At 43.9% G+C, this 144,179-nt stretch overlaps 1 non-coding gene and 1 pseudogene across 1 annotated transcript; one reads left to right on the top strand and one right to left on the bottom strand.

Moving 5' to 3' along the window:
• Window positions 1–29,696: 29,696 nt before the first annotated feature.
• Window positions 29,697–58,090, top strand: LOC143410556 (uncharacterized; annotated as a pseudogene).
• Window positions 58,091–78,688: 20,598 nt separating this feature from the next.
• On the bottom strand, window positions 78,689–78,795 carry LOC143411154 (U6 spliceosomal RNA). The gene has a single exon (XR_013092846.1). It is a non-coding gene; the product is annotated as a U6 spliceosomal RNA (small nuclear RNA).
• Between the last annotated feature and the right edge of the window lie 65,384 nt (window positions 78,796–144,179).

Below are 144,179 nucleotides of genomic sequence, written 5' to 3'. Positions count from 1 at the left end.
CCCCCCAGGAGCCCTAAGGACCAGTGAGCTCTGGGGCCCGCGGGTGAGCGCCCCTCGCCCGCAGGTCCCCAGGGTCCCCCGCGTCCTGAGGCTGAGCGCCCCCCGCTCAGTCCCCTCTGGGCCCTGTGGGTGAGCGCCCCTCGCCCAGCAGTGCTCAGGGGGTCTCCCTCCGGGGCCTGCGGGGGGTGGTGCCCCTCCCTCTCCAGTGCTCAGTCTGCCCTGGGCCTGGCGGTTGAGCGACCCTCGCCCGCCAGGGCCCAGTCCCCTCTGAACCCCAATGCCCCCTAGTGCCGCGGGGAGCGAACTGTGTGGGTGGTGGGGGCTCTCCCTCCCAGGCTGGGACACCCTCTTGGGCCTGAGGGGTGAAGCGTCCCTGTCAAGGCCACCTGGGAAGCTTGGAGAGCACCCTGGATACCTGCTCTGGGCCCACACTCTGCTCGGCCTTTGCTGTGGCCCTTCAGGCAGGCTTGTCCAGAGAACCTGCGAGCCCAAGACCACTCAACTCACTGTTTGGGCATCTCAACTCCAAGGGCACGCAGCCCCAAGGACCGGGATCCATCCCGCAGGACACACCATTTTCTGGCCTTTCTGCCCCTGGGGCTGTGCTCCTGTGCTCCCCTGGCCTGCGCCCGGGATTGCGGAGGTCCCTGGGACCAGTGGATGCAGGGCCAGTTTCCCAGGGTGTGAGCATCTCCACCGGGACCCGGGACAGCAGGCACGCGCCACCAGGCGCTCTCTTGGCCCCAGGGAAGAACCCTGTGGGACCTCTGGATCAGGAGCAAGGCCCTCCTCCTCTGCAGGATGGTGGGACATTTGGCAAAGGACTTCTCCACCTCCACCTTGGAGGAACTGCGGAGACCAGTGAAAGGGCACCACTGTCCCACCCTGGCCCAGGTAACGGGGGACAGGACAGGACACGGGGCCGAGGGATCCTCTGCCAAAGGTGCCCGGACTCTGAGCCCTGTGGGCGAGCGCCCCTCTCCCACCTGAGCTCATTCTCCAGGGTTCCTGCGGGGGAGCACCCTCAGCCCCCCAGCGCTCAGGCTGCTCTGGGTCCTGTGGGTGAGCGCCCCTCACCCGGAAGTGCTCAGGCAGCCCTGAGTGGGTGGCGGGGAGCAGCCCTGGCCCGCGGGGGCTCAGGCTTCCCTAGTTGCTGGGGGTGAGCGCCCCTCCCTGAGGCAGTGCTGGGCCTGGCCTGGTGGCTGTGGGGGAGCGCCCCCAGGCGGCCTCAGGTCCCCAGTGTGCTCTGGGCCCTGCTGGTGAGCGCCCCTCGCCCTGCAGTGCTCAGTGTGCTCTTGGGGGTGCTGCGGGTGCGAGGTCCCCACCCCCGGTCCCAGCCCTGTTCCCTCTCCCCAAGATCCTGCTTGGGGAGGGCTCCTGGGACACTAGCATTGCTGCGGCACTGCGGCCTTTGGGTGAGCGCCCCTCGCCCATCAGCGCCCAGTGTCCTCAGGGTCCTGCGGGCAGGCAAGCGCCTGTGTTGCGGGGGTGGGGGTGGGGGTGGGGGCCCCGGAGGCTTCCCTGTGGTCCTCCGGGGCCTGCGGGTGAGCGCCCCTCGCCCGCGGGTCCTCGGTGCGCCAGGGCCTCCCGGGTGAGCCCCCCAGGAGCCCTAAGGACCAGTGAGCTCTGGGGCCCGCGGGTGAGCGCCCCTCGCCCGCAGTTCCCCAGGGTCCCCCGCGTCCTGAGGCTGAGCGCCCCCCGGCTCAGTCCCCTCTGGGCCCTGTGGGTGAGCGCCCCTCGCCCAGCAGTGCTCAGGGGGTCTCCCCCGGGGCCTGCGGGGGGTGGTGCCCCTCCCTCTCCAGTGCTCAGTCTGCCCTGGGCCTGGCGGTTGAGCGCCCCTCGCCCGCCAGGGCCCAGTCCCCTCTGAACCCCAATGCCCCCTGGTGCCCGGGGAGCGAACTGTGTGGGTGGTGGGGGCTCTCCCTCCCAGGCTGGGACACCCTCTTGGGCCTGAGGGGTGAAGCGTCCCTGTCAAGGCCACCTGGGAAGCTTGGAGAGCACCCTGGATACTTGCTCTGGGCCCACACTCTGCTCGGCCTTTGCTGTGGCCCTTCAGGCAGGCTTGTCCAGAGAACCTGCGAGCCCAAGACCACTCAACTCACTGTTTGGGCATCTCAACTCCAAGGGCACGCAGCCCCAAGGACCGGGATCCATCCCGCAGGACACACCATTTTCTGGCCTTTCTGCCCCTGGGGCTGTGCTCCTGTGCTCCCCTGGCCTGCGCCCGGGATTGCGGAGGTCCCTGGGACCAGTGGATGCAGGGCCAGTTTCCCAGGGTGTGAGCATCTCCACCGGGACCTGGGACAGCAGGCACGCGCCACCAGGGGCTCTCTTGGCCCCAGGGAAGAACCCTGTGGGACCTCTGGATCAGGAGCAAGGCCCTCCTCCTCTGCAGGATGGTGGGACATTTGGCAAAGGACTTCTCCACCTCCACCTTGGAGGAACTGCGGAGACCAGTGAAAGGGCACCACTGTCCCACCCTGGCCCAGGTAACGGGGGACAGGACAGGACACGGGGCCGAGGGATCCTCTGCCAAAGGTGCCCGGACTCTGAGCCCTGTGGGCGAGCGCCCCTCTCCCACCTGAGCTCATTCTCCAGGGTTCCTGCGGGGGAGCACCCTCAGCCCCCCAGCGCTCAGGCTGCTCTGGGTCCTGTGGGTGAGCGCCCCTCACCCGGCAGTGCTCAGGCAGCCCTGAGTGGGTGGCGGGGAGCAGCCCTGGCCCGCGGGGGCTCAGGCTTCCCTAGTTGCTGGGGGTGAGCGCCCCTCCCTGAGGCAGTGCTGGGCCTGGCCTGGTGGTTGTGGGGGAGCGCCCCCAGGCGGCCTCAGGTCCCCAGTGTGCTCTGGGCCCTGCTGGTGAGCGCCCCTCGCCCTGCAGTGCTCAGTGTGCTCTTGGGGGTGCTGCGGGTGCGAGGTCCCCACCCCCGGTCCCAGCCCTGTTCCCTCTCCCCAAGATCCTGCTTGGGGAGGGCTCCTGGGACACTAGCATTGCTGCGGCACTGCGGCCTTTGGGTGAGCGCCCCTCGCCCATCAGCGCCCAGTGTCCTCAGGGTCCTGCGGGCAGGCAAGCGCCTGTGTTGCGGGGGTGGGGGTGGGGGTGGGGGCCCCGGAGGCTTCCCTGTGGTCCTCCGGGGCCTGCGGGTGAGCGCCCCTCGCCCGCGGGTCCTCGGTGCGCCAGGGCCTCCCGGGTGAGCCCCCCAGGAGCCCTAAGGACCAGTGAGCTCTGGGGCCCGCGGGTGAGCGCCCCTCGCCCGCAGGTCCCCAGGGTCCCCCGCGTCCTGAGGCTGAGCGCCCCCCGGCTCAGTCCCCTCTGGGCCCTGTGGGTGAGCGCCCCTCGCCCAGCAGTGCTCAGGGGGTCTCCTCCGGGGCCTGCGGGGGGTGGTGCCCCTCCCTCTCCAGTGCTCAGTCTGCCCTGGGCCTGGCGGTTGAGCGACCCTCGCCCGCCAGGGCCCAGTCCCCTCTGAACCCCAATGCCCCCTAGTGCCCGGGGAGCGAACTGTGTGGGTGGTGGGGGCTCTCCCTCCCAGGCTGGGACACCCTCTTGGGCCTGAGGGGTGAAGCGTCCCTGTCAAGGCCACCTGGGAAGCTTGGAGAGCACCCTGGATACCTGCTCTGGGCCCACACTCTGCTCGGCCTTTGCTGTGGCCCTTCAGGCAGGCTTGTCCAGAGAACCTGCGAGCCCAAGACCACTCAACTCACTGTTTGGGCATCTCAACTCCAAGGGCACGCAGCCCCAAGGACCGGGATCCATCCCGCAGGACACACCATTTTCTGGCCTTTCTGCCCCTGGGGCTGTGCTCCTGTGCTCCCCTGGCCTGCGCCCGGGATTGCGGAGGTCCCTGGGACCAGTGGATGCAGGGCCAGTTTCCCAGGGTGTGAGCATCTCCACCGGGACCCGGGACAGCAGGCACGCGCCACCAGGCGCTCTCTTGGCCCCAGGGAAGAACCCTGTGGGACCTCTGGATCAGGAGCAAGGCCCTCCTCCTCTGCAGGATGGTGGGACATTTGGCAAAGGACTTCTCCACCTCCACCTTGGAGGAACTGCGGAGACCAGTGAAAGGGCACCACTGTCCCACCCTGGCCCAGGTAACGGGGGACAGGACAGGACACGGGGCCGAGGGATCCTCTGCCAAAGGTGCCCGGACTCTGAGCCCTGTGGGCGAGCGCCCCTCTCCCACCTGAGCTCATTCTCCAGGGTTCCTGCGGGGGAGCACCCTCAGCCCCCCAGCGCTCAGGCTGCTCTGGGTCCTGTGGGTGAGCGCCCCTCACCCGGCAGTGCTCAGGCAGCCCTGAGTGGGTGGCGGGGAGCAGCCCTGGCCCGCGGGGGCTCAGGCTTCCCTAGTTGCTGGGGGTGAGCGCCCCTCCCTGAGGCAGTGCTGGGCCTGGCCTGGTGGCTGTGGGGGAGCGCCCCCAGGCGGCCTCAGGTCCCCAGTGTGCTCTGGGCCCTGCTGGTGAGCGCCCCTCGCCCTGCAGTGCTCAGTGTGCTCTTGGGGGTGCTGCGGGTGCGAGGTCCCCACCCCCGGTCCCAGCCCTGTTCCCTCTCCCCAAGATCCTGCTTGGGGAGGGCTCCTGGGACACTAGCATTGCTGCGGCACTGCGGCCTTTGGGTGAGCACCCCTCGCCCATCAGCGCCCAGTGTCCTCAGGGTCCTACGGGCAGGCAAGCGCCTGTGTTGCGGGGGTGGGGGTGGGGGTGGGGGCCCCGGAGGCTTCCCTGTGGTCCTCCGGGGCCTGCGGGTGAGCGCCCCTCGCCCGCGGGTCCTCGGTGCGCCAGGGCCTCCCGGGTGAGCCCCCCAGGAGCCCTAAGGACCAGTGAGCTCTGGGGCCCGCGGGTGAGCGCCCCTCGCCCGCAGGTCCCCAGGGTCCCCCGCGTCCTGAGGCTGAGCGCCCCCCGGCTCAGTCCCCTCTGGGCCCTGTGGGTGAGCGCCCCTCGCCCAGCAGTGCTCAGGGGGTCTCCTCCGGGGCCTGCGGGGGGTGGTGCCCCTCCCTCTCCAGTGCTCAGTCTGCCCTGGGCCTGGCGGTTGAGCGACCCTCGCCCGCCAGGGCCCAGTCCCCTCTGAACCCCAATGCCCCCTGGTGCCCGGGGAGCGAACTGTGTGGGTGGTGGGGGCTCTCCCTCCCAGGCTGGGACACCCTCTTGGGCCTGAGGGGTGAAGCGTCCCTGTCAAGGCCACCTGGGAAGCTTGGAGAGCACCCTGGATACCTGCTCTGGGCCCACACTCTGCTCGGCCTTTGCTGTGGCCCTTCAGGCAGGCTTGTCCAGAGAACCTGCGAGCCCAAGACCACTCAACTCACTGTTTGGGCATCTCAACTCCAAGGGCACGCAGCCCCAAGGACCGGGATCCATCCCGCAGGACACACCATTTTCTGGCCTTTCTGCCCCTGGGGCTGTGCTCCTGTGCTCCCCTGGCCTGCGCCCGGGATTGCGGAGGTCCCTGGGACCAGTGGATGCAGGGCCAGTTTCCCAGGGTGTGAGCATCTCCACCGGGACCCGGGACAGCAGGCACGCGCCACCAGGCGCTCTCTTGGCCCCAGGGAAGAACCCTGTGGGACCTCTGGATCAGGAGCAAGGCCCTCCTCCTCTGCAGGATGGTGGGACATTTGGCAAAGGACTTCTCCACCTCCACCTTGGAGGAACTGCGGAGACCAGTGAAAGGGCACCACTGTCCCACCCTGGCCCAGGTAACGGGGGACAGGACAGGACACGGGGCCGAGGGATCCTCTGCCAAAGGTGCCCGGACTCTGAGCCCTGTGGGCGAGCGCCCCTCTCCCACCTGAGCTCATTCTCCAGGGTTCCTGCGGGGGAGCACCCTCAGCCCCCCAGCGCTCAGGCTGCTCTGGGTCCTGTGGGTGAGCGCCCCTCACCCGGCAGTGCTCAGGCAGCCCTGAGTGGGTGGCGGGGAGCAGCCCTGGCCCGCGGGGGCTCAGGCTTCCCTAGTTGCTGGGGGTGAGCGCCCCTCCCTGAGGCAGTGCTGGGCCTGGCCTGGTGGCTGTGGGGGAGCGCCCCCAGGCGGCCTCAGGTCCCCAGTGTGCTCTGGGCCCTGCTGGTGAGCGCCCCTCGCCCTGCAGTGCTCAGTGTGCTCTTGGGGGTGCTGCGGGTGCGAGGTCCCCACCCCCGGTCCGGTCCCAGCCCTGTTCCCTCTCCCCAAGATCCTGCTTGGGGAGGGCTCCTGGGACACTAGCATTGCTGCGGCACTGCGGCCTTTGGGTGAGCACCCCTCGCCCATCAGCGCCCAGTGTCCTCAGGGTCCTGCGGGCAGGCAAGCGCCTGTGTTGCGGGGGTGGGGGTGGGGGTGGGGGCCCCGGAGGCTTCCCTGTGGTCCTCCGGGGCCTGCGGGTGAGCGCCCCTCGCCCGCGGGTCCTCGGTGCGCCAGGGCCTCCCGGGTGAGCCCCCCAGGAGCCCTAAGGACCAGTGAGCTCTGGGGCCCGCGGGTGAGCGCCCCTCGCCCGCAGGTCCCCAGGGTCCCCCGCGTCCTGAGGCTGAGCGCCCCCCGGCTCAGTCCCCTCTGGGCCCTGTGGGTGAGCGCCCCTCGCCCAGCAGTGCTCAGGGGGTCTCCTCCGGGGCCTGCGGGGGGTGGTGCCCCTCCCTCTCCAGTGCTCAGTCTGCCCTGGGCCTGTCGGGTGAGCGCCCCTCGCCCGCCAGGGCCCAGTCCCCTCTGAACCCCAATGCCCCCTGGTGCCCGGGGAGCGAACTGTGTGGGTGGTGGGGGCTCTCCCTCCCAGGCTGGGACACCCTCTTGGGCCTGAGGGGTGAAGCGTCCCTGTCAAGGCCACCTGGGAAGCTTGGAGAGCACCCTGGATACTTGCTCTGGGCCCACACTCTGCTCGGCCTTTGCTGTGGCCCTTCAGGCAGGCTTGTCCAGAGAACCTGCGAGCCCAAGACCACTCAACTCACTGTTTGGGCATCTCAACTCCAAGGGCACGCAGCCCCAAGGACCGGGATCCATCCCGCAGGACACACCATTTTCTGGCCTTTCTGCCCCTGGGGCTGTGCTCCTGTGCTCCCCTGGCCTGCGCCCGGGATTGCGGAGGTCCCTGGGACCAGTGGATGCAGGGCCAGTTTCCCAGGGTGTGAGCATCTCCACCGGGACCTGGGACAGCAGGCACGCGCCACCAGGCGCTCTCTTGGCCCCAGGGAAGAACCCTGTGGGACCTCTGGATCAGGAGCAAGGCCCTCCTCCTCTGCAGGATGGTGGGACATTTGGCAAAGGACTTCTCCACCTCCACCTTGGAGGAACTGCGGAGACCAGTGAAAGGGCACCACTGTCCCACCCTGGCCCAGGTAACGGGGGACAGGACAGGACACGGGGCCGAGGGATCCTCTGCCAAAGGTGCCCGGACTCTGAGCCCTGTGGGCGAGCGCCCCTCTCCCACCTGAGCTCATTCTCCAGGGTTCCTGCGGGGGAGCACCCTCAGCCCCCCAGCGCTCAGGCTGCTCTGGGTCCTGTGGGTGAGCGCCCCTCACCCGGCAGTGCTCAGGCAGCCCTGAGTGGGTGGCGGGGAGCAGCCCTGGCCCGCGGGGGCTCAGGCTTCCCTAGTTGCTGGGGGTGAGCGCCCCTCCCTGAGGCAGTGCTGGGCCTGGCGTGGTGGTTGTGGGGGAGCGCCCCCAGGCGGCCTCAGGTCCCCAGTGTGCTCTGGGCCCTGCTGGTGAGCGCCCCTCGCCCTGCAGTGCTCAGTGTGCTCTTGGGGGTGCTGCGGGTGCGAGGTCCCCACCCCCGGTCCCAGCCCTGTTCCCTCTCCCCAAGATCCTGCTTGGGGAGGGCTCCTGGGACACTAGCATTGCTGCGGCACTGCGGCCTTTGGGTGAGCGCCCCTCGCCCATCAGCGCCCAGTGTCCTCAGGGTCCTGCGGGCAGGCAAGCGCCTGTGTTGCGGGGGTGGGGGTGGGGGTGGGGGCCCCGGAGGCTTCCCTGTGGTCCTCCGGGGCCTGCGGGTGAGCGCCCCTCGCCCGCGGGTCCTCGGTGCGCCAGGGCCTCCCAGGTGAGCCCCCCAGGCGCCCTAAGGACCAGTGAGCTCTGGGGCCCGCGGGTGAGCGCCCCTCGCCCGCAGGTCCCCAGGGTCCCCCGCGTCCTGAGGCTGAGCGCCCCCCGGCTCAGTCCCCTCTGGGCCCTGTGGGTGAGCGCCCCTCGCCCAGCAGTGCTCAGGGTGTCTCCTCCGGGGCCTGCGGGGGGTGGTGCCCCTCCCTCCCCAGTGCTCAGTCTGCCCTGGGCCCAGCGGGTGTGCGCCCCTCGCCCGCCAGGGCCCAGTCCCCTCTGAACCCCAATGCCCCCTGGTGCCCGGGGAGCGAACTGTGTGGGTGGTGGGGGCTCTCCCTCCCAGGCTGGGACACCCTCTTGGGCCTGAGGGGTGAAGCGTCCCTGTCAAGGCCACCTGGGAAGCTTGGAGAGCACCCTGGATACCTGCTCTGGGCCCACACTCTGCTCGGCCTTTGCTGTGGCCCTTCAGGCAGGCTTGTCCAGAGAACCTGCGAGCCCAAGACCACTCAACTCACTGTTTGGGCATCTCAACTCCAAGGGCACGCAGCCCCAAGGACCGGGATCCATCCCGCCGGACACACCATTTTCTGGCCTTTCTGCCCCTGGGGCTGTGCTCCTGTGCTCGCCTGGCCTGCGCCCGGGATTGCGGAGGTCCCTGGGACCAGTGGATGCAGGGCCAGTTTCCCAGGGTGTGAGCATCTCCACCAGGACCCGGGACAGCAGGCACGCGCCACCAGGCGCTCTCTTGGCCCCAGGGAAGAACCCTGTGGGACCTCTGGATCAGGAGCAAGGCCCTCCTCCTCTGCAGGATGGTGGGACATTTGGCAAAGGACTTCTCCACCTCCACCTTGGAGGAACTGCGGAGACCAGTGAAAGGGCACCACTGTCCCACCCTGGCCCAGGTAACGGGGGACAGGACAGGACACGGGGCCGAGGGATCCTCTGCCAAAGGTGCCCGGACTCTGAGCCCTGTGGGCGAGCGCCCCTCTCCCACCTGAGCTCATTCTCCAGGGTTCCTGCGGGGGAGCACCCTCAGCCCCCCAGCGCTCAGGCTGCTCTGGGTCCTGTGGGTGAGCGCCCCTCACCCGGCAGTGCTCAGGCAGCCCTGAGTGGGTGGCGGGGAGCAGCCCTGGCCCGCGGGGGCTCAGGCTTCCCTAGTTGCTGGGGGTGAGCGCCCCTCCCTGAGGCAGTGCTGGGCCTGGCCTGGTGGCTGTGGGGGAGCGCCCCCAGGCGGCCTCAGGTCCCCAGTGTGCTCTGGGCCCTGCTGGTGAGCGCCCCTCGCCCTGCAGTGCTCAGTGTGCTCTTGGGGGTGCTGGGGGTGCGAGGTCCCCACCCCCGGTCCCAGCCCTGTTCCCTCTCCCCAAGATCCTGCTTGGGGAGGGCTCCTGGGACACTAGCATTGCTGCGGCACTGCGGCCTTTGGGTGAGCGCCCCTCGCCCATCAGCGCCCAGTGTCCTCAGGGTCCTGCGGGCAGGCAAGCGCCTGTGTTGCAGGGGTGGGGGTGGGGGTGGGGGCCCCGGAGGCTTCCCTGTGGTCCTCCGGGGCCTGCGGGTGAGCGCCCCTCGCCCGCGGGTCCTCGGTGCGCCAGGGCCTCCCGGGTGAGCCCCCCAGGAGCCCTAAGGACCAGTGAGCTCTGGGGCCCGCGGGTGAGCGCCCCTCGCCCGCAGGTCCCCAGGGTCCCCCGCGTCCTGAGGCTGAGCGCCCCCCGGCTCAGTCCCCTCTGGGCCCTGTGGGTGAGCGCCCCTCGCCCAGCAGTGCTCAGGGTGTCTCCTCCGGGGCCTGCGGGGGGTGGTGCCCCTCCCTCCCCAGTGCTCCCTCTGCCCTGGGCCCGGCGGGTGAGCGCCCCTCGCCCGCCAGGGCCCAGTCCCCTCTGAACCCCAATGCCCCCTGGTGCCCGGGGAGCGAACTGTGTGGGTGGTGGGGGCTCTCCCTCCCAGGCTGGGACACCCTCTTGGGCCTGAGGGGTGAAGCGTCCCTGTCAAGGCCACCTGGGAAGCTTGGAGAGCACCCTGGATACCTGCTCTGGGCCCACACTCTGCTCGGCCTTTGCTGTGGCCCTTCAGGCAGGCTTGTCCAGAGAACCTGCGAGCCCAAGACCACTCAACTCACTGTTTGGGCATCTCAACTCCAAGGGCACGCAGCCCCAAGGACCGGGATCCATCCCGCAGGACACACCATTTTCTGGCCTTTCTGCCCCTGGGGCTGTGCTCCTGTGCTCCCCTGGCCTGCGCCCGGGATTGCGGAGGTCCCTGGGACCAGTGGATGCAGGGCCAGTTTCCCAGGGTGTGAGCATCTCCACCGGGACCCAGGACAGCAGGCACGCGCCACCAGGCGCTCTCTTGGCCCCAGGGAAGAACCCTGTGGGACCTCTGGATCAGGAGCAAGGCCCTCCTCCTCTGCAGGATGGTGGGACATTTGGCAAAGGACTTCTCCACCTCCACCTTGGAGGAACTGCGGAGACCAGTGAAAGGGCACCACTGTCCCACCCTGGCCCAGGTAACGGGGGACAGGACAGGACACGGGGCCGAGGGATCCTCTGCCAAAGGTGCCCGGACTCTGAGCCCTGTGGGCGAGCGCCCCTCTCCCACCTGAGCTCATTCTCCAGGGTTCCTGCGGGGGAGCACCCTCAGCCCCCCAGCGCTCAGGCTGCTCTGGGTCCTGTGGGTGAGCGCCCCTCACCCGGCAGTGCTCAGGCAGCCCTGAGTGGGTGGCGGGGAGCAGCCCTGGCCCGCGGGGGCTCAGGCTTCCCTAGTTGCTGGGGGTGAGCGCCCCTCCCTGAGGCAGTGCTGGGCCTGGCCTGGTGGCTGTGGGGGAGCGCCCCCAGGCGGCCTCAGGTCCCCAGTGTGCTCTGGGCCCTGCTGGTGAGCGCCCCTCGCCCTGCAGTGCTCAGTGTGCTCTTGGGGGTGCTGCGGGTGCGAGGTCCCCACCCCCGGTCCCAGCCCTGTTCCCTCTCCCCAAGATCCTGCTTGGGGAGGGCTCCTGGGACACTAGCATTGCTGCGGCACTGCGGCCTTTGGGTGAGCGCCCCTCGCCCATCAGCGCCCAGTGTCCTCAGGGTCCTGCGGGCAGGCAAGTGCCTGTGTTGCGGGGGTGGGGGTGGGGGTGGGGGCCCCGGAGGCTTCCCTGTGGTCCTCCGGGGCCTGCAGGTGAGCGCCCCTCGCCCGCGGGTCCTCGGTGCGCCAGGGCCTCCCGGGTGAGCCCCCCAGGAGCCCTAAGGACCAGTGAGCTCTGGGGCCCGCGGGTGAGCGCCCCTCGCCCGCAGGTCCCCAGGGTCCCCCGCGTCCTGAGGCTGAGCGCCCCCCGGCTCAGTCCCCTCTGGGCCCTGTGGGTGAGCGCCCCTCGCCCAGCAGTGCTCAGGGGGTCTCCTCCGGGGCCTGCGGGGGGTGGTGCCCCTCCCCCCCCAGTGCTCAGTCTGCCCTGGGCCCGGCGGGTGAGCGCCCCTCGCCCGCCAGGGCCCAGTCCCCTCTGAACCCCAATGCCCCCTGGTGCCCGGGGAGCGAACTGTGTGGGTGGTGGGGGCTCTCCCTCCCAGGCTGGGACACCCTCTTGGGCCTGAGGGGTGAAGCGTCCCTGTCAAGGCCACCTGGGGAGCTTGGAGAGCACCATGGATACTTGCTCTGGGCCCACACTCTGCTCGGCCTTTGCTGTGGCCCTTCAGGCAGGCTTGTCCAGAGAACCTGCAAGCCCAAGACCACTCAACTCACTGTTTGGGCATCTCCACTCCAAGGGCATGCAGCCCCAAGGACCGGGATCCATCCCGCAGGACACACCATTTTCTGGCCTTTCTGCCCCTGGGGCTGTGCTCCTGTGCTCGCCTGGCCTGCGCCTGGGATTGCGGAGGTCCCTGGGACCAGTGGATGCAGGGCCAGTTTCCCAGGGTGTGAGCATCTCCACCGGGACCCGGGACAGCAGGCACGCGCCACCAGGCGCTCTCTTGGCCCCAGGGAAGAACCCTGTGGGACCTCTGGATCAGGAGCAAGGCCCTCCTCCTCTGCAGGATGGTGGGACATTTGGCAAAGGACTTCTCCACCTCCACCTTGGAGGAACTGCGGAGACCAGTGAAAGGGCACCACTGTCCCACCCTGGCCCAGGTAACGGGGGACAGGAGAGGACATGGGGCCGAGGGATCCTCTGCCAAAGGTGCCCGGACTCTGAGCCCTGTGGGCGAGCGCCCCTCTCCCACCTGAGCTCATTCTCCAGGGTTCCTGCGGGGGAGCACCCTCAGCCCCCCAGCGCTCAGGCTGCTCTGGGTCCTGTGGGTGAGCGCCCCTCACCCGGCAGTGCTCAGGCAGCCCTGAGTGGGTGGCGGGGAGCAGCCCTGGCCCGCGGGGGCTCAGGCTTCCCTAGTTGCTGGGGGTGAGCGCCCCTCCCTGAGGCAGTGCTGGGCCTGGCCTGGTGGCTGTGGGGGAGCGCCCCCAGGCGGCCTCAGGTCCCCAGTGTGCTCTGGGCCCTGCTGGTGAGCGCCCCTCGCCCTGCAGTGCTCAGTGTGCTCTTGGGCGTGCTGCGGGTGCGAGGTCCCCACCCCCGGTCCCAGCCCTGTTCCCTCTCCCCAAGATCCTGCTTGGGGAGGGCTCTTGGGTCACTAGCATTGCTGCAGCACTGCGGCCTTTGGGTGAGCGCCCCTCGCCCATCAGTGCCCAGTGTCCTCAGGGTCCTGCGGGCAGGCAGGCGCCTGTGTTGCGGGGGTGGGGGTGGGGGTGGGGGCCCCGGAGGCTTCCCTGTGGTCCTCTGGGGCCTGCGGGTGAGCGCCCCTCGCCCGCGGGTCCTCGGTGCGCCAGGGCCTCCCGGGTGAGCCCCCAGGAGCCCTAAGGACCAGTGAGCTCTGGGGCCCGCAGGTGAGCGCCCCTCGCCCGCAGGTCCCCAGGGTCCCCCGCGTCCTGAGACTGAGCGCCCCCCGGCTCAGTCCCCTCTGGGCCCTGTGGGTGAGCGCCCCTCGCCCAGCAGTGCTCAGGGGGTCTCCTCCGGGGCCTGCTGGGGGTGGTGCCCCTCCCTCCCCAGTGCTCAGTCTGCCCTGGGCCAGGCGGGTGAGCGCCCCTCGCCCGCCAGGGACCAGTCCCCTCTGAACCCCAATGCCCCCTGGTGCCTGGGGAGCGAACTGTGTGGGTGGTGGGGTCTCTCCCTCCCAGGCTGGGACACCCTCTTGGGCCTGAGGGGTGAAGCGTCCCTGTCAAGGCCACCTGGGAAGCTTGGAGAGCACCATGGATACTTGCTCTGGGCCCACACTCTGCTCCGCCTTTGCTGTGGCCCTTCAGGCAGGCTTGTCCACAAAACCTGGGAGCCCAAGACCACTCACCTCACTGTTTGGGCATCTCAACTCCAAGGGCGCGCAGCCCCAAGGACCGGGATCCATTCCGCCTGACACACCATTTTCTGGCCTTTCTGCCCCTGGGGCTGTGCTCCTGTGCTGGCCTGGCATGCGCCAGGGATTGCGGAGGTCCCTGGGACCAGTGGATGCAGGGCCAGTTTCCCAGGGTGTGAGCACCTCCACGGGGACCCAGGACAGCAGGCACGCGCCACCAGTGGCTCTCTTGGCCCCAGGGAAGAACCCTGTTGGACCTCTGGATCAGGAGCAAGGCCCTCCTCCTCTGCAGAATGGTGGGACTTTTGGCAAAGGACTTCTCCCCTCCACCTTGGAGGAACTGGGGAGACTTGTCAAGTGTTTTTTTCTGTATAGAAGTAATTGTATGTTTTCCCCCTTTATTAATTCTAGTTGTGTGTGTGTGTGTGTGTGTGTGTGTGTGTATGTGTGTGTGTGTTTGCTGGGAATCCCTTTATTTTATTAATGTTATGTATTACATTTATTTTTCTCAATTGAACCATCCTTGCATTACTGGGTAAATCAGATTTGTATAATTTTTTTAAAATTTTTTATTAGTTATTGATGGACCTTTATTTATTTGTTTATATGTGGTGCTGAGAATCCAACCCAGTGCCTCACACATGCAAGTGCTCCACCACTGAGCCATGACCCCAGCCCCAGACTTGTGTAATTTTATTAATCACATTTGTTATTCTTTGACATAACATCACTTTTGTGACTTTTTATTTAAATTTTGGTTTATATTGTACTTAGCTATTTTGTTTTAGGAACTATTTGTTTTACATGGATTATTTCTCTCTTCAGTTACTTTACCAAATAACTGCCTTTTACTATACTTAAAAGATAGCAGTTTATAGATCTCAGTAGCTTTTTTTCTGGTAGGAATTGAGGACTTTCCTATGCTTCAACTATCCGTTTAGACCTTTATAGAGAAAAAATGGCTCAAGAATTTTGGAAAGAGAAAAATCTACAATATCTGTTTATTTAATTTCGTGTCACATACCCCCCCCAAAATTAAAATGCCAATTCAGATGATCATATAATTTCTTCTTTTCCCCCTATTTTAAATTAATTAATTAATTAATTAAGTTCAGAGATGGGATCTTGCTTTTATCCCAGGTTGGTCTCAAACTCCTCGGCTCAAACAAGTAACTGTCTTGCCTCATCCTCCTGGGTAACTGGGACCACAATGTGTGCTTATCTAAGACTTTCTTCTTGCTTGCTTTCTTTTGCAGCCTTATGTATACCATACTTAGAAAATTGCCTTGGCTCAGTCATCTCAGGTTGTTTTCTTAAGCTGATTTATTTCTACCATTTAACCAACTACTGAGTTTCTCCTTTAGGCCATAATGACTTCTTCCTCCTAGATTTCTTATTCTTTCTCATTATAACTATTCTTTCTTTATCTTCATGATTTCCTGTCTTTGGAAGAGACAATAGGCTTGATTGTTTTGATTAGAGTCCTTTTATTTGTTTTACTGAATGGTTTCCTATCTTCTCTAGGGTGGGTTTTTGCTATTTGATGATGTTTGATGAGAAAAGAAAATAAATGAGAATTGCAGAAAAAATAAAGAAGTGTCTAAGTGAAAATATGTTTTGCTGCCTTCCTCCCTGAGAGCACAGGATGAGTTAGGCTTTCCTGTAGATGCACTGATCCATGTGCTCATGACATATGCACCTGTGTATCCTTATGTGAATCAATTTTTGTTCATTTGCAGTTTCTCATATGGTACGCATCACACATTGTGCTAGGTATTAGTTCTATTGATATTAAGTTGACACACATTTATGAATATACCACAATGTATTTCAATTTTATATTTAATTATAATAATCCCAAGGTCGCTTAACCCCCAAGTCACATCACCAACCTGTTTTTCTGTGTTTTAATTTGAGGCAGGTTGTCACAGCATTGCTGAGGTTAACTTTGAACTTTCGATCCTCCTTCCTCAGCCTCCTGAGCTGCTGGTAATACAGACGTGCACCACCATGCCTGGCCTCTTTCTCCTTTTTCGTGTCACTTCCTGGGGCCTCCATTTTCTCTGACCTACTCTCTGATCTCCATGTGTATGCATCTCTGTGTTTGTACCTATAGGGAGGCTGAAAAAAAATACTGTCACATGGCAAAGGCAGGCAGGTGTCCCCAGGATCATAGAAGTTCTTTATCCAAAGGAAACTCTATGGGAGATGACTGTGTCCTGAGCTACAGAGTGAGGACTCTGCCTTTTCCAATGGAGTCTGTCCTTGTCCTATTCTCTGGGCCAGTCCCTGTGTGACACTGAGTCTCAGTTTCCCACATGTCCAGTGAAGGATTAGAGAGGAAGTGACACATAAGCCTTCTGCTGCATAGTTTCCCAGGATGGGCAGGGTTGGGCAGGGTGGAGCTGCAGAGTCCCAGGTTACTGTCTTCCCAGGGTAGGTGCAAGTGTGTCCTGCTTGGTGCAGCCTTGCCCGTATTCCCAGCATGTATGTGCTTCCATGGCACAGGCATGGAAAATAATAACACCCCAGACCCAGAGAGCTGGAAAGGAAGACACACAAGCAACATGAAAGGACAAGGGAAGAAAGTACTGCAAACAAATCAAGGCAACACATCATTAGAATCATTGGCAAGAACAGCAGAAAAAAAGAGAAAGATTTCAGGATATACATGGTTAAAATGTTGTGTGAACTCAAGGAAGATATAAGAGCAAATACAAGCAGTGAAAGATCACTTTGACAAGTTGGTTCTTTGAAAAAATAAAGAAAATTGGCAGACCATTAGTTACACTAACAAAGAGAAGGAGAAAGAAAACTCAAATTACCAGCAGACATGATGAAAAGGGCAATATCACAACAGACACTACAGAAATACAGAAAATAATTAGAAATTATTTTGAAAACTTTTTTTCTTATAGCTTTTTATTTTTTTTTTATTTTTATGTGGTGCTGAGGATCGAACCCAGGGCCTCGAACATGCTAGATGAGTTCTCTACCGCTGAGCCACAGCTCCAGCCCTATTGAAAACTTATACTCCAATAAAATAGAAGACATTGAAGGCATAGACAAATTTCTTAAGTCATACAATTTGCCCAGATTGAATCAGGAAGATATACACAATTTAAACAGATCAATTTCAAGAGATGAAATAGAAGACACCATCAGAAGCTTACCAACTAAGAAAAGCCCATGACCAGATAGATACACAGCTGAGTTCTACAAGACCTTTAAAGAAGAACTAATACCAATACTCTTCAATTTATTTCAAGAAATAGAAAAAAGGCAGTAATTCCAAATCTTACACAGGGATAGAAGATTTCAATAGTCTTATGTAGTTAAAATAGTTGAATTCATAAGTTATAGTTTTTCTACAAAGAAAATTACTGGCTTATATATGTCACCTGTAATACCAATAATATCAAACTTACATAAAACTTTTACAGAGAACCAAAACCAAGACAAAATAAGATGGAAAAAAACAAATAAAATGAAACAATTCTCAATTCATTTTATGAGTCCACTATAATCTGAAAAAATGTCTGGTAAAGTTATTGCACTAAAGGAAACAGTATTGAAACATCACATGGTACCTCACAGAGATGTAGAAATTCTATGCTTCAGCTAAATTTGAAAATTTAAAAAATACAATAGGAAACATACAAGACAGTATGGAGAGATATCTAGGAAGGGCAGCGGGGTGGGCGGGGAAGGGAGAGGGCAGGGGCTTAGCAAGGATGGTGCACATAGACAAAATCTGAGGGTATTATGTTAAGTAAAATATCACAAAAGATACAAAAAGTGTCTGATTCTCCTTATATTAGGGAGGTAAAGTATTCAAATTATGAAGACAGAAAATAGAATGGTAATCTCCAGGGGATGGGAAGTGGGATGGAGATGGCAAGTTGTTGTTTAATGGGTGATGGGTTTTGGCTTTGCAAGATGAAAAGAGTTCTGGACATGAATGGGAGTGGTTGATCCACAACAATATGAATGTCATTAACAGTACTGAATTGTATAAAAATAATGGATAAGTGGCAAAATTTAATGTTATATGCATTTCACCACAATTTAAGGAAATTTTAAAAATCAATGCTCAGAATTCAATCTCAGTAACAGAAGGAGAAGAATCATTCTTAGTGTTGCAGAACAAATATTTAATGAAATTCAACAACTCTCTATGATAATAAACCTCAGAAAACTAGGATTTGAAGGAACTTTTTAAATGTGATAGACATTATCTAAAATTTACCTCATCTCATACTAATGATAAAATGATTCATTTTCCTTTAGATTTGAAAAAAATGCAAAAATGCAAAAGTGTCTACTATCTCTACTTCTGAAGATCCTAGCCAGTGCAATGAAGGAAAAAAAAAGGTATGAAGATTATAATGGATAAAGTAATAGTGATTTCTATGTGTACATAGGCTATCAATGATAAAGTAAAAACTGAAACATAGAAAGTACAAAAAGTGAACAAAGTATTATAATTTAGACATGAATTTAGCAAGGTAACTGGTTATAAGGCTGGCTTTTAAAAAACATGTACATATATGTACAACTTATACTATGTATATTTTTAAAAATTTCATTTTCTGATTATTGCTAAAATAGTCTTTAAAATATCAAAAACATCAATAAAGGCTAACCAAAAAAAAAAAAAAAAACAACTGAAAATATAGCAAAACTCCTGAAATTGAAACAAAAGCTAAAGCAAAAATTAGTGATATTAAAATATCTACAATAAATTCAACTTCAGCATGTCCATAAACTGAAAGTGTCAATATTGTTAATATGTATTTGGTAATTATTGAGAAAATTATTAGATAGCTAAAGTATTCAAATTATGAAGACAGAAATACCACTCCATGCAGAATAGTTCTTAAAGAAGAGTTTGGGAGAGAGCCTTTGCTGGTCATTTTCATTAGAGCTGCTGATGTGGCCAGGTACTGGGGAGCCTCCAGGGGTAAGCAGTGCCAGCAGTCTTTTCCTACATGGGGTTTAGATCATTGAGAAGATGGTAAGTTTTGTTTAGCATCTGATAGAGCTGAGGGTCTAAATCACGTGTCTTACTTGATTTGAGCCTAGATAGGGGTCAGTGGCCTAGTTCGGTTTCCCAACAAGTGGGGCCTGAAACCTTGGGGCAGTCTTGGTCTGGGAATCCCCAATATTCTCAAATTGTTATTTTTCCTGTCCAGTATATCTTCCTACATTTGTGATAGGGAAAACCCTTTTCTGCCAGGTGACACTTGCTTGGCATTGCAGGGTAAATAGAGGTACCAGGCACAGTGGCAATTCTGTCATCCCTTTTATGTCTGGAGAAGCAGAACCTGGGGGACTAGGAACAGGTGGGGGAACATATTCCTCAGGAGGAGTGGAGCATAGCAGGGAGGGCATGGTGGTCCTGTTGCATAGGTTTGTTCCTCATGGATGCAAAAACCACGAGGGAATGGTTCAGTGCATGTATCCATTCTGTTGCTCCTGGAGGGAGAGATGCATTTCTGAGAGGTTCATAGTGGGAAAGGGCTGTGACTCATTGCCTCAGGACTCAGTAAGACATAAGTCACTACAAAAAGCAGCAGATTCTCCCTAGTAAGTTTACCACACTAGAGTCCAATATGGCTAGAGCAGTCAATTTAGTCATTTGGGGCTGTTGCAGTCAGACCTATGGATAACAGCAAGGCACTTAATCTCATCAATCTAGTCCAGCAGTGTGACATTGTGACTATTGTTCCCACTCATCCCCCATTGAATTCCTGAAGCTTCCAGGGTGGTTTGGCCAGTCAGCCTTCAGGTTTGTGACTGGAGCAGGGCTTTAATTTCCTTGGGTCCTGTGAGCTGGCAGGTTACTGTCTGGGTGTGGCCTCTGGAGTGTGGGTCTGAGTGGGTTTCTGCGGTTGGCCTCAGATGTGCAGGTGGTGGATTTCTCAGTATCTACTGCCTTTTAAAGGGGAGAGTGTTGTACCCACGGGCCTATTCCTGCAACTTTAATGGAGGTGGGAGAGGTTAATGTGACAATATGGGGTCCCCACAGGTGGGTTGAAGTGGCGGCTCCTTCCAGTTTTTAATTCATTCAGAGTCTCTGGGCTGGTGTGGGTGCAGTTGGTTATGGAGTGAGAGGGGAGCCCTCTCCTGAACATCTGTAAATGTCTGGTGGAGAGTCTTTCCTAGGACCTGGAGCTGTTGGGACAGGCTAAGCTCATCTCTCTGTCAGGGACCACTTCTTAGTGTATTTCTTGCAGGTTGGGGGTGTCCCAAACAGGATCTGAAATGGAGAGTACCTTGTGCCTCCAGGTGAACAGCAGTCCTGGAGGAGAGCTTAGGGAGGAATCTACCCATGAAATCCTTGTTTCCTGACAGAGTTTAGCAAGGGTGGTCTTTAGGGTGTGGTTCCTCCATTCGATTTTCCCTGAACCCTGTGGTCAGTAGGTGGCATGTAGCTTCCATTTGATTGCCAATATTGGGTGATTGTCTGGGTAACTTCCAGATGAAGGTGGGCCCATGGTCTGACCTGAAGAACAGGGGCAGGTGATATCTGGGGATTAATTCTTTTAACAGAGCTTTAGTCATTTCTCAGGCCAATTCTGTTTAGGTGGTTACGGCCTCCACCCATCAGGTATCAGTATCCTTTTCTTGGTTTGACTTCCATGAAGTCTACATTGTCTTCAAAAGGTGAAGTCCCAATGGTCTGAACCCCTGATGCTGGGTTGGCCTAGTATAAGGGGAGTGCCCTGCCACTCAGATGCCCTTAACTTATTCAACGTATGCAGTACGCCATGCACTTGTCCCCACAGGAGACATTAATTTCTGAAAGGCTTTGTTTTCCTTTTTAATGTAGAAACTTTGGTGTGTGTGTTTTATTGTGACTGGTGCTGATTCTAAAGCAAGGGCTCCAATCAGAGTCATTGGCGATGCTGGAGGGGCTGCCATCATTGTGGTGTGGAGACCTTACTTTTTTTGTTATTTTTAATTGTGGAAGGTACCACAGTTATGCAGTTGACTTATTTATTAACTGTGTACATATGAAAGGCTGGGGGTGATGGTGTGGCCAGATGAGTCTCACATGAATTGGTGCCTTGTGTTAAATGTTGACTTTGGCTTCCAAACTGAAAAAATGCTACTTTGATTATTTATTAAAAGATTGGAAACTGCTCGGTTAAGTAATATGCAGCTGTTCATTGGTGCTAATATAGACCATAGTTTTTACAATTAGAGTAGGGTAAAAAGTTGACAACCACTTCAAAACACACGTCAGAGGCCTGGGGTGGAGCTCAGGGGCAGAGCATATGTTTAACATGCAGAAGGCCTTGTGGCCCACCATCACTCACACACACACACACACACACACACACACACACACATGCATGCATGCACAAACTCTGTCTCTCTCTCTCTCTCTCTCTCTCTCTCTCTCTCTCTCCCCCCCTTCCCCCTTCTCTCTCACTTCCCAGAAATCAAACATATTCTCACACTTTCATTAGTGTGAGAATGTTTGACTTGCTGCCTATTTAAAGAGGACAAGAATGAGCACCTGTGGACTCTGCTCCACTTGAGAAGGCCATGAAGCCAGGTGCCCTGGACGCCTTCTCTGGGCTTTCTCTAGCCTCTTTCTTCTCCCACATAGAGGTTGTCACTAGCTGGAGACTTGTCCACTCTTGTCCTCACTATTCTTTATAGTCTATGGTAAGAACATGTTTCTTAGTGCTTTATTATTTTTGCTTGGCTTCTTGTTGCTGTTATCACAAATGATTTCTGTGTGCTCTTTAGTTCAGCACTGTTGTTGAGATTTAACTGCTCAATGACATGGAGCTGGACATTACTATTTTTCACTGTTGTATCATATTCCCTGGTATAACTGTAACACACCTGATTTATCTGTTCTCTATGCATTGAATAGAGAGGACTTTTTTAATTTCAAAATAATCCTGGTTTCAGCAAGATGATTGTAGGTTTATGGGCTGCCCTAGATCCTCCGCAATTGAACAATACCCCCCCTTTTTTATTGGTTGTTCAAAATATTACAAATCTCTTGACATATCATATTTCATACATTAGATTCAAGTGGAAACAATACCCTTTCTAAAATTCAAAAGGAAAAGGACCAGGGATATAGCTCAGTGGTAAAGAGTACCCCTGGGTTCAACACCCAGTAACAAAAAAATAAAAAACCAATAAACATAGAACTGTATGGCATTTGCCCTGCTAAATAAACTTCATCCGTCTCTTCCAACATTATGTGACCAAAGAAAAATGAGACTACACTGAGTTGAAAAATGCAGACTGAAAGACCGATCAAGGCTCGTCGTCGGAGAAAATGCCCGTTTATTGAGGAATAGCTCTGCATATTTATAGAGCTGGGGGTGGTTTGACAGTTATGACAGTTTAATGGTTGAATAGTTTGACAGTTGACTGGGGTCCTTTCTGATTGGTGGGAAAGGATCATGTGAGCCAGCAGGGCTAATCTGATTGGTGGGTAAGGATCATGTGAGCCAGCAGGGCTCACCATTGGACAGCTCTTCTTAGGGGATGGGGAAGTTAGTCTTTGGAACCGGGGTGACTCCCAACACAGACTAGGCATATCACAGGGCTAGAATGATGAGGGGTTGCTGGAGGGGAGATGGGAGTGGTTGTGGGTACCAGATTCAGGAAAATGTTCTGGAACTACATAGTGGTGATAGGTGCAGTGTTCTGAGAATGTACTTCATGCCAATAAACTGAATCTTTAACAAATAAATATTTAATTTAAAAAAGCTAATATTAAAAAATATAAGTAAATACATACAATAAAAAGAATTAAAAAATAAATTTCAGGAGAGGCAAGGGCAGCTCTGGCATGGAAATGGGTATAACGGGGAGCTCAGTGGGTTTCGCTGGCTGAGGGGCCACCAGGAGCTGCTGGCCTGGAGCTGACATTTCAGGCGTTTCCAGCTGTAGTGCTCTCCCAGATGGCGGAACGAGGCCAGTTGTCTCCTCAGTAAGTAGAAGTGGCCCTGCATGTGCAAGCAGAGCAAAAGTTGCCAACTATCCATGTTCCTTCCAGGAACAAAATGCTTTCCACTGCCTTCCACATAGCTTTATACACAAACCCAGTCCTTGAGAGTGTCCCCAGAATGCATGCAGAGAATGACAGCTGTGCTTCTCATTGTTTCTGCCCCACCTATGTTTCTGGAAGATGTGTTTTGCATGTCCAGCCCTGTCCCATCCCCATATGCTCACAGCCACCACCGCAGACCTTCTCACATTTGGCCTCTCCCTCCATGGGCTCCGGGTTTTCAATAAAGCCCAGGATGTAGTGGCCTTCATCCTCCAAGTCATGGCCTGTCACATTGACATGGCAATGGATGTTCTGAGCAGGATTATGAAGCTGCTGTAATCCTATGAGTGAGAAGACCACCTCTTTCAAATCTGTTACCCCCACAGGAGGCAGCTTACAGTGAGTCTTGCTTCTCTGACTATGAATCAAAATCTTGCTTCTCTGACTGTGAAATTTCTTCAAAGAAGAGAAAGCACCATTCTGCAGTCATCAGCAAGTCCCTGATGTGAAGTTATTAGTGGAGATTAAGACTTGAGCTCTGGCTGTCAGCCCCAGAACTGAGCAGTGGGTGCCGCAGTCTCTGCATGCATCTCTTTTCTAAAAAGTGATTTTCTCCATCTGTCATATTGGTGCTGCTGATAGAAAGACCCTTCCCTGCTTCATGGGGTTGGAGTGGTTTCCAGAGCTCTATCCTGGTTTTCTTGGACTACGGGTGTTGCCAGGGAAGCCTCAGTATTTTAACTCAATGGCCCAGAGGCCTCAGCTCTCCAGTCCTCAGGGGCAAAGCCTCTCACAAGTTCCTTTGTTAGGAAGAAGTTTGACTGGTTTAAACAATTTGTAACCCCTCAACCCTGCTTACCACCTCCATCTTTCCTCTGAGGAGACTCTTGGGAGCTGTGTGCAGAGGCTGGATCTGGTGCAACACCACGGTGAGGAAGAACAAGGTTGGTGACATCACCATGATCTTCACAGGGTACTTCACCCTCTGCTGTAGCTGAAGCTTCTGGCCTCTGAAGGTACAGCACTGGTGTAAATAAACTTGGCCTGGATACCACTGAAGCCAAAGTGTTGGAGACTTGGGACCTGGGGTGATGCCTGCACAGATGTGGGAGGGACTCAAAGAATCCAGTTACTGAAATCTTAAAAAAAAATTCTTTTCCTTTGCCTACCTTCCACAAAAATACAAATAAAAAATCATATCAGAAAACATTTTATTCTCATTAAAGATCATATATTTATATTTGGAGGAGTGTTGGGGACTGCACCAGGACTTCATGCTCTGTCACTGGGCTACACTCCCATCCCTGAAACTGCCTTTTAAGTTGACAGTTTTCTGTAAAATCTCATTGCATTTCTGTAAATGAAGATTGTTTGTTTGAGCTTTCTTTAAAGAATCTTATCCCATGTGGGGTTTTTCTAATATAGCCTATTATAAAGACAGCTATCCCAATGATTCATTTTTCCCCTATAAAAATGCATTTTAAAAAGAAGATTAAATACATCACACTACATTAATCTATGCAACAGTCTTTTAGGTGTAACTGTAAGAATTTTTCAAATTCAAAAATGGGGGGAAGAACACAGAGATAGGAGATGAGCGTGGTTTAAAATTTTGTTCTAGTGGGTTGGGGATGTGGCTCAAGTGGTAGCACGCTTGCCTGGCAAGCGTGCGGCCCGGGTTCGATCCTCAGCACCACGTACAAACAAGGATGTTGTGTCCGCCGAGAACTGAAAAATAAATGTTAAAAATTCTCTCTCTCTCTTTAAAAAAAAATTTTGTTCTAGTGAAGAGTCAATTTAATTTTAGGGGTGGGAGGTATCTGGATTTTTGATTGACCTTTTCTAAAATAAAATTATGTATTATTAGTTTTCTCAGTATTTCTAGTTGTAATTTTTTTTAATGTTTTGTAGTGCTGGTGATATAATGTGAAGCCTTATGCATTCTAACCAAGCAATCTAGTCAGTGATGGAAAAAATATCTGCTATAAACATAATTACCATGGTCTAAGAATTATTCTCTCAGCTGGTTAAATGATTTGAAAAAAAATCTCATGAATGATCATAAGTTTTGAATAATCTAGGAATAGTCACTAAGGAAGTCTTATAGATAACATTTTGTGAAAGAATCATTAAAACAGGTATTCAATTATTAGAAACAGTTTCCAAATGTTGTATTTACAATAATTGTAATCGTTAGTGCATATTAATTATGTCAAATAATGAGATTCACTATGAGATTTCCATATATGCACATAACATGCTTTGATCACATCCTCCTTCCTTATTATCTTCTCTAACCCCTTCACTGTAACCGTGGTCCTCTTCCCCTTCCCTGAAGGTTCCCATGTTGTCTTCCCCCATGCCCAGAGTCCACATGAGAGAACATCAACCCTTGTCTTTCTGAGTATGACTTCCTTTGACGTATATGATGTGCAGTTCTGCTGCCCCTGATCCGCAGGGGCAGCTGAACTTAAGGTCCCTTGTGTGAATTTGCAAATGAAACACAGATACACACTTTACCTTTAAACAAGCTTCAGGATGGCTCCTCAGCTCTTGGCCTCAAGCTACCCAAGTGGGAGAGGGAGGAAAAGTCAAGAGAGGCTGGCGAGATAGAGAGCACGTTCGGAATTGGGCATTTATTTTGATGACCCTCATTCTTAGAAAGTTCCATCCAAAAAAGGTCAGGAAGGTTACAAAGGACAGGTGGGTATAATTTGACCCTAGGGACTGCAGGGCGACATGCCTACATCTGAAGATGTGTCCTCAACTTCCATGACCGGTGCAGTGTCACAAAATCTAACCAGGCATCTTTTTGGTGAGTCAGCCATGAGTAGCTGCATGGATTGGTGAGCTGTGGCATTACCAAGAGCAGGTGCATGTGGCAGGGAGCACCAAGGCTTGGTGGGCCGGAGCCCTGGGAGAGGCAACTCCTCACTTGCTGCCTCCATCCTTCTAGACTGGGTTGGCAGGGACCTGTGCCTACTGCAGAGGCCTCTTACGGGACCTGGAGTAGAGCAGTTTAGAAAGTAAGTCCCAAGACAGCATAGGATCTCCCAACCCTAATGTGTACACAGGCTCATAGGGGAACTGCTATTCCTAGATGTATTGAGAGTTGGGTGGTGGGTGTAAGAGAGTGAGGTAATAGTCCCAGTAAGTCCAGTAAACATAAACATAATTAATGAGTACGTCCCTTTGGATTATGTATTATCATAATTTGTTTTAGTATGAGCTGAATTAATCATTGTTTTAATGAGACTAGTTGATTATTGATAAGTCGAATAGGTGGATCATTAGAATAGTGGGGAGTGAGATAATGAGGATAACAGTAGGTAATCCTGTTAATGTAGGGGTAATGAAGTAGGCAAAGTTCATTCCTTTTTTTTTTTCCTCAAGAGGTCTTATGTGCAATGAGTTTCATATCTTTTGGTGAGGGGTTAGAGTGGTGTGAATGGTTTGATATTTTAGGTTGAGATAAGATAAATAGGGTGAAAATTATTGAAAAAATGGTAATAAATCATGTTGATGTATCTAGTTGGGGCATTTCATTATGAGGAGATTTAAGCTTCTAATTTTTAACTTAAAAGGTTAATGCTGTAGTTATCTTCGTGATGAATTTATAATATTGATGAAGATCAGTCTTCAATGTGATTCAGTGGAACTAATTCAAGGACAATTGGCATGAAGCTGACATAAGACCCACAGACCTCCGAGCCTTGTCTGTAATGTAATCCTGGTCATGTTGACATTAGGGAAGCTTGGGTAAGTCCACCTGGAATCATATCTGTTTTTAGCCCGTGGGATGGGACTTCTCAAGAGTGAAGAACATCTTGGTGAAATTAACATGTGAACTGGTAATTCTATAGGTAAAACTACTCAATTATCAAATTCTAGAAGTTGTAATTCTCCAGGTTTTAAGTCAGGGGTGGGAATCATATAGGAGTCAAAATTTAAGTCTTCATAATCTGTATATTCATAGCTTCAATATCATTGGTGGCCTGTTGTTTTTCGTTAATTAAGGGTCATTAATTTCATCTATTATATAAAACATTTGCAATAAGGGAATATGGGGACAAGTGCATGAAATACTGCATACATGGCATATGTTAAGGGCGTCTGAGTGCCAGGCCACTCCTCTCATGCTAGGTGTGTGAGTGGCAGGTGGCTTACCCCATAGGCACAGCCCTGGGCATGAGGCCATGTGTTGCAGTCCCTGGACTTGGTCCACGACCCGCTCCTCGCCTCAAGGACAGTTAGCAGAAATTGCATGGGTGGCTGCCTGTAACCTGCTTAGCTGCTGCCTGAGCATATATACATGGTAACTGTATATACATGGAGACCTGCTTGGTCTCCAGAGGTCTTGATTAGGGACTCTGTAGCCACACTCTCCTCTGCCCTGTTCTGTGGACCTCCTCCGCTGGACGAGAGAGAGCTCATGCAAGGGAAGTGTAATTAGGATGAGGATAATAGTAGGTAGAATAGTTCAGATGGTCCCCACTTCTTGAGTACCCATGGTGCCTGTGTGAGTGAGTTTTGTGGTAAGTAGAGGTGAGATAATATAGAGAACTAAGAAGCTCATCAAGAATATGGTTATAAGTGTGTGGTCATGAGAGTTTGATAGTTCTTCTATAATAGGTGATGTAGCATCTTGAAATCCTAGTTCAAATGGGTATGCCATGAGGATATAAAGGATTCTGACCTATACATTAACGTTGACAAAGTTACATAATATTTTTACTAATATCTTAGAAAAGAAAGTCATAATGGTTGTGGGCTGGCTTGAAACTTAGTCATAGGTGATTGGATTCTTCCTTTTCTTGAATTATGTTTTAACATAGGTTGATTCTTCTTCCTTTTTTAAAAATTTTATTTATTTATTTTTTCATGACAATTCTTATTACACATAGAGCACTATTTTTCGTATCTCTGTACAAACAGTATGTTCATGCCAACTTATGGCATTATACATATATTATTTTTTGCATTATAATTCTTAATACACATATATACTGCAATTTTTCATATCTCTGTTTGTATATAAGGTATGTTGGCCCCAAATTCAAATCTTCATCATGTATTTTGTATAAGAATGACCATCACATTCCACCATCCTTGTTAGTCCCCCTCCTCCACCCTTGCCCTCCCACCCCTCTTCCCTTTCTAGAATTAATCTAATCTTCCCATGCTCTCCCTCCCTACCCCACTATGAGCCACCTCCCTTATATCAGAGAAAACATTCAGTATTTGTTTTTTGGGGATTGGCTAACATCCCATAGCATTATTTTCTCCAACACCATCCATTTACCTGCAAATGCCATGATTTTGTTCTGTTTTAGTGCTGCATAATATTCCACTGTGTATAAATGTCACATTTTTTTTTTATCCATTCATCCACTGAGGGACATCTAGGTTGGCTTCACAGTTTAGCTATTGTGAATTGTGCTGCTATAAATATTGATGTGGCTGTGTCTCTGTAGTATGCTGTTTTTAAGTCCTTTGGGTATAGACTGAGGAGTAGGATAGCTGGGTCAAATGGTGGTTCCATTCCCAGATTTCCAAGGAATCTCCATACTGCTTTCCAGATTGGCTGCACCAATTTGCAGTCCCACAAGCAATGTATGAGTGTGCTTTTTCCCCACATCCTTTCCAACACTTGTTGTTGCCTTTCCTCATAAGAGCTGCCATTCTGACTGGAGTGAGATGATGTGTGGTAAGATGAGGGATCCGTGTAGTCACTCCCTGTTAGTTGTTGTCAGTCTACAGTTAGGACTTCTCATTTTGATGTGATGCCTCTCACATTATAACAATTATAATCATTACAGCTGTAAGAGAGAAATGAGCCTATCGAGGATGCAGTATTTCATGTTGATTGTGTGTCTGGGTAGTCAGAGTATTATCGTGGTATGCCTGATCATCCTAGGAAATGTTGTGGGAAAAAAGTTAAATTCACTCCTACAATATAACAGTGAAGTGAATTTTAGCTCATGTAGCATCTAGGGTATAACCAGAGAACAGAGGGTATCAGTGAACACATCTTCCCATTATTGCAAACACAGCCCCATGGGTAGGACATAGTGAAAGTGAGCTACTACATAATATATAGCATGTGATGCAATGTCTAGTGCTGAGTCAGCTAGAACAATTCCTGTGTGGCCTCCTACAGTAAGTAGGCAAACAAAGCCCAGGGCCCTTTAATATTGCCACTGTGTAAAGTTGCCAGTCAGATGAAAACTCTGGTTGGAATAGCCATAATTATGGTTGCTGACGTGAAGTGTGCTCAGGTGTCCACACCCATTCCTATGGTAAATACATGGTGTGCTCATATGATGAATCCTAAAAAGCAAATGGATATTATAGCTCAAACTATTCCCATATATCCAAAAGAATAGAATCAGAATGTATATACTTCTGGATGTCCAAAGAATCAAAATAGGTGTTGATAAAGCATAGGTTCCCCCTCCGGCACGGTTGAAAAATGTTGTATTTAGGTTTGGATCTGTGAGGAAATGGACATTCCTGCTGCAGGAACTGGGAGGGATGGGAGGAGTAGCACGGCTGTAATTATTACTGCTCATACAGATAGTGGAGACTGGAATTATGATACGGCAGGGGGTTTTATGTTCATAATGGTAGTAATATGATTAATTGCCCCTAGGATGAATGAAACACCTGCCCAGTGGTGTGAGAAAATAGTGAGATCTACAGAGGTTCCTGCGTGTGCAAGATTCCCAGCTAGTGGGGGATATACTGCTCAACTGGTTCCTGTGCCTGCTTCAACTATAGAGGAGGTGAGAGGAGAAGAAATGATGGAGGTAGGAGTCAGAAGCTTATATTATTTATTCGAGGAAATGCTATATCAGGGCTACAATCATAAGGGGAACTAGTCAGTTTCTGAACCTACCAATCATAATAGGAATAAGTATAAAGAAAATTATTATGGACACATGTGCAGTTACAATTATATTATAAATTTGATTATCCCTTAGGGTTGACCTAGTTCAGCTCTAATCAATAGACTAAGTGCTGTTCCTCCTATACCAGCTTAGGTGTCAAATAGGAGGTTAAGTGTTCCGATGTAAGGTTTATGAACATAGGTAGGAGGTAAAATGGCTGAGCAGGCATTAGACTGTAAATCTAAAGTCTGCACATTCCGCTGCAGTTGTCTTCATGGAGCTGCTGAAGTTCTGGGGTTGGGGGTGGGGGCAAGTGAGAGGAGGAAGGAAGCAGCTGCCAGGAGGGCATAGCAGCTCAGGAGGAGGCCTGATTCCTGTAAGTGTCATTGGGGCGGATCCCAGAGGCCGGCGGGAATGAGTCAGGGCCGACCAAGGTGGACAAGCAGAAATTAGACAACCAAGGGTTCAAGAATTTCAAGAACAAAGGCGGTGACTTAGAGACTATGAGAAGACAGCGAAAGGAAGTTGTTGATGAATAAGGAAGAATAAAAGAGATGAACGTTTCTTAAAGAGAAGAAATGTACCACGTGAAGATATCTGTGAAGACTCTGATATGGATGGTGGTTGTAGAGTGCAAGATACCTCTCTAGAAGCTATCGTTCAGAATGCTTCAAGTGATAACCAAGGAATTCAATTAAGTGCAGTACAAGCTGCTAGGAAGCTTTTGTCCAGTGATAGAAATCCACCAATTGATGACTTAATAAAATCTGGAATATTGCCTATTTTAGTCCATTGTCTTGAAAGAGATGACAATCCTTCTTTACAGTTTGAAGCTGCATGGGCTTTGACAAATATTGCATCTAGAACCTCTGAACAAACTCAAGCAGTGGTTCAGTCCAGTGCTGTGCCACTTTTTCTGAGGCTTCTTCATTCACCTCATCAGAATGTCTGTGAGCAGGCAGTGTGGGCATTGGAAAAATATCATAAGTGACGGTCCACAGTGTAGAGATTATGTCATAAGTCTTGGAGTTGTGAAACCTTTACTTTCAATCATAAGTCCATGTATTCCTATAACATTCTTAAGAAATGTTACTTGGGTTATGGTCAACTTATGTCGTCACAAAGACCCACCACCACCAATGGAAACCATTCAGGAGATTCTTCCAGCCCTTTGTGTTTTAGTACATCACACAGATGTAAATATATCAGTAGATACGATCTGGGCCCTCTCTTACCTTACTGATGCTGGAAATGAACAGATACAGATGGTAACAGAGTCTGGAATAGTTCCTCATTTGGTTCCTCTACTCAGCCACCAGGAAGTTAAAGTTCAGACAGCTGCACTTAGAGCAGTGGGCAACATTGTTACTGGAACTGATGAACAAACACAAATAGTTTTGAACTGTGATGCCTTCTCACACTTCCCAGCACTCCTGACACATCCCAAAGAGAAAATTAATAAATAAGCAGTGTGGTTCCTCTCTAACATCACTGCAGGAAATCAACAGCAGGTACAGGCAGTAATTGATGCCAATCTTGTACCAATGATAATATACCTTTTGGATAAGGGGGATTTTGGCACTCAGAAAGAAGCTGCTTGGGCCATAAGTAACTTAACAATTGGGGGAAGGAAAGATCAAGTGGTCTACCTTATTCAACAAAATGTTATCCCACAATGCAGCACTCAGGTATATATATATATATATATATATATATATATATATATATATATATATATATTTTTTTTTTTAATCCATTAGCTTGGCTCTTGGGATCTGCTTCTGCATTAAATCGGGAAAGAAAATGTGAAAATTTCATCTTGGAATCACAGGAAACACCCAAATGAGGTCAAGATGGCGAGTGGGTGCAAGAGAATAAGTGGCAAAACGTAATGAAAAATTTACATGGATGCTTATTTAGGTTGTTCAAAGTAAAAAGGGCTATGGGTCACAGATCTTCAGTGCCTGAGAAGGAACATGACTTACTCTGTATCAATTGAGGGGAAAGTGAAATACTGTCATCTTCAAGCCTTGTAAGCATAAAAGAGAATAGAGTGCCCATTATAAGTCAAGGAAAATGAGCCCAGGCTTTGCTATAAAGCAATGTGTGAATGGACAATGTTGAATGAATGTCTGGCTTGGTGATAGAGGGACAGGTTCATCTTTCAAATCTAGGGCTCTTCACTCATGAAGCAGATTCCTAGTCCTGGAGTGACTGTGTATGAGAGTGTGGTTGTGCTGCTGTATGTGAATGCATGCAAGCTTGATTTGCCTTCAGGGGGCTGATAACAAACATAGTAAATCATCAAAGTGAGATCATAAGTGTTAATGTACACTGGACATGAAAACAAAGACTGGTTTAGCAGCAGACGTTGGTTTATTCTGCCGCCTGTGTTTTCTATTTCCCCTCTCCCCCAAAACCCCGACTCCCATTTTTTTGTTTTGTTCATCCCGCCCACCCATTTTTATTTACTTTACCTAGTATGGCTCTTTTAGTTGCTTCTCAAGTCAGAAAACTTTTCAGGAAGGTTTCCCTGTGCATTTGCACCAGATGAATTGTTTGATGCTATGAAAAGCTTTCCATATCATCAAAACTAATTTGTGTAGATAGATTTTTGCATGTAAAAAATAATAAATTTGCCTCAAAATAGACTGTTGCAGTACACAAGTTACCATAATAGTATAAAACAATGTGCTTAAAAGGCCATTCTTTTCATTTTCAGAGATAACATAAAGACCTTTGTATGAGGTTAATCTACAGCATAGTTCATCTTTAGATTTTGTTGAGTCCTATAAAGAAGAAGAAGAAAAAAGTTTCAGTTGTGATAGAATACCTTGCTGTGTTTAAATGTTACTTGTTTCCAAATTTTGTTTTCTATGAAAATGATATGGAAACTTCTAAAATGGAATTTGGTGCATATGTACTGCTGAATAAAGACCAATGAAGAGGAAAAAAAAAATCTAAGTCAGAAGTTGAGCCCTCTTTTACCAAGTCCTGAGATGAATTATCATATTGAATTGCAAGTTCAAAGGAGCAGCTTCAACTCTGCTGGGGCTTCTCCCACCTTTTTTTCTGAAGCCAGTTGAGTTAGGCATCAAGCTTTTAAGTAGATTTTTATGGGTTAAAATCCCATTAGTTTAGAGAAATGGGTTAATGAAGGGCTTAGCTTAATAAAAGTAATTGATTTGCACTGAGTTGATATAAGATAAAGTCTTGCAGTCCTTATGGCAGGAATTAAGTATACTTAGAGTTTGAAGGCTCTTGTTCTAAGTTTAACCTAAATTGCTAGCTTAAGATTGATAATAGGGATGTAAGGGGGAGGGAGAGGATAGATATAATTATAGGATCCATATAAAGGGGTTTGTTTTTGTACTTTCGAATTGTCATTTTATTTTAATATTATTGGAGGGCGGAAATAATATTAGGAATGTTGAGTAGATAAATTATATGTAGAAGTATAGGTTTAGCAGAGCTGTTATTGCTCTTTATGGGTATAATAAAGTTATTATTTGATACAAGTTCCTTAATAATAACTCATTTTGGGGCGAACCCAGCTAATAGAGGAAGTCCACCTAGGGATATAAGTACAATAAGAATTATTGAAATCAGTAGAGGAAATTTATTTCATATATTGGAGAGTGACAGGGTGGTGGATTTTTTTATTGTAATGGAATAACATGAATATGTTTATAAGCATAATATAAGTAATTAGATTAAACATATTTAGTGTGGCGTTGAATGTGATGATTGCTATTATTCAGCCTATGTGAGTGACTGATGAGTGTGCTAGGATGTTTTTGTAGTTGGGTGTGGTTTACCTCGTCCTCATCCTCCTAATATAAGGATAATATCGCTTTTGTTATTACTAAGGAAAAGTTGATTGAGGGAGCAATTTGAAACATTCTGGAAATTGGGACAATATTTTGTCACGTCAGTAGAATTAATCCTGAATGTATGTGTTTTTTCCACAGTTTACAAAATAAATTATAAAATAAGAAAATTTTAGTTAGTAAAGGTCTTGGAACATGGACTTGATCCTGAAAGCTCTGTAGTTTTAGAGTTGACCCCGAGTGTTTGGTTTTAGCATAAGCCCATTCTTCATAAAAGCTTTGCACCCTGCAACAGTATCTCCTTGTCATCATGTTCAAAGAGCCACACATCTTCTGAGCTCTGTATTTTGTAGTTGAATTGTGAGGATTTAGCAACACAGGTGTCATCACTTTCCTTCTTTTGAGAGCCTGCTCCCTTTACCTCCATGTGCAGTCAGCTTGATGGGAGCCTCGAGAAGCCAGGAGACATGGAAATCAGGGGCTGCCTGCAGCTCAGATGTTTGTAAAGAGAGGGGTTTATGTATATGAAATCATGTCATCTGCAGACAGGGGTAATTAGATCTCCTTCTAACTAGTTACACATGACAGCAGAATGCATTTTGATTCATTGTACACAAATGAAGCACAGCATTGCATTTCTCTGGTTGTCCATGAAGTAGAATCACACCATTTGTGCAGTACACCATTCGTGCACTTGTACATGTACCTAGGATAATGATATCCATCTCATTCCACTATCTTTTCTACCCCATGCCCCTTCCCATCCCCTCACTATCCTCTGCCCAATCCAAAGTTCCTCAGTTCTTCCCATGCCCACCCCCCACCGTTATGGATCAGCATTCACATATCAGAGAAAACATTTACCCTTTGGTTTTGGGGGATTGGCTTATGTCACTTAACATGAAATTCTTCAGCTTCATCCATTTACTTGCAAATGTATGGCCAGTACCTCTAATAGTGTATTGAACAAGAGTTTTGTCTTGTTCCTGATCTTTTTTAAAAATATTTTTTAGTTGTAGTTAGACACAATATCTTTATTTTATTTATTTATCTTTATGTGGTGCTGAGGATCGAACCCAGGGCCTTGCACATGCTAGGCCAGCACTCTACCACTGAGCCACAACTCCAGCCCTTGTTCCTGATCTTACAGGGAATGGTTTTCCCTCTTCACCTTTCAGTTTGATGTTGTTTTGGGTTTGTCATCCATTGCCTTTATTTGGTTGAGACACATTTCTCTTACTTCTAATTTTTGAGGGTTTTTCATTATAAAGGGAAATAGAATTTTACCAAATGGTCATTCTCTAATGATTTAAATGGGAATTGTGATTTTTAGTTTTGATGCCTTTAATTTTTTTTTTTTTTTTTTTTTTTTTTGGTGGACACAATATCTTTATTTTATTTTTATGTGGTATAGCCTGTTAGGAAGTCCAGCAAGAAGACTGTTGTCCCTTCAAAGCCTAAGGCAAAAAAGAAAGGGAGGAGAAAAACTGGTGCATTTTCCTGAAACAAAATACAGGCCTACACCAGCCCTCAGAACCTACATCTCCTCAGGTTCCAGGCCTCAGGCACAGGAGACATCTGGGCTCCTTGCCCTCCCCTTAGCTCCAAACAAGGGCAGCGGTGTATATGTGGGTGGAAGAGAAGGGATCATGAGACACAGCCATTAGCACCTGAACCACATCTCTTCCTAAACCAGTAATGCCAAGAGCAGTAAGAAATAAGTGAGTGAGGGGTTGTACTTCTGTCACATTAAATAGGAGACAGTGAGGGTGGGGAAAGGTGTTTTCACATCAGGACATCTATCACTCAGGCCAAAGGGAGGGGTTATGGCCAGCACAGCTTCACATGCTTTCCCTCTCTTCTTTTACCCTGCTTCCGCTCAGGCTTTTTGGGGTTTCGGGACGACTCTTGGCTTTGCACAGAGGGTATATAGGTGCATTCCGGTGAATTTGCTGATGACAAGCAGGCCTTCATAGGTGGACCGCTGCGGGTGCCCAGAGATCTCCTGGCGGCAGCTACCTCCCTCTGAGTAGCTCCGTGGTAACTGGGGCTGACAAGCGGAGACCGCCTTCCAATCAGCGTCCTCCTGCCTGCTGTTCCCTGTGATGTCTCATTTGCCCTCCCACGGGTTCCTGGAGGTTTTTTCCCTGGCAGCTGCAACCGCTTGCTGCAGCCACAGTAGATACCTCTGCCCCGGACCACGTGACCAGGAGATCACCTGGTGACGCGGTCCCTACAGCTGCGCCACCTCCGGAGCCATAGCCGCCTGCGCTGCTGCCGCTGCTGGCGAGCTGCCTGCTGTGGGGGAGACTCCAGGTTTGGTACCACGTGGCTGCACCCATTTTGGGACACCAAGCAGGGCCTGAGGCCCAGGTGCCGGCATGTTTACCACCACAAGAGCCTCAGGTGTCTATTTTGTCGATATCCCTGAGGCACAGGTGGTTTCAGAGGTGGATGACCCTTGCACATTATGTGTATTCCAGGCTCCCTCACTGAGGAGCCTGGTGGAGACTCTAGAGACAGCCTTAGTCTCTGACAGCCTCTCTTCCGGGTCTACCATCTCCAGTTTCTCCACCCAACAGGAGACAGAAGCAGTGTTGGGAAGGTAAGCCCACCCAGGGTGACAGGGTCCTGTATAGCTCTGAGTCCAGGAACTGGCCCTGTGGCTCTCTGAGCCTCAGCCTGCTCCTCTGAACTGTAGGGTGCCAAGAACACTGACCTCATGGTAGGAAAGGCCAGGCCTCTCATACTGCTGCCCCCTTCCCTCCTGGGTGGTCTCCTCACTCCCTCACTTGCCTCACTATCCACTTGGTAATGTCCACAGCCAGGTCATTGTCACAGGCCCTGACATGGAGGACCAAGGATACCAGGTCCCAGCCCTGACAGAAAACCCAGAGCTCATGGAGGAAGAGGCCAAAGGTGAGGAGGATTGAGGTGGGGGTATGAGTATGTAGGAATGGGATGGGGCTTGAGATGCAGAGCATTCCTTCCAGAAATTGGGGCAGGGCAGGCACAATGAGAAGCAGAGCTGTCACTGCATGCATTCTGGGGACACTGCCAGGGTTGGGCTTGTGTGTGGAACTGTGTGAAAGGCAGTGGGAAATATTTTTTTGCTGGAAGGTGTAAAGCCAGATTTATGGGACCCCAATAGACCTCCAGGAGCTGAATCTGACGCAGTCACTCAAGAGTCTTTTTTGCAAGCTCGAGCCTGGATTCACAACTGTTTCTGACGAAGCAGTCCCAAGGAGTGAGTCCCGACCTTTAGTTCAATGAGGATTTATAGGTTTTTTGGGGGTACTATATGCTTCACAACATCACACAGCAAATCATTTCATACCTCAGGAAAATCAAACAACTTTTAACATTGATTAGCACATTCACTGGTGGGAACGAGTTGGGTAAGGGTGTTTGGTTAGTTCAAGTGGTGGATACATTTGAACTGATTGGTTTTGGCCACAATGGGTGTATGCACTAAGCTTGCAGGGTTACCTAATCATGTTCTCAATCACCTAAACGACTGGGAGGGTCACCTGGCATTTCAGATATTTTCCCTTTCTCACTCTGATTGTTGTTACTATGGTCCCACATCATGTCTTTGGGTCTTGCATTGCTAAGTCAAGGTTATCTGCTCACTGCAGTTAGGGTATCTGGTTCCACAGGCCTTTCCTGGAATTTAGGAACGCTGGGTCATCCCCACTTGGACAGGCCTTGCTCTGAAGTAGAGGCTGGTTTTTTAAAAAAATGGAGTCACATCAGTTTCTCAGAAGGAACGTGGACAGTTTCTTGACCTTTACTCCTCTTGCAGCTGCGGGGCCACCTCCGGTGCTTGGGGACGCTCCAGCTCAAATTCCACCACCTCCACCACCTGAGATCGAGCTGGAACTGGAAAGGCCTGTAATGGCAGATCCTGGCCAAGAACTCCTGCTGAACCCTGAGGCAGTGCCTCTTACTGAGACCAACCCAGAGCCTCCATTCCTCGCCCCTAATTTTCTTTTTTTCGTTTTGTTTATTTTAATGTTTTATATTTTATGTATAGTTTGCTTGCTTTAAAATCAAACATTATACTTGTTTGTGAAAAGATCCAGGTTATTGGCATTAAGTGCATTCTCTAAACTGTTCACTAGTCACCACTATGTCATTCCACTGGCCCTTTGGGGAACATTTCAGATTCAAATTATAGCATTCACTGTTCTGATTGTGGTGATGATCTTACAGGTGTGAACACTGTGAATACTTGCCAAGTTGTAGGCTTTAAGTGTGTGCAGTGCTTTGTGTGGCGATCTGCTCATTCAGGTGTGTTTACACAAGGAATAAATAAAAAACTCTCAAATGAAAAGCTTTACAAGAGGAAGAGGAGGAATTGTATAAGATGCTGGCAATCTGGGCCCTCTTCCATGTCCAGGTCCAAGACTGGGAAGAGGGATGGACACTGCTGGGCCCTCAGCAGTTTCAGCTCCCTCCCCATGTGTGTCATCCTCAATGAAAAGGAGCACAGTGAGACACTGGGCAGGCCCACCTGTCCATCCAGTCACCGCTAGGCCTTCTGGAAAGCACCTGTCCAGCTCAGCACCGCTGGCTCTCCTTCATAAGCATTGCCCAATAAATCTTATGTAAAGATATGAACTTTAGGGGCTGGGGCTGTAGCTCAGTGGTAGAGCACTTGCCTAGCATACATGAGGCACTGGGTTGGATCCTCAGCATCACATATAAATAAATAAAATAAAAGCTTTCTGTCCATCTACAACTACAATTTTTTTAATTATTAAAAAAAGATGAACTTTATATCTCATACCCCATCTCCAGGTATCTTCTTGGGTGTCTCAGCAAACTATCCTGCTGCCCTAACACAACAGGGCCTCCCAGAACTTCAGATCCCTCTTCACCAGAGTGTGTGCTCTGAGACATTCTGTAAAATACATGTGTTTGGGGACCTGTGCTTTTATAACAAAGCCTAACATGACTTATCACAGCAAAGGAAAGTGCACTGCAGCCCCAGAGGCCAGCTGTGGTGCTCCAGGTGGTATTAGTACTGATGACATTTCCACCTCTCTTCCTTATCCGTAAAGGTGGACTGTGTTAGCCTGGGTCCTGGTGATGCAGAACACAGCAGAGGCTGCACGTGGCCACCCATCTTCAAGCTCTCACAGCAAGTGTGGAGCCTGAATGACTGCCTGAATTAGTCAGTTTTCTGTTGCTCTAATATAATATGTGATTACTGTCAATCTCACATGCACAAGTCCCTGAATTCATTCCCCAGCACTACCATGCGAGGATGAATGGTATAATCTGTTTAGCTCATAGTTTGGGAGGCTGAGAGCCCAAGATTGGACAGCTCCATCTGTCTGGCCTCTCGTGAAGTCCTCCTGGCAGGCAGCATTGCAGAGGTCAGAGCATATTGCAGATGAGATCACAAGACAAGATAGGAAGCTGCCAGCGCTTGAGATGTGGCTCAAGTGGTAGCGCGCTCTCCTACAATGCGTGAGGCACTGGGTTTGATTCTCAGCACCACATTAAAAAAAAAAAAAAGATATTATGTCCACCTAAAACTCAAAAAATAAATATTAAAAAAATAGGAAGCTGCCAGAGCTAGCTATATATATTTTTAGTTATACATGAACACAATATCATTTTTGTGTGTGTGTGTGTGTGTGTGATGCTGAGGATGGAACCTAGGGTCTCACACATGCGAGGCAAGCACTCTACCGCTGAGCCACAACCCCAGCCCAGGCTTGCTATTTTTATAAGAACCTGTTCTCTGGAAACTAATGAGTCTCCCACAATACCTACATTAATCTATACCCCCAATAACCTAACCACCTTCTATAATGTGCCAACTCTTAAAGATCCCAGCACATCTCAATGATCACCATGCTGTGGGCCAAGATTCCAGCACAGAAACTTTTGGTGAGGATGGGCAGAGGAATGAAGCTGCCTCACCAGTCTACTAAAAGACTGTGGCACTGATAAACCAATTTACCCCAACAGTTTTGTTTCTAAGTTTTCTTTGAAACATACAGGAAAAAAAAAGCAAAGCTACAAAAAATGTTTTCTTTTTCAAATCCCAGCAGAACAGTGTGGAGAAACACTCTTGGAAGCTCCGTTTTTCTTGAGTTCCATGTCCCATCTCCAGCGCTGACCAGGTTCCTGGGAGCAATAATGACACATAGAACTGTAGTCAGGCCCAGAACCAGGGGTACAGGGCAGGAAGAGGTCTCGGGGCGACCTGGGGCTCCCAGCCTGCTGCCAGTTTCCCTCATGCAGCCTCAGGCAGGCAGAGGAGGGGCTTCTGCCCAAACCAGCTGCAGCCCCTCATGCCTGAACCACAGGGAGGACAGGACAGGAGCCTGTGGGCAGAGAAGCCTGCTCTCTACAGGCACTGCAGATGCAGGTCACTGCTATGGTGACAGCCGGGAAATTGCATAGGCACCTTGTCTCCTTCAAGCCCACTAACTAGGATCCTGGGAATTCAGTAAACCTGCCCTTTGATGATCCACAGGCAAAGAACTGAGATCACTACATATGAACCTGTACTCTCTATTATGGCACGTTATTTGGATGGAGGACTTCTTATAATACACCGCTTTACTACCCTGAAATTCATTTCCAAATAAAGAATGGTCACCTGGTCAGTAGATTTCCAAAATACCCATAAATTTTACACAAACATAGTACCAATGAGCTAATAAAATCTATGAAATGTTAGAACAATGTTTGGGATCACTCAAGCCAGTTTTCTTCTCAAAACTCAAATATGGTCAGTGTTGGGAGTTCAAGTGTGAACTCAGCAGGGGAAGAGGCAGGGAGGAACTGGACCAGACCCTGCCCTGCAAGCTGGTGGAGCAGACGCAAACACCTCTGCACACAGGGAGGTGAGGATTGTAGAAATCAGCACAGGGCATCACAGGACAGCAGAAAGGGACCTAATTTGGACTGAGAGAGGGAAAAATTCAAGGACAATTTCACTGAGGAAAGGACACAAAGTGAGCCTGGAAGGAGGATTGGAAATATGTCCACCCTACAAGGAGAAGATGAGGACACATAGAAGGGTGATGGTTAATTTTAGTGTCTGTGTGGCTGGATGAAGGAATACCTAGAGAAGTGGGAAAGCGTATCTGTGGGTATGTGTCCCTGAGGACGTTTCCAGAGGAGATGGCCTGTGAGTCAAAGTGGAAGAGGTGGGGAAGTCCATCCTCCATGTGGGTAGGCACCTGGCAATTGACTGGAGAAGTTCCACCCTCCACGTGGAACCATGCAATTGACTGGGGGCCCAGACAGAGCAGAAACAGAAAAAAGGGTTTTTGTCTCTCTGCTGGAGCCGAACACTCTCCTCCCGCAGCCTTGGACATCAGAACTCTCTGGCTTTGGGATCCCAGGACTTACACCAGCAGCACCGTAGGCTCTCGGGCCTTCACCTCAGACTGAGAATTACATCACTGGCTTCCTGGTTTTAAGACCTTTGGACTTGGACTGAGCCACACTACCAGCATCCCAGGGTCTCCAGCCCAAAGACAGCTTGTTGCAGGACACTGTGCCTCCAAAAATCACATGAGCCAATTCACCAAAAATCTCTCTCTCTCTCTCTCTCTTTTTTCCCCTCTGTCTGTCTATCTATCTATCTATCTATCTATTCATCCAGCCATACCATGAGTTCTGTCTCTGATTTATTACAAAAAGAAATAGCCTCAGGGTGAGGATGTGGCTCAGTGGTTAAGTACCCTCTGGTACCAAAAAAAAAAAAAAGAAGAAGAAGAAGAAGAAAGACAGAGCCTGAGACAAACTTAAAACACTCTGGATGCTCTTATGACAAACAAATGAAGTTACTATTAGGGAACCAGCAGGCTAAGGGCCCCCTGTATGCCATTAAAAGTTCATTTTTTTTTTTTACATTTTTGTTGTAGATGGACACAATAAATTTAATTTATTTATATATTTTACAGTTTTAGTTGTAGATGGACACAATACATTTTATTTATTATATGTGGTGCTGAGGATCAAACCCAGGGCTTCACATGGCTAGGAAAGCACTCTACCACTGAGACACAACCCCAGACATTGTTAACTTAACCACCATATTTCAGGCAACAGGCAAAGGCACCTTAATGACTGACGCTAATTAAAACATACAGTGGAGGCTCACCTCGCTGCTTTACATTCTCAGGAAAATGGTGTCCTCCTCCTCAGAATAAAGAACTCAGCTGTAGGGGCTGGGATGTGGCTCAGTGGTAGAGTGCTCGCATAGCACACATGAGGCATTGGGTTCAAACCTCAGCACCACATAAAAATGAAATAAAAATATTGTGTCCACTTACAACATAAAAAAAAATAAATATTAAAAAAAAGAACTCAGCTGTAGATGAGCCAGGACCTCAGGGGGAAAAGCAATATGGTCAATTGCTGAGAAAGAAAGGAAGGACAGTAGCAACCCTGTTTATAAATTAACTCCACAGGCTATAATCCCAGATGCACAGGAAGATAACAAGTTCAAAGTTAGCCTCAGCAACTCAGAAATTTCTGTCTCAAAATAAAATACAAAAAAGGCAGGGAATGTGGTTCAGTGTTAAACACCCCTGGGTTAAAACCCCAGTACCTAAATAAATAAATAACTTCTACAGGTACAGAAACATGGGCATTTATGGTCATGGAAGTGATTTAAAATACCCCATTTCTTTTCAGCACTACAGAAACCAGCCAAAAATCCTTTCATGAAAAAGCAAGAAAATGAAAGCGCATTAGGGCAGTTCCATCTACCCAGGCACCCCAGAGTCGGAACAGTTACAAAGTTTCCCTGAGATTCTTGCACAGGAACCCCATTTTTACAAATCTTTTCACCGCACTCCAACCCTTACCAAATTCTTGTCCTCAGCTTGTGCCAAAATTAATCTCCTTTGCTTTAGGTGAGGTCACAGGCTCTGGGATTTCCTCAAAGAGCAATAGAGGGTCAGGCACCTGTGTGAATGTCACACACCTGTGTGGAGGCCTGTTGGAATAACTTTCAGTTTACAGCTAGCAGCTAGCAGCTATGAGTGGTTGGGAGTGCTTGAAGAATCTACACTCAATAGGTCTGATAGGAATGCCTGCAGGATGGGATGCTCTGCTGTAGGGAGCCATTAGTGAAACCTCATCCTTAGCACTTGTAGTTAGCATTGCCAAGCTGCCAGGCCAGTAAACTGAAAGCCAGGTGCTTCAGACATGGAACTCCTAACTTAGAAACCCCCTCCCCTAGGGACAAAGACACCTTCCTGATGATAGCAATATTTAGAGCATCCTCATAGTGCGGTTACATTAGGCATAAGATGATTGGCTTATAGATGTTAAGGTTCTTGTGTGTGATTGAGGGGCATGCCCCACTGGAACACTATAACAATTGTATGCATTCCAAAAATAAACGGAGCTACTGGATGATGACCTGGGGTGGGTCTCCAGCCAGTTCTCTCACCAGCTCCTGGAGTCTGTGTGTTGGTTCCGCGTCTCTACCCACCCCCCATGCCCCACAACAAGGTAGTGGAGCGACTAATTGACTACATCAGTGACCAGAACCACAGCAATTTGGTGCCACAATGTGTTTGCTCACACCCTCGAACCTTGGGACTGACCATCCCATTGATTTCAGGTAGTAGACCCCGTTTGTGTTCTGTGTGCTGTCGGTTCCTTGAAGGTGAGCAAGGAACCCCCTCCTCTACCCCCTTTCCTTGTCCTTGTCATACCGTTGGTACCCCAAGTTGAGGCCCACACCATCATAAGCTTTGGTGTCACCTTATGATCCTGATTCACCTGACGAATTCACATAAGGCATAAGGGACTGACCAGAATTTGGAACCTTGGTTTTCTCTGTTAAAGGGCACATGGCCTTGATCTAACAAGTCAAGGAAGTCCCCCACTAAGCACAAGACATTGGACCCTAAACACATCTTTTGTTTGTCTTAGTCAGGGCCCTCCATATCAACGTCTTGGGCCCCTATATTAGGCATCTTGTCAAGTCAAAGACATTGCTTTAAGAACTCTTAAAAAAAAATGAGGAATTGTTCAGAAAAATGATCCAAGGCCCCCATGAATGGTTTCCTGACTTCTTATCTAGAGTAATCCAGGCACTTGGGAAGCTCTTTCAACCTGGCCCTACTCAAGGCTCATTAGTTAAACAATTGGCATGGGAAGGAGCCACTGCAGGAGCTGGGGCTGCAATGCCCCAGTATGCAGTGAATCCCTTTTGAAATGGATCTTTGCTACAAAGGAAATAGCCCCCTCTTCAGGGCCCATTCAGGCATTAACAGCTGCCTTTAACAAACTATCAGTTAACAAAAATGATGGGTCTTCCCAACTAAGATCTGATCCCATTTGCTAGGGCTGTAATCAGCCAGGCCACATTGAGCATTACTGTCCTAAGAATGCCAGCCTCCCTGGCCCCAAGACACCCTGCCCTAGATGCAAAAAAATGTCATCTCCCATCCACTTAAATGTTTTAAAATTACAGATGTTCCCATGTCTGTTAAAATTGACAAAAGGCCAACCTATACTAACAAGACATTTCAAGCAATTTGCAATGGTTGGCATATACATTACTTAACTGGGATTCCCTATAGCCCTTAGACTCAAGGCATTATAGAAAGAGCACACAAGAAACTATACCAACTCCCCTAATGATGTCTTGAAAAGAATCTTTTCTGATTTAAATTTTCTTTCAATTTCAAAATTTTCTATGAAAATAGCAGCATAAACATTGGGCCCCCCTCTCAGAGTCCTCCCATCTATCTATGGTCCCATGAAAGGATCCCATAACAAGTGCATGGGATAGTCTGGGGCTCCTCTTAACCATGGGAGGAGGGTTTACATGTGTTAACAGGAGTCTCACCCCATTTGGGTACCAGCAAGAAATGTCAGACCAGCCACCAACAGCCAGGCCTCAGAAACCAAGCAAAAGGAGAAGAAGAGATCATTATGACCTCCCCACTGGAGGGCTCACAAGATAACCTGGGGTGATATCAAAGCCCTATCAGATCAAGCTCAGACCATGTCACCTGCTGGAGACCAGAGCCCTGGTACTGTCTTCTTGCTTATGTGTGCATTTATAACCTGCAACTCACAGGTAAGTGCACAACAGGTAAGTATGGAGTATGAAAGGCCTCTGCCTAACGGCCTGATAACTCAAGGCCCTATGCTGGCCTGTCCAAGCAAAACGGACACACTTCAAAGTATGTCCCATGAGGGAAAAATTGCTTTGCACATAGCTATCACTCATGAATGGCTGTCTGCGGGACAGTTCTCCTCTAGCAGAGAGCCTCTAGCACCTTCTAGTGGCAAAAACCCTTCAGTGAGCAAAAGACTCATTCCACTGCAATTAAAAAACCTTTAGAGCAATTAATTAATTAATCATGATCAGGATGTTGTACATACTCTCTCTCAAATCTTGCAGAATGCATTCCAAGGACAAAAGGACACCAGGAGCCTCCTGGATCCATATCATCATAAGGCTCTTGGTCCTCACAGCCACAATTGCAACTGTGACTCTTGCCGCTCCCCTGCACCTGACCAGAAGAACCACATCCAACGGATTGGAAACAACTTATGCTGTTTCTGGGACTTTAATTGGACTTTCCCTTCCTTTGCATCAATGCAGAAAAGGACCCCCTTTATGCTATTGTGCATCATTCTGTCATTTAGCCCTTAAGTACATGCTTGGTGGGTGGGGGCTCCATCTCCTGGGATTCTTTTACCTGTTGGTTTGGATGATACTCTATTGCCTTTCTTGTTTGCTACTAATATTTCCACACGATGCCCAGTTACATCTGACCCAATAGCAAGGCACCCTTGGAATATGTCACTCTCATTTGATCATTCATGGGCCTTTACTATATTAAGGGATGTGTCTAGGGCACAGAGGTTGTGTCAGTCTACAATTTGCCTTCACAATGATATTCTCTGGGATCCAGGAATAGGAGGCATTATAGGTTTTCAGTCACTCTCCTTAGAAGGAGAAGCAAAAGTAGTCTCTGTCAGTGATCTGCCTAGTGGCATGACCATGCCCCCTCATGCTAAAGACTCATATTATTGGCCCCAACCCTTTCTGCAGAGATGTCCACAGAGAAAATTTAAGGACATTAATGAAGATATACCTCGAAGAGCTATACCTTGGAGAGATTGTCTCTCCCTTTCCAGACCTATTTCATTTCTGATGAGCTTATTAGTTGGTCCAGACCCTATACAAAAGGATAATAGAATTTTTAACAGAAACAAATACATTAACATTTAAATATCATACAGATTAGATAACAAATGCTCAAAATACAAAAGAAAGACAGTCAGGAGACTTTTTGCAATTAGGCAAACAATTGTTATGTGGCTCTTACAAATGTACAGATATCAGTCCTATTGTCACCATGGATGCCATTTGGTTTAATGGCTTACCAAAAAAAAAGTGACATTATTCTCAATCCTGGATGTCTATGGAAATATCGCAAAAGACCAGGACTACCCATATTCAGATTTTTATGTTTAAATGATATAAATTTCTGTCTTGCTTAAGCCACTTCTATTAATTTCCTTTGGCTGCTATAACAAAGTACAGTCATCTCTCTGTATCCACAGTTTCCACATCCACCATTTCAACCAACCCTGTATCAAAAATATTTGGGAAAAAAGTTACATTGTCGTTACATGTATTATATAGTAGGCCTTTGATGGTGGCATCTGCACTAAATACGTATAGACCTTTTTCTTGTCATTATTCCTTACACAAAACAGTATAAGAAATATTTATACATCATTTATACTGTATTAGGTATTATAAGTATTCTAAAGATAATTTAAAGTATACTGGACAATGTGTGTAGAAAAAAAACACCAACTTATAAAAAGAACTTGGGCATTCTTGGACTTTGGTATACATGGGGCAAAATCCATCCAAGGGTTGACTCAACTAAAAATCACTGAATTATATGCTTTCAAATTATGATGTATGAATTATATCTCAATTTTTAAAATAACAAAACCTGTCATCCCAAAAAAGGCCCTATGCTGGCCTGTCCAAGCAAAATGGACACACTTCAAAGTATGTCCCATGAGGGAAAAATTGCTTTGCAGATTGCTATCACAGAAGTACTCAGGTTCAAGTAGCCAGAAAGTAAAACACCAAAAACAGAGTGCCTTCAACAAAATCTGCCATAGTAATAAAATTAATGTGAACCAATGTTTATTGAGCACTCTCTGTGTTCTAGTGAATTTTTAAATAGGGGAGACCTCAGGGAGATTGTTCATTTTTAACACAGATTTGACAAAGATGAGACCCTGGGATATTGGGGGGAAGAATACTCCAAGAAGAGGGTGCAGGAGTATAAGGGACAGAGTGCTTGTTGTATTTAAGGCATATGGGAGACATAGAAGAACACGAGGCACACAGGGAGCAGGGCCCAGTCCTCTCCTCTTTGCTGGGACTGTCACCAGACCTACTGCCAAAGTGTCCCCATCATTTTCATTATCTGAGCATATTTCCTAGAACAATGACTTGACGGTCAAGTTGTAGTGTGCATTCTGATTCTGAAGATCCAGCCCAGGCAGGGCCTAAGCATGTGAATTTCTAACAGTCTCCCAGGTGATGCTGATGCTGCCAGTTCTAACACCACACTTCCTGCAGCAAGGTGGATCTGGTTACCTACTGCTGTGCAACAAGTCTTTCCCAACTTGGAGGCAGGGGCTGGGTGTGTAGCTCAGTGACACACTTTCCTAGCAGTCATTAGACCCTGGGTCCAGTCCCCAGCACCAGATTTGGAGTGGACATGCCAATTTATAGGCATAAGCCATGACTTAGTGTAATGGTGCTGTGAGTTGACTGAACTCAGCTGAGTGGCTCTCCTGCGGGGCCTCCATTGCAATTGCCATCAGATGCTGGCTGTGGCTACCTGACTTGGCTTACCTTGGCACTCCTGGCCTGAGATGGCTGAAACTACTGGAGATGGTCAAGCCTAGATCTATGTCCTTGCAGCCTTTCCAGGTGACCAGCTTGGGCTTCCTCAGGGTGGCCTGACACCTGACATTGGTAGTTATCTTTTTTCAGAATGAGTTTTGTAAAAGATAGTGAAAACTGCAAGGTGTTTAATGCTGATCCCAGAAATGGGCACGTTATCACTTCCTTGGTCTTCTAAGGGGCCCACCAAGATTAAAGGAAAGAACATAACTACTAGATGGGAGAAAATTCAAAAAAATTTGTGGCCATATCAATCCTCCAAAAAGATTCTAGTAGATTTCTCTCAGGAAAGGCTCAAGGGGACACCACTGCATTCTTGAGCTTTACATACTTGGGTCCTTGCCATCGGGTTTCCTTGTAGATCTAGTCTGTGGGAGATAGTATGCTACCCTCATTGCATTTTCTGGGATGGGTGGATGAATGGATGGGTAGATGGGTTTTTTGTTTGTTTGTTTAGGGAGTCTCATTATGTTAACTAGGCTGGTCTCAAACTGCTGGGCTCAAGCAATGCTCCCACCTCAACCTCTTGAGTAGCTGGGACTACAGATACACACCACCTTGCCTGGCTCTCTTCATGCTTTTGTGATAGAATTCATGGATATTCAAGTGCAGTACAACCACTGCCACCATCATCCAGGACTCCTTACCTCTGGGGTTTAATTTGGATCTATGGTTTTTTGCTTTTTGTTTTAATTCCTGAAATGATACAAGTAATCACAGTTTGCAAGCCCCTGGGCTCATGGAAACTGAAGGAATGGTCTGCCACTTAGCTGTCATGTGCCTTTTGGCCCTGTGACTCCAAGAGCTTTGAACTTTCTGATGTTCTTCATCTGCAAATCAAAATACTCACTTTGAAGAGATGCACTAAGGAATAGCAGACAATTTGGCACATACTAGATGAGTAGGCATGAAAAAAATAAAAATAAGTCAGTTGCTGAAAGACAGAAAAGAAAACCAATATTAGAGTTATAGATGGGATGGTTAATCAGGCCATTTCTTCTAGAGCAATTGATATTATTTAACAAAAGTTGTATCACTGTTCCTTTTCTTTGTCCTAGAATTTCCCCATCTGAGAATAAATTCCAAGGAAATTATTTCCAAGGGGAAAAGATGCAATTTTTCTGCAGCTGTTTTGAATAGTGCTATTCATGAGGGAGGTGACTGGAAGTAAAACAACAAGCTCAACAAAAAGCAGAGGAAGAGATTGAGACAGTGGCAAAAATGGAAGTGTAGAGGACTCAAAGAGTCAGTTTCTTCACTGAAGCAGCCACTAAACTGACAAAACCAGACAGAATCAACTCTTTTCTCCTTTTCAATGCTGGGGATTGAACCCAGGGCCTCAGTGCATACTAGGCAAGTGCTCTACTCCTAAGCCACATCCCCAGTCTCAGAGTCAACTATCTTTGGATCTCTGGAATCTAATCAAGAGTTTCCAGCAACCAGGGAAGAGCATAATGATGAACAACTTCCAAATCTAAGTTAAGAAGGCCTTTTGGTGTTTTTCCTCCCCACCTGCCACCCCTCCATTCCCCAGTATGATGGTGACTGTAGGGATGACAGCCCAGTGTTCCTGGTGTGACTTTCCAGTGCCAAGTGTCAGTATAAACTTTGTTCTTAAAAACTACTTGCACAAGCTGGGGATGTGGCTTAGTGGTAAAGCACTTGCCTAGCATGTTTGAAGCCCTGAGTTCTATCTCCAGCAATGCAAAGAATATGGTACTGGGGTTGAACCCAAAGACACACTCTACCCCTGAGTCACATCCACTGTTCATGCATTTTGAATAATCCGGCAGCCCCCTGAGGTCCCTGTGCAGGGCCTGTTTTTGATTTGCTTCCCTTGGATTCCTTTAGCTTACTAGTCAGCATCTGTTGAAAGCATCTAAGACAGCACTTGTGCAGCATCTGAGGCAAGAACAGCAGCCAGGAAAAGCAATAGACAAAGAAGCTGCAGACAGACTGAAGAGCCTGGGAAGGAAGAGACAGAGGAGACAAATATTGGGGGCAATTTCTCTACCACACACACCATGGGATATAGAGTAAAACCAGCTTGCCCAGGGTCAGATGAACACTCCAAAAGGAACGGGGAGAATCTTAGGCTTGCAACTCCAACCCATCCTCGGGCTCCACACAAGCAGGAGGTGCCGCAGTCTGGCTGGGCACAATTCAGGAGCCACTTGTCAAAAGAAACTAACTTTATTTTTAGAACCACACACACCAAACAAAACAGCTCCTCAGGAAAAAACCCTCAGAGCCCAACTGCCACCACCGGCTTCCCACAAGCCACTCTCCCTACCATCAGCCTCTCCACCTCCCACAATCCTCCTGCTCTTGAGTCTGATTGGCTGGGTTACGTGGGCGGAGCCAAAAAGTCCCCCAGTGAGCAGCTCCGTGGCCTGAAAGGGCAGGGAAACAGCCCAATGAGCATCACCACAGAGGAGCCAATCACCTAGATGTTGCTGGGGCCACTGTGAGCCAATCATCAGCTGGCAGTCTGAAAGCTTGCTGGGGCTCTCAACAAGGAGGTGAAGGCTAACCCAGAAATTTAGGCAAATAACTAAATCAGGAATGAAAATAATGACCATTGATCACCGATCCAGAAATAAATAGGAGAATATTATGCACAGCTGCATGCCAAAAAACCAGAAAAACTAGATCAAATGGGAAAATCTTTGAAACACACACATTAACAAAACTGACTCAAGAAGAAGAAGAAAATCTGAACACACCTATAAAAATGAAAGAGATGGGGCTGGGGATGTGGCTCAGGTGGTATCGCGCTCGCCTGGCATGCGTGTGGCCCGGGTTTGATCCTCAGCACCACATACAAACAAAGATGTTGTGTCTGCTGAAAACTAAAAAATAAATATTAAAAAAGAAAAGTCTAGAACCAGAGGGCTTCACAGGAGAATTGTACCCATTATTTAAGCTTTTCAAACTCTTCCAAAACAAACAAACAAACAAAAACAAAAACAAAACAAAGGGATAGCAAATGTCAATGTGACACCAAAGCCAATCAGAGACATGAAAAGGAAAGAAAACTACAGGTCAACAGTCCTCATGAATATAAATGTAAAAGTCCTGGGGAAATTCCTAGCAAATTAAACCCTACATTACATTAAAGGATTATACACCAGGACCAACAGGAATTTACCCTGGGAATTCAAGGGTGATACAACATAAGTAAATCAGTGTAATACATGGCATTAGTAAAACAGAGTGGGGAAAACATTTCAATTAGCAAAGAGAAAGCTTTTGACAAAATTAGGATTAAAAAGACCCAGGATATATGTGTATATATATATATATATATATATATATATATATATATATATAACTAGGAATGGAAGGGAATTTCTTCAATATGATAAAGATTATTTAAGAAAAACCCATAGCTACTCAAATGTTAAAGACCAAAAGTTTCCCCCTTAAGATCAGGACAAGACCCAAGCGTCCACTTTCATCACTGTTATTCAATGTCATACTAGGGAGAGCATTTAAATAACTAAAATAAATAAGAAGCACCAAATTGGAAAAGAAGTAAATCTCTCTCTGTTTTCAGATGGTATATCACATATAGAAAATCTCCAAGAGCCCACCAATAATTACTACAACTAATAAACAAAATCATGAAAGTTGCCAGGCACAAAACCATATCACAAAAATCAACTGTAATTGTATTATAGAAAATAATTCCATTTACAACGGTATCCAGAAGAATAATATTCCTTCTCCTAAAATTCCTAGGAATATAATATAAGAAGTCAGCATTCTTTAGATGTCCCATCAGGGGTGTGTGAAGGTCACACAGACACGTGGACAGGGAAGATCTTTAATATTTTCCTAAGCCCTTGAACCCCAGGCTGGCACAACCAAGAACACAGGACTGACTCTCTTTCCCCCCACCTCCCAGTCAGAGGGCTGTCTTCTCAGGAAAGCAGAAATTCTGAATTTCTCATCTTGTCTTCAACTACCAGTTTCTGAGGCTGAGTGCAGTAGGTAGGGCCTCCTTTCCTCCACCCCATCCCCACTGGTGAGAGCAAGGCTCTACCTTAGGCACAGCACCACTGAGAGTACTGGGCCTGACTGACCTTGCCTTGGCTCCTGGAGCTGTGCTTCCATGCTGGCAGAGGTGAGGAGACCCAGGGCTGTGTTCCCCTCCACCTGTAATGCCAGATTTGTGGGACCCCAATAGACCTCCAGGAGCCGAATCCAATGCAATCACACAAGATACTTTATTGCAAGCTCGAGCCTGAACTCAGAACCGTTCCCAATGCAGCGGTCGCAGGGAGTGAGTCCTGACCCTTAGTTCAGTGAGGATTTATAGGATTTTTGGGGGGCTAATCTATGCATCACAACATCACACAGCAAATCATTTCATACCGAGGGAAAATCAAACAACAACTCAACATTAGCACATTTACTGGCGGGAATAAGTTGGGTAAGGGTGATTGGTTAGTTCAAGAGGTGGATACATTTGAACTGATTGGTTTAAGCCGTGAGGGGGTGTAAGCACTAAACTACAGGGTTTCCTAAAATATTATCAATCCCGGAAACTACTGGGAGGGTCACCTGGCATTTCAGGTAATTTCCCTGTCTCACACTGATTGGTGGTTGCTAGGGGGTTGCTATGGGTCCTCACCTAGCCTAACTGAGTCAGGGACATCTGGCACCGCAGATATCTTCTGTTATTTACAGGCAAACAACTCAGCAGGGTGGGTATGTGCCTAGGAGTGCTCTGTGGGTTTTTCCAAGGACAAGGGTCATGCCCCCTCCCTCTGGACAGGCCTTGAGGTAGAAGCTGGTTTCTCAAAAATGGAGTCACATCAGTTTCTCATTCCCCTTTTTGTCTGGAACCTTGGGGACCAATCATGGTTCCCTCAGTTGGGGGGTCTATTTGAACAGGCCCTATATCTTGATAGGATTCTACTTCTGGGTCTAGGGTTTGATAGCGGGTATGCAGAACCATCATCTGAACTGTGTTTACTTTGTCCTTGATGAAAGCCACTAGTGGTCCTACTAAGGTTGACACTAGGGTATTTTTAGAGTAAAGAGTCATGCTCAGGGGACAGTCTTCAACTTCCCAGACTCACTCAAAATTGGCCTCCTAGATCCGACCTGACTTGATTTACCTATCTACACTGACTGCATGTCTAATTCTAGCTTCAATAATATGTTAGGAAACCATGTAGTTTAGCGTGTACACCCCTCATGGCCTAAACCAATCAGTTCAAATGTATCCCCCTCTTGTACTAACCAATCACCCTTACCCAAATTGTTCCCACCAGTGAATGTGCTAATCAATGTTAAAAATTGTTTGATTTTCCCATGGTGTGCGATGATTTGCCGTGTGATGTTGTGATGCATAGAGTAACCCCCCAAAACCTATAAATCCTCACTGAACCAAGGGTCAGGACTCACTCCCTTGGACAACTGTGTTGGAAACAGTTGTGAGTCCAGGCTTGAGCTTGCAATAAAGACTCTCATGTGATTGCATTGGATTTGGCTCCTGGAGGTCTATTGGGGTCCCATGAATCTGGCATCACATCACTCAGTCAGAAACACCCATTGTCTCTGCCCCCAGGACAGCTGGGAGTCAGAGATTTTGCCCATGGAAAGAGGCAAGCTATAGAAGACAGAAGTCCAAATCTTTCTCCAAAGGATCTACCTTCATTTGCAATGGAGAGAGGTTCAAATATAAATAATATCAAAAACAGTGAAGGTTATGGTGAAAGTCAGTTGGGAAGAAATTGACAGATTTATTGGAGATATAGATACATTGAAGGACTGCTACATAGCTGGAAGAGACATCTAAAAGGATCACTCCTGGGCAGAAGAAACCTTGAGTACTTACCATAAGAATTAGCCCTTTAAATTTGATTGGATCAGCATGTGGAACAATTTATGCCACAGTCCATTGTTGAAAATAGCAGAGCAATCAGCCAGCAACTGGTTGCGCTCCATTTCTATAAGTGCTCAGGGAAAGAGAGCCAGAGAGCAATCTTCCAAAACCACTCCAAAGGCAACTATAAGGATGTCTCCCACCCCCATCCCAAGAATCAGCATCAGTGGCTTCACACTGCAAGTGGGTGATGGGGAATAGACTTCCCTAAAATAATCCATCCATTCACTAAATAAGTAAAAAAAATGGCCAACAATAGTAAGCCCTGCAAGAGGATAGGTAACCAGTGCCTAGTGTTACTACAATATATTACACACAATGTAAAACAAAAAAACAAAAAACAAAAAAACAAAAAAACAAAACCAAAACCAAAACCAAAAAAAACAACCCAAATTCCAAGATATGAAAAGTAGAAGGAAAGAATAACCCAAACACTGAAGACAACTGGGCAACAGAAATTGTCTAAGAGGACCAGATGTCAAATTTCATAGGTCAGAATTTCAAAGGTTTTATAAATATGGTTTAGGGCTGGGGTTGTGGCTCAGTGGTAGAGTGCTTGCCTAGTATGTGCGAGGCCTGGGTTCGATTTTCAGCACTGCATATATAAATAAAGTTTAAAAAAGTCCATCAACAACTAAAAAATAAAAATAAATAAATGATTCAAGAAATAAATAAAACCATGATTGAAGGTGTAAAGGAAAGCATAGAATCAATGGTTCATCACATAAAGACCATTAATAAAGTGTGAAGTTGAAGTTCTATCAAGAACCCACATTTATATTAAAGACCCCACTGCCTGATCTCAGTTGGGTAGAACATCTTGATGGTAGAAACATGGAAGTTACAGGTCTAGAGTCAAAGTTATCTTAAAGTATCTTAGGCTCTTTAGAAAAAAGTCTACTTACTTTTGTAAACAACTTATAATGTATTGTTAAGCTGAACAGATCTCTACCTTCCACCAACCCTAAAGCTAAGGATGCTATAGCATCTGAAGCCTATACATTTTCCCACTTGGCTGTAGCCCACCTACATTTGTTGGATGTATTGATTTCTTTCTTTGTTTGGTGCTTTAAAAGTTCATGTGAGGTCTAGGGGTGTAGCTCAGTGGTAGAGTACTTGCCTGGCATGTGCAAAGCCCTGGGTCTGATTCCCAGAACTGTAAAAGTAGCTCATGTAACTTCTTCCACTTTAGAATACCTTATTCAAAGTAACTTAAATCTGTGTTCCCAGACCTCAGCCACTCACATTTGGCTCAGAGTAAACTATTTCTTATTTTCTTTAAATCATAATTGTTGTTTTACATCAAATAAAGATAATTTATCAAAGAGAGATAAATCATTAGAAAGAACCAAGTGGAAATTCTGGACTTAAAAACTATTATAGCTGAGATGAAAAACTCATTAATGGGGTTCAATAGTACAGTTGAACTGGGTGCAGTGGCACATGCCTGTAATCCCAGATGCTTGGGAGTCTGAGGCAAGAGGTTCATGAGTTCAAAGCCAGCCTCAGCAACAGCGAGGTGCTAAGCAACTCAGTGAGACCCTGTCTCTAAATAAAATACAAAATAGGACTGGGGATGTGGCTCAGTGGTTGAGTACCCCTGAGTTCAATCCCTGGTCCAAAAAAAAAAAAAAAAAAGAAAAAGAAAAAGAAAGAAAGAAAGAAATAGTACAGTTGAACTGGTGGAAGAATCAGTGCACTAAACTACAACTTCCCAGTTTGAAAGTATGCAGTCAGTTGCTGAAACATCTTTTCCTTTAAGAAAGAGGAGCAAAGAATGAAGTTCAGGGAGGGAGAAACTTGGTGAAATGTAGGGATAAAAATAACAGGATGGTGTAGAATTAAAAATTAGGTGAGATATGTAAAGATAAGTTTCTCCTAAATCATTTTCTTTTCTTCATTTATTTTATTATTAATTCTTTCCCAGATGATGCTAAAGCCTTTAAGGAAGATTTGTTCTATCCCTTAAAGTGTTTCAGGAGTCTTCATAATTTGCTTATTTGGGTTATAGTCAACTTCTGAGAGCAAATACGAATCTTTAATAGTGTCTTTTATCTTTAGGAGATTAGGGCTTTGATCAGAGCAAAATTTTAAAACAGAATGTCCAAGTGTCCAGCATCTGTTTTCTTTTCATAAAGTTTACAACATCATTTAGAAGGAAAGTAATCAGCAGAGGGTTGGATTGGAGCCAATCGCCTTGGAGAATTTCGCCAGCCGAGCACTTTTAGAGGCCCTGGGCTCTTGCTTAAATAACAAATACTCTGAGGGATTCCCAGGCAGAGGTAAGTGAGTGTCTTCCAAGTCCTGTTTCTGAAATAGTGATGTGAAGTACTGAATCAGTGTAGAATCTAAAAAACCTGTAAACTTCATAAAATGGCTTCCCAGCTGGACGGAGTGGCACACACCTGTAATCCCAGTGATTCAGGAGGCTGAGGCAGGAGGACTGCAAGTTCAAACCCAGCCTCAGCAACTTAGTGAGGCCCTAAGGGACTCATATAGACCCTGTCTCTAATAAAATATAAAAACAGGCTGAGGATGTGGCTCGGTGGTTAAGCACCTCTGGGTTCAATTCCTGGGGGTACCGAAGAAAAAGAAAACAGGCTTCCCAATTGTGGAATCTGTTCTCTTCCACTCCTGCTCTCCTGCATAGCTCTTGTATGATTTCTAGCCTGTGATACCACTGCTGTTCCTGGAGCAGGTATATTCAGGGTTGCATTTAACAGTCTCTTTGGTAGCTTTCTAGAACAACAGGCCATGCTAATAAGAAGTGTCATCCAGCTCTGACTGAGAAAACATCGGTGTCCTTTGAGGGATGCCACAGAAGATGACTGTTGCTATAATCTGTATCAGAAGTGGCTGAGAAGTGAAAGGGAACTTATGGTTCAGGCTGAGAATCTCTTATCTGAAATGCTTGGAACACAAAGTGTTTCAGATTTCAGAGTTTTTTTCAGATTTTAGAATATTTGCATAGACTTTTCTGGTTAAGTATCCAAAATGGTCCAAAATTTGATTTTTTTTTTTGGAGATGCTGGGTTGGAAGGCAGGTCCTAATGCATTCTAGGCTCTACCAGTGAACTGTATAAAAAAAACTGTGAAACTTTTTTTTTTTAATGTTCCTTGTGATTTCTTTCAACTGTGTTCAAGTTTTCTGAATGCATAAATTATTACATTTGTGCTTAAGTACTTCAATTTTGGAGGTGCAATTGTAAATTGTTTGTATTTTTAATTTTAAATCCTGATATGTCGCTGATATATGGGACATGGAGTTGCCTTTTGTCTACTGGCCATCTACTTTACTTCTTCTGTCTCCAACTTTCTTTGTCTGTTTTCTGTTTGTATAGCTGAATTGCTGAGACTGAGTATTTGTAAATAGAGTAATTTATTTTTATAGTTTTGGAGTCTAGGAAGTCCAAAGTATAGGAACTGCCTCTGGTGAGTGCCTTCTTTCTAGTGGGGACAGTGCAGAGTCCCAGAGCAGTGCTGGGCATCACACAGCAAGACCTTAGAAACTTTTTGGATGCCATGTTGGTATACAAGAAGCTTCAGATTTGGGAGCATTTGGGTTTCATATTTTCAGTTAGGGATGCTCCACCTGTATGGGAAATTTTTTATTATAAATGTTGAATTTACATTTGCAATGATTAGTTTTCTCAACTCTTTGGAACTAGTGTAAGCCATATATGTATGTGTATGTGTTTGAACATCCATATATACATAGGTATATACATATATATATATGATATATATATGTGTGTGTGTATATATATATATATGTGTGTGTGTGTGTGTGTGTGTGTGTGTGTGTGTGTGTGTGTGTATGATAGGATCTTTCTATGTTGCTGGACTTGAGTGATCCTCCTTTCTCAACCTCCAAAGTGCTGGGACCATAGACAGTACCACCATGTCTAGCTTCATTGTGTGTATGTGTGTGGGGGGGGAGGTTGTGGTCCTGGAAATTGAACCCAAGGATGATCTACACTGAGTTACAGCTCAAGCCCTTTTTATTTTTTATTTTGAGACAGAGACTCACTAAATTGTCCAAATTGGACTGGAACTTGAGATCTTCCTGCTTCAGCCTCCTAAATTGTTGGGATTACAGGCATGTATCACCTCACCTGGCCACCTGTTGTTTGTTTTTCACATTCATTATCAGACAAAGAAAGTACAGAATAAGGCATGATCTTGGTGAATGTTAGCATTAGTATTCCAATGGACAGAGAAAAAGTAGGGTCACCTATGGAGAATGAACTATCATTCTACCCTAAGATGCCCTGAAGTTCTCTGTAGAAGTCTGAGGGTCACATTGAAGGCTTTGTCTTTCTTCTACTGTGAATAACTACCTTTTGCCTTGTGCTTTGGTAGATTTACTGGGTAACAACTTATATAACTCATTGGATCCTCCTACAACCTTATAGGACAAGATGGGGCAACTGAGATTTGCTCACTTCCTTCCACTGTATTCTTCCCACTCCTGAGCTTTGGCCTCTGCTAGTAGCAAAGGTCAGGGCCCACAGTGGATGTGGGGCTCCTGCTTCTCTCCCACAGGTATTATGGCGGGACTGAGTTTACTGATGAACTTGAAACACTCTGTCAGAAGCGGGCTCTGCAGGCCTATCACCTGGATCCACAGTGCTGGGGGGTCAACATCCAGCCCTACTCAGGGGATGACCAATCTAGATTGTCCCATGTAGCCCCTCCAGGCCAGGCCCCCAGGCTGATGTTTACAAAAGGAGTCCTAAGTAAGAAATGAGCCAAAGAGATGGTGTGTGCGTCCTTCTCCACTGCCCTTGGGCTCCCACCTCTGCCTTCCTAGGAACGTCCCCTTCTCTTACTCTCAAGGAGACTGGTGCAGGGTTACCTCTTGGGATCAGGGAGGTCATATTGGTGGCCAGGTGTGTTCTTAGTCACTCCTGGATAATTATCTAGTAGCCAAGCTCCTGGATGCCACTCAGGAAGAAATAATCATGCCTCTTCTGGCCTCCTATTTCGGGCTCCCCTGCAAAATTTGCAGTGTACATGGCCCTGATTGAGCCCCATGGGCGCATCATGGGTCTGGACCTGCCTGATGGGGGCCACCTGACCCATGGGTTCATGAAAGACAAGAAGAAAATCTCTGTTACATCCATCTTCTTTGAATCTATGCCCTATAAAATAAGAGATGATCTGTCTCTCCATTCCCTTTCATTGGAAAACTTCCAGTACCTGAAACAGTGAGTGATATCCTGTTTTGTCCTTTTTTTTTAAAAAAAAATATTTTTATTAGTTGTTCATGGACCTTTATTTTATTTACTTACTTATATGTGGTGCTGAGCATTGAACCCAGTGCCTCACACATGCTAGATAAGTGCTCTACCAATGAACCACAACCCCAGCACAAACTTTGTCCTTCTTAGGAGGTAATTCATCATCTGATAATCCAGTGTATCTATGCTACGTATGTTATCCACCTGAAGTCACTTAGTAGCCATCTCAGCTGTGAGATCTGCTGCCCCGATACTGCAGTGCACCTACAGAGTTTAGTAGCACCCAATGTTTCAGGTATCACTGGGGGTCGTGGCACATCTCTCTTGTGGAGAAGGAGGGACTGCACAAACTAGTGGGGCTTAAAAGTGGCATCACTATTTTCCCTCTGTTCAGCATTCTCATTTGCTTAAGAGAATGCTTTGAAATGATTTGTGTAAAAAGAAACCCCCCAGGCTCCCAGTCAGTTGTCAAGGGTCTGCCTTTCTTACCAGCTTTGCACATCATGGAGGCCAAGAATTTTGAGATGATGGAGCCTCTTCCTCATCTTGCACTGTTTGCTGTAAGGAAGTAGGGGATCATGCCGAGGATGCTCTTGGCACGAGAGGTCTTCCATGTGTACACCATAATTAGGAGCTCCACGATGGAGGTGTTGACATCCCTGCAACCCAAGAACAGAAAATCCCACTGAGGGGTGTGAGACTAAAGATTTCCCTCCTGACCTGGGGATGTAGCTCACTAGTAGAGCATGCTTAACATGCTTGAGGCCCTGGGTTCCATCCCCAACACCAAAATAATAACATTACTGTCTTCATATTCCAAGACTTAAGGTGCAAGATGAAGAAACTAGTGATGTCTTCTCTTCTCGCGTCTCCATGAGCCCTCCCCACATTTCCTCTCAACTGATGATTTTAGTTTCTTAGAGGCAATGAGGATTACAATCTGGTGTGCAAACTTCCTCTCTGACTAATGGCTTAGCACAGGCCGAATGCAGGGTGCAGATGCACCTGGTGGTAGGATCCCATGGAAGCTGTCTTCTCACAGAGAACTGGTCTCAGAGATAACTCCAAAATTACACTCTACTCCCCACTCACTCCTGGCTCCTGGAAGATCTTGCTCCAGCAATCCTCCATCCCTGCTTACACCATCATCTGTCACACTCCCCTGGCTCATACTCATCAGATTGTAAATATTCATGTCCTTCCATTAAAACTACAATTCATAACCACCTTCTCTGAAGCCCCAATTCTTTGCTCCCCTTTGTAGTACATCTCAGGAGAGTTCTCTACCCTCACTGCTCTGACTCAGACATTCTCATTCTCTCCTAAACATATTCCAAAGAAACTTTTGTCGCCCAAACACCCCCAAAGCTGTTCTCACCAAGGTCGATGGCCTCTAAGTGGTTAAATGCACCAGTCAACACTCAGTTCTATTTCTTGGCCCCTCAGCAGCATCTGCTGCAGCTGCTCACCCCTGTCCCTTCATAAGGTTAATGCGCCCCACTTCCAGGACACCCCTCTCTGGTCTCCCCATGCCTTCCTTGTTTCTTCTGCTGGTTTCCCTTTGCCTGACCTCCACCTAAGACTTTCATTGGTCTTTTCCTGTCTCCCCTCATCCCTTGAGCTTCTAATTCGATTTCATGGCTTTGTAAATGTTGGTGACTCTCACATTCTCAGCTCCAGCCATACACCTCTGAACTCGGATCTCATAGTCCTACAGGTGCTTGATGGTTCCACTGGAATGTGTATCAAGGCTTCTTAGGACTTAACCTACCCTAAGGCATAAATCACCGTTGTCGGCTTTGGAACTGACTTCCTTAACCAGACTCCTGAGCATAAGTAGTAAAATCAAGAAACAATAAAAATCTGAAAAGCTTCTTCTCAGCAAATGAAACAATAATGTGAAGAGAGCCTACAGAATGGGAGAAAATCTTTACTACATGCATGTACCTTAGATAGAGCACTAATCTCTAGGATATATAAAGAACTCAAAAAAGTTAACATAAAAAAAACAAATAACCCAATCAATAAATGGGCTAAAGAACTGAACAGATACTTCACAGAAGAAGAAATACAATTGATCAACAAACATATGAAAAATGTTCATCTCTAGCTATTAGAGAAATGGAAATCAAGACTTCTCTAAGATTTTATCTCACTCTAGTCAGAATGGCAGTTATCAAGAATACAAGCTACAGTGTTAGCAAGGATGTGGGGGAAAAGGTACACTCATACATTGCTGGTGGGAATGCAGATAGGTGCAATCACTATGGAAAGTAGTAAGGGATTCCTCAGAAAACTTGGAATGGAACCACCATTTGACCCAGCTATCCCATTCCTCGGTTTATACCCAAAGGACTTAAAATCAGCATACTATTAGTGATGCAGCCACATCAATATTTATAGCAGCTCAATTAATGACAGGGGGTATAAGGGTAGTAAGGATAGTAGAATGAATTGGACCTTATTACCCTATGAACTTATATGATTACATGACTGGTGTGACTCTATACCATGTACAACCAGAAGAATGAGAAGTTATACTCTGTGTGTGTGTGTGTGTGTGTGTGTGTAAATGTGCATTCTTCTGTCATGTATAACTAATTAGGACAAATTAAAAAAACTATAGCAAAGATTTTATTTCTTCCACCAGCCCCTCCCCAAGTACTTGGGATTGAAGGCAGGGCTTCTTATTGCTAGGCAATTTCTATACTACCAAGCTGAATAATTCAGCCATTTATTATTTTTATTATGTTTAGTTTTCAGACAGGGTTTGGGTGTGTTGACCAGGCTGGGCTCAAACCTACAATACTGCCTCATCTTCTTGACTAGGTGGGATTATAGGCATGCACAACATGCCCTGCTTTCTTCTTGAATTGAAGAAAAGTGTCTTTGACTTGGGCATCTTGATTCATATTCTATAGGCAGCAATTTGCCCTTAAATGTGGACAGTGATGTGCACTGGCAAGCTGGGCATTTCCAGTCTATGCATAAGTCCATTGCAAACCCCCAAATGGGCAAAGGATTAACAAGATTAACAACAAAGTAACCAAAGATAGCTTCAGCATGCAACTTCCCACAGGCTTTAAATTGGGGTCTTGTTCCTTTCCTGCTTATTACCCCTTACATAACAAAGAAACCCCCCAAACAGTGCCTTAATACAAAGTTTCATAATTACCTCTCAATTTTCTATGCTTTGACTGGACTTACCCGACTGGTTCTTGTTTAGGGCCCACACTGTTGCAGTCATCCTGGGTGTCATCTGGACTGGACATCCATCATGACTCACTCCTTTGGCTTATATCCCAAGAATAAAGAGGTGGGAGATTTGATATCAGCCTACAAAAGACTTCCACAATTTTTGGAGAATTGAAAGCAAATATGAAGTTGTATCTGCTATAAGAGATCCAAGGAAACACAAGCTTAGTGCCTGCAGGGAGGGGAGCCAATGAGAAAAAAACCACGTTACTGTGGACCCCTGCAAGCACTGATAACCTGCAGCCAGCTCAGCATCATTCTTTGTTGCTGCTCATCTCCTTTCCACCAAGCAAAGAGCACTAACTTAACAGACATTTCCTGGGTACCATACTTGTGCCAGGCACACTGCTGGATACCATCAAACAGCAAGAAAAACAAAAAGCCTGCCATTGTGGTGCTTACAGTCTTTAAGGGTTGGGTTAGGGATATTTATCAAATCATCGCCAAAATTTAGGTTGAACCATTCCTAATTCAAAAATCTGAAACCCAAATTGCTTAAAAACCTGAAATGGTTTGCCACTGACATAATGCCATGAGTGGAATATTCCACACCTGTGTCTCATCCACAGCCCATTTGCATAAGGGCAGTGGAATAGGTTGCAGGAAAGAAAGAAAATGCCCAGAAATGGCATGGGAGATGTGGTTTATGGACAAAAGCTTGCAAGAGATCAGTAACTGCTCCAAGAAGAGTACAGGGGTGACAGACCAACAGTACCTCCATCCCTCAAGGTGCTTTACCAAGTAGTGCCTCCTCTTCCTCACAGCATTTTGTCCAGTGGAAACTGGCTGGACGAGTGACACATACACTTTCCCCACTGAGAGAAGTTTTATATGTTAGGCTGCAGAATCAGTGACACCAGCATTAGCTTGCTTTGTTTACCTGTACGAGCAACAGTCCAAGTAGCAACTGTTCTGGAATGTATGCCAGAAATAGCTTTTGACAGATAACAGTAACTTGCCCCAGTTGCCAGTGTTCACAAGACAAAGCCAATTTCCTTCAGGATAATCTGTCTACTGCTCAGGCTTGCTTGCATTGTTCTCTTAACTTGGCTAGAGTTTGGGGAACAGAGAGAAGATATTGAGTAACATGGTATTTTACTGTCCCCATTTTCTTTAGGAATGATGCAAAAAGAAAGTTTGCTTTATGTACAAAATTGTTTAAAATGTTAGCGAAGCCCTAAACAACTCAGGGAGACCCTATCTCAAAACAAAACATAAAAAGGGCTGGGGATGTGGCTCAATGGTAAAGCTTCCCTGGGTTTAATCCCTGGTACAAAAATTATTTAAAATATTTTGTAAAATTATCTTCAGGATATGTGTATAAGGTGTATGTGAAACAAATGTATTTCATGTTTATAGTTAGTCCCATACCCAAGATATTTCATTATATACATGCAAATATTCCAAAATCCAAGAAAAAATCAGAAATCCAAAACACTTCTGGTCCCAATCATTTCTGATAAGGGATTCTCAAAGTGTAAATGCTTAATTAGTAACTGTGATAAGTTCAAGGAAGAAATAATTTTATTTGGTGAGGTGTGGGTTTAAAGAAGGCTTGGCAGTGATAGTTGGCTGAGATATAAAGTTGAAGTCAGAGTTAATGGAAGATGCAGGACAAACATTGATGTAGCAAAGAAAGAACATCAAAGAGACTCTGTAAATGGCAGAAACCCAATCTACACTGCTTTCAGAGGAGTCAAGGGAGGGATTTGGTGGATTCCATCACTAAATAGTCCAGGGACTGACTGACTTCAGGATTCAGCTAAAACTCAATTGGTCCTGGTCTATATCCTCTGCTTTCATTTAGTACCTTCTTTGGGTAGTTTTCCTCCTGGCAGAACAGCAACAATGGTGGCAACAGCAGCAGAACCAATACGAGAGAGAGAGAGAGAGAGAGAGAGAGAGAGAGAGAGAGAACATAGTGAGTGCAGAAGGAAGACCTTCTCTGATTGGCCAGTTGTGACCACAGGTCAACATTTGAAGGGTGGAGTCAACACCCCCTTTTGCAGATGGTAGGACTGTGTAGAGAATTCAGAGCACAGAAAAGAAGAAAGCCCTACAAAAGTTCTCTGAAAGAGAATCAGTTTTGTCATGAGGATATATCAGTGGGCTCACAGACCTTGCAAAGAGGCATCTCTCAGTAAAGTCAGACAAAGGAAACATCTCATGCCGCAGTCTGGCTGGGCACAAAATCACCAGCCACTCACAGCCTTGTAGATTCAAACAGCGATTCTTTATTCCCACACTCTCACCGGCACTCTACACGCACGTTCTGGGAAGATCCACACACTCCACCAGGCTCTGCATACAAAATACTCTCTGAATCCTGTGAGAACTCAACGGGAACTCAAGGAGCCGGCGCTATTTCCAGCAGGATCCACCCTAAACCCGGATCCACCCTAAACCCGGATCCACCCTGGTCCTTGAGCAGGGTCACCTTTCTCAAACACTCATGCAATGTCACTGCAAATGACCTGGGTCCAAGGCAAGCCCATTTCCACAATGGAGAGTCCTCCCTCTAAGCAACATTGGGTAGGCTGACAAGGAAAATGCCATGCGTCATTCCTACTTGGCTATGGTTCTCAGCATCTCCCCCCTTCTGATTAATTAAACAACAAGCAATGGGACCGTACCTGTTAGGTTGTCCAATTCAACATATGTTTCTTACCCATCATCGGATGATCTGACCTCTAGGCGTCAGCCTCCTGTCTTAGGTTGGTACCACTGCAATTGGATCATACCTGTCACTGACTACCAGTCCAGCATACAGCCATATTTGTGGATAGGCCTATGCACCAGTGGGGGGGTGAGGTTCTTTGCCTCACCTCTGTTGGCCCCCAAATTTGGCCTTGGTGCCAGTGGGGGGGTGAGGTTCTTTGTCTCACCTCTGTTGGCCCCCAAATTTTAGACCATCACTAGTAGAAGGGAGGAGGATACAGAAATGCCACGACACCAAGCCAATTGACGGCTCCTTTGGAAAAATTGCATCACTGGTGACACCAAAAGCAAAGATATGCCAGCACTACCACAATTCACTGCACCAAACGATAGTTCACAATGTATACAAGTGATACATAGTCCAGGCAAGTTCTGCAAGCAGTTCAAAGCGGAGGAGTCTGTCAATATGTCCATTTCCTCCCAAAGTAAATCGAATCCTTGATTGAGCATTACTTGTTGAGTTATTGTTCACTGATGCATCAGTTTATACAGTTTACTGTGAAAGCTATCATAGAGGTTGTAGTTTGGTTTTATCTTTGTCCTCACCGGCACTGGGATGAAGATAAGAATTCTGGCAATGATACTAAAAAGAAATTATGTAAATTAAACCATTAAAATCACGTGAATAAAAAAATTCAGATCCATTTTTTCATGAGCGCTCCTGATATATGATATATGGACATATTCACACACAGACATACAACACAAAACACAAGAGTGCACACAAACGTACAACATAAGACAATAGTAAAGGCCTTGTAGCTTTACACAGGTGAAATCTCCATTGCAATGTTTAAAAATGCCACGGTTAAAAAATAAAACTGATCAGAAAAACATTAACCTAGGTCTGTATGAGCTCAAAAAATAAAATAGAACTTTATGATGTGGAAAATGCAATAATAAAATAGATATTGAAAAAAGCATCCTGGTTAATCATTGTCGCAGATGTAAGAATAGCCAAGCTGGAGCTCTGGATATCAGCTGTTATGGATTTGAGTCAAATCATCTTCTTTTTGGTCTGTAGAAATTGCTTTGGTTAGTCTCTCTGGAATCCAAATTGGCTGCTGTTCTCCCTGTGGCAACACACAAACAGAAACCTGACTCCAGACAATCACTGGGTTAGGACCTTTCCATTGTCCTGTTAGAATATCTTTCCAAAGTACCTTAGGCTTATGTACATTTTTTGGATACATATGTCTTTCCACAGCACTAAGCCCTGATGAATCCAAATTTAAAAAGTTTAGAGTAAAAAGGGTTATTTTAAGTTTATCTTTGGGGGATATATACCCCTTTCCAATTCCCTCTTTTTGCTTTAATAAGTACGTTTTAATAGTTTGATGAGATCTTTCAACTATGCCTTGTCCCTGTGGATTGTATGGGATTCCTGTTATATGAGTAATGCCAAATGATGAGCAAAATTGTTTAAAAGAGGTAGAGGGATAGCCAGGACCATTATCTTTTTTTAACTGTTTTGGAACACCCACAGTGGCAAAATTTTGTAAGCAATGAGCTATAACATCTTTAGTTTTTTTCTCCAGCATGAAGGGAGCTCATCAAAAGTCCGGAAGAAGTATCAACTGTAACATGCAAATATTTTAATTTTCCAAATTGTGGCAAGTGTGTGACGTCCATCTGCAAAATATGGTTAGGTATCAGTCCTCTAGGATTGACTCCAAGATTAACTTGTGGTAAAAAGGTCACACAATTTTGACATTCTTTTATTATATGTCTGGCTTGTTCCTTAGTTATTTTAAAATGCTTTTCCATTGACATGGATCTTTTATGAAAATTTGTAGCTTCTTCTAGTGTAGAGAAAATATGTATGTCATGTGTAGTTTTATCTGCTAAATCATTGCCCAAACTAAGGGCTCCAGGCAATCCTGTTTGTGCCCTGATATGTCCTATAAAGAATGGATCTTTTCTTTCCCAGATTAGACTTTGTATAGTGGAAAACAAAGAGAAAACAGTAGAGGAAGGAGAAATCCTACCAGCATCTCCAAGGGATACTATAGCATTAACTATATACTGACTATCAGAAAATAAATTAAATACAGAATCTTTAAACATCACAAAAGCTTGTAATACTGCATTAAGCTTTTGAGCTGATTGTTTGGGTACTAAAAATGTAAAAGTTTGATCAGGGGTAACTACTGCTGCTGTACCATTATTTGACCCATCAGTGAATATATTTGGAGCATTCATGATAGGGGTTTTTCTTATCATTTTTTGAAAAACTACAGGATGATTAGACCAACAAGACAACAAAGGATTAGATGGTAAGTGATTATCAAATGAAACATTAGATTTACACATGATTATTGTCCAAGTATTTAATTCATTAGCTAACTCATCAATTTGATCCATAGTATTGAGTAATAATTTTATTGGGGGAAATTCCAAACACTCCCTTTGCTGCTTTTATTCCTTTGAGTATTAATTGTCCTACAGCCTCAGGATACCTAGTAAGAATAGTATTAGGAGAATAAGATAAATGTATCCATAATAATGGACCTTCTTGCCAAAATACTCCTGTAGGAATATTTTTTGTTGGTAGTACAATAAATAATAAAGGCAAACTTATATCAGTTCTATCCAAATGCATATTTTCCATATATGTTTCAATAATTTTTAATGCCTTTCTTGCTTTAGGAGATAACATGCGGGGTGAATTTGGATCTGATGGACCTTTTAGGATATCAAATAAAGGTCCCAACTCTCCTGTTGGTATGCCTAGATAAGGCCTTATCCAATTTATGTCTCCCAATAACTTTTGAAAGTCGTTACATGATTTGAGTTGATCTACTCATATTTGAATTTTTGGTGGACGGACCATGGTTGAGGATAATAGAACTCCTAAATAATTAATTGGAAAATTTAATTGTACTTTATCTATTGCTATCTCTAGATTATAATTTTTTAATAAGTTTGTAAGTGTGGCATAACATTCCAGCAATGTGTTTTTATCTTTATGTGCTAATAATACATCATCCATATAGTGAAATATTTGTAGTTCAGGATTTTGATTTCTAAGTGACTGGATTGCTTTGTTAACATAGATTTGACACATAGTTAGACTGTTAGCCATCCCTTGAGGGAGTACTTTCCATTCATATCTCTGATCAGGACCTTCATGATTTAGTGCAGGGATAGTAAATGCAAAATGTGGACTATTCTCGGGATAAATTGGAATTGAAAAAAAACAATCTTTAATATCTATAGCTAAAACATGCCAGGTTTTTGGCAAAGCAGACAATTGGGGAATCCCTGATTGAGCAGGTCCCATAATAACCATCTCATTATTAATGGCTCTTAAACCTTGCAATAATCTCCATTTACCAGATTTCTTTTTGATGACAAAAATGGGAGTATTATGGGGAGATATGGAAGGTTGTATATGTCCTTCCGCTAATTGTTGTTTGACCAGATCATGTGCTGCTTTTATCTTTTCTTTAGTCAGGGGCCACTGAGGAACCCATACTGGTCTTTCTGATTTCCAAGTAATTTTGATTGTCTCAGTGGCCCCTTCTGAAAACCCAATCCATGTCTATTTATTCCTTGATCTAGTTGAATTGGTGCTGCTATACCTTGTCATTGTTCTCCTAATCTTTTTTCTTTCCTAAAACCTTGTCTAGCCCTAGTAGTGGGCGCATTAGGATTGAGGTTATTTGTTAACGTCAAACCTAATTGATCTAGGACATCTCGTCCCCATAAATTTATAGGAAGATGATCCAATACATATGGCTGTATAGTTCCTTCACATCCTTCAGGATCCTTCCAATCTAATAACATTGCATTTCTATGGGGATTAGTTGCCACTCCTAGGCCTCGAAGCGTTTGAGTGGCTTGCTGTAATGGCCAATGTTTTGGCCATTCTTGACGAGATATGATGCTAAGGTCAGCACCTTTGTCCAGTAGCCCATTAAATTCATGACCTTGAATATTTAGTTTTAGCATTGGGCGAGAATCTAAATTTAAAGACAGCATAGCCCAATCTACACCTGTGGAGCCTAATCCCCTGGCACCTCTTTCTACACTATGGCTGGAAAATTTATCATGTAGGCTGGGAATTATTAACAACTGTGCTATTCTATCTCCTGGTGAAATTACTGATATACCTCTTGGAGAACTAGCTATAATTTTTATTTCACCTACATAATTGGGATCAATTACCCCAGGACTTATCATAAGTCCTTTTAGTGTAGAAGAACTGCGTCCTAATAATAAGCCTACTGTTCCTTGGGGAAGAGGTCCTTTTACTCCTGTGGGAATGATTTGAACTCCCATCTCTGGAGTTAGTACTGCTCTGGCAGAGGTGCAGATGTCCAATCCTGCACTCCCTCTGGTTTGTCTGATGAGGGATTTAATGGACAATGTGTCCTGGGCACTACCCTGATGGTGTTGCTGGGTTCCTCCACTGCCCCGTATATTTGTGGTTGTGGGCCCTGGAGCATTGGGCCCCCCAGTCCATTCTTTTGGCAATGAAGCCTGATGCCTTTCTCCATGATATCGTGGGTAAATACCTGGTCCTTGTCCGTTTTTTTGATAAGGGAGTACCCTCTATGGTGGTTTGAGAACGGCATTCATTAGCCCAATGTCTCCCTCTATGGCATCGTGAAAAAATATCCGGTATTCTTTTCCTTTGATACCTAGTTTTGTTAAACCCTTTTCCTATGGGGCAATTCCTTTTAAAATGTCCTGTTTGTTCACAATTGTAGCATGTTCTTGGCCTGGCATCTAAAGCCTGTTGTACTGCAGCTGCCAAGACTTGCCCTTGTTCATTAATGTCTCTACATAATTTAATATATGTGCTTAAATCTTCATGTTTCCATGGTCTGATAACCTCTCTGCAGCAACGATTTGCTTGGTCATAAGCCAGTTGTTTTATTAATGGCATTGCTTGTTCTGTATCCCCCAAAATTCTGGCAGCTGTTTGAATAAGCCTATCTACAAATTCTGCATAAGGTTCATTAGCTCTCTGTATTACCTTAGATAGCTGACCTTGTAAATCTCCATGTCCTTATAAAGTCTTCCATGCCCTAACTGCATCTGCAGCAATTTGTGCATATATAGCAGGATCATATTCAATTTGTTGCCGTTGACCCTCATAAGGTCCTTTTCCTAACAATATATCTAGATTTCTTTGAGGGTAACTGGCTGCTGCATTTCTCCTAGCTGTCTCCATGCAAAATTCCTCATTGGCAACCTTCCATAACACATATTGTCCCATTTAGCACAGATTTACACATGCTAGCCCAATCTGCTGGCATCATGTCCAAGTTGGTAATGGATTCGACCATGCTTACCATGAAGGGTGCTTGGGGACCATAGGTTGTTACAGCCTCCTTCAACTGCTTCACTGTTTTGAAATCTAAAGCACGGTGAATTCGCTGCCCTCCTGCCTGCTCAAGTACAGGGCATGCTAATCTTTGAGGTCCTCTCTCAGGATCCCATTTATCAACTACGGTGGTTGAGGGCCACTCAGCTGTCTCCATAGGAGGAGCTGTTGGTTGGATTACGCCCTCTGGTGATAGAACGGAGTTAGTAGCAGCCTCCTGTTGTAGCCTTTTTCCTAATAGCCCCCTTTCCTTTAAATTTTCTTCCTCTGTCTGACTAACTTGAGAGACCTTCTCTTTTGCTTGATCTAAAATGTCTTTTTCCATGGTCCGAACCTCTAACAATTTACTTAACACTCTTTAGGTTTGTTTTTTACAAATTTCTAATCTACTATAAAGATAACACAACCCAATAAGATAACACAAAACAAAACTGAAACTGAATGAAATAAAAACGAAATAAAAAATCGTTTTATCAATTTTCTCTTCCTCAGGGCCGACAAACTTCAAACCTTGAGCCAACCATTTTTCCCAGTTTGCCTGAGAAAGTACTAGGGATAGGCAGCTTGAAACAAAAACAAAATAAATCAAAACAAGAACACATTGTTTTTTGAAATGGTCACCCATTCTCTCGCCTTCCCTCAGGGGTGGGCAATTTCACTTACCTCTAAGCCTCAGACGTTCCCCGCACGGGCCGCCAAATGCCGCAGTCTGGCTGGGCACAAAATCACCAGCCACTCACAGCCTTGTAGATTCAAACAGCGATTCTTTATTCCCGCACTCTCACTGGCACTCTACACGCACGTTCTGGGAAGATCCACACACTCCACTGGGCTCTGCATACCAAATACTCTCTGAATCCTGTGAGAACTCAACGGGAACTCAAGGAGCCGGGGCCTGAGGCAGCAGGATATGCCTTATTCCCAGTAGGATCCACCCTAAACCCGGATCCACCCTAAATTCGAATCCACCCTGGTCCTTGACCAGGGTCACCTTTCTCAAACATTCATGCAATGTCACTGCAAATGACCTGGGTCCAAGGCAAGCCCATTTCCACAATGGAGAGTCCTCCCTCTAAGCAACATTGGGTAGGCTGACAAGGAAAATGCCATGCGTCATTCCTACTTGGCTATGGCTCTCAGCAATCTCAAACAACTACATTCCATGAATTGTCATGGAATTTATAATCCATAATTTGAGATGCTTGTATCCTTTGTAAAATAAGATGTTGGATTATAAAGACCAGCTACCTCCAGTTCCCTGTGCATCCTCCAATGAATGATTTCATTCTGCACTGTTGTGAAAAATTCAAAGCAGAATTGGAGAAGTAGTGTGGTGTGGGGATTAGCTACATGCAGAAGTTCTACAGGGCCTGTGTAGTTCAAATTCGTCCATTACTTTGTTATTGGAAAAGTAAATAATGTCAGTGTCTCAGTTACCAGAACTGTTAAAATCAGAAAATAATAATATCTACTTCATACTCTTGTAAGGATTGAATAAATTGCTGCCAATATATGCAAAATCTTTAAAGAAAACCTGGTCTGACACTTGGTAAGTGCTCTGTATATATTTGTTATGATTGTTTTATATACAAATTATAAAGAATAAACATACTTAAGTTATAAAGAATTGAAGCAATGGATTCCCAATGGATTCTTAATAATAAGAAAAGGGCAGCAAAGCAAATAATAATAATGATAATAACAGCATTGATGAGATGCCAGGAACCTTTCTGAGAGCTCTGCAGGAATCTCATTCCTCTAAACAATCCCATGAAATAAGATTATAAGATCATCTGTTTTATCTTTTCTTTTTCTTTCTCTCTTTAATTTTTTTTTTTTTTTGTAGTCCTGGGGATTGAACCCAGGGCCTTGAACATGCAAAGCAAGCACTCTACTGACTCAGTTATATCCCTAGCCCTGTGATCATCTGCTTTTTACAGAAGGAAACTGAGGGTCAGAGAGATGAAGTGGCTTGCTTGAGGTTGCAGGCCAGTAAAGATTTGAACTCAGACACCTATAACTCCAAGGCCCACTCTCACTTCCCACATAATCCTTGAGACCTGCACTCTCCCAGAGACAGACAAAGCCCTGTCTTCTGCGGCGCCCCTCACGTCAGCTGGACTACACTCTAGCCACCTCCACTGTCTCCTTCTCCCTTGGGAGGGCCACGCCCAGAAAATCAATCCAGCCATCTCATTGGTCCCAGCTCCTGGTGGTCCCACCCTTATAGGCTGGACCCTATGATCCGCTCCTCCTTCTGGGGTAGGCTACGCCCATAGTCCCAGCCGCGAGCTTCCTCTGGCCCCGCCCCGCTCCATCCTGGCCTCTCAGGCGCTGCCATTGCGGTTTTTGAGCGCGGATGCGTTGATATGCCGTTTTGCTTCTAGAGACCGGGCTGGGAGAGCCGAGATTTCTTCTTTCCACAGCGGAGGGTGAATTGGAGTCGGGGCTGGGGTCGGGGCTGGTAGGCGGGCGGGAGCTAGCGGCGAGCAGCGGTGAATGGATTGGTGGCGGGAGCCAGCGTCGAGTGGCGGTGCGGATTGGCGGGCTCTGGCATTACTGGCAGGTGCACGGGGCCGGGCGCACCACGGCTCCCCTGGTTCGGGTCTGCGGGGGAGGCTGGGGATACCCAGGGAGACTCCGGCCCCGGGCTTCCAGAGAGCCCCTCACTCTCTCCCTCCTTCCTTCTGGAGTGGGCTGGCGGGGACCGGGACCTACAGCGTGGCCCCGGGGTCCCCTGCCCCCTCTAGGCGCCCTGGGGGAGGCAATTCCTGATTGTGGGACCTGCAGCAGAGCCCTTCAGAAAGCAAGTCCCCAGCCAGCAGGGGATCTCATCTCCCATCCATAATGTAGCTCAGCTCTGAGTTTTAATTTGCTTGGTCTTGCTAGTCGCTGACGTTTACCTACAAAAGAGTAGTTTTATTTCACTCCATACTCAACCCGGCAGAGGTTGAGGGAGCACAGAGATGTGCTTTCTAAGCTACTGTTCTACTTGTTTTACCCCTGAATATTGTATATTGATGATAAGGATTTAGTTTTCTTATTTTTGTTAAATATTTTTATTTTTTTAGTTTTCAGTGGAGGCAACATCTTTGTTTGTTTGTGGTGCTGAGGATGGAACCCAGGCTGCTCACATGCCAGGCAAGCGTGCTACCGCTTGAGCCACATCCCCAGCCCTAGTTTTCTTATTTTAATGTTGGCTCAATTCGCGTAATTAGGGTGTGTTAAGGCATATGGAAATGTGGAGAGGGGCTTTGAGGCAATAGGAAGTATGATCTCTAATTATTTTTTTTTTTTAAAATTTAAATACCTAAATACAATCAGAGAAATGAAGAGGTGTGCAACAGTTGTGTACAATGAGTCAAAATGCATTCTGCTGTCATATATACCTAATTAAAACAAATTAATTAATTGAATAATTTGCCCATATTATTGATTCCCCACCCCCCAATACCTTTCTTGTTCATATTCATTCTCTGCCCTGGAATGTACTTTTATTATCCAGTTCTGCCTCATTCCTAAGCAACTTTGCTTATATAGTATTGAACATTTATTTTATCGAAGTATAGTCTCAGTTGTACTTGATTACCCCACTGTGAAACTTTTGCTTATCTCTGGAATTTCTGCTCTTAAAAAAAAAATCTTGCGGTTTCCATCATTAAGCGTAAAATTTTGTCTTTATTTCCTTGGGGTAAATTTCAAGAGTTGAAATAAGGATTCTTTCTTTAGCACTCGATATGAATTGTTTTCTAAACAAGGCATGTTTGCAATAGACATTTTTCCAAATTAGGATATTTGTCTAGTTCTGCTTATCATATGTGGAATTCAGCAGGGTGGCAAGTCATTTTCTGTGTAAGTTGAGACAGTTTGTGCAGCTAGTGTTGTATACTACCTACTCCTAAAAATCAGGCCAAGACCAAGTTCTGTTTCTACTGAGAAACCATGTAGGCTTGAGAAAGGTTTTTCATCTCTAAACTTCCCCATTTTTCATCTCTAAAATAAATTCTGATATTTATTTATTTGATGCAGTGCTGGGGATGAACCCTAGGACCTCACACATGCCAGGCAAGTACACTCCACTGAATTACACCCCAGCCCTTTTCAACATTTTTAATAAAATTTTTTAAAACACACATGAAAGTTAAAAAGATGGTACCCTAAGCACCCACCCATATGTATATCCACAACATAGAGTCAACAGTTCGCATTTTGCCATCTGAATATTTATGTGTGAAATCATCTGAAGGTAAATTGTAGACATTGAGACACTTGGTGCTAGATATCTGACACCACAAATCTTCTGAGAATAAATTCTTTCTTCTGTATAAATATAATACCATTGTCACATTTAAGAAATTAACGGTAATCCTTTAATCATATAATATCATTCTATATTCAGATTTCCACAGTTTTCCTAAAGAATCTGGTGCTGGGGATGGAGCTCAGGGTCTCATATTTGCTAGCATGTTCTCTACTACTGAGCTACACTACCATCCAACAACTGTCATACCCACCACACACCAGGACTCTTAGTTCAAGTGATGTGTTTATATATCTTTAGTCTCTTCTAATCTAAAATAGTCTCCTCATGTTTTCTTTATTTCTTCCTGTGACATTGTCTGATGAAGAAGTTGTCTTATAGAGATTTATTCAATTATTCCCTTGAAGCTGATCACAAATGTTTTGATATCAGATCTCATTTTTCTTTGCTGTGACAAGAGTACAACATCTTGTTCCTGAGTTCTGAGTTGTTAGGGTCAAATGAATCAATGTATCATTTTCTATACAAAAAAATATGCTCAGCCTAGAACAGCTCTTACTGCTCATGTGTAAAGGCCGAGAAGCCTAGATATACTTGATTCAAGTCAGAAAGGTAATTCCCATTTAAGGCTTTCATGTAGCCGAGCCTGTATAAAAAGTACAATTAATAGCATTGTTTATTATCTGGCGTATCTTCTAAAGGCTAGTGAGTTTTAAAATAGTTCCAATTTCCACAGATTATAACATAGGGATATGATGCTGACACTTTAAAAAAATTAAATTTTAATTTATTATATATGACTGGAATACATTACAATTCATATTATAAATATAGAGCACAGTTTTTCATATCTCTGGTTGTATACAGAGTATATTCACACTATTCATATCTTCATATATGTATTTTGGATAATGATTTCCATCTCATTTCTAACCCCATACACCCTCCCTTCCCTCCCACCCCTCTGCCTTATCTAGTTCATCTATTCCTCCCATGCTCCCCCTTCCTACCCAACTATGTAATCAGCCTCCTTATATCAGAGAAAACATTCGGCATTTGGTTTTTTTGGTATTTGCTAACTTCACTTAGCGTTATCTTCTCTGGCTCCATCCATTTACCTGCAAATATCATGACTCTATACTCTTTTATTGCTGAGTAGTGTTCCATTGTGTGTGTATATATATATATATATATACATATATGTATATATATATATATACACACACACACACACACACACACACACACACACCTTTTTTTTTATCCATTCATCTACTGAAGGGCATTTTTTTAAGCTTGAAACTGATCTGTATAACTTGGGTAGATCATCCTGATTCAATGTGGGCAAATATATGACTCAAGGAAATTGCTGATGCCTTTAGTATTTTCTATTTTATTGGAGTGAAAATTTTCAAAATATTTCTAATTATATTCTGTATTTCTGTAGTGTCTATTGTGATATTTCCTTTTTCATCATTGATGTTGGTAATTTGAGTTTTCTCTCTCCTTTTCTTCATTAGCATGGCTAAGGGCTTACCAATTTTATTTATTTTTTTAAAGAACCAACTTTGTTTTGTCAATTTTTTCAATTGTTTCTTTTGTTTCAATTTCATTGATTTCAGCTCAGATTTTAATTATTTCCTGTCTTCTATCTACTGCTTTTGGTATGTTAATTTGTTCTTCTCTTTCTAGGGCTTTGAGATGTACTGTTAGGTCATTTATTTGTTGACTTTATCTTCTTTTAAGGAATGAACTCAATGCAATGAAATTTTCTCTTAGTACTGCCTTCATAGTGTCGCAGAGATTTTGATATGTTGTATCAGTGTTCTCATTTACCTCTAAGAATCTTTTATCTCCTCTTTGATGTCTTTTGCAACCCATTGTTAATTCAGTAGTATATTATTTAGTCTCCAGGTGTTGGAGTAGCTTCTATTTTTTATTTTATCATTGATTTCTAATTTTATTCCATTATGATCTGATAGAATTCAGGGTAGTATCTATTTGTTTGTGTTTAGTCAGAGTTGCTTTGTGGCATAATGTATGGTCTGTTTTAGAGAAGGATCCATGTTCTGCTGAGAAGAAAGTGGATTTGCTCATTGATGGATGAAATACTCTATATGTGTCTGTTAAGTCTAAGTTATTGATTTTATTATGGAGTTCTATACTTTCTTTGTTTAGCATTTGTTTGGAAGATCTATCCAGTGGTGAAAAAGGTGTGTTAAAGTCACCCAGGATTATTGTGTTGTGGTTTTTTTGACTCTTGAATTTGAGAAGAGTTTGTTTGATGAACGTAGATGCTCCATTTTTTTTGGACACATATATATTTATAATTGTTATGCCTTGTTGGTGTATGATTCCCTTAAGCAGTGTGAAATGTCCTTTTTTAGCCCTTTTGATTATCTTTGGCTTAATGCCTACTTTATTTGATATGAGAATGGAAACCCCTGCTTGCTTCTGTAGTCCATGTGCGTGGTATGTTTTTTCCCAATATTTTACCTTCAGTCTGTGAATGTATTTTCCTATGAAATGAGTCTCTTGAAGGCAGCATGTTGTAGGGTATTTTTTAAAATCCTACCTGCAAGTCTATGTCTTTTTGATTGGTTTAGGCCATTAAGATTCAGGGTTATTATTGAGACATGATTAGTATTCCCAGTCATATTTGTTTGTTTTTGGTATTTAACTAGATTTGGTTTCTCCTTTGATTAGTATTTCTTTTAGTGCAATACCTCCCTTTGCTGATTTTCATTGTTGTTTTTTGTTTCGTCCTCTTGAAATATTTTACTGAGGATGTTCTGTAGTGCAGGCTTTCTAGTTGTAAATTCTTTTAACTTTTGCTTATCATGGAAGGTTTTTATTTTGTCATCAAGTCTAAAGCTTAATTTTGCTGGATATAAGATTCTTGGTTGGCATCTATTTTCTTTTGGAGCTTAGTATATGTTATTCAAGGATCTCCTGGCTTTGAGGGTCTGGGTTGAAAAATCTGCAGAGATCCTAATTGGTTCCCCCATATGTGATCTAATTTCTTTCTTCTCTGGCTTTTAAAATTCTCTCCTTATTCTGTATGAACATCAGAGAAACATGCTGAGGCATGCATATAAAGCAGGGTTTATTTAAAAAGGGGTAACATAGACTTCTCCCAGGAGGGGGAAGGGGGCCATAGCTGGTATCCTGGTAAACCAAGAGGCTAGGTATTCTGCCCTTTTAATATGTCCTAGGCTTCCTTTTTTCTCCTGCCTTTACCCCTTATCTTTTTCCTTCCATGTAGGTGACTAGGCCCAGGAATGCTCTGTGGGAGGGCCCAAAGGTGGGAAACAGGTGGGCTGAAGGGGGAAGGGCAGGATGCAGTAGCCAAGGACACATTAACAACCTTATATCTCCCTGTAGGGAGGGGCAATTTCTGGGATGGCTTATCTTGGCAACAGGTTAGAGCAGGGGCAGGTCTTGATAAAGGCCTGGGAAGGGCTCTGAAGGAATTAACATTTCAATCCCTCAGGGGACAGTCTCCAACTTTGCAGACTCACTCAAAATTGGCCTCCTTGATCCAACCTGATTTGATTTACCTATCTACACTGACTGCTTCTCTAATTCTGGCCTCAGTAGGCATTTTCATTATAAAGTATGTTGGTGTGGATCTGTTGTGACTTTGTACATTGGGTTTTCTGTAAGCCTTTTGTATTTGACTTTCCAGTTAATTCTTTGTGTTTGGAAAATTTTTGATTTTCATTAAATAGGTTGTTCTTTCCTTTGATTTGGAATTCTGTGCCTTCCCCTACCCCAATGATTCTTAAATTTGGTCTTTTTATGTTATCCCATAATTCTTGAATGTTCTGCTCATGGTTTCTTACCATCTTTACTATGTTGTGAACCTTCTTTTTAGGATTGTATATTTTGTCTTCATTGTCTGAGATCCTGTCTTCCAAGTGATCTAATTTGTTGGTGATACTTTCTGTTGAGATTTTTTAAAGCATTTATTTTTTAGTTTTAGGTGGACACAATATCTTTATTTTATATTTATGTGGTGCTGAGGATTGAGCCCTGTGCCTCACGCATGTTAGGCAAGCATTTTACCACTGAGCCACAACCACAGCCCCTTCTGTTGAGCTTTTAACTTGGTTTATTGTTTCCTTAATTTCAAGAATTTCTGTATTTTTTTCAGAACCTCTATCTCCTTATTGAAGTAGTGTTTGCTTCTTATATTTGCTTATGTAGCTTTTTATCAAAATGATCTTTTGTTGCTTGTATTTGCTCTCTTATATCATCCTTTGATTCACAGAACATTTTAATTATGTACATCCTGAACTCCTTCTTGGTCCTTTCTTCTATTGTGCTAGCTATGCATTTGAATAATGTAGTATCTTGGTTTGTTTGGGGCACTTTCTTCCCTTTTTTTTTTCCATGTTGTTTGTGTGTCTTCCCTTATAGCTCTGTGGATCTGAGGTATTATAGTTTTTACCCTACAGCCTTATAGTGTCCCTGCAGTTTTCCAATACCTCTCTCCTTTAAGGCGGGGGGGACAATGTGAACAGATCCCATTACAAACAGTACACAACCTTAAACCAGATATCTGCTATGAAGACATTTATGGTTTTGTCACAATATATAGAAATGGAAAGTTCAACTATCATCTACCATATAAACAGTTTTGCAAAAGTTTCTGATGGTGGACAAAGATTCTAGGATGAGGTGTAGGATAGATGTTGAGGGGATAGGAAGTGAGGAAATAAAGTTATTAGATTTAAGAAAGCATGAAAGAGGAATCTAAAGAAGTTCGTTAGTAGCAGGAGAAGAGAGAGAGTGATTTTTTTTTAAATTAATTTTATTGTAGGTTGTTCAAAACATTACATAGTTCTTGATATATCATATTTCACACTTTGATTCAAGTGGGATATGAACTCCCATTTTTACCCCGTATACAGATTGCAGAATCACATCAGTTGCACGACCATTGATTTACATATTGCCATTCTGGTGTCTGTTGTATTCTGCTGCCTTTCCTATCCAAAAATATGGAACGCTTCACGAATTTGCATGTCATCCTTGCGCAGGGGCCATGCTAATCTTCTCTGTATCGTTCCAATTTTAGTATATGTGCTGCCGAAGTGAGCATGAGAGAGAGTGATTTTGAGGAGGCAAGTTTTAAGACAGTAGATACAGAAAACAAACCAACATATTAAGTAAAAAACAACTTCGGGAAGTGGTAGAGGTATGGGCTATCTGTGTCACTTCCCTACAAAGGCAAATAACATCTCTTGCCCAAGTTTCATCAGAGAACTTTGAGTCCTAGATCTCCTGATGGCAGAAAAAGGAGGAACCTGTCTGTTCCTGAAAGAAGAATGCTGATACTATATCAATGAAACTGGATTGGTCAAAAAGAATGTTGACACCCTCTGTATTTTGGGTGAAAGACTTAAACAGCAACAATCAAATGACCCTTGGCCAGACTGGCTAAACTTTGCCCTCATTACGTGGCTGACTCGCATTCTAATTCCTGTCTTAGTAATAGGACTTCTATTAATGATTGCTCCCTGCCTCCTCAGGTTCACCCAAAAGTGCATGGGTTAAATTTCCAGAGTGACTTACAATCAGATGCTCCTATACCCCTATAGTCGCCTCCCTACTGAACCGACACCCGAGCTATCCCATTCCCCCAGTACCCCTAGCTAGCAGGAAATAGTCAGATGGAATTCAGACCCTATATCTCATCAAAAAGGCTGGGATGTTAGGTTGGTTTGAGGTGGCTAAGGGAACAAAGCACCAGGCAACCTGCATGCAGGAAAGAAGAACCCATCATGTGCTGACAGACAAGCAGTGATGGTGCCTCCTAACCACCTGTCAATCAGTGGGGTCTCCTGACCAATCCTGGAAGGACATGGATTTCAGCAAGATCCCCCCGACCAAACCCAGGAGGACAAGGGACTCTAAAAACCTCCCTTTTTTGTCCCAACCCCTTCCTTCCTGCCCTAAGCCTAGTAAGATTCCAATCTGGCTGAGCCTGGGCAAGATTCTCCCGGACCTGCTCTGTTGGATTGGAGGGTCTTGTCCGGGAGTGAATCTCAATAAAGCCTTGTTTAGCTGCTTTTCATCTGTCTCCTTTGATCACTGGAGCCTGATTTTATAGTTTCAGCTCTTCTCCATTCAGTGTGATGTTGTTTTGCGTTTTTCATCCATTGCCTTTATTTGGTTGAGGCACAGTTCTCCAATCTAATTTTTTTTTATTGGTTGTTCAAAACATTACAAAGCTCTTGACATATCATATTTCATATATTTGATTCAAGTGGGTTCTGAATTCCCATTTTTACCCCGTATACAGATTGCAGAATCACATCGGTTACACATCCACGTTTTTACATATTGCCATACTAGTGTCTGATGTTTTCTGCTATCTTTCCTATCCTCCACTATCCCCCCTCCCCTCCCTTCCCATCTTCTCTCTCTACCCCATCTACTGTAATTTATTTCTCTCCCTTGTTTTTTTCCCTTTCCCCTCACTTCCTCTTATATGTAATTTTGTATAACAATGAGGGTCTCCTTCCATTTCCATGCAATTTCCCTTCTTTCTCCCTTTCCCTCCTACCTCTCGTCCCTGTTTAATGTTAATCTTTTTCTCATGCTCTTCCTCCCTGCTCTGTTTTTAGTAGCTCTCCTTATATCAAAGAAGACATTTGGCATTTGTTTTTTAGGGATTGACTAGCTTCACTTAGCATAATCTGCTCTAATGCCATCCATTTCCCTGCAAATTCCATGATTTTGTCATTTTTTAGTGCTGAGTAATACTCTATTGTGTATAAATGCCACACTTTATTAAATCCATTCATCTATTGAAGGGCATCTAAGTTGGTTCCACAGTCTAGCTATTGTGAATTGTGCTGCTATGAACATCGATGTAGCAGTATCCCTATAGTACGATCTTTTAAGGTCTTCAGGGAATAGTCCGAGAAGGGCAATAGCTGGGTCAAATGGTGGTTCCATTCACAGCTTTCCCAGGAATCTCCATACGGCTTTCCAAATTGTCCGCACCAATTTGCAGTCCCACCAGCAATGTACAAGAGTACCCTTTTCCCCACATCCTCTCCAGCACTTGTTGTTGTTTGACTTCATAATGGCTGCCAATCTTACTGGAGTAAGATGGTATCTTAGGATGGTTTTGATTTGCATTTCTCTGACTGCTAGAGATGATGAGCATTTTTTCATGTACTTGTTGATTGATTGTATGTCCTCCTCTGAGAAGTGTCTGTTCAGGTCCTTGGCCCATTTTTTGATTGGGTTATTTGTTATCTTATTGTTTAATTTTTTGAGTTCTTTGTATACTCTGGATATTGGGGCTCTATCTGAAGTGTGAGGAGTAAAGATTTGTTCCCAGGATGTAGGCTCCCTATTTACCTCTCTTATTGTTTCTCTTGCTGAGAAAAAACTTTTTAGTTTGAGTAAGTCCCATTTGTTGATTCTTGTTTTTAACTCTTTTGCTATGGGTGTCCTATTAAGGAATTTGGAGCCCGAACCCACGACATGTAGATCAGAGCCAATTTTATTTCTATCAGACGCAGAGTCTCTGATTTGATATCAAGTTCCTTGATCCATTTTGAGTTAACTTTTGTGCATGGTGAGAGAAAGGGATTCAGTTTCATTTTGTTGCATATGGATTTCCAGTTTTCCCAGCACCATTTGTTGAAGGTGCTATCCTTCCTCCATTGCATGCTTTTAGCCCCTTTATCAAATATAAGATAGTTGTAATTTTGTGGATTGGTTTCTGTGTCCTCTATTCTGTACCATTGGTCCACCTGCCTGTTTTGGTACCAGTACCATGCTGTTTTTGTTACTATTGCTCTGTAGTACAGTTTGAAATCTGGTATCGCTATACCTCCTGATTCACACTTCCTGCTTAGAATTGCTTTTGCTATTCTGGGTCTTTTATGTTTCCATATGATTTTCATGATTGTTTTATCTATTTCTACAAGAAATGCTGTTGGGATTTTGATTGGCATTGCATTGAACCTATAGAGAACTTTGGGTAATATCACCATTTTGATGATGTTAGTTCTGCCTATCCATGAACAGGGTATGTTTTTCCATCTTCTAAGATCTTCTTCTATTTCTCTTTAGGGTTCTGTAGTTTTCATTGTATAAATCTTTCACCTCTTTTGTTAGGTTGATTCCCAAGTATTTTATTTTTTTTGAGGATATTGTGAATGGGGTGGTTTTCCTCATTTCCATTTCAGAAGATTTGTCACTGATATATAGGAATGCCTTTGATTTATGCGTGTTGATTTTATATCCTGCCACTTTGCTGAATTCATTTATTAGCTCTAGTAGTTTCTTTGTAGACCCTTTTGGGTCTTCTAGGTATAGGATCATATCATTCGCAAATAGTGATAATTTAAGTTCTTCTTTTCCTATCTTAATGCCTTTAATTTCTTTTGTCTGTCTAATTGCTCTGGCCAGTATTTTGAGAACTATATTGAATAGAAGTGGTGAGAGAGGGCATCCCTGTCTTGTTCCAGATTTTAGAGGGAATGCCTTCAGTTTTTCTCCATTTAGAATGATGCTAGCCTGAGGCTTAGCATATATAGCTTTTACAATGTTGAGGTAAGTTCCTGTTATCCCTAGTTTTTCTAGTGTTTTGAACATAAAGGAATGCTGTACTTTGTTGAGTGCTTTTTTTGCGTCTATCGAGGTGATCACATAGTTCTTATCTTTAAGTCTATTGATGTGGTGAATAACGTTTATTGATTTCCATGTATTAAACCAGCCTTGCATCCCAGGGATGAATCCTACTTGATCATGGTGCATGATCTTTTTAATATGTTTTTGTATTCAATTTGCCAGAATTTTATTGAGGATTTTTGCATCTAAATTTATTAGGGATATTGGTCTGTAGTTTTCTTTCTTTGAGGTGTCTTTATCTGGTTTGGGAATCAGGGTGATATTGGCCTCATAGAATGAATTTGGAAGTTCTCCCTCTTTTTCTATCTGCTGAAATAGATTGCAGAGTATTGGTATTAGTTCTTCTTTAAAGTTCTTGTAAAACTCTGCTGTATATCCATACGGTCCTGGGCTTTTCTTGGTTGGTAGTCTTTTGATGGCTTCTTCTATTTCCTCACTTGATATTGGTCTGTTTAGGTTGTTTATATCATCCTGACTCAATCTGGGTAGTTCATGTGTCTTAAGGAATTTATCGATGCCTTCACTATCTTCTATTTTATTATAGTATAGGGTTTCAAAATAATTTCTAATTATCTTCTGTATTTGTGAATTGTCTGTTGTGATGTTGCCTTTTTCATCCCGTAAGCTAGTAATTTGGGTTCTCTCTCTTCTTTTTGTTAGCGTGGCTAGTGGTCTATCAATCTTATTTATTTTTTCAAAGAACCAACTTTTAGTTTTGTCAATTTTTTCGATTGTTTCTTTTGTTCCGATTTCATTGATTTCAGCTCTAATTTTAATTATTTCTTGCCTTCTACTGTATTTGCTGCTGATTTGTTCTTCTTTTTCTAAGGCTTCGAGGTGTAGTGTGAGGTCATTTATTTGTTGGCTTTTCCTTCTTTTAAGGAATGAACTCCATGAAATGAGTTTTCCTCTTAGTACTGCTTTCATAGTGTCCCAAAGATTTCGATATGTTGTGTTTGAGTTTTCATTTACCTCTAAGAATTTTTAAATTTCCTCTTTGATGTCTTCTGTAACCGTTTGTTCATTCAGTAGCATATTGTTTAATCTCCATGTGATGTAGGATTTTTCCTTTCTCATTTTATTATTGATTTCCAATTTTCATTCCATTATGATCAGATAAAATGCATGGTAGTATCTCTATTCCTTTGTAATTGCTAAGATTTGCCCTGTGACATAATATATGGTCTATATTTGAGAAGGATCCATGTGTTGCTGAGAAGAACATGTATCCGCTTTATGTTGGGTAGTATATTCTGTATATATCAATTAAGTCTAAATTATTAATTGTATTATTGAGCTCTATGGTTTCTTTATTCAACTTTTGTTTGGAAGATCTGTCCAGTGGTGAGAGAGGTGTGTTAAAATCTCCCATGATTATTTTGTTATTTTGACCCTTGAACTTGAGAAGAGTTTGTTTGATGAACGTAGCTGCACCATTGTTTGGGGCATATATATTAATGATCGTCAAGTCTTGTTGGTGTATGGTTCCCTTGAGCAGTATGTAGTGTCCTTGTTTATCCCTTTTGATTAACTTTGGCTTGAAGTCTATTTTATTTGATTCAAGTATGGACACCCCTGCTTGCTTCTGGGGTCCATATGAGTGATATGATTTTTCCCAACCTTTCACCTTAAGTCTGTGTATGTCTTTTCCTATCAGATGAGTCTCCTGTAGGCAGCATATTGTTGGATCTTTTTTTTAAATCCATTCTACTAGCCTATGTCTTTTGATTGGTGCATTTAAGCCATTAACATTTAGGGTTACTATTGAGATATGGTTTGTAGTTCCAGCCATATTTGATTATGTATGTTACTTAACATGATTTGTTTTTCCTCTATGATTAGTTTTTCCTTTATTGTACTACCTCCCACTGTGGTTTTCATTGTTATTTTTCATTTCCTCCTCCTGTAATGTTTTGCTGAGGATGTTTTGAAGAGCTGGTTTTCTAGCTGCAAATTCTTTTAACTTTTGTTTATCGTGGAAGATTTTTATTTCATCTTCAATCCTGAAGCTTAATTTCTCTGGATACATGATTCTTGGTTAGAATCCTTTTTCTTTCAGTGTTTGAAATATGTTGTTCCAGGATCTTCTAGCTTTCAGAGTCTGTGTTGAAAGATCAGCAGTTATCCTGATTGGTTTACCCCTAAATGTAATCTGCTTCCTCTCTCTTGTGGCTTTTAAGATTCTCTCCTTATTCTGTATGTTGGGCATCTTCATTATTATGTGTCTTGGTGTGGATCTCTTATGATTTTGTACATTCGGTGTCCTGTAGGCTTCTAGTATTTGGATTTCTTTTTCATTCTTTAAGTCTGGGAAGTTTCCTAGTATTATTTCATTGAATAGATTGCTCATTCCCTTGGTTTGGACCTCTATACCCTCTTGTATCCCAATAACTCTTAGGTTTGGTTTCTTTATGTTATCCCATAATTCTTGGATGTTGTGCTGATGATTTCTTAACATTCTTGCTGAGCTGTCTATGTTCTTTTCAAGTTGAAAGACTTTGTCTTCATTGTCTGAAGTTCTATCTTCTAAGTGTTCTACTCTGCTGGTAATACTCTCATTTGAGTTTTTAATTTGGTTTATTGTTTCCTGCATTTCCAGGATTTCTGTTTGTTTGTTTTTTATATCCTCTATCTCCCTATAGAGTTGATCTTTTGCTTCTTGGATTTGTTTATGTAATTCATTGTCAAAGTGATCTTTCATTATCTGAATTTGTTGTATAATGTCTTCCTTGAGACTCCAGATCATCTGAAGTATGTATATCCTGAACTCTTTGTCCGGCATTCCATCAGCTGCAGATAATACCTCATCTAATGTTGAATTGACCTGTATTGTTTGTGGTCCTTTCTTTCCTTGTCTTTTCATACTGCTCATGATTCTTTCTAGCTTTGTGAAACTGTTGTGTTAATGTTTTTCCCCTTATATATTTGTATTCTTCTTGTATAGCTCCAAAATCCCTCTTTTGCGGAGAAAGATAATGTTAACAGTTCCCAATATCAACAGTACATCATCTAAGCACAAGTTTTCATTATTTATACATTTATAGTTAGATTCTAAATCTATAGATATTGGTTTTAATTATTACTTAAGAATATAGGCATTAGTTTCATTAAAGGCATACCATATCTGGTGGCATATAGAAAACTTAATTTCAGACGAAGGATTTTATACTTAGAGAGAAAGGAGAGAGGGTATGAGGTTAAACTAATTTAGCACCTTTGGAGAACTCTAACCAATAGACTGGTAATTTATGGAAGAATATATAGACTCAACCTTCTATCTGTATTTAGATAGTTACCCTATGTATAGATAGCAAAAGTTAGGAGATTGAAAGTGGGATAGAGGGAATACGAATGAAGAAAAAAAATAATAAGGAAGAAAAGAGAAATAAGAGAGAAGGAAAAAGAAAGTAAGATAAAAATAAAGAAAAAAATGGGGGGAAGCTGGGGTATATGCAATTCCTCTATATTATATTACTTTGGTAATTCAGTTGTTCATGCACAGTTCTTGATTTCACATATGTTGAAGTTGTGGAAGAGAGAGAAGAAAAGAGAGAAAGAAAGAGGAAAAAAAGTCTCTCAGAACACTGTTTTCCTTGCTTCCAGTAGGTGGCGTTGTCTATTCCTAGCTTGAGCTTCTGTATTCAGGGTGGTGGGTATAGCCAGTGTGAAAGGAAATGAGCTTCCACCTGTATCTTCCCTACTCTAGTCTCTGAGGTAGAAACCAGGTGCCTGTACAGTTGTTGTTTTGCGTTGATAGCTACAACCCCCAAAAGCTTGTGGGAAATATTTTGAGTTATCACAGCTCAGGTTGGGGGAGTTGGAAACCGGGTACCTGGATCAGCTGCAGAACCCTGCTGGTAGCCACACCCCCTTTGATGGGTTTTAAGTGTTGATGGGTTTCCTCTGGACTAGCACAAGGGGCGGGGCCGGGCTTCCTCCTCCAGTCTGGCTTGGTGCCGGGCTTCCTCCTCCGGTCTCAATTTCTAATTTTTGAGGGTTTTAGTATAAAGGAATGTAAAATTTTACCCAATGATTTTTCTGTAATGATTTAAATGGAGCTGTGAGTTTTGTTTTTGATTTCTTTACTGCAGCATAACATCTTTATATATTTACAAAGCTTGAAACATGGATGAATCTCATTTGATGGTGGTGAATGACATCTTTGGTGTGCTATTGGATTAGGTTCAGTAGCATTTTGTTGAATATATATGCATCTGTGTTCATCGGGTATATTGGTCTGTAGTAGTTTTTTGTTTGATTTTGTAGTGTCTCTGCATGGCTGTGGCATCAGAATAGTTCGGTCCTTAGAAGATGAATCTGGAAGGATTTCTTCTTCTTCAGTATTTTAGAAGAATTTAAGAAGGATTGATGCTCTTTGTTTAATTTTTCTTTTTTCTCCCCCCCCCAGATGTATGGATTGAACCTTGGCCTTAGCCATGCAAGGCAAGCACATTACCACTGAGCTACTGCCGTTGCCCTGAGAACTTCTTTAAAGGTTTGGTAGAATTCAGGTCAGAAGCCAAGTCTTGACCTCCTCTTTACTAGGAGACTATTCTTTATTTATTCAGCATCTTTACTCACTGTCACACTAAGGTATTCCATTTTTTCACAATTTCCTCTTGGTAAATTGCATGTGTCAAGGTATGTATCCTGCTAGATTATCAACCTTGCTGGCATATGGTAGTGGTCTCTTCATAGGAGTTTCTTATGATTCTCTGTATTTCTGTTGTGTCGAGTTGTAGTGTCTCTTTCCATTTTTTATTTCATTTGAGTCTCCCCTTTTTTTTCTCCATCTAGCTAAATATTTGCTAATTTTTTCTAAACACCTGCTTTTTGTTTTGTTGATTTTTTCTGTTGTCTCCATAGATTTTTATTCCATTTATTTTTGCTCTGATATTTATTATTTGCTTCCTTTAATCAACTTTTGATCTAGTTTGTTCTTCTTTTTCTAGTTCCTTGAGGTGTGGCATTAGCTTTTTTGTCATCTTTGATCTGTTCTGATGTGGGTGTTCACTGCTATAAACAGTCTCTATTTGACTTTTTTTTGCTGCATACTATAGGTTTTCATGCAGGACCAAGGATCCAGGTAGGAGGCTGAGTACTGGGGCCTGCCCTTCCTTGGTGGATTTTTCAATTGATGGATCTTTTGGGGGAACCAGCAGGTTGGGTGAGGCCAAACCCACAGAACGGTATTATACTGAGTTTTCTGATAAGGTTTCTGTTTCCAGTCTGAGAAATAGCATTCTGTACCCATTTTGGCTCAGCTTTGAATAGCCCAGGCTTAAATATTTTTGAATTAATTGAAGGTTGGAACCTAGTTCCGTGGTCCTACATGTATGTAGACCTGCAGAAACTTGAGAGTGCCTTCCTCCATCATGGGTGCAACTGGACTCATCGTGAGAGGTTCATGTTTTCCCTTGGTCAGTTCTAAGTAGGAGTGTCATTAAAATAAAGACCCTCATGTCCATGTTAGAAAGTAGGACTTTCAAAATGTTAGAATCTATGGAGGTAAAGCTTAATGACAGGATATCATTTACAAAACAGCATTGGCATTGACAATAAGAACTGGTTGTATGTCTCTCCTTTTCTGTTTCCTTTTTGAAAAAAGGTCTCATTAAGGTCCTCAGGTCTTCCTAAGTTGCCCAGTTTGACTTTGAAGTTGTGATCCTCCTATCTCAGCCTCCTGAGTCACTGGGATTATAGGTGTGCACCACCATATTGAAATGTATGGCTATATCTTAGTGGTGCTATTTTCACCAAAGATTTTGTATTAAAGTAAAATGACCTGAAATAATTATGTTTTTCAGAAAAATGAGCATACTTGGTTAATATTATCCTTTTCCTGAGGTATAGTCAAAATCTTGATCTTCTTGAAGATAGAAAATAAGTTATATACTTAAATAAGAGATGTAAACATAGATTAGCTGATAATTCTGAAAACTGTGATTACCTTATTTTGCTATACTGGAATAAGCAGGTGTAGCTATTTGTCTTTCAAAATTTCCTTTACTTTGGAAAAGATGGTATATGTTTAATAAGACGGTATATGTTATCTGTATACATTGTGAAATGATTACATAATCAGACTAATTTATATACACATCCCCTCAAATACCTACCACTTTTTGTGTGCGTTAGGAAAATTGCGGATGTTCTCTTTTAGCCATGTCAGTTGCACAATACATTAGTATTAACTACAATAACTTCTCTGTTTGATCTGTTATTGAATTGTATAAGTTCCTTATACATATGTTTGGTGTTATAGGCTTTGCAGTGCCTCTCCCACTGTATATGTGGCTTTTTCATTTTGTTGCTTGTTTTCCTTGTTGTGCGGAAGCTTTTGGTGTGATGTCATATCACTTGGTTTTTCTTGCTTTTCTGCATGTGCTTTCAGAATCACCGTTTTAAAGATTGCTAAGAGCAATATTATGGAGCTTTCTCCTAGGATTTTTATACTTATAGGTTGTATGCTTAGTGTCTCATTTACTATTTATTTATTCATTTATTTTTGAATTGATGCATTATAATTACATATGAAATTGAAATACGTTATGATATATTCATAAATGCATGTCAGCTTATCCCCTAGTTCTTCCTGTTTGCCTCCTGTCCTCCCTGATCCTCGATTTCTTGCTTCTACTCTTCTACTCTCCATTCTCTTTTTGCAAGTTTCCCCCCTTTTCCCTCTTTTCTCTCTAGATTCCACTTATGAGAGAAAACATTTGATGTTTGACCTTCTGAGACTGGCTTATTTTACTTGGCATGATGTTCTCCAGTTCCATCCCTTTACCAGCAAATGACAAAACTTCATTTTTCTTCATGGCTTACTAGAACTACATTGTGTTTATACACCACATCTTCTTTATCCTTTCATCTGTTGGTGGGCACCTAGGCGGTTCCATAACTTGTCTATTGTGTATTGTGCTAATATATATACTTTGTTACGCATGTATCACTTTAGTATGTTGATTTTAAATCTTTGTCATAACTACCAAGGAGTGGGATAGCTGGGCCATATAGTGGATCCATTTGTAGTCTTTTGAGGAATCACCATACTGCTTCCCAAAGTAGTAGTAGTAATTTGCACCAATCAACAATGTATAAATGTACAACTTCATCAAAACTTCATCGAAAATTATCATTTGTATTCTTTATCAAAAATTATCATTTGTATTCTTCATCAAAAATTATCATTTGTATTCTTGATGATTGTCATTCTGACCAGGGTGAGATGAAATCTCAGTGCAGGTTTTTGTTTGTTTTTGTACTAGAGATTAAACCCAGGAGTTCTTAACCACTTAGCTACATACCCAGCCTCTTTTTAAATTTTTTATTTTGTGACAGTGTCTCACCATGTTTCTGAGGCTGGCCTTGAACTTGCAGTCCTCCTGTCAGCTTGGGAGGCAATTGGGATTATAGGTGTGTGATTCTGTGCCTGGTTTCCATTTGGTTTGATTTGCATATCTCTGCAGGCTAAGGATGTTGAACAAGTTTTTGTTTGTTGGACTTTGAATTTTGTTTGTGAAAAGTCTCCCATTAGATTTTTTTGTCCATTTACTGGGTTCATTGAGATTTTTTAAATTGTCAATATATAATATTTACATAATATTTCTGCTTATGAATCCCCTGTTGGAAGGGTATTTGACAAACATTTTCTCCCATTCTGTAGGCTCTCTTAAACTCTTAATTGTTTTCTTTGCTGTGCAGAATCTTTTTAGTTGGATGCTGTCACATTTATTAATTCTCACTTTTATTTTTTGAATTTTAGAATCTTTTTAAGGAAGTCAGTACCTCTGCCAATGTGTTGGAGTGTTTCACTATTTTCTTGTATTAGTTTGGTGTTTTTGGACTAATTCCTCAGACTTTGATCTACTTTGAGGTGATTTTTTTTTTGGTTCAGAGTAAAAGGTAGGGATCTAGTTTCATTCTTCTTTATATAACTATTCAGTTTTCTCTGCAGCATTTGTTAAAGAGGGTGTTGTTAGTCTAGTATGTGTTTTGGCACCTTTGTAAGGAATCAGATTTATGTCTATTTGTCTCTGTGTCTTTAATCCATTTTTAGTTCACTTTTGTGTACTGTTTAAGGTCCAGGTCCAGCTTCATTCCTTTGCGTGTAAATGTCTTCCTTTCCCAGCACCATACATGGATGAGACTGTCCCTTCTCTATTGTAAGCTCCTTGGTGCCTTTTTGGTAATTGACTTGGTGTGTGTGGGTTTGTATCTGAGCTCTCTCCTTGTTCCACATACATGTAGTATCCTCTTTCTCTTCTTTGTGACAGCTTTCATGTCAGGATCTGAGTGGAGTTTGTTAAGTCCTACAGTATACTCATAATCACATAGTGTGATGCCTCTCATTTGTCCGTTTTCATCAGGGGGAAATGACTATTCATGATCTTTTGTGGTCTTATTGAATTAAAGGGTTTTCTTTCTATATCAAGTAAGATTGTCATTGATTGGTCGACAGGCTGTGTCACTGAATCTCTTGCTTTGGGTAACCTGGACATTTTAACAATATTTATTCTTCAGTCCATAAGCACACTATATCTTTCCTTGCATGTATGTCTTCATTTTCTTTCATCTGATTTTAATAATTTTCAGTATGCAGATGAATTTGCTTTCTTTGAATACATTTAGCTCAGTGTGATCCTAAGTATTTTGTTCTTTGTGATGCCATCATAAATGGAATACTATTATTAGTGTTCTTTTTGTTAGATGATTATTAAGGATATAGAAATGCATCTGATTTTCTCAGGTGGATTTTGTCTCCTGATCCTTGAATGAACTTGTTAGTTAGTTCTAACAGTTTTTATTGGAGAAGGTTGTAGCATGTTCTGTGAAGAGGACTTGTCCTCTGCCAACAGAGGCAGCCCTTCCTTCTTCCTTCCTGGTTTGGGTGCCTGTGATTTCTTTTTCCTTGCTGACTGCTGTGACTGGGACCTCCAGTAGTACGTGGAATACTGATGTGTGGGCAACCTTACCCTGGTCCTGATCTTAAAGGAAAAATCTTTCCATTTTTTAGCCACTGCATACAATGTTTCACGTGGCAGATCCTATATGACCTTTATTGTCTGTGGTGCATTCCTTTTGTACCTAATTTTTGGAGGACATTGTTGACTTTTTTCAGAACCAGTCTTCTGTACCTATTGAGATAATATGACTTTATCTTTCATTCTGTCACTATGGTTTATCACATTGAATTATTTTTGTGTTACATTGAATTATTTGTGTGTTTTGAAGCATTCTTGCACCCTGGGATAAATCTCACTTCATCCTAGTGTATGGTTAGGTGAATGTTCTGTTGAATTTTTTCTACCAGCATTTGTTAAGGATTTTTTTTGTCTATGTACCTGAGATACATTGCCCTGTACCTATAGGTTTTGCTGTGGTTTTTATAATATTACAGTAACTCTACAGTGTGGCCTATTTGAAGCTTATCCGAGTTGTGTTTAGAATGCTGCTTCTCAGACAAGAACGAGAAAGCTGAACAAAAACCCAGCATAATTCCTTTCTGTGAACCTGAACTCACACTTCTTTGCAGCTCCAGGGATGGACCCCACACATTGAGCAATCACTGTAGGAGGCCAGGGCTTAGCACTCAGCCTGTCACCTGGTGCCTTTAGTCCTGCACCAAATCCTGTGGGAAAAAGCCAAAGCAGTTTTCACTTGCATTCATTTATCGATGTGTTCATGCAGATTTTATATCACTGATGTGTCCTTTAACAAATGAGGTCCTCTTTAGAGATACCCTGAATATATCAATGTGTTTTCTTCATGTAACAGCTTCCTTGACTTCTTGTGGGCACAGACAGACCCACCTCCACAGCCACAGTATTTCCTGGTGCATGGGGAGAAGATTTGGCCATCCATCCCCTCTACATGGCATTGCTGAAGGCTCCAGTTCTGAATGTGAGAATGTATGTAATGCCAATAAACAAAATCTTTTAGAAATGAATAAAACTTTTAATTTTAAAAGTAACCAATTATACAAAAAAAATCACATAAAATAAAGGCAGAAATAAAGTAAGAGCAGTGCAGAGGCATGGAGGCTGTGGGTTGGGCTTACTAAGAGGTGCTGGCTGAATGGCCTCCAGTGATGGTTGACCCGGAGCTGCCTCTGCAGGCCTCACCAGGTCCAGCTCTCTTTCAGGTGGTGGAGCTCCTCAAGCACCAGAGGTGGCCCTGCAGCTGCAAGAGGAGTAAAGGTCAAAAATCTATTCATGTTCCTTCCAGGGACAAAATATTTCCCAATGCCTTTCACAGAGCTCCACACAAACCCAGCCCTGGCAATGTCCCCAGAATGCATGCAGACAGTGACAGCTCCGCTTCTCATTGTACCTGCCCTGCCCCAGTTTCTGGAAGGAATGCTCTGCATCTCAAACCCCATCCCATTCCTACATACTCATACCCCCACCTCAGTCCTCCTTCCCTTTGGCCTCTTCCTGCTGGGCTCTGGGTTTTGTATCCAGTCTAGGACCTGGTGGCCTTGGTCCTCCATGTTGGGGCCTGTTACAGTTTCTGCACATTTTTAGTTTGTTTTGTTTTGTTTTTTGGCACTGGTGATTGAACCCAGGGGTACTGTACCAAAGAGCCAAATTGCCAGCACCTTTTCTTTGTAATTTTGAGTCAGGGTCTCACTGAGTTGCTTTTGGCCTAGATACTTTCCTGGGGCTGGTCCTGAACCAGCCATCCTCTTGCCTTAGCCTCTGGAGTTGCTGGGATCACAGGTGTGCAACACCAATACAGGCCTGCAGTTTACTCTTGAGAAGTATTACTTTTTTTTTTTTTGAGTAAATGCCCTTAACTCTTTAACCCCAGAACTTATCGTGTTGTGAGTGGAAAGGGATAAAATTTAATGAATGCAGTTTAATATAATTAAATATTATTTTATTGTATAATTATTTATAAATTAATTAAGAAATAAAAAATTTCCCACTTTTTGCTCATGAGAGCATCATTGATGACTGGGTAGATCACTCAAGCAAGGTCTCTGTCATGAGTCTCTCTGTGGCCCTTTCAGTCTGTCTCACATTCTCCCACACAGGTTGATTTACATATATTTCTGTGGATGCTTACACCATAGAAAAATGGTGACCTAGGTACAGACATCATGAATGCATTTTTCCCCCACACGCAATAATTCCTTAACCCCTTTGCCTGCGGGCACAGACAGACCCACCTCAGCTGTTGCACAGCATCTCTGCAGCAGATTTCTCCACCAAACGTCTCCACATGGATGATAGTGAGGACTCCAATTCCTTGCTGCCAGAGTCTCTGCCTCCACATTTTCACTAGTTCTAGACATCAACCAGTCAGTCTGAAGGAGGCAAATCCTACCTCACTATCATACTGAATGTCTGTGACATTTTCTAACCAATGTGGTGATTTTGTTTTGAATTGCAGGAGTTTGTTTTTGTCCTAGAAGGAAAGTTAACTCAGGAGGTTTGGGTATCCCTAGGAGCAGTAGTCATTCCCTTGGTGGCATGTGACACTTAGGTCATAGAAAGGCAGTTCCCCCCCAATGTTATCAAAGCATTTACTGTGGGGCTTTACTTTTTATATAACTTTGACATATCTGGTTTTTCTACTTCTAACAAAACAAAAATGTATCCAATCCCTCAATAGTATGTGGCCAACAGAAATCTTAGTGCACTGATGTGAAAAATTCAGAATAGGCATCTCACAGGGACAGAAGGATGAATGATCACCCAGGACCAGAGGAAGGGAAAGGAGAGGGACTGCTTATGGGTAGAGGGTGAGGAAATGGCTGTGGACCTAGACAGGGGTCCTGGCTGCCTGACATTGAAAATAGACTTCACAGCACTGAACTAAGCATTTCAAAGTGAGTAAAATGTTAAATTTTATTTAAAATTAATGATAAAATGAAAAGAAAGTAGTCAAATAAAAATGAAAAGGAATAAAATGTCAAGGGAGGGAAAGAGTCACTGTGAGATGGGAGCAGGTTCAAGATGCAGCTCAGAAACTGACACTAGCTTCTGGAGGGTCTGCACTAGTTGGCCAGGTCTAATCCATCACCCAATCTCAGGCCCCCATCTTCCTCACCTTCAGGCTCTGCCTCAGTGGTTTCTAGATACTCCAGCAGGTGTGAGAATCAGTGGCCTCGATGTTGCGCATTGGGCCTGGCATGGGGACCTGGATGTTGACTCTGCTGCTGGACAGTGATCCAGACAGGAACCAGGAGGGATGTGGGTGGGCCACAGCAGGAGAGGCCTCAAAAGAGGCGGCAGCTCCCTGCATTAGGAGAGTTATCCCAGGAGTAACTGAAAACCATCCATTCTAGAGGAGTAGGTGGAAGTTTATCTTCAGCAAGAGGGTCCTGTATGAGCCACCCAGGCTGTCATCACACAGCCCTGAGGGTCTGGATGATGGTGGTAACTGGTTCCCTTCTGGAATGTGGGGCAGCTCAGGGAGGCCAGCTCCTGTCCACCCAGCCTGCGGTGTGTTCTTATTGGACAGAGTAGCAAGAGTCCCCTGATGTTTTGGCTCAATACAGCTAATGTGTAATATTTGGAGGGAACGTGGCAGGACAGCCAGGCCACTGCCACATGGACAACTGTCACTGAAGTTAAAATGAGGTGAAATGTCAGAATGGAGAGGAAGTGAAGTGAAACGATGACAATGTGACTTTCCAGAGGTTTCCACCTATATGTGGACAGTGACCTTGCATTTGGTGAAGGCCAAGGCTGGGCACAGAGTATGGGGATGGATGATGAGTTGGAGCCTAGTTCCATAGGGTACAGGATTGTGTTCCTTCCATCCCTTAAGCACTGTAGGGAGGTGGCCTTTGGGCTCCAGATACCCCTCTGTTCTTCTGTGCCCTACATGTGGAGTCCCATTTGTACCCATTTTCACCCTGAGGTTAAGCTGGTGCCTCCTCCTCACTGAGCCAAACTTGCACTCTACATCTCCTCAGTGGTAATCTGCCATCCCCTCCCTGTGAGTGCTTGAGTGTGGACTGGCTTTAGTGACACACTTGTAACCTATAGGATATGACAAATGCATGTGGTATCATTTCAGCATGATTTACTTGAGCTTTTGTGCTCTGTCTCTATTATTTTCTTCATTTTTCCCCCCTCTGCCTCCCTTGGATCTCTGGTTCTGGGGAAGCTGCTTTCATGGTGCCCTAGAGAGTCTTATGAGTCCTAGGACAGAGTCTTAAGATAGTGCCTGGCAGCTGGCAGGAAGCCCCCAGCCCTACCTGAATGTTTTTCAGGTCATTTCTGCCCCTGATGAACTCTGCTCCCCACATCAATACAGACCCTCTATCACACAGGCTTCTATCCTGGGAGAACAGGAGATGACACTGGGGGCCCAGGCTTCACCTGTGTACTCCCTTTCCCCACCTTTGAGCTTTGTCCTTGGGTGACCATGACAGGATACCAGGCTCACAGTCTCCCACCACCTATTCCTGCCTCATGTTGCCCACACTCAAAAGGAAAGGTGTGGGGCTACTCAGGGGGCTTTACTGGGTGGACTGGCCTGGATGGACCTGCCCTTGGCTGATTGGTATCACCCATTGGTTCCTCCTCGTAGATGCCCTGATGTCTAGAGCAGAGTCAGAACCAGCATAGGACCCTTTGTAGGAATCTGTCTTTGTGATCATCCTGAGTCTGGTCCTTAAGAGGTGGGATACAGCCCCAAATGCAGTTCTCATTCTGGGGCCTCCTGAATCCACCCATGACCGTGGGAAGTCAGGATACAACAGAGCATGTCACTCTCTTCACTATATGCTGGTTTCTTTCTATGAAAACCCTGATGTTTCCTGGGTAGCTGCTGAACCAGGGTAGTACTTTGTGCCTTAGGTTGTGGCTTTGAGACGTCCTGAGGCTGGGTCCTGGGATAGGGGAATGTAGCACCAGAGACTGCTTGGCTGTGGGGTATCCTGAGGCTTTGGCTTTAGAAATTGAGAGGTAACTAATATCCTTCTGTGTTCCCAATGTCTGGCTCCGTGAGCTAGGGAGAGGACTGTTGCTGTAATGTATGTGCCTGGATACTGGGGTTTCTTGTTCTGCTTGGATCTGTCCCATTGAAGTGAAGTCATGTCTTTGGGACCCTAACCTGACTCCCTCTTCTGATGAGACCACATATGTCCTTCTGGGCCACTGTCTGCTCTTCTCAGCCCCTGAATATTTTTGTATGCACACACAGTATCTCCATCCTTGGCCCTTGAATTTCTGTGACAGATCTGGGTACCTACAGTGTCCCAGCTCCAAGGAACAGACCTGGATTAGCTCCACCTTCTCTTCTTGACCTCTCCTGTGACCCTGTTCAAGACATCATATCTTTAGGGCTTCCCTAGTCTCCCCTGTATACTGGTGGTCATCCTAGCATCTGTTTCCTAGTGACATTATCAGGCATGTGTGAGAAACACTGTGGGCTGCTGTCACATGTAGGTAATGCACAAAGTTGGAGATGAAATAGTGGAAGGTTTTGGATGTCGCAAAGAATATAGCTAAAAATAAGTCTGGGCTCCTATGTTGTGACCTTGGAAATGTTGCTTCCCTTCTTGGCTTTCTCCTGTTTGCATCATGAGAGGGTTGAAATTCAGTTAATTCAGGTATCTTCATGGTCCATAAGCCTTCTGAATGCTTCCCATTATAGTTAGATTCAGATCTAAGGGCCTCAACTTGGCCTTTGTGGCTGGACCTTGTGCTTAACAGCTCCCAGTTAACTTCACCCCTGGTGTGCACATCCTAAGCAATCCCCTCCCTTTGAGTGCTTGAGTGTGGACTGGATTTAGTTGTTCACTCCTTAGCTATGGAACATGACCAATGGCATATGGTGTCACTTCACCATGATTTACTTAACATTTTTGCTCTATCTCTATTATTTTCTTCTCTGCCTCCCTTGGAACTCTGGCTCTGGGGAAGCTGCTGTTCTCTCATGATGCCCAAAGAGAGGCTTATGAGTCTTAGGACAGAGAGAGCAACCCATGAGGAGATATTAGGTCTCTGTCCTCAGTCCTTCCAGTAACCGTGGGACTCGGTGTGGAAGCAGTCTTGCAATAACTGAACCTCAGGTGAGTCCATAGACCAGGCCTCCTGAGAGACATCAGGATCCTCCAGCTGAGTCCTAAATTTCTGTTTCATAGAACTGTGAGACCATAAATGTTTGTTGTTGAATCCTTTAAGTTTGGGGTAGCATTTTCCCAGAGTAGTGTGACAGTGGTATAGTCTAGAAGGCCCTAGAATCTGTCCTTCCATCCCGCTCCTCCTGGGCTTTGTTTAGCCCCACTGGTTGCCCTTGTAACTTCCTCTCTGTCTGAATTCACTTTTGACTTTGACTTCCTGAACAGTTGATCCTTCCCTCTGGCACACTGTGCCCAGGGTTGTGCAGGGCTGCATCCCTCTCAAGTCTATGCTTGAGTGATTTCAAGGCCTCAGTTTTATGAAGGAGCCAAGGGCACAAAGGAGCAAGACATCAGTGTCCTGGGGCATTAGGAGGGACTGCAGGAGCTCCCCTTCCCCCTGCTTACAAGTCTTTTTCACTATGGCCACTTCCAGGGTCTTACCCTCCAACAAGGTGGTCCTTGACTTGTCCAAAGATGAGTGGGTCAGTGCTCTGCCACCTTGTGTCCTTGCCAAGTTTTTGGCTGGCTCTGAAGGACTTCCAGGAGGCTGACAGCATTTTGCAAGGACCTGTGTGCACCAGGGGCTAGAGGTTGGTGAGCCTTGTGATCCTTGGAGTAAACAATGGCAAACTCCATGTTATGTCAGGAAGGAAACTGTGGCTTCTCATGAATCCCCTCCACAATAGGCAGGTGTTCCTACAGAAACATTCCCATGCTGGTGGGTAGAGGAGCCAGGAACAGGCATACGCCTTGTTTTCTTTAGGGATTTTCCAGCCCTGAAATCCTGCCATCTCTCCTCCTTCCACACTGTGGATCCTGGATATGCTACCTGGATATGGCTAGCCATGTCCCCTGGAGACACTGCCTTTTCCTTTGTTACTTCCCAGGTTCCATCCCCACTGTTGAATACCACTTTGACCCCCACTTGTGGTGTTATTTTTTTTTGTGTGTGTGTGTGTGTGGGTGTACGTGTGCGTGTGAGTGTGCACACACATTTGTTCATACATCCTTGGAATGTTTGCGGTTCTCTTGATAAAGCGAATCCTGTAGAAGATGGAAGAGCCCTGGTCTAGAGGTCAGAACCCTCCTTTCTGTCATTTGGGGTTTTAAATTTTGCTCGTTGGTTTGTTTTTTAAAGTTTGATCTTCATTTATTTGAAACTACTCATTGAGTTTATCAATATTACACTTTAATATGCAAAAATGTTAATCAGTGGTTAGAGCTGTGGATGGTGGGTGGGTAGGGGTTACATGAGGTGATTTCTTTTTGGTCAGGGAAGGCATGATTGACATACAATGCGCTGTACATATTTAAAGTATAAAAACGTACAAATATATAAAGAGCCTGGAAACCATCACCTGAACATGAACTCATACATGCATAATGATGAACTCACGTTTATAGCCCCTTAAGTTTCCTTGTGGCCACTTGTCATCACTTTCTGTCCTCCCATCCCTTGCAACCACTCATCTGGTTTATGTTCTGGCCCTGTAGTCATTCAGTATGTGCTTTCTTGTAGGGCTTATTCATTCAGTGTAATGAATTTCAGTTTTGTGTGTGTTGTCCTTTGTATGTACCACAGATTGATTCTCCATTCATCTGCTGGTGGACATTTGTGTTGACTGCAGTTTTTGATCTTTACAAATAAAGCTGTTGTGATCATTTTTGTACAAGTTCTTGTGTGCATATATCCTTTCATTTTCTTGGGGAAAACATAAGTATGAATTGCTGGATCATACAGTTGATGTGTTCAAAGTAGAGTTTCAGGTTTTTTGAGTGAATTCTTAATACCTATTCTTGTATATTCACCATTTTCTCATTTGGTTTTGGACAGTGAGCCTGAGGCAAGGCTATTTCTCTTTCATAAACCTCAAGTTCTTTTACCTAGGAGTTAATTTAACAGAAAAAAAAATCAATTCTAATCATACCACGCTAAAGTTTTGCAGTTTTTTTTTGCATGTAGGTTAAGTCCATGTAGCACACAGAATTCTACCATAATTCAGCCATTACTATACTGTGAGATATTTGTGTTGTTTTCAGTTTTTATGTTAGCTTACAAAATGAAATGACTTCCAATATATAGCTGAATGTATTCCTTTAGGATTTGAGTGTTTTAGTACTGGGGAATTGGAAAATTATTCTTTTCCTTCAATGTATTTACTTACTTTTTAATTGACAGTGTTTTAGTAACATTTATGGGACACAATGTGGTTTTGTACCTCTGTATACATTGTAAATGATGCAGTTCATTTACATACCCACTACTTCCATGATTTAACTTTTTGTCTGTGTGGTGAGAACATTTAAATCCCTTAGAAATTTTTAAATATACAATTTTGACATCATAGAGCACAGTTGGTTAATAAATTTACTTCCTCATTCTGAGACCTTGAACTCTTTGACTGACCTTCTCTCTCTCTGTGCCTCCTGGAAGTAGGTGTCTAATTTTGTTTGTTTCTTTCTCTCTCTCTTTTTTCAATGTCTAGGGTTTTGAACATGCTCAGCAAACATCCACCACTAATTACACACCCAGATTTTATGTTTTGAGGCATTTTTGCACTAAGTTGTTCTAACTTGCCATCCTCCTCTCCTAGTCACCCAGGTAGCTGGGATTACTGGTATATGTTCCCGTGAATGCCTAGAAGCAGATATTGAACCATGAAGGGTTCAAGTCCCTTGGACTACAGTGCCACATTGTTTTCCTGAAAATCAGGGCCACCTGTTCACCCACTAGCAAATAAATATGTAGTAGGCAAAAATGGGCCCTGGACCCAATGGTAAGGAGCTGTTCCACAGCCTGCAGTCCTTGCTGATCTCTGTGCTTAGTGACAGCTCAGCTAGCTGAGCTCCACTGTTTCCGCTCTCGGTTTGGGTTGCTATGTGGCTGCTGCTGATGTCCAGGAGGACATCGTTTATGAGGACATGGAGACACTCTGTGGTACCCTGTGCACATTGGCCACCGACAGCAACAAGTACCATGCTAAGGTTGACTGTGGGCGCCAACGCTCTACATGCTGTGCTGAACTTCTTTGAGGGCAGTGAATGCGAGGAAGAGACAATTCACTTTGGACTGAAGTGCTCTATGTGGACAGCTGGGCTCGGCACCAGATCTATGCTGCCTTCAAGGATGTGCTGGGTTTCTGCATGCACCACCACCTTTAGAACAATGAGCTTCTTCGTGACATCTTTGGCCTGGGCCCAGTGCTGATGCTGGATGCCACTGCCCTGAAGGCCTGCCAAATTTCATGCTTTGAGAAGCACCTGTACAATGCTGCCACCTTCAAATGCCTGACCAAGGCTCGCAGCTGTGTAAGGGACAAGTGGGCAGACATCTGTGAGGCGGACCAGCTGAAGAGAAGTCTATCCACATTGTTGCCCATGTTTTTAACAGAAGAGAGTGCAAGAACTGGCCTCTGTCAATGATTGTCACTTTGTTTTTTTAATGGCAAAACCAAAAACAGATATAGGGCAGATGAGTGAAGGGTCAGGACTTTTGGGACCCTGGCCTTTGTCCCTGCACTCAACCCTATGGCCTCTTCCTGCCCTTTCTCAGGTAAGGCCAAATGTGTGCCTCTCCCAGGGTAGTCAGTAGGAAAGCTACTGTTTGGACCTTCTGTTATTATGTAATGATATAATATGAGAGTGTATTGGCACCAATTTGTGTACTGCATTGTGACTCTGGTAGTAGCAATCACAGTGAGCTAAGGTTCCACAAGTCCAAGGGCAGAGTCCCCAGCAAGGCTGTCTTTACTTCAGATGCTGGCTGTATTACAGGGATACTCAGGAGCCCTATATTTCTGACCAACTGTTAATAATTTGGGGTTTCCTGTGACCCCTTCATAGAACTCATGGAATACTGGTGATTAAAGTGCTGCTATAAAGGGTGTAAACAAGGACAAACCAAATAATGAGATACACCAGGTGAAGTCTAGGAGGGTCTGAGCAAGGACCTTTTCCCTGTGGAATCCAGCACACCTTTCTCTTGGCCCATCACTGTACTCACCAAGCAGGAATGTCCACTGAGATTCAGTGTCCAGAACTTTTATTGGGGTTTCATTATGTAGATGTGATTGATTAAATCAATGGATGTGGGGTTGAATTCAGTCTCCATCTCCCTTCACTGCCCTGAGGTTGGGCTGGCTCAAAGCCCTAACCCTCTACTCATAGGAGTGGTGTTTATGGTGAAGAACCTTCCCTCTCTTGCATCACATCCAACCTGTTAGCAGAATCACAATTACAATACAAATAATGATAGTTGTATCATTTGGGAAATTTTAAGGATTTAGACTTCCTCCCAGAATCCAGGAGCAAAAGCCATTCAATTCTGCTTATATAACAGTTGTCATTTGAGATTGATTCATCTTTTCACTCAGGTGCTTATGATCATTCCAGTGGATGCATGTGTCAGCAGTGCATTCCTTTTTATTGCTGTGTGGTATTCCGTGGTATAGAGATACCACAGTTTGTTCCACCATTCAACATTCCTTCAGGAACATAAATATTCCATAAAAATCCCTTCTGGACCTTAGATAAGGTTCATGTCAGTGGTTGAAATACTAGTTGAAATATAATATAAACTTACCTGCATTCTTCATGTTCTTTGGGGAGAGTCTGTCCCCTGCCTTAGCCTAACAGAAAAATTACTATACATGGTCATAATCATAGGGGGAAAGCAACACAATAGACTGGTCATGACCAAAAAGAAAGACTTGTTTTGCATTAAATTTACTAAATTGCTCTAGTATGTAAAAACATACTTGTGCACAATCTGGTTTAAAGGAACTGACAGAACATTCTGTTCTGCTTGGGAATGTGGCTACTGACCTAAAGTTCTAACTTATGGATAGGAAGATGATGAAGGCAGTTAAATGAGGGAGTCAATTCAATAAGGTGTGTCAGGGTCTGAATAAATTACTCCCTGTGATTTCATGAGAAGCTTGTGATGGATAAATTGTGCTCCATGATTCCCATTCCCCTATCCTGAGTTCTGGCCTTTCTTTGTGAACACATGCTAATGTCCTGTGAGTTTCTCAGGAGAACAATTTTTAAGTTATGTTTGGTAGAGAACTGTAAGAAGCCATGGAAATATTGGGAAGTAGAGGTGGGAAGTGCTAGCTTATACACCTTCATTTGAGTGTGTTCTCATTCAACATGAGGGGGCCAAGCAGAGGTTCCACTGAGGGGGTCTTATATGGGAGATTCAGTGAGGAATAATTTCATAAGCATATGGGATTTTTTTCATGAGGAGATTCTGGTAAAATGAGTCATTCTTTCCATGTGGAGACCAAGGTGGTCTCATTGTTCTTATAATGATTTTTAAACCTTGACGTTACAATTTCAAAGGGTCTGATCCAATGGGTTTTGCTTTCACCCCATCTGGAAAAATTGGGGTTTGTAGTCAATATGGTGGTTACATAGTGGCTGAGCTAGCCCACTTGCTTTGTACCCACATATTCCCACACTGAATAAACGGGAAGGGACTCATAGGGAGCCACTGGCTGAACTAGAATTCTGATGCTAGGAATAGAGTCCAGCAAAGTGTTTTCCCTTTATATTTCTCGCAAGGATGGAAAATATCTAATAGCTGTGAGTAAAGGGATGAATGCATGGGTTATACCATCCGGGAGATCCAATATTATGTTAACATTTTGAATAAATCTCAAAGCAAGATATGTTGTTGTCTCTTAGTTGAGTCATACCAGTTACCCAAAATGGTGAGGCCACATATGGCTGGACAACTTCTATTTTAAAACCCCAATCCAGTGGAGGCCAGAAAATCTGGTGGTCTTGCCCTGGGAGACATTTTATACATTTGATGTGATAATGAACTGGACTGATCAGTAATGACCAAGTGGGAGCCTATAATGTGCCCATGTCTTCTGACTCTTATAAATTATGAGGCCACCCATGCCATACTGAGAGGTACCATAGCCCTGGCCATGTTTGTGATGTCTTAATATACTGATAATGCAATCATGTTTACAGGGTGGTAGAGTTGAAAGCCTCTTGGCACAGTTCCCAACCTCTTCCCTGCAGTGTTTGACAAGAAAAAGAAACATAGCCAAAGGTCTGTTGTATTCAAAAGAATTAAGTGGACTTTTCCCAACTGCTAGGGGATGTTCTCTACATACTTGAACTTTCCTTAATGAAGGGGGTGTCACTGTTGTTCAGCATGGTTACTCTGAGCACTCTTGACTCTATGCTGATGGAATGACTCAGGATGGTGTCGTGGGAGAATGACCAACTTATTTTAAAATTAATTGTTAAAGCCAGGTATGCTGGTTCACCCCTGTAACCCCAGTAGTTTGGAAAACTAAACTTGAGGTCAGCCTGAGCAACACAGAGAAACCCATCCCCAAAATAAATGAATAAATAAATATATGAATAAATTTTCAGTGTAAAGAAAATCATTAAATAACCGTCATTTGTGCTACTGTTAGAGGTGTATACTGAGTGTGTGTGTGTGTGTGTGTGTGTGTGTGTGTGTGTGTGTTGAGATGGGGTCTTGTTATGTTGCCTAGTCTCTTCTCTTACTCTTAGGTCTTAATAATCTTCAAACTTCAGCATTCTGAGTATCTGGGATTACAGACATCCCCTACCTCATTTGACTCTCATTGTGATTTTTAAAAAAAAAATTTAATATATTTTTTAGTTGTAGATGGATACAATACCTTTATTTTGTTTATTTATTTTTATGTGGTGCTGAGGATCAAACCCAGTGCCTCACAGGTGCAAGGCAGTTGCTCTACCACTGAGCCAGCCCCAGCGCCTCTCATTGCGATTTTAAGTTGCATTGTTATAATGGCTAAAGATGTTGTGCATCTTTGTCTAGTACCAAAAAAAGAAAAAAGAAAATAGAAAAGAATAATGAAATAGAGAATAGGAAAACATTGATAGAATCCATGAAATCCAAATTTGATTTTTTGAAAAGATCAGCAAAATTAACCAACCTTCACCTTGAAGCAACAAGAACAAAAGGTATGACCCAAAATATAAGATTTGAACATGGGGTCATTCTGCCTAACAGAAAGAAAAGGCATCCCAATAGAGGACTGTGAATAATTTAGATGAAAAGATTCAATTTTCTGCCAGTTAATCAGCAGGAGGCCACAGGGAGCACCAGGTCACCTTGCACAATGAAGGCAAGGATCCTGCCCTGAGCTCCTATGGCCACTAAAGGATGCTGAATCCTGTTTACTGCCCCAGGTGGTGCACAGGCCTGTGGAGCCTGGGCCTGGTTTCCTCAGAACACAGCCCTGGAAGCTTGTCCTCCATTTGTGTAGAGGCAGCCTCATCTTTGCCAAGGAGGTGGTATTTTGGAGGCTCTGAGGCCCGAGGAAGGTGCTTTTGTTAGCCGCTGCTTGTGGATCATTAAGGTTTGTTCTTTCCTTACTCACATTGCATTTCAGCAGCATTTGGGCAAAATGACCCATTTATTGCAGATGGAGGCTTGTCATAGCAGAGGAGGGAGGTGAGGTTTTGTGCACATGCAGGTGGTTTCTGGGGAGAAATCTCCAGGACACATATAGAAAAAGGGATACCTCTAATTGGGGACAGAATGGACCCAGTCCTGTAGCTGTACTGATGAGCTGTGAATATAGGACTTTCCAGGGTGAGGGGTGAGGAAGGCCAGGGGGAAGTGTCAGTGGGTGGTGACCCACTTATTTTTATAATTAATTAGAGTTTATCTTGTCCCCCAGGTGAAAGCAGTGGAAAAACAAGTGGCGAATTTAAAGGGGGTCAAGTAAAACTCATGACATTTTTTTTTGTTTCAATATTGCATTTATATCAAAACTATAATTCAATACAATTTTACTTTCCTGGTTTTTATGAAAGCAAATAATATGTTTTAAAAGGATACTTATTAGTTCTTCTCCTTTTCAATGGAGAGAATTATCATGTTTGACAATTGCTCATGACCCTGTGATGACTTTAAATAATTTTATATTAATTGGCACTGAGTAAAAAGCATCTTTCTCAGGACACTGCTGTGACTGTGATGCTCAAAAATAATATGTCAAAGTGACTTCCAAGTGTGAAATGTATTGCACTAAGCAAAATTTGTCAATCATTTTTAGAAGATTCCCAAAATGATGGTGATACTTTAATAACAACTATTGATATTTTATGTCAATAAAGGCCATTCATATGAAATGCTTACAGAATTTAATACAAAATCCAATGATGGAGTATTTTGCATGAGATGTTTTTTGAATTAATTTTTAAATTATTCAATATCTGAAGATACTTTAATTTTATGTATCTCCAATGCAATGGGGGAAATTAGGATGCCTTAACATTCTTTAAAAATTTTGTTGGCTGTGGTTGTGGCTCAGGGATAGAATGCTTGCCTATCATGTGTGAGGCACTGGGTTCTATCCTTGCACCACATTAAAAATAAATAAATAAATAAAGTTATTGTGTCCATCAACAACTGAAAAAAAACAATATTAAAAATAATCTAATTTCACAATCTTTCCTGTCCCCATGCCCCCTCCCCTCCCATCATTATCCTAGGTACATGTATGACTGAACATATGGTGTGACCCTATATTGTGTACAAGCAGAGATATGAAAAATTGTGCTCCATTGTGTACAATGAATCAAAATTCATTCTGTGTCATGTATAACTAAATAGAACAAATTTTTGAAAAGAAAAAATCATGTTTATCTCCCTAAATAATTGGGACTTTGAGCCTTGGATCCTACATTATCAATTTTTATTTGCATTTGTCTTTGTTCATTTTGTAATTTGGAAAGTATATTTATGTCTTGTAACAGTTCTTCTTCAAACATTCTTGAAGTTACTTTCTTTTCCTGTTAGCAAAAGCCTTCTAATAAGGAATGCAGATTTATTTTTTGGAAATTATTTTGTTGTATTGGAAAGCCTATTTGACTTCCTCTACTTTTCCCCTAAAATACCAGCCCATATTGATGAATCACAGAAATTATTTGCCCAAAGAAGGATTGAATTTGGTGTAGGGAATTTCTTTAATTGATATGTCTAATGTTATTACATACAATTAGATGGAATTTAATATATATTTCAGATGTTTAATATATATTTCATGTATATGAGCATGTGATCAGTGTTGTTAATTTGGGGGGAAAATGTTTTGATTACAGTGACTGTCTCCTGGTGCCACACAGTTGGGTAAATCCCAGCCTCTCATAATCCCTGAGCACTTTCCATGCTGTAAATCTCTACCAGATCAAGTGATTTCCTTGCACCTCCAGTCACTAAAACATGCCAGTAGAATCCCATAGAGCAGAGATCTGAGAATGAACACACCAACTCTGTCCAATTATCTTTCTGCTGTCCTCTGATGAACACAGGTGTGAACAGTCTCAATCAAATTAAGCCTAGGATGAAAGTCAGAACCTGGAACCATCTTCTGGGGTCATGGACAGTGAACTGAAGGAGACATTCCAGTGTGGTGTGCAGCTTATCAGAAAGAGGGAGAGATGTGAGTGAATGCCCTTTTCCACAGAGTTGGGAATGGGGCAAAAGGCAGACAGTGTCAGGGTACCCAGCAGAAGAAGTGGTTTATGTGGAAAAGTAGAAATGAGATAACCCTGTGTCTCCACAGTTAAGAGATCAGAGAAGTTTAGGGAAAAAAAAATTTCCTCCAAGAAAGTCATGTTCCAATATTGTTTTGGTTCCAAAAGAAAGACTTCAAATACTAATTAAAGTATGAAGAGGTCATTGTTTTTTTTCTTTTTTTAATTGGTTGTTCAAAACATTATAAAGCTCATGACATATCATCTTCCATACATTTGATTCAAGTGGGTTATGAACTCCCATTTTTTACCCCAAATACAAGTTGCAGAATCACATCGGTTACACATCCACATTTTTACATAATACCATATTAATGACTGTTGTATTCTGCTACCTTTCCTATCCCTTAATATCCCCCCTCCTCTTCCCTCTCATCTTCCCTCTCTACCCCATCTGCTGTTGTTTAATTCTCTCCCTTGTTTTTTTCCCCTTTCCCCTCACAAACTCTTATATGTAATTTTGTGTAACAATGAGGGTCTCCTTCCATTTCCATACAGTTTCCCTTCTCTCTCCCTCTCTCCCACCCCACTCGTCTCTGTTAAATGTTAATCTTTTCCTCATGCTCTTCTTCCCTGTTCTGATCTTAGTTGCTCTCTTTATATCAAAGAAGACATTTGGCATTTGTTTTTTAAGGATTGGCTAGCTTCACTTAGCATTATCTGCTCTAATGCCATCCATTTCCCTGCAAAATCCATGATTTTGTCATTTTTTAGTGCTGTGTAATACTTCATTGTGTATAGATGCCACAGTTTTTTAATCCATTCATCTATTGAAGGGCATCTAGGTTGATTCCAAAGTCTAGCTATTGTGAATTGTGCTGCTATGATCATTGATGTGGCAGTATCCCTATAGTATGCTCTTTTAAGGTCCTCAGGGAATAGACCGAGAAGGGCGATAGCTGGGTCAAATGGTGGTTCCATTCCCAGCTTTCCTAGGAATCTCCATACTGCTTTCCGTATTGGCCGCACCAATTTGCAGTCCCACCAGCAATGTACAAGTGTACCCTTTTCCCCACATCCCCTCCAGCACTTATTGTTACTTGACTTCATAATGGCTGCCAATCTTACTGGAGTAAGATGGTATCTTAGGGTGGTTTTGATTTGCATTTCTCTGACTGCTAGAGATGGTGAGCATTTTTTCATATACTTATTGATTGATTGTATGTCCTCCTCTGAGAATTGTCTGTTCAGGTCCTTGGCCCATTTGTTGATAGGGTTGTTTGTTATCTGATTGTTTAATTTTTTGAGTTCTTTGTATATTCTGGATAGTAGGACTCTATCTGAAGTGTGAGGAGTAAAAATTTGTTCCCAGGATGTAAGTTCCTTGTTTACCTCTCTTATTGTTTCTCTTGCTGAGAAAAAACTTTTTAGTTCAAGTAAGTCCCATTTGTTTATTCTTGTATTTAACTCTTGGGCTATGGGCATCCTATTTAAGGAATTTGGAGCCCGACCCCACAATATGTAGATCGGAGCCAACTTTTTCTTCGATCAGGTGCAGAGTCTCTGATTTGATATCTAGCTCCTTGATCCATTTTGAATTAACTTTTGTGCATGGCAAGAGAAAGGGGTTCAGCTTCATTTTGTTGCATATGGATTTCCAGTTTTCCCAGCACCATTTGTTGAAGATGCTGTCCTTTCTCTATTGCATGCTTTTAGTGCCTTTATCAAATATAAGAAAGTTGTAATTTTGTGGATTGGTCTCTGTGTCCTCTATTCTGTACCATTGGTCCACCTGCCTGTTTTGGTACCAGTACCATGCTGTTTTTGTTACTATTGCTCTGTAATATAGTTTGAAATCTGGTATTGCTATACCGCCTGATTCACACTTCCTGCTTAGAATTGCTTTTGCTATTCTGGGTCTTTTGTTTTTCCATATGAATTTCATGATAGCTTTATCTATTTCTACAAGAAATGCCGTTGGGATTTTGATTGGCATTGCGTTGAACCTGTAGAGAACTTTGGGTAATATTGCCATTTTGATGATGTTGGTTCTACCTATCCATGAACAGGGTACATTTTTCCATCTTCTAAGATCTTCTTCTGGCTCTCTCTTTAGGGTTCTGTAGTTTTCATTGTATAAGTCTTTCACCTCTTTTGTTAGGTTGATTCCCAAGTATTTTATTTTCTTTGAGGATATTGTGAATGGGGTGGTTTTCCTCATTTCCATTTCAGAAGTTTTGTTGCTGATATACAGGAATGCCTTTGATTTATGCGTGTTGATTTTATTTCCTGCCACTTTGCTGTATTCATTTATTAGTTATAGTAGTTTCTTTGTAGACCCTTTTGGGTCTTCTAGGTATAGGATCATATCGTTCACAAATAGAGATATTTTAAGTTCTTCTTTTCCTATCTTAATACCTTTAATTTCTTTTGTCTGTCTAATTGCTCTGGCTAGTATTTCAAGGACTAAATTAAATAGAAGTGGTGAGAGAGGGCATCCCTGTCTTGTTCCAGATTTTAGCGGGAATGCCTTCAGTTTTTCTCCATTTAGAATGATGCTAGCCTGAGGCTTAGCATATATAGCTTTTACAATGTTGAGGTAAGTTCCTGTTATCCCCAGTTTTTCTAGTGTTTTGAAGATAAAAGGATGCTGTACTTTGTCGAATGCTTTTTCTGCATCTATTGAGACGATCATATGGTTCTTATCTTTAAGTCTATTGATGTGGTGAATAATATTTATTGATTTCCGTATATTGAACCAACCTTGCATCCCAGGGGTGAATCCTACTTGATCATGGTGCACAATTTTTTTGATATGCTTTTGTATTCGATTCGCCAGGATTTTATTGAGGATTTTTGCATCTATGTTCATTAGAGATATTGGTCTGTAGTTTTCTTTCTTTGAAGTGTCTTTGTCTGGTTTTGGGATCAGGGTGATGTTGGCCTCATAGAATGAATTTGGAAGAGCTCCTTCTTTTTCTATTTCTTAAAATAGCTTGAAAAGTATTGGTATTAATTCTTCTTTGAAGGTTTTGTAAAACTCTGCTGTATACCCATCTGGTCCAGGGCTTTTCTTGGTTGGTAGTCTTTTGATGGCTTCTTCTATTTCTTCCTTTGTTATTGGTCTATTTAAATTGTGTGTGTCTTCCTGACTCAATCTGGGCAGCTCATATGACTGAAGAAATTTATCGATGTCTTCACTGTCTTCTATTTTATTAGAATATAGGGTTTCAAAATACTTTCTAATTATCTTCTGTATTTCTGTAGTGTCTGTTGTGATATTGTCTTTTTCATCCCGTATGTTAGTAATTTGAGTTTTCTCTCTTCTTCTCTTCGTTAGCATGGCTAAGGGTCTGTCAATCTTATTTATTCTTTCAAAGAACCAACTTTTAGTTTTATCAATTTTTTCAATGGTTTTTTTTTGTTTCAATTTCGTTGATTTCTGCTCTGATTTTAATTATTTCTTGTCTTCTGCTATATTTGCTGTTGTTTTGCTCTTCCTTTTCTAGGGTTTTGAGATGTAGTGTGAGTTCGTTTATTTGTTGGTTTTTTCTTTTTTTGAGGAATGAACTCCAGGAAATGAATTTCCCTCTTAAAACTGCTTTCATTGAGTCCCATAGATTCTGGTTTGTTGTGTCTGAATTGTCGTTTATCTCTAAGAATTTTTTGATTTCCTCCTTTATGTCTTCTGTAACCCATTGATCATTCAGTAACATATTGTTTATTTTCCATGTGATGCAGGATTTTTCCTTCCTTCTTTTATCATTGATTTCCAGTTTCATTTCATTATGATCATATATGGTGCATGGTATTATCTCCACACCTTTATATTTACTAAGAGTTGCCCTATGGCATAAAATATGATCTATCTTTGAGTAAGATCCATGTGCTGCTGAGAAGAACGTGTATCCACTTGATGATGGTTGATATACTCTCTATATATCGGTTAAGTCTAGGTTATTGATTGTGTCATTGAGTTCTATGGTTTTTTTATTCAGCTTTTGTCTGGAGGATCTGTCTAACGGTGAGAGTGGTGTGTTGAAGTCACCCATAATTATTGTGTTGTGGTCAATTTGACTCTTGAACTTGAGGAGAGTTTGTTTTATGAATGTTGCTGCACCATTATTTGGTGCATATAAATTGATAATTGTTATGTCTTGTTGGTGGATAGTTCCTTTTAACAGGATATAGTGTCCTTCTTTATCCCTTTTGATTAACTTAGGTTTGAAGTTGATTTTATTCGATATGAGTATGGCCACTCCTGCTTGCTTCCGAGGGCCATGTGAGTGGTATGATTTTTCCCAACCTTTCACCTTCAGCCTGTGTATGCCTTTTCCTATCATATGAGTCTCCTGAAGGCAGCATATTGTTGGATTTGTTTCTTTGATCCAGGTTACTAGCCTGTGTCTCTTGATTGGTGAGTTTAGTCCATTAACATTTAAGGTTACAATTGAAATATGATTTGTCCTTCCAGTCATGTTTATTTATTTATTTATTTTAGTTTGGCTAGTTTTTACTTTTTGGTTGTTTTCCTCCCCCTTTACTGAGATACCTCCCGCTGTTGGTTTTGGGCACTATTTTTCCATTCCTCTTCTTGTAGAATTTTGCCCAAAATGCTTTGCAGTGCTGGTTTTCTGGCAGCGAATTCTTTTAGCTTTTGTTTATCATGAAAGATTTTAATTTCATTGTCAAATCTGAAGCTTAATTTTGCTGGATACAGTATTCTTGGTTGGAGACCATTATTTTTCAGCGTTTGAAATACATTGTTCCAGGATCTTCTCACTTTCAAAGTCTGTGATGAAAAATCACCCGTTAACCTAATTGGTTTACCCCTGAATGTAATCTGCCTCCTTTCCCTCGTAGCTTTTAATATTCTCTCCTTGTTCTGTATGTTGGCTGTCTTCATAATTATATGTCTTGGAGTTGGTCTATTATAGTTTTGGATGTTTGGGGTCCTGTAGGCTTCCAGGATTTGGCAATCCATTCCATCTTTCATCTCTGGGAAGTTTTCTAGGATTATTTCATTTAATAGGTTGTCCATTCCTTTGGTTTGAACCTCTGTGCCTTCTTCTATCCCAATGACTCTCAAATTTGATTTTTTGATGAGATCCCATATCTCTTGGATAGATTGCTCATGAGATTTAAGCATCTTTTCAGTGTTGACTATACTCTTTTCAAGTTGATAAACTTTGTCTTCATTATCTGATGTTCTGACTTCTCGTTAGCATTTTTAATCTGGTTTATGGTTTCTTGCATTTCTAAAATTACTGTTTGGTTTTTTTTCAGGATCTCTCTCCAGGTAAAGCTCGTTCTTTGCAGTTTGAATTTGTTTAGTTCGTTTTCGAAATATACTTTCAATTCTTGGACTTGCTGCTCATGTCTTCTCTAAAATTCCGTTCCATCTGAGTTAGGTATGCCTTGATTTCTTTTCCTGTCCATGTTTCTGATGCTTCTAGGTCCTCCTGTAGATTTAAGTTGTCCTGCATTATCTGTAATCCTTTTTTCCCTTGTTTTTTCATGTTGTTCACGTTACTTTCCAGCTCTGTTTGACTGCTTTGTAACTGCTTTCTCCTATACATTTGTTTTGGCTTTGTTTATCTCTGTTATCTCTCCTTTGTGGTGGGAGATTATGCCTATAGATGTTGGGCTTTATTGTACTTTAGAGCTGATTCATTCAATTTATAAAGGGCTTCCGGATTTTATATGCATATAGTGGTTTGTTTTTTGTTCTTAGGACTTCAGGTTAGGTGCTATGCAGGTATAAGAGTTAGTATGTCTAGGCTACTTTAGAAGATTGCTCTACTGAACGGGGGTACTAACCATCGATTGGATCAGGGTGTTGGTAGTAGCTAGGTATTTAGGAGCACTATAGACGGCCTCGAAACATTCACCTATTTGCATTTAGACAGTTACACAAAATGGAGGACGTAATGCTTGGGATGAAATTTGGGGGGAAGGGGAAGGAAGGTGCTCTTGAAAAGAAAGAAGGAGAGGGAGATAGATAGCATAGAGGAGAATGGAAAGAACAATAAAACTTGGAAGGGGAGAGAAAGAGGGCAAAAGAGAGAGAAAAAAATAAAATGAAATAAGAAATAAAATTAGGTCTTAGAGATCTATTTTCTTCTCTTCCCGTAGGCAAAGCTGTGCCCTCCGGGCTGAGATTTGCCCTCAATGTGTCAACAGCAATCCCTGTAAAGCGGCTCCTGGGAGTCTCTCAATCCTGTTGGTCCAGAGCCGTTTCACTTCTACGGCCCCTCCTCCCCTTCCTCCTGCCAGCCAGCCAGGTCCTGCTCACTGGAGGCAGTTCCCCAAGGATTTGGTTACACTTTCAGCCCCACCGAGTGCTCTATTTCCCTAACGACTGAGCACTCTGTCTGTCATTCATCTAAGCCCCAGTGCTGTGGAGCTGTAGTCTGGGAATCAATAGTTTAATTTTTCCGGACCCCTTTGGTGGGCACACCTTTGGAATCTGGCGGCTAAGACCATTGGTGTCGCCGCTGGTGGTAATGGGAGTTGGGGGTCGAGGATCCCCTCTGCTTCCCTCAGCCCCTACAATCATGACCACTCTGCTGGCGGTAGGAGGAGTTGGGGGTCTGGAGTGTCCTCTGTTTCCCTCCACCCCTACGGTCACGCCCTCTCAGTTGGCGGTTGGGGGAGTTGGGGATGGGGAGTCTTCTCTGCTTCCCTCTGCCCCTACAGTCATGCCCATGTCACTGGCAGTAGGGGGAGTTGGGGGTCGAGAGTCCTTTGGCCCTTACAGTCACGCCCACGGAGAGATTTTGAAGTTTCCCGGTTGTTTGTATCTGATGTGGGTGGGAGTCACACACCTGCTAAAGTAGATTCCGCTGGGAAGGAATCTCTTTGGCCGAACTTTGGTGACTTCCCCTCTCTGCTATGGCGGGCCCCTGGCTCCTTGCCGGAGTGTCCGAAGGGAGGGGTGGAACTGGCTTGTCTCTGGTCTGACACAATCTCTGGTTTTAGTTCCCAGTTCTCTATTTCATAAAGGCTTGGTTAGATTCCCTTCACGTAGTGGGGGGGGGGAGCCGTTTGCTGGGTGGGCGGGGCGTTAGCAGAGCCGGAGGGCGCAGGCCGTCTGCCGGGCCAGGCGGGGACCCTTCTTGCTGCGCTGGGCTGCCAGGGGCCGCTTGTAGAGCCGGGCACATGCGGCTGCGTGGCTAAGAGCTGAGTGGGCGGGGTGGCCATTTGCAGAGCGAGAGCGGGGCGCCAGGAGAGCCGGGATGGCAGGGGCCGTCTGCTGGGTCGGGCGGGGACCCTTCTCGCCGCGCCTCTCCGGGCCGCCGGCCGCTTGCAGAAGCGTCCGGTGGCCGTGGGATTGGACCTCTGTGCCCGCGTGGCTGGCCTGCCAAGATTCACTTGTCTGGGGCAAACTGTCACCTCTAATAAACTTACTAATTCCCGGCAGGTCTCCTTTCAACGGAATTTTGATAGAAGTTCCTCAGTAGGTAGAATGTAGCTGTTTTAATGGGTCTTTCTGATCCCGTTAATGTGGAGATATTGAAAGTGCTGCTTCCTCGCCGGCTGCCATGTTGGATCCTTAGGTCATTGTTAATTTTAGGATCACAGTCACCCCTTATCACAGTCACTGAGGATGTTGGAGGATCTGTTCCAACATCCTCAGTGGATGCCTGAAACAGTGCAATAACCCCCAGTTTATCTCATGGCCTAATGGTTGTCAAGGTACTGATGGGTGGGTAGCCTATAGAGCATGAATCCATTGGACAAAGGTATGATTCACTTCATGGTCAGGACAGAGAGTGATATTGCCTGATTTCATCATATTCTATTCAGAATGGTGAGTAATTTTAAAAGTATACCTTGTTTATTTCTACAATCTTGAATTACATAGGTAATTCATGGATAAGTGAAAGAATAGAAAGTGAAATCACTTTTTATTTTATTTGATCTTAGATATACATGATGGTAGATTATATTTTAATATATTGTATGCTCATGGAAAAGCAAAATCTTTGGTAAGAGGGAACTGGTGCATTTTAGGCTTTTCCTTGCTATGAACAAAAGATATGACATGAAAAATTAAAAGGACCAGGGATATAGCTCAGTGGTAAAGAGTACCCCTGGGTTCAACACCCAGCAACAGAAAATAAAAATCCCAATAAACATAAACCTGTATGGCATTTACCCTGCTAAATAAACTTCATCAGTCCCTTCCAACATTATGTGACCAAAGAGAAATGAGACTGCACTGATTTGAAAAATGCAGACTAGACATATCCTAGGGCTAGGATGATGAGGGGTTGCTGGAGGGGAGATGGGAGTGGTTGTGAGTACCAGATTCAGGAAAATGTTCTGGAACTACATAGTGGAGATAGGTGCAGTGTTCTGAGAATGTACTTCATGCCAATAAACTGAATCTTTAACAAGTAAATATTTAATTTGAAAAAGCTAATATTAAAAAAATATAAGTAAATACATACAATAAAAAGAATTAAAAAATAAATGCCAGGAGAGGGTAAGAGCAGCTCTGGTGTGAGAATAGGTATAAGGGGGAGCTCAGTGGGTTTCGCTGGCTGAGGGGCCACCAGGAGCTGCTGGCCTGGAGATGTCATTTCAGGCATTTCCAGCTGTAGTGCTCTCCCAGGTGGTGAAAGTTGGCCAGTTGTCTCCTCAGTCACCAGAAGTGGCCCTGCACGTGCAAGCAGAGTAAAAGTTGCCAACTATCCATGTTCCTTCCAGGGACAAAATGCTTTCCACTGCCTTCCACCACACACAAACCCACCCCTTGAGAGTGTCCCCAGAATGCATGCAGAGAATGACAGCTGTGCTTCTCATTGTTTCTGCCCCACCCATGTTTCTGGTAGATGTGCTTTGCATGTCCAGCCCCGTCCCATCCCCATATGCTCATAGTCACCACCCAGACCTTCTCACATTTGGCCTCTCCTTCCATGGGCTCTGGGTTTTCAATAAAGCCCAGGATGTGGTGGTCTTCATCCTCCAAGTCATGGCCTGTCACATAGACATGGCAATGGATGTTCTGAGCAGGATTATGAAGCTTCTGTAATCCAATGAGTGAGGATACCACCCTAGAGGAATGGGGGCAGGGGGAAACAGCAGCCTGAGATTCCTGGCCTTTCTAACCATGAGGTTGATATTCTTGTCACCCCACTGTTCAAAGGAGCAGGCTGGGCTCAGAGAGGTGCAGGGCCAGTTCCAGGACTCACAGCTGTATATGACCATGTCACCTTGCGCAGGGCTTACCTTCTCCACATTACGTCCGTCTCCTCCTCGGTGGAGGAACTGGATGTGTTGGATATGAAAGAGGAGTCATTATCTAGGCAGTCTGGCTCTAGCATGTCCTCCAAGCTCTCTAGGGACTGTGCCTGGAACATATATAACATGCTGCTATCATCTAGCTCTGTAGCCACCTCTCCCTTCTGGAATGGGACATGGAGGAGATGGAGAGTCAATGGCTGAAGTGTGACCCACCAGATGTAGCTGGGGATGGTGTTCAGTGCAAAATCCAAAGCCCTAAGGGGTTTGTCCCAGAGGGGGACAGGAGAGCCCCAGTACAACAATGGCTGGCAGAGTTCAAGTGGAATTGCTGAGGGAATAGATGGCTACTTCAGCAGCTTCAGGCCAGTTTGTTATATGACAAGAGGTGGCAGCTCTGTGCATTAGGAGCATTATCCCCTGAGTCCCACCAGCACATCACCTTCTGGAGGTGAAAAAACAGGCTCATCCCAGACAGTTCTTGTGTGAGGACACCCAGGACATCATTCTCTGTCAAAGTGGCTCAGGAGGGAATGAGGTCAGGTCCCAATGCTGGGAAAGGCTTAATGGCTGTGGAAACTGAGTCCACCTGGAAGGTAGTAAAGTGCTGGGGCCCCCAACACCTGTTCTGAGACTGTGGGGTGTGTTCCTTGATACAGCAAGTGACATAGAAATGGACCAAGTAGCAAAGTTCCCTGGATGTTTTGGCTAAATGTCCCCCTACTAACCCTGTTAATGTGTAAGACTTGGAGAGTGTGTGGAAGGACAGGCAGTCCACTGCCTCCCAGACACCTGGGTCTAGGAGTTATAATCAGCTGAATGGTAGAATGCAAAATCTTCAGAGAAAGGAAGTGAGAATGTCAGTGTTGCTGTTGTGATGTTGTCTCTAATATGGGGACAGTGACCTTGCATGTGGCCAAGGCCAAAGCTGGCAGAGAAGGTGGGAATGGGTGAGGAGTTGGTACTCAGATTCCTTATGGTTCAGGACTCTGCCCCTCCACCTTCCAGCCACACAAGGAATGTGCTCAGGGTGGTGTCTGGGCTCAGTGTCGCCTTCTGTTCTTCTCTAGACCTGGGCTGTGGAGGCCTCCCTGCTCCCACACTCACCCTGAGGCCAAGCTCGTTCCCACGAGTGCTCGGCCCTGGCCCTTCCAGCACTGCTCTTGATTGGAAGCCCCTGTTGCTGTCCTCCTTGAGAACCTGTGGAGAGCAGGTAAACAGAGAGCCTGGAAGCTGGCAGGGAGCCCCTGGTCCTGCCTAGCCTCTGTTCAAGATGTTTCTGCCCCTAGTGGTGATCTCCCAAATCTCACACAGACCCTGTGTCCCAGAGTTCTACCCTAGGAAGACAGGAGATGGCACTGGGAGCCTAATCTGACATGATGAAGATTTGGGCCAACTTTTTTTTCTAGTAAGCGTAGGGTCTCTTGTCTAATACCTAGGTTCTTGATCCACATTGAGTAGAGCTTTGTGCATGGTGAGAGATAGGGGCTAATTTCATTTTGCTGCATGTGGATTTCCAGTTTTCTCAGCACCATTTGTTGAAGATGCTATCTTTTCTCCAGTGCATGCTTTTGGCACCTTTGTCTAATATAAGAAAGTTGTAATTTTGTGGGTTAGTCTCTTTTCTGTACCATTGGTTTACCAGCCTGGTTTGGTGCCAGTACCATGCTGTTTTTGTTACTATTGATCTGTAGTATAGTTTAAGGTCTGGTATAGTGATACCACCTGTTTCACTCTTCGTGCTTAGAATTGCTTTATCTATTCTGGGTCTCTTATTTTTCCAGATGAATTTCATGATTGCTTTTTCTATTTCTATGAGGAATGCCATTGGGATTTTGATTGGAATTGCATTGAACCTATATAGTGATTTGGTAGTATGGTCATTTTTATAATATTAATTCTGCCTGTCCATGAGCAAGCTAGATCTTTCCATCTTCTAAGATCTTCTTTTATTTCTCTCTTTAGGGTTCTGTAGTTTTCATTGTATAGATCTTTCACCTCTTTTATTAAGTTGATTCACAAGTATTTTAGTTTTTCGAGGATATTGTGAACGGGGTAGTTTCCTCATTTCCTTTTCAGAGGATTTGTTACTGATATGCAGAAATGCCTTTGATTTATGGGTGTTGATTTTATATCCTGCCACTTTGCTGAATTCATATACTAATTCTAGAAGTTTTCTGGTGGAGTTTTTTGGGTCTTCTTGGTATCGAATCATATTGTCAGCAAATAGTGCTAGTTTAAGTTCTTCTTTTCCTGTAGTTATTCCTTTAATTTCTTGCATCTGTCTAATTGCTCTGGCCAGTATTTCAAGAACTATATGGAATAGAAGTGGTGGGAGAGGGCATCCCTGTCTTATTCCAGATTTTAGAGGGAATGCCTTCAGTTTTTGTCCATTTAGAATGATATTGGCCTGAGGCTTAGCATAGACTTTACAATGTTGAGATAAGTTCCTGTTATACCTAATTTTAAAAATTAGGGATAACAGGAACTTATTTAACTTGGCTTGGTTTTCCTCTTTGATTAGTTATTCTTTTAGTGTACTACCTCCCACTGTTTGGTTTTCATTGTTATTTTTAATTTCCTCTTCATGAAATGTTTTGCCAAGGATGATTTGATGTGCCGGTTTTCTAGCTGCAAATTCTTTTACCTTTTGTTTACCATGGAAGGTTTTTATTTCATCTTCAAACCTGAAGCTTAATTTTGCTGGATACAAGATTCTTGGTTGGAACTCATTATCTTTGTGTTTTGAACATAAAGTGGTGCTGTATTTTGTAAAATGCTTTTTCTGCATCTATCAAGATGATCATATGGTTCTTATCTTTAAGTCTATTGATGTGATGAATTACATTTATTGATTTCCATATGTTGAACCAACCTGGAATCCCTGGGATGAATCTCACTGGGTCATGGTGCATGATCTTTTTGATATGTTTTTGTATTCGATTTGCCAGAATTTTATTGAGGATTTTTTATCTATCTTCATTAGAGATATTGATTTGACGTTTTCTTTCTTTAAAGTGTCTTTGTCTGGTTTTGGAATCAGGGTGATATTGGCCTCATAGAATGAATTTGGAAGTACTTCCTCTTTTTTCTACTTCCTGAAATAGATTGAAGAGTATTGGTATTTGTTCTTCTTTAAAGGTCTTGTAAAACTTGGCTGTATATCTGTCTGGTCCTGGGCTTTTCTTGGTTGGTAATCTTTTGATGGCTTCTTCTATTTCCTCACTTGATATTGATCTGTTTAAGTTCCTGACTCCATCTAGACAGGTCATATGACTTTAGGAATTTATTGTCTTCTATTGGAGTATAAGGTTTCAAAATAATTTCTAATTATCTTCTGTATTTCTGTAGTATCTGTTGTGATATTGCCTTTTTCATCCTGTATGGTAGTAATTTGGGTTCTCTCTCTCCTTCTCTTCATTAGCATGGCTAAGGGTCAGTCAATCTTATTTTTTCAAAGTACTAACTTTAGTTTTGTCAATTTTTTCAATTGTTTCTTTTGTTCGATTTCATTGATTTCAGCTCTGATTTTAATTATTTCTTGCCTTCTACTGCTTTTGCTGCTGATTTGTTCTTCTTTTTTCTAGGGCTTTGAGATGTAGTGTGAGGTCATTTATTTGTTGGCCTTTTCTTCTTTTAAGGAATGAACTCCATGCAATGAATTTCCCTCTTAGTATTGCTTTCATAGTGTCCCAGAGATTTTGATATGTTGTGTCTGTGTTCTCATTTACCTCTAATAATTTTTTAATTTTCTCCTTGATGTCTTCTGTAACCCATTGTTCATTCAGTGGCCTATTGTTCTGTCTCCATGTGATGTAGGAATTTTTCTTCCTTATTTTATTGTTGATTTCCAATTTTATTCCATTATGATCAGATAAAATGCATGGTAGTATCTCTACTCCTTTGTATTTGCTGAGAGTTGCCCTGTGGCATAATATATGGTCTATTTTTAGAAGGATCCACGTGCTGCTGAGAAGAAAGTGTATCTGCTTGATGTTGGTTGATATATTCTATATATGTCAATTAAGTCTAAGTTATTAAATGTGTTATTGAGTTCTATAGTTTCTTTATTCAACTTTTGTTTGGAAGATCTGTCCAGTGGTAAGAGAGGTGTGTTAAAATCACCCATGATTATTGTGTTTGATTTGAGTCTTGAACTTGAGAACAGTTTGTTTGATGAACATAGCTGCACCATTGTTTGGGATATATATATTAATGATTGTTATGTCTTGTTGGTGTATGGTTCCCTTGAGCAGTATGTAATGTCCTTCTTTATCCCTTTGGATTTACTTTGGCTTGCAGTCTACTTTATTTGATAAGAGTGTGGACACCCCTGCTTGCTTCCGAAGTTCATGTGAGTGGTATGATTTTTCCCAAACTTTCACTTTCAGTCTGTGTATGTCTTTTCCTATCAAATGAGTCTCTTGTAGGCAACATATTGATATTGTTGGATCTTTTTTTTTAATCCAGTCTACTAGCCTATGTCTTCTGATTGGTAAATTTAAGTCATTAACATTTAAGGTTACTATTGAGAGATGGTTTGTACCTATAGCCATGTTTGTTTCTTTTTGTTATTTAACTTGACTTGGTTTTCCTCTTTGATTAGTTATTCTTTTAGTGTACTACTTCCCACTGTTGGTTTTCATTGTTATTTTTCATTTCCTTTTCATGAAATGTTTTGCCAAGGATGTTTTGATGTGCCGGTTTTCTAGCTACAAATTCTTTTACCTTTTGTTTACCATGGAAGATTTTTATTTCATCTTCAGACCTGAAGCTTAATTTTGCTGAATACAAGATTCTTGATTGGAACCCATTATCTTTCAGCATTGAAATATGTTGTTCCAGAATCTGCTAGCTTTCAGGGTCTGTGTTGAAAGATCAGCTGTTAACCTAATTGGTTTACCCCTAAATGTAATCTGCTTCCTTTCTCTTATGGCTTTTAAAATTCTCTCCTTGTTCTGTATGTTGGGCATTTTCATTATAATGTGTCTTGATGTGGATCTGTTGTGATTTTGCACATTTGGCGTCCTGTAGGCTTCTAGGATTTGGATTTCCATTTCATTCTTCATGTCTGGAAAATTTTCTGATATTATCTCATTGAATAGAATGCTCATTCCTTTGGTTTGTACCTCTAAACCTTCCTCTATCCAAATAACTCTTAAGTTTGGTCTCTTTATACTATCCTATATTTCTTGGATATTCTGCTTGTGGTTTCTTATCAGTCTCGCTGTACAGTCTATGATCTTTTCGAGATGATACACTTTGTCTTTGTTGTCTGATGTCCTATCTTCCAAGTGGTCTACTCTGCTGCTAATACTCTCATTTGAGTTTTTAATTTGGTTTATTATTTCTTTAATTTCCAGGATTTCTAATTTTTTTTTTTGTATAACCTCTATCTCCCTATAGAGGTGGTCTTTTGCTTCTTGGATTTGCTTATGTAATTCATTGTCAGAGTGATCTTTCATTGTCTGTATTTGTTGTCTGATGTCTTCCTTGAGACTCTAAACCATCTGACCATGTATATCCTGAAATCTTCTTTTTTTAATATTTATTTTTTTAGTTATAGGTGGACACAATATCTTTATTTTTTTTAAAAATTTTTCTGTGGTGTTGAGGTTCGAGCCCAGCACTCCATGCATGCCAGGTGAGCACGCTACCGCTTGAGCCACATCCCCAGCCCCTATCCTGAAATCTTTATCTGACATTCTTTCTGTTGTAGATGTTACTTTTTCTAATGTTGTGTTGTCTTGCATTGTTTGTGGTCCTTTCTTTCCTTGTGTTTTCAATTTGCTGGCATTTCTTTCCAGCTCTGTGATTCTATTATGTTATTGTTTTTACCCTATTTGTACTGTTTTTATCCTATTTGTGTTATTGTCTTTACCCTATTTGTTTATTTTGTGTTATTGTTTTTACCCTATTTTTTACCCATTTCTACTGGTCCTGTATAGTTCCAAGATATTTCCTTTGAGGAGGACAATGTTAACAGTTCCCAATATCAATAATACATCATCTATGAGCAAGTTTTTGTTATTAATACATTTATAGTTAGTCTCTATGTCTAGAAATGTTGGATTCAATTACTATTTAAAATATAGTCATTAGTTTCATAAAAGGTGTACAGTTTCTGGTGGCATATAGAGAACTGACGGTTGGGTGTAGGAAGTTATGTTAATAAGGAAAGATGTGAGGGTATGGGGTTAATATATCTTAGGAACTTTGGAGAACTCTAATGAAGGGGGTTATTAGCAGGGGAATAGACAGGAGGTATTTTAGGGTAAACAAGTACATGGGAGGAAAATAAGAAGCATAGAAACAAACATATGCATTTAGTAAATTATACGTAGTAGAAATAGTAACGATTGGGAGGCTGAGAGAGGAAGAGAAGGAGGAAGAAAAATAAAAAGAAAAGAAGAAAAAAGGGAAAAAAGAGATAGAAAGAAATGAAAATAAAAAGGAAAGAAAAAAGAAGAAAAAGAAAAAAATGCACTCTTAGAATTCTGTTTTCTTCTCTTCCAGTAGGTGGCATTGTACATTCCAAGTTGAGACTCTGCCCTCAGGGTGGTGGAAGCCACCCATGTGAGGAGGTTCTCCCTCTCCTGCCTGGTTCCTCTCTGATTCCCATCTCTCTGGGTTCCTCCCGGTCTCTAGCCCCCTCCCCTCTCCTGCCCACCAGGTCCTAATTGCGGGATCACTTGCCCACAGTCCCCTGTTCACTCCAGGCAGTCACCGCATGAAAGCTGGCGAGAATGGTTTTGAGTTAACACAGCTGGACGGAGGCGGTGTGTGTGTGTGTGTGTGTGTGTGTGTGTGTGTGTGATGGGAACCACACACCTGTTCAGACACTCATTGCACTGTCATCCACACCCACTAAAGGTTGATGAGATAGATTTTCCAAGATGGAGACCGGCTATTTCCCTAACCGAGGTGTCTGATGAAGTGGAGGGAGCTGGGCTGTCCCTATGCTACATCCAGAACTGTCCCTTGGTCAGGTGTCCTGCACTAACTCGGGTTGCAGTCTGGAGTGCTTCAGCCCTCAAGGGGCATCTCCTGCATCTCCGCTTCACTGCCAGAGAGCCACCATGCTCAAATTCTGTCCATCCATCCCATGTACGGTGGCTCCGGCGCTGCGCCAACTCCCCTTTCCTTGCATTCTGTGCTGCACTTGTGAAAATCCGCTGTTTAGGATCCTGCTACACTCTTGGAGAAGCTTCAGTTTGTCAATGGGAGCCCCCTGTGGGGAAGCTGTCTGACCACTCCCTGGGATTCACGCACAGAGCAGCCAGGAACAGGTTCTCCTCTACTCCGCCATCTGGATCCAGCCTTGTAAATGGAATATCATTATTTTTTTTCTGGTAGATGATTATTAAGGACAAGGAAATGCATCTGATTTTCTCAGGTGGTTTTTGTCTCCTGAACTTTACCTCAGCTTGTTAATTAGTTCTAACAGTTTTCATTGGAAAAGAGTGTAGCATTCTCTATGAAGAGGACTTGTCCTCTGCCAACAGAGGCGGCCCTTCCTTATTCCTTCCTGGTTTGGATTCCTGTGGTTTCTTTTTCTTCACAGATTCCTCTGTCTGGGGTCTTAAGCACTACATGGAACAGACATTGCTGCAATGTGGGCAGCCTCATTTTTTTGGAGGATATCCATCATGAAAAAGTATTGATTTTTTTCAGAATTATTTTCTACTCCTATTGAAATAGTATGATTTTTTATCTTTCATTCTGTTCATATGGTTTATCATATTGATTTGTTTATGTGTTTTGCAGCATTCTTGCACTCTTGGATGAATCTCACTTGATCCTAGTGTATGATTTAGTGAATGTTCTGTTGAATTTGCTCTACCAGTGTTTTGTTAAGGATTTGTGGCTACAGACATGAGGTATATTGGTTTGAACCTGTAGTTTTTGTTGTAGTTTTTGTAATATTACAGAAACTTTACAGTCTGGCCTAGTTGAAGGTCATCCAACTTGTGTTTAGAATGCTGCTTCTCAGACAGGAAAGAGAAAGCTAAGCAGAAGTCCCACCATAATTCCTTTCTGTGAACTTGAACTTGCTCTTCCTTGCTGCTTCATGGGTGGACCCCACACATTGAGTAATCACTGTGGGAGGCCAGGCCTTAGTACTCAGCCTGTCACCTGGTACCATTAGTCCTACACCAAATCCTGTGGGAAAAAGCCAAAGCAGTTTTTTACTTGCATTAATTGCAGAGTTATATCTTTAATGTGTCCTTTATCAAATGAGGTCTTCTTTAGAGAGACCCTGAACTTGTCGATGTGTTTCTTCATGTAAGAGCTTCCTTGACTTCTCTCCTTGTGGGCACAGACCTCTCTCAGCAGCCACAGTGTTTCTTGGTGGATGGGGAGCAGATTTGGCCATCCACCCCTCTACGTGACTCCAGTTCGGGCCATTACTACCAGTGCTGGCAGGATAAATAACTAGCTTTCTACATGCTGGATGAAGGAAGGGACACATGCTAAGGACTTGGAAGGGTGCTGCAAGATGATTCTGAGAAGTATCTGAGACCACAACTCCCAGGGGATCTGCCCAGGTCTCCGTCTCCTGTATTCTAGACACCAGGGCTGTTCAGCACCAGTCTTAAAACCTGCCCACTCAATGGAGGACAAATGACATCTCAGTAATATACAGGTTGATATTCAGAGGTTGAACATCTTTGACAGTTATTCTGTGCAGTTATTCACTTTTGAATTACAGGGATTTGTCTTTTGTCTCCCTAGAAAAATGATTGACTCCTGAGGTTCTATGAGTCCCTGGGGTTTTAACCTTTTATCAGTCTGGGGTTTTAAGGAACACTTTACTCGTTGTGATTTGTCTAAGTATCTGTGTTCTTTTTGTTTTTCCAATGGGAGTTAGTCGTTTCCTTTGTGACTTCTGACCCTTAAGTCTGAAGAAAATACTTTCAGTTTCAATGTTATGAAAGAAACTCAACTTTTTACAAATGAACTTAGACCTGCTGGATGGGTGGCACATAACTCTATCCAAGTGACTCAGGAGGCTGAAGAAGGAGGATTTGAAGTTGGAGGCTAGTTTCCCAACTTAGATGCTCAGGAATTTAGTGAGACTCTATCTCAAACAGAAAAACAACTGGATGTGGTATAGTGTTAACATGCTCCTGGGTTCAATACCAACTACTTAAACAAGTAAAATAAAGTAAACAATTAAAACAAATAATACAAAACCTAATAATCTTAACTGTTCATGGGATTTATCATTCAAAGAAAAGTGTAAACAGTCCTTCCACTACTATATGGCCAAACACTGCAGTTGGACTGCAGTGATGTGAAAAACCCAGAGGAGGCAAACCCCAGGGAGAGAATAATGACTGTGCCCTGGAGACTAGCAGGAGGGAGAAGGGGAGAGAGTGGGTATGGGTACAAGAAACAGGACAAGGAATGCAATTAAAGCCCGTAAGCTGGACATTTTTTAAAAATGCAGTCTTAAATTTTAAAATAAAGTAGTAGGAACAAAAATACACAAAAAAAAAAACCAAAAGGAGAAAACAATGAAAGGGAGTAGAAGGAAAGGGCATCTCTGGGGCAAGAATAGGTGCAAGAGGGCCCTCAGTGGGTGGTGCTGGCTGTGGGGCCACTAGGAGCCACAGGTCTGAAGCTGCTGTTGAAGGTGGTTCTGACCCTGGTGCTCTCTCATGTGGTGGAGGTAGTAATGGAAGTTGAGGTGGGGTTTCTTATTTTTTCCTTTATCCTAACTTACATGCCCATACAGTCCACTGCATGCATTTTCTAAGTGCTTTATTATTCTGCTTGGCTTGTTGTTGGTATTACCATACAGGATATCTCTGTGTGTTGAGATTTACCTGCCTGATGATGTGGAGCTGGACCTTGTTTTTTCCTGTGGGATGTGTTTTCTGTTACAAAGTGAATTTATCTTTTCTCCAGCTATTGACCTTAAGAGTTCTTTTTTATTTTCATTTTTAATTGTAAAAGGTTTAAGTTTAGGCCAGCTCAGCAATGGAGTCCTGCCTATGACCTGCACAGACAGCTAAACTAGAGGTCGCTCGAGTGAACTTCCTTAGGCATCAAATAAAACACAGACACACAATTTACCTTTAAATCAAGCCCTAGGACGGCTCCTCTGCCCTCCGCCTCAAGCTAAATGGGAGAAGAGGAATCTCATGAGAGGCTGGCCAGAGGGAATGAGCACATTTTGGAGTAGACTTTATTGGGGGGAACTCTATATTTTTTAGAAATTTCCATCCAATGAAGGTCAACAGGGTCAGGACAGGTGAGGTAACTCGATCCCTGGGGATGTAGGAAGGCATGCCCTGGGGGATGGAAGTCCAGATTTTAATGCTTGTGTAGGTTGAATTGCAGGATTTATTGCCCCTAAATCTTGTATTAATCTCCAATTACCTGAATTTTTCTTAATTACAAAAATGGGTGTGTTCCAAGGGCTAAGTGTAGGCTCTGAATGACCAGCTTTAAGCTATTCTTTGACTAAAATATGAGCTATTTTAAGTTTTTCCCCTGTTAGAGGCCACTGACTAACTCAAATTGGCTCTTTTGTGAGCCAAGTGATCTTTTATGCTACCTTTTGTACTGGGAAAAAGTAAGGGCCCCTACCAAAAATTTTGGTTGGGTGCATTAATTAATCTCTGTCGAGGAGACTGGTTCATAAGTAGAGATTCATCCTGTAAATTTCTTTCACTATCCCTAGGAATAAACAATTGATTAAATTTCTCAGATGACTTGATAGAATTTGGAGTTACTAATAATAATCCTAAACTTCTTAGGATATCTCTTCCCCATAAGTTTACCGGTAAAGAATCTTAAACATATGTCTTAAAAAGTTCAGTATTTCCATCTCGGTTCTCTCAGTGAAGATATTGGGCACTCTGGGCAGGCTGACAAATCTGTCCTATTTCTTCTAAATTGGCTGGCGCAGTATGGAAAGGCCAGGTTTGGGGCCAAAATCAGGGAGACAAAAACTGATTTATCTGCCCCAGTATCTATAACTCTTTGAAATTTTTTATGATTAATTTTAAGTTCCAGTAGGGGCGCTCCTGCCCAACTAATTTGGCCCAGTGTGCTCGGCCCGGTGATTTGGAAATTGAGATTTTATCTGGACTGTCTGCGGAGCTGCAGGGTAAAAGAATTAATTGGGCTAGCACGTTTTTAGTAGAAAGCTGAATGGCATATTCTGATTTTATAGTAACTGCTATCCCACCTCTAAAACAAGTATCAATAACTCCTGGTAATACTTGGATCGACTCTTTAAAATTATTTCATTCCAAAATTAATCCTATAGTGCCTGGGGGTAATGGCCCATGGATTCTGGTAGGAATCCGCTGGGGTCCCATTTCAGGTGTTAACATGGCTGGTTGTAAGAGTACTGTGTGAGTGGTGCCTGCCGGTTAAAATGGCAGTCCGCCATGGCCAGCTGTGATGACATCAGAGCCTGCGACTCCTCCAAATCCCCTTCTATTTGGCAGGCCTGGGGAAAGGCCCTTGGTCCATTTGTTGGCTGGGTCCCAGGTGGAAGTGAAGGCAAAATTGGAGGCGAGCAGATGCCATGTTGACTTCTCACCTCCATTGTCATGTGGCCTCTTGCCCTGTGATGCCTCCTGTGTGAACTGGGAAAAGTTTCTGCCCTGTGGCGTTGGGATTCACAGTCTCGCACCACATGACCATTTCTCCCACAATTAAAACACCGCCCCTGGGAATGGCATACCTGAGGTAGTGGATCAAGTACCTGTTTTAAATCCACTGTGAGTGTAAAACCTTGCAATTGGGTCAGACTGACATCTGGGCAAAGGTGAATAAATTCTGAAATGGTCTCCTTTTTTTTCTTTGAGTTCTGTGGATGTCTTGGCAGATTTTATTTGCATTTTCGAATGCTAGCTGCTTAACAATAAATACACAGGCACCTGAATGCCCTATTGATCTGTTAGCTGTTTGATACAAGCTATCTACAAAGTCTGAGAATAATTCTTCTGAGCCCTGATTTATCTTAGTTAAAACTAAACGAGACTGGTCCTGGGAAGAGATTTGTTGCCATGCTCGTTTAGCGCATGAAGTTATCTGATCATAAACTGCAAATTCATAGTTCAGCTGTCTTTCTAAATCTGCAAATTCACCCATTCCCATTAACATCTCCTTAAGGGGTTTCAATATTCGGTCTCCTGTTTCTCTCTGCCTACTTGGTACAAAAATTGATCCAGTAAGACTGCCAGAGAACAAAGTTGCCACTATTCAAATAAGCCCTGGCCATGGATACCCAATCTCAAGGTGGAATAGGTTCTTGACAAACTGAGTCGAGCAAGTTTTATACAAATGGCAAATTAGGGCCATAAATATTACAAGCATTTTTAAACTCTTTTATCGTTTTAAAAGGAATTATAGCACGTATGTGGGCATGGATGATGTTGCTCGTTAATCTGTTCAAAAACTGGAAAAAACTGAAACCCGGTAATATCTTCGCCCACTTCCTGTGCCATCCTGAGTCCACATTGTAATGGCATAAGCAAAATCATAGCCAATTCAGAGTACCATTAAAGCCAGTTCTCCCAGCTGGAAGTGGCCAACTTCGGTGCTGGTCCCACTAAATGCAATCTAGCAAAATTTTCTTGTAATTCCTCTTCTTCGACTGCTGATTGAGACTGAATCCCCTCGAACTGGGATTCTTTGTTTCCTGCTAGTTCTGTTCCTCTCCTTTTAAAATTTGTGTCACAAAGCTTAGGTTGGGACTGTGTACCTCTCTGGAACATGCCTCCCCTGCATTCCTCTGAATTAATAATCCGGTCTAATTCCCTTGAGGAATAACTCTTAGCTTTTGTTCTCCCCCTAGGCTATCTGCCTTGTGGGTGGCAGTTTGAGTGAAATTTGATTCCACTCTCAGCCTCCACATAGCAAGAGAAATTCTTTTTGAAGAATTAGCCTCAGGCTGTTTTTCTTACTCTATACTCTTAATTGCCCTTTGGAGCCCTTTTAAAAGATCCTCCCAGTGCCATTGACCTTGATCTAGATCATCAAAAAGACATATTTCTAATGGGGTCCAAACTTTCTGAATACTGTCTATCATACTGCTAGACATTCGGCAGAGAGACAGCCTTTATATAACTTTCTTCCTAATCTCTCCCAAGTATGTAAATCCAGTAAATCTGTTTGCAAAACCCTGGGCAAAGCTCACTAACCATTTTTAAGAACTGTGCTAGCTGGCTCTTTTTTACTTGCTTTACTTTCCGGTTAATTATAGTTTCCAAAATGGTAAATACATGTCTTTTCCTGTTGATATGGAACTTCCCATTATGAATCTTTAACATCCTTGGTATAAACCTGTCTGCTTCCTCTGTGACCCTTCAAAAAAATTTCATGGTTCAATAAATTATCTATAGTGTTCTCAAATCTATCTGGAATTTCCCCTCGAGCAGTGCCGCAGTCTAGCTGGGCACAAAATCACGAGCCACTCAAGCAGGAACAGACTTTATTTTTGAAACTGCCGCCAATGCCCCGTACGCTCCGGGGAAAATTGTTGACCTACACACGCGGTGTTCTCCCGGACCCCACAGGAAGTCCCTCCTCCGGAATTCCCTCCTACAGCACTTCCCCAACCAATGGGAACTCTCCAGGAGTCCTGTAGCAGGCCTAGGTGGACAGCAGGAGTCTAATATCCATATGAATGCAGATCTTAACATAATCATATCATCTCAATGGCTTGCTGGCATCACCTTTCAACCAAAAATGCCATGCATCATACTACTTGGCTATGGCTCTTAGCAGAGCAGCCCCAGGGTTATTGGTGCCACTTGCTACCTATGTCCTGCATAGACAGTCACTGGAGTGAACTTCCTAAGGCATAAAATAAAACGGACACACACTTTACCTTTAAATCGGGCCCCAGATGGCTCCTCTGCCCTCTACCTCAAGCTCCCCAAATGGGAGAGCAAGGAATCTCATGAGAGGCTGGCAAGAGAGAGCAAGCACATTTTTGGAGTGGACTTTCATTGGGGGGAACTCTAGATTGGTTAGAAATTTCCATCCAATGAAGGTCAAGGTAATGACATGTGAGGTAACTCAATCCCTGGGGATTTAGGAAGGCATGCCCATGCAAGAAGACACATTTGCGTTTTTCTACCCTCAGGATGGGGGCTATTGTCTTCAGCTACTTAAAAGTAGCCATATCACCGGGGTGACCATCAGTGTCACAGCTGATCAGGAAGGGAAGCAAATGCTGGTCACATGCTATGGCAGCCTCCCACAATGGAGCAAGAGCCTGTCTCAAAATGAAAAAGGAACAAGACCATGGATGTAGCTCAGTGGTAAAGTGCCCCTGGGTTCCAGCCCAGTAACAAAGAAATAAGAATGAAAAATAAAAGACGTAGATCAGTGTGGCAATTTTCCCTTCTAAGGAAACATAATTAGTCCCTTCGAATGTTACACAGCCCAGAAGAAATAGGACTGCAGTGGTTTGAAAAATGCAGGCTCAGCATATCGTAGGTCTAGAAAGCTAAGGGGTCGCTGGGGACTAGCAGGAGGGAGGGGAGGCAGTGGTCATGGATACTGAATTCCAGAAGACATTCTGGAACTACATTGTGCTGACTAATGTACAGTATAGAGAAGGCACTTGATGGCAAATGACTGAGACTTTGAACAATGAAAACAAATCTTTACTTTTAAATGAAATAATAAACACATACAATAAAAATGAATAAACAAATGGCCTGGGAGAAGAGCAAAGGCTCTGGGTTCCTCTCAGGATGCAGTGCTGACTGAAGGGCCAGCAGGAGACATTGGCCTTGATGGTCCACTGCAGGTTTGTCCAGCTCCAGTTCTCTATCAGATGGTGGAGGTGGTGGACCTCGTACGGGAGCTTCCACAAGCACCAGGGCTGCTAGAGGAGTAAAGGTCCACAGACTATCCATGTTAGGTCCAGGGACAGAATATTCCCTCCTGCCTTTCATACAATTCCACGCACAAACCCAACACTGGGCAATGATCCCAGAATGTGTGCAGACAATGACAGCTCTGCCTCTCATTGTTCCTGCCCTGCCCCAGTTCCTGTGCAGTATCTCTGCTTGTCCCTCCCTGTCCCATTCTGACATACTCATAACCCCACCTCAGTCCTCCTCACCTTCGGCCTGTTCCTCCATGGGCTCAGGGTTTTCTGTCAAGGCTGGGACCTGGTGTCCTTGGTCCTCCTCCTCAGGGCCTGTGACAGTGACCTGGCTGTGGACATACCAAGTGGATAGTGAGGCAAATGCAAGTGAGAGAGGGAGGAGACCACCCAAGAGGGATGGGGGGCAGCAGTATGAGAGGCCTGGCCTTTCCTACCATGAGGTCAGTGATCTTGGCACCCCACAGTTCAGAGGAGAGGGCTGAAGCTCAGAGAGGCACAGGGCCAGTTCCAGGACTCACAGCTGTATGTGACCCTGTCACCCTGGGCAGGGCTTACCTTCCCAACATTTGGTACACCTCTTGTTGGGTGGAGGAACTTGAGATGTTTGAGGCCGAAGAGGATGATTCAAAGACGATGGGCTCCAGGATCTCCTCCAGGTTCCCCTGGGAGTACGCCTGGAACACATATCCAATGCTGGTATTATCCACTCAATAGCCACCTTCTTGGTTGGGACATTGAAGAAACAGAGTCAGTGCCAAACTGACCCACCAGAAGTGTCTGGGGATGGAGTCCAGTGCAATAGCCAAAGCACATAGGGGCTTGTCCCACAGAGGGACAGGAGAGCCCCAGCAGAGCAATGGCTGGCAGAGTTCACAGTGGAATTGCTGAGGGGATAGTCAGAAACCCAGCAGCTTCAGGCCAGTTTGTTATCTGAGCAGAGGTGGCAGCTCCAGGCATTAGGAGCTTATCCCCTGAGTCCCACCAGCACACCACCTTCTGGAGATGGGAAAACAGGCTCACCCCAGACAGGAGGGTCCCTGTGTGAGGACACCCAGGACATCATTCTCTGTGGTGCTGTTGAAATGGCTCCAGGACGGAATTAGGTCCCATAGCCCTGAAAGGCTGAATGGCTGTGGAACCTGGGTCCCCCTGGAAGGTGGTGAGGTCCTGGGAGCCCAGGTCCTACTTTCCCAGTCTGGGGTGTGTTCCTTGAGACAGCAAGTACCAGAGAAATGGACTAATTGGTACAAGCCTTGTGATGTTTCAGCTAAACTCATCCCTAGTAATCCTGATGCTGTGTAAGACTTGGAGAGTGTGTGGAAGGACCACCAGGCCATTGTCACCTGGACACTTGGGTGTAGAAGTTATAGTCAGTTGGATGGCAGAGTACAAATCATCAGAGAATTAAAATGAAATAATGTCCATGTCATTGTTCTGATGTTGTCAAAATTATGGGAACAGTGACCTTGGATGAGTCCAAGAATGAGGCAGGCAGAGAGGGTGGGGAGGATGGGTGAGGATTTGTTGTTCAGATTCCTCACATGGGGACTCTGCCCTCCATCTCCCAGCCCTCCCAGGAAGGAGGTCCTGGTGGTGTCTTTGCTCTTATTCACTTTTATTCTGCTCTGTCCCCTGCCAGTAGAGTCCCCTCTGTTCCGTACTCACCCTGAGGCCCAGCTCCTGCCCAGAGGTGCTTGGCTGTGGATACTCGTCCCTGCCCATGGAGTTGGAGCTGAAGCTGCAGCTCCAGTGCTTGTTGAGGGTAAACTTTGGAAAGAATGGAAGACAGTGCCTGGTAGCTGGCCAGGAGCCCCAGCCCCTGCTGGCCTCCATTCAGGGTGTTTCTGCCCCATGTGACCTTCTGCTACCCCGACCTCATACAGACCCTGTATCTCAGGCTTCTACCCTGAGAGGATAGGAAATGACTCTGGGTGCCCAGGATGTACCCTGAACACTTTCATTCCCACCTCTAGCCTTGTCCTGGGTGTGACTATGACAGGACAGGAGGCTCACAATCTCCCACCACCTATTCCTGCCTCAGGTCCCTGTTCCCCCATACTGAGGAGCAAGGTGGTGGGGCTCTGCAGGGCTACTCACGGTGATAGTCTCTCCTGGATGCACCTCCCCAGGGCTATCAGGTGTTGACCTTAAGGTACTCCTCCAACTTGCAGGAGTGCCAGTTGGAGGAGTACCACCAGCAGGGGACTGGGAGCACGATTTGAAACAAGATCTTAGTCGTTTCCAAAAATTTTGTCTTTTGGGTGTCCAGTGGATTGGGTCTGGGGAAGGGGCCGTGCAGCCATAGGGGGAACTCTGGCGGCGTGGCCTCCTAAAGGGTCGGCCTCCACAGGGGAAGCAAGCAAACATGTTTTGGCTTTCAAAGTATTTCACCAAATGAGCTGGGAGGAGGCTGTTGCTAGAATGTGGGTGCCTGGTTACTGGGTTCCAAGTTCTGTTTGGCTCTATGACCAAGGAAGGGAAGCCATGTCTTGGGGTTCCTGGCCTAACCCATCCTCCAGATAAGCCCATGTCTGTCCCTCTGTTGGCTCTCCTCCAGCCCCATGACATTTTCATGTGTGTACACAGCCAACCCCAACATTTAACCATGTGTGTACACAGTCAACCCACATCCCTTGACAGGCGGGGGTGCAGCCAGGGTCCCAGCTTTGAGGAGACACAACTAGGTTTAAACCCAGCTCCTCCTCCTGTCCTCTCATGTGACCTTGAACAAGTCATTGTGTCTCTAAGGCTGCCCAGTGTCCCACTGCACAGAATCCACTTCCTAGCACTGTCACCAGGCATATGTGAGATAACACTTAGAAACCATGTTGTCAGATGTCTGTAATGCAGAAAAGTAGAGATAAAATATGGAAATAGGTGAAATTTCACATAGAGTAGAGCTAAGAACAGGCTAGTCTCCCACCTCATGACTTTGAAAATGCCATTTTCCTTCCTGGCCTTCTTTCTCCATCTGCATCTTGAGGGGGTTGAAATGCAATTAGTGGGGATATCCTCATCTCCCAGAGCCACCCAACTTGTTCTCTTTGGGATGAGAGTAAGCACAGTCACATTTAGTAAATGAATGAGCAAGAATACCTTCACCTCCATCACCCTTTCTACTCAAGTCCCATCAAAATAATAATAATAATAATAACAATAATAATAATAACCCTTCAAAAGATCACTAAGAAGAACTCCATACGAGGTAGGTAAAGAACACTGTGTATTTGTATCTCTGTAGCAAAATTACCTGAAATTTTGGTGCTTAAAACAGAGAAATTTATTGTCTCATGGTTCTAGAGGTGAGAAATCTCAACATGCCACAGGGCCATGTTCCCTCTAGTCTCTAAACATCAATCCTTTCTGATCTCTTTCAATTTTTCATGGCCCTATGTTTTCCCAGGTTTATGACAGTGTCACTCCAAACTCCACCTCCAATCTTTACATAGCCTCATCCTTATTCTGTGTCCTCTCCTCTTCTTGAAGGGACACTTGACATTCGATTTAGAGCCCACCCAGCTAATACAGCATGATCATCATGATCTCATCTTGAGATCCTTAAGTACATGTGCAAGGATCTTTTCCAAATACAGTTAGATTCACTAATTCTGAGACAAAGCCACAGAATACAGTTATCTCGTACTAGACAAAGGTGCTAAAAACATACATTGGAGAAAAGATAGCCTCTTCAAAAAAATGGTGTTGGGAAAACTAGAAATCCGTATGATGCAAGATGAAATTAAACTCCTCTCTCCCTGCACAAAACTCAATGTGGACCAAGGACTTAGGCTTTATAACAGAGACCCTACACCTAATAGAAGAAAAAAGGAGACTGAAATCTATGTCAGCTTAGGAACTGAGTTCCTTATCAAGACTCCTAAAGCACAAGGAATAAAATCAAGAATTAATAAATGGGATGGAATCAAACTAAAAAGCTTCATCACAGCAAATCAAAAATCAAGCACATGAAGAGAGAACCTACAAAATCAGAAAAACTCTTTACCACCTGCACCTCAAATACAGCATTATTCTCCAGGATACATAAAGAACTCAACAAACTCAACAACAACAACAAAAATAACCCAATTAAGAAATAAGCATCCAGCAGCTAGAGAGGCTGGGATGGGAGGATCACAAGTTCAAAGCCCAGCCTCAGTAACCACAAGGTGCTAAGCAACTCAGTGAGACCCTGTCTTTAAATAAAATACAAAATAGGTATGGGGATGTGGCTCAGTGGTTGAATGCCCCTGAGTTCAATTCCCAGTACAAAAAAAAAAGGAAATAATCAAAGGAACTAAACAGATACTTCACAAAAGAAGAAGTATTATCAGTTAAAAAATATGAGAAAATGTTCGACATCTCTAGCAATTAGAGAAATGCAAACTAAACTAAAACCATACAAGTAACAGTAAATGTTCGCAAGGATGTGGGAAAACAGGTACACTCATACATTGCTGGAGGGACTGCAAATTGGTGCATCCATTCTGGAAAGCAGTATGGAGATTCCTTAGAAAAGTTGAAATGGAACTACCATTTGATCCAGTTATCCTACTTCTTGGCTTATACCCAAAGGACTTAAAATCAGCATACTACAGTGACACAGTCACATCAATGTTTATAGCAGATCAATTCACAATAGCCAAACTATGGAGCCAGTCTAGGTGCTCTTCAACAGATAAATGGATAAAAAAATGTGGTATATATACACAATGGAATATTAATAAGCAATAAAGAAATATGAAATTATGGCATCTGCTGGTAAATGGATAGAACTGGAGAATATCATGCTAAGTGAAGTAAGCCAGTCCCCAAAATCTAAAGGTCAAGGCTTCTCTCTGATATGTAGATGCTAACCCATAACCCGGTACAGTAGGAATGGGAAGTATAGAAGTTCACTGGATTAGGCAAAGGGAAATGAAGGGAAGAGAGGGGAGATGGGGAAAGGAAAGGCAGTAGAATGAAGCACACATTACTTTCCCATGCTAATATACGAATACACGACCAGTGTAACTCCACATCATGATCAACCACGAGAATGGGATCAAAATTATAATGGGTTGCACCTCATGTATGTATGGTATGTCAAAATACAGTTGACTGTCCTGCATCTCTAAAAACAAACAAACGCTGGAAGTGAGATCTTGAGGATTGAATATCAGTAGTCACCTGGTAAGACCAATCCCAGCAGTTCACACTGTGCTTTCTTCTGTTCACCAAATAGGTCTTAGACTTGGGAAGTCTTCTTGTCATACCTCACAGGATGGCTCCACCTTAAGCCAAAATGTGTTTGAATTTTGTTATTTCATAGGCCCAACTAGGTTTTCCATAAAGCAAAATCAACATTCATCTTATGGTGTACTTCAGTTTGTTATTGTAGTTCCCTCTTATCAAAAATTTCAATTTCTGTGGTTTCACGAGAATGTGGTCCCAAAACAGTAAATTTAAATAAAACTACAGAAAAAAAAACACTGTGTAAGTTTTAAATTTTTCACAATTTTGAATAGAATGATCAAAATAGGTAGCATCATTCTCTATCACGACTATGCTGTGAATCATCCCTTTGTCCTATGATGCGGGACGTGTAGTCGACCCACACATTAGTTCCTAAACAGCCATCTGGTCATGAGGTAAACTGTGGTGGTTTGCACTGCTTGTACATGGGGTTCAATTCTGTCTGTAATTTCAGGTATCTACATGGGATATTGAAAGGGATGCAATTCACATTTGAAGTCTTTCTCTTGGAACCAAAGAAGAATTGGAACATGACTTTGAGAAAAATTTCTTTTTCCTAGGCTTCTCTGATCTCTCTCAGCTATAGAGACATTGGTTTTTTTTTTCATCTCTACTTTTCAACATAAACCAGTTCCTCCACTGAGTACCCTGAAACTTCCTGCCTTTTGCCCCATTGCAAACTCTGTGGAAAAGAGCATTTACTCACATAGCTCCCTCTTCCTAATACGCTGCATGCCACACTAGAATCTCTCCTCTAGAACACTATGATCCCCCAACATGGCTCCAGCATCAGTTCTGACTTTCTTCCCATACATTGTCTAATTTGAGTCTCTGCTCTTCTGTGCTCATCAGAGGTAGTTGGACAGTTTGTGTGTTCCTCCTCTGGCTTCTGCTCGGGATCCTACTGGGTTGTTTTAATGTTTCGGGGTGACAATTCTCTACTGAAATAGAAAAGTGTTACAAGTATCTTTTATAAACATATTATTTATTTGTTTTCATAAGAGTGACCTCCAGCACTTGTGGCAGCTCCAGCTCCAGCTCCATCACTATCCTGAGAACCAGAGGAGCCGTTGCCAGAAACCCCTTCACCACCAGCTCCAGATCTCAGGTACTAGAGGCTCAACAGCCAGTGTCAGCACCTGGTCTGTATCTTGGACCTGCTATACCCAGAGCAGCCCTTCACCTCCCTTACCATTTCACTTGTTTTCCTATTAGTTTTGGTTATTTTTTATTTGCTGATGATTAATTTTAAATAAAATTTAGTAGTTTACTCATTTGAAATATTTAGTTCAATGCAATTAAGTTCATGTTCAATGGTTGTGCAACTATCACCACTGTCTAGTTCCAGAACGTTTTCCTCAATCCTGTCCCCCCTTATTGTCCTGGTTGGCCCCAGCAACCACTCATCATTCTATCCATGTGTTGCAGATTTGTGATCATCAGACAGTTGGTGGGCATCTGCTCTCTGCCACATTGTGGGAACGGAGGCAGATGCAGGGCACTGTGACACATCACTTCTCACCCCTCCACCACATCAGAGACTCCTGGACTCTACCTGATGTTTCCTGCCAACCTTACCAACTTTCAGGTTGGCCTTATAGTGTCCTTGCCTCCCATTTCAAGAAACGGAAGACACATTATCCCCATCATGCTTTAAAGAAGAGTGAAATTATGGCAATAATAAGACAATCCCTCAAAATACAAAGGCCGAATGTTTTTTCTAATATGTGGATGCTAATTGACAATAAAGTGGGGGGCACTAGAGAAGAACATCATTACCTTAGACTAGGTAGAGGGAAGTGGAGGAAGGAGAGTGGAGGGGATGTAGGAATAGGAAAGATAGTAGAATGAAACAGACGTTATTACTGTATGTATATATGTGACTACATGATTAATATGATTCTGTAATATGTACTCTCAGAAAAATGAGAAATTATATCCCATCTATGTATGATATATCAAAGTGCATAAATGCATTCTACTGTCATGTATAACTAATTAAAACAAATTAAAAATTAATTAAAAAAGAAAAGGTCAGCCTCAGTTAGATGGAACGTTTACATAATATGGATGTCTTTCTCTGTATGTGCTTATATTTCTAATTTCATAGTCAGGCATGGCCTAAAAATGGAAACTCTTTATGAGAAATGTATCAGTAGGTGATATTGTCCTCTGAGATCACCATAGAGTGTACTTGTACAGGGGAAGAAGGCTATGATGTCACCAGGCAGTATACTCTCAGGGGACCACCATCTTATATGCAGCCCATCGCTGATTGTGAGGTTGGAATGTGTTGCATGCTTGTACATCCATAGGTCTTTGCCTCTGGGTGGAGCCTTCAGATGCTGGCATATTGGGTTTCTCTTTTTTCCTCCCCACCCTTCCATCTCACTGTGCTCCCTACCACCATTCTGCACTCATCACTACCTAGTGGATCATCTCAATTCCCTCCATTAAAAGGCCTCCTCCAGTAGATGAGACAGACATTATTACTCTGCATACATGAAGGATATAATCTCACTACTGGTGTGACCCTGAATGATGTACAGCCAGAGGAATAAGAAGTTGTACTGCATTCATATACAATTGTCAAAATACATTCTACTGGCATGTAAAACTAATTAGAACAACAACAACAACAAAATCCACACCTGGATCTTCTCTGGCACCCTCCAGCAGGCTAGGGCTCCTTCACATACACTCTTCCAGATGACACACCAGTTGTGGGACCTGGTGACCTAGGAGGATGACTGCCAGAGGGTAAGAGGGAGTGGGAACAGGGACGCTGAACTTGGCTTCTCCCTGCTGCACATCACTTCTGATGTAGGTGTATCCCTCCTAGACACCAGCCAATCCCTGCATTCAGCAGGTGGGGTTGGCCACCAACTCTTTAATGCCCAATAGTGAACAGCAAGAGGACACTAAGTTTAGAAAACAGTCATCTCCAGTCATACCTCTCAGTATCCAAGCGGGACAGGTCAGAAAACCCCTTGAATACCAAAATCACCAGTTGTTCTACTCCCTTAAAAAATTGTGCAGAATTTGCATGTAACCTTCACAGTCTTCCTTCCAGATACTTTAAATAAACCTGAGATTCTTTAAGATGTAAATACTTTGAAATGGTTGTCAAGGGTCTTGTTTAGGGAAAGATTACAAGGAAAAAAAATCTTTAAGTATTCAGTAATGAAGTGAATATTTTTTCAAACATTTCCATCTGAGGGTGGTTGAGTCTGTGGATCCAGAAGCTGAGCCTACAGAAGGCTGACTATTGATTACAGAGTCTCCTCTAGAGAGGCACAAAATGGGCAGAACTGGACCCAAAGGCACCTCCTGGGGAAATGAAGAATAGAACCTTCATCTCTCTAACTGTTGCCAGTCATAGTGACTTGTGTCCAAGAAGCTGAGGGTTTGCAACCCCAGAAGGTGAGAGGGAGCTAGAGGAAATCTTCCCCCAACGATGCTGTGGAGGTCCCCAATCCTTACTGCATCCCTCAAACTTCCCTGCGGTCAGGAATGATGGAAAATATTTCCTGGTTTGCAAGAAGCCACCAATGAGTTAAGACAAGAGCAGCCCACTAGGGCAGAAAGCAGGGCTGGAGGATGGAGGGGCAGTGCCAGAGCCCTTCCCACCACGTCAGCTGTTGGGCAGGACAGCAAAGTGCAGGTTACTGTCAGCTGTTCATCAGCCAACTCAGACCAGCCAGAGTCCCTCTAAGTTGCTTCCTGGCCCTCACCCAGCTGTACATCCCCCTGGGGACCAGTCCAGGCTCTGGAAGGGCCAGAGCCACGCACACAAGGAGAATGTGCCAGGACATGCTTTGGTTTGGTCTGTCTGTGCTTGGGAAGCCTCACCCTGGGTCACAACAAATAACAGGAATGCATCCTTATCACTCAAGAACTGCACTCAAAAAATGGAAAGAAACTTGTATTACTGTGCAAAAACCACATAAATGAAATTAACAAACAGAAATATGATACACATGTCTTAGCTCAGACTTTGGCTCACATTTGCTGGGTTTGCTCCCTCCTCAACATCAGCATCTCATGAATATTCCACTATGTGCTGCAATGTTTTTCTCACTGTTTTTTATAACATATAAAACTAAATAAAACCATGCACAACAAACTGGGAGTTGTCATTATTTTAAAATGGCGGGATCTGGCAGGTACTGTCTTCTTCTCATGGTGGTCTGTGGGTGCCATTATGGACAGTGACAATGCTGTGGTTTGGGAAAGTGCTCCCAAAGGTCCAAGTGTTGTCAGCATTTCAGTCTTGTCACCAGACTGAGGTGCTATCATGACCATGGTGGTAGCACTAAGAAGGAGCATTAACTGAAAAAATTGGGGGCTACTAGGAACATTCTACTGAAGGGGATATTGTGACCCCAATCTCTTTCTTTTTTGCTTCCTGGATTGGCAATGTAGAGGCTTCCTCCTGCCATGATGTACTGCAAAATCCATAAGGTCAACTGCCCATGGGCTGAAACCTCTGAAATCATGAACCCAAATAAACATTTACTCTTGTTAAATTGATTTATTTCAGTATTTGTCAGAGTAATGAAAAGCTGACTCACAAGGCCAATAACACCAAGGGCTCAGCAGATGACAGGGAAAAAAAAGAAAAAAAATGGGTCTTATCATACTCACTTTTCTGCGTCTTTGGATGTCCCTCCAGGGTGTGGAGTCCCTCTAATGCAGCTAGACAGCTTTAACCCATTCCTTCTCCATTGACTGACAGGAATGCTAATACTGTGCAACATGAACACCACCTAAATGTTCCCTGTTGATAAAAGAAAAATTTGCTGTCAGTTTTGACACAATCTTCCATAAACACCCTGGAACTTCCTGATGTTTTAATTTCTATGTAAGGTTTCCTAGGAATATTTGCATTTTTAATTTTCCTGGATGCTCTCAGATGCTTTCCACTTAGGTTGCTCCTGCCAGCATGTTGTAGGTGCAGGCTGCATGTGGGTGCACAGTGCTGACTGGTGTGTCTTCAATCATCCTTCCCTGCCTGGGGGAGCTGGGGTCTTCTCCAAGCATGCTCTGGATCTGCACTTAGGTCTCCTTTCTCATGCCTCATCTCCTCTATGTCTTCTACTCCCTCTTCCTTTGCAAGGAAAGTGCCACTCGTGATGAGCCCATTATGTCTGAATGAGGCACATTTAAAAAGACTTGCAAAGTCCCAGATGGCTTTTACAATCCTTATTTTGCCAAACTTTTAAATAGGCCCATAAGACTAAGCTTGACTATGGTCTCTGGTCTCCAGAATGGGGGTGAAGTATGTGGAGAAGTCAAATATCAGTTGTGTGGTCATTATTCCCCTGCCCTCTTTCCCAGCTTAATTCTAATGAGATGTCCTCTTTCTGGCAAAGTCAAGGAGGAAAGATGGTGCATAACCAAGCATCCAGGAAATGCTCTGAACTTCTTTGCAGTCAGCCAGCAGTGTGAGCACAGGGATTGGTGGTGTCATACCAGCTCCTATGCTTATAGCCTCAAATGCACAGCAGGGGTATCAGTCAGCATTCTTAGTGGCAAGTTACTGAAACCTGAATTTTCTGCTCATCTCCCCTTGGGTCAAGTGAGGTGTTTCCCCAAGAAGGAAGAAATAAGAAAATGTAACCTTTGTTCTGTGAGTATGGACCAGAGAGAGGCTTAAGATGGACCAAGCACTATGCTAAATATCGCCCATACATTAAAAACCATGAGGTAGGAACTATCAATATTTTTAGTTTACAGATGAGTTTGACAGGTAAGACTGCTAAAATTGAAGTCTGCGGTTTAGTGATTTTGCCTTGAACAACTATGTGTGTCAGCAGGTCATATTAAATGCTGCAGCATGTGGTTGTACAGAATGCATGTATGTCGTTTCTGGAGAGATCCTTAGACAAGTTCCCTGTGGCTTTTGGAGGTGGGATAAGTCTGGATGTGGCAGATTGAGAGCAATGGGCTGTGTCTCTGAAGATATGAGTTCTTGGGTTTGGTCCTTATTTGCTATGTGGCCTGTCATATCTAAGTTTTAGTTTCTTCATCTTTTAAGGAATGGGTTAAATTTACCAACTGAGATGAAATGCACAAATTCCTTAAGATTTACAACTCAAAATGAACAGAAGAAGAAATAGAAAACCTAAATATCCTTGCATCTGCGTAAGAAATTGAATTTGGTAGGGTTGTGACTCAGTGGTACAGCACTTGCCTAGCACATGTGAGGCACTGAGTTTGATCCTCAGCACCACATAAAATAAATGAATAAAACAAAGGCATTGTGTCCATCCACAACTAAAAACATTAAAAAAAAATTGAATTCATCATTTAAAACCTCTTATCTCCTCTTCTTTACAACTACAGGCATATTTCATCAAATATTTAAGGACTAAATAATGCCAATATTATACAAACTCAGAAAATAAAGAAGAGAATTGCTTGCAACTCATTAGGTCAACATAATGCTGTTAGAAAATCTGAAAAGGACATTAGAAAAAAGGAAATCAATAGAACAATGTCTCTAACATAGAGACAGAATTCTTAACAAAATGTTATCAAATAGAATTTATCAATACTCAAAAACATAAGTGAGTTGACATCAGAACAGTAGGTAATTACCTTCCACTGTCCCGTATCAAACCTTTGACAGACATCACTAATCAATTGCTCTGTTGTTTTATCTTCAAAACTGAATCATTCTCAGTCTCACTCTCAGGTAGCTTGTATCAAGATACTCTAATTCTGTTATCTTGTTGAAAATCTGAGGTCATTTTATAAGCAAGCCTTTCCCTCAAGTGGGGTGAATTCTTCCAGATTAGATATGGAAGAGCAAGACAAGGAAAGGGAATTGAGAGCAAGAATGGGTTGTTTTGAGCAATCCATAGGAAGGAAGAAGCCATACAATATTAAATGCCTAAAAGGAGCCTAACCATATTTGTTCTCATTTATTGCTGTATGGGCAGCCCCCAAGGACAAAATGTGACACATGAACCAGCAAGACTGGGGAGTGAATGAATGACTTCTGAGGGAAACTGAAAGTGGTTCCATCTTCATAGTATTATGGTTACTGCCTTTGAGTCAAGGAGACCCAGCCATGAGTGATGAGACAAGAGATTGGGGTCCAGCCCAGGGATTTCCATGAGAAATTTATGCATCTATAGACTGATTATTCTTAGCTGAGTAACCATAGTAGCCCTGTCTTTCCTTGGGGTCGTGGGCACCCATATCCGTTCACTCTGTTGATATTTGCCTGGCTGCCTCAATCGTTTCTTAAGCTCATATTCTGTTTTAGAATGTAGTGTCTTCCTGCTCTCCTTCCTTCCACCTGGTCTTTCTCCAATGTTTGCAATCTCAGTGAAACCCACAACCACCCATGCAGTTATACAGGCCAGAAATGTAGACGGCAGCCTGCGTGTATCTCTCTCCACCTCCTAATTAGTTCTCAGACATTCTACATTTTCCTGTTTTCATTACCACCACCCTGCTCTGAGCTTCCCTCTTTCCTTGCTTGGAAGTTTGCGAATGTGCTGACAGCGCTCTCTGCCCCCACTCCACACCCTTCCCCATGCGCATCCTCCAATTGCACCTGGGTGATCGGGCCAAAATGCAAAGTAGTTGATTGACACCCTGCTTAAAGCCTGCTGGTGGCATCTCACTGTTCCTAAGAGGAAGAACAAACTCTCTCAGCTGCTCGACAAATCCCTGGGGATCTGGTCCTTGCTATCTTCAGCTGCATCACATGCCTCTCACTCCTGACTATCTATGTGTTCATTTCACTGAGCATTTAGATCCTCCAACAGCATGTTCTTACCCACTCTCTGTCTAGGACTCTCTTCTGACTCCTATTTATCTGGTTACAATTCCTTCAGAATTCTTGTTACTTTCTTGGGAAAGACATCTCTAA

This window comes from Callospermophilus lateralis, chromosome 11 (genome assembly GCF_048772815.1).
Source record: "Callospermophilus lateralis isolate mCalLat2 chromosome 11, mCalLat2.hap1, whole genome shotgun sequence".
Classification (NCBI taxonomy): domain Eukaryota; kingdom Metazoa; phylum Chordata; class Mammalia; order Rodentia; family Sciuridae; genus Callospermophilus; species Callospermophilus lateralis.
This window is presented reverse-complemented; position numbering and strand designations above follow the sequence as displayed.